This window comes from Vicugna pacos, unplaced genomic scaffold, assembly GCF_048564905.1.
Source record: "Vicugna pacos unplaced genomic scaffold, VicPac4 scaffold_19, whole genome shotgun sequence".
Taxonomy (NCBI): Eukaryota; Metazoa; Chordata; class Mammalia; order Artiodactyla; family Camelidae; genus Vicugna; species Vicugna pacos.
The window spans coordinates 47,153,274-47,297,452 of NW_027328740.1; positions in this window are offsets into that span (position 1 = coordinate 47,153,274).

The following is a 144,179-nucleotide window of genomic DNA, read 5'->3' on the forward strand; positions in this document are numbered from 1 at the left end:
AGAATTCGCTCAAAGAGTGTTTTCTACTGCCAAATGTCCGATTTTAGAACCTGGTGATACAAAAAACTTATGAAGTCAGAGTAAATATTTCAAAGTGTATTATATGCCTTCATTGGTGGATGAAAGTTCACTAATCCACATGCTCACAACTCAGAAATGCATGTTTCTCGAATCCGTCACGCATGTATCATGTACGGAACCCGGAAAGCCATGGTGAAGGAATTCATGTAAATTAAATATCTATTAGGTTGAATACACTCCAGAAGTATTCTTCTGTGAAAAATGAACGAATTCGAAACTTGTGTTAGGGAAAGCTTGTGAAAATGTGTACACGAGTCTATATGAAATTATTCCTTTTATAGAGGATGAAAAATCAGTAATCCACATGCTCTCAACTCAGGAATGCATGTTTGTCGAATCCGTCATGCATGTAACATGTACGGAACACGGAATATCATGTTGAAGGAATCTGTTCAAATTACATATCTCTAGGGTAGAATTCGCTCCAAGACGGTTTTTCTGGGATCAAAGTGTGATTCTTGAAACTGGTGAAAAGAGAAGCAACAAAGTCCAAGGAACTATTTCAAAGTGCATAAGTAACTTGTTTGGTGGTTGAAACATCTGTCATGCGCATGTTCACAGCTCAGAAATGCATGTTTGAGGAATCCGTGATGCATGAAACATGTTCGGAATACGGAATGCCATGGTTATGTAAACAATGTAAATTACATGTGTATTGGTGAGAATTCGCTCAAAGAGTGTTTTCTACTGCCAAATGTCCGATTTTAGAACCTGGTGATACAAAAAACTTATGAAGTCAGAGTAAATATTTCAAAGTGTAATATATGCCTCTTTGGTGGATGAAAGTTCACTAATCCACATGCCCACAACTCAGAAACGCATGTTTCTCGAATCCGTCATGCATGTATCATGTACGGAACCCGGAATGCCATGTTGATGGAATTCATGTAAATTATATATCTATTACGTTGAATACACTCCAGAAGTATTCTTCTGTGAAAAATGAACGATTTCGAAACATGAGTTAGGGAAAGCTTATGAAAATGTGTACACGAGTCTATATGAAATTATTCCTTTTATAGAGGATGAAAAATCAGTAATCCACATGCTCTCAACTCAGGAATGCATGTTTGTCGAATCCGTCATGCATGTAACATGTACGGAACACGGAATATCATGTTGAAGTAAACTATTCAAATTACATATCTTTAGGGTAGAATTCGCTCCAAGAGGGTTTTTCTGGGATCAAAGTGTGATTCTTGAAACTGGTGACAGGAGAAGCAACGAAGTCCAAGGAACTATTTCAAAGTGCATAAGTAACTTGTTTGGTGGTTGAAAAAGCTGTCATGCGCATGTTCACAGCTCAGAAATGCATGTTTGAGGAATCCGTGATGCATGAAACATGTTCGGAATACGGAATGCCATGGTTATGTAAACAATGTAAATTACATGTGTATTGGTGAGAATTCGCTCAAAGAGTGTTTTCTACTGCCAAATGTCCGATTTTAGAACCTGGTGATACAAAAAACTTATGAAGTCAGAGTAAATATTTCAAAGTGTAATATATGCCTTTTTTGGTGGATGAAAGTTCACTAATCCACATGCTCACAACTCAGAAACGCATGTTTATCGAATCCGTCATGCATGTATCATGTACGGAAACCGGAATGCCATGTTGATGGAATTCATGTAAATTATATATCTATAAGGTTGAATACACTCCAGAAGTATTCTTCTGTGAAAAATGAACGAATTCGAAACTTCTGTTAGGGAAAGCTTGTGAAAATGTGTACACGAGTCTATATGAAATTATTCCTTTTATAGAGGATGAAAAATCAGTAATCCACATGCTCTCAACTCAGGAATGCATGTTTGTCGAATCCGTCATGCATGTAACATGTACGGAACACGGAATATCATGTTGAAGGAATCTATTCAAATTACATATCTCTAGGGTAGAATTCGCTCCAAGACGGTTTTTCTGGGATCAAAGTGTGATTCTTGAAACTGGTGATAGGAGAAGCAACGAAGTCCAAGGAACTATTTCAAAGTGCATAAGTAACTTGTTTGGTGGTTGAAACATCTGTCATGCGCATGTTCACAGCTCAGAAATGCATGTTTGAGGAATCCGTGATGCATGAAACATGTTCGGAATACGGAATGCCATGGTTATGTAAACAATGTAAATTACATGTGTATTGGTGAGAATTCGCTCAAAGAGTGTTTTCTACTGCCAAATGTCCGATTTTAGAACCTGGTGATACAAAAAACTTATGAAGTCAGAGTAAATATTTCAAAGTGTAATATATGCCTTCTTTGGTGGATGAAAGTTCACTAATCCACATGCTCACAACTCAGAAACGCATGTTTCTCGAATCCGTCATGCATGTATCATGTACGGAACCTGGAATGCCATGTTGATGGAATTCATGTAAATTATATATCTATTAGGTTGAATACACTCCAGAAGTATTCTTCTGTGAAAAATGAACGAATTCGAAACTTGTGTTAGGGAAAGCTTGTGAAAATGGGTACACGAGTCTATGTGAAATTATTCCTTTTATAGAGGATGAAAAATCAGTAATCCACATGCTCACAACTCAGCAATGCATGTTTGTCGAATCCGTCATGCATGTAACATGTACGGAACACGGAATATCATGTTGAAGGAATCTATTCAAATTACATATCTCTAGGGTAGAATTCGCTCCAAGAGGGTTTTTCTGGGATCAAAGTGTGATTCTTGAAACTGGTGATAGGAGAAGCAACGAAGTCCAAGGAACTATTTCAAAGTGCATAAGTAACTTGTTTGGTGGTTGAAACATCTGTCATGCGCATGTTCACAGCTCAGAAATGCATGTTTGAGGAATCCGTGATGCATGAAACATGTTTGGAATACGGAATGCCATGGTTATGTAAACAATGTAAATTACATGTTTATTGGTGAGAATTCGCTCAAAGAGTGTTTTCTACTGCCAAATGTCCGATTTTAGAACCTGGTGTTACAAAAAACTTATGAAGTCAGAGTAAATATTTCAAAGTGTAATATATGCCTTCTTTGGTGGATGAAAGTTCACTAATCCACATGCTCACAACTCAGAAACGCATGTTTATCGAATCCGTCATGCATGTATAATGTACGGAAACCGGAATGCCATGTTGATGGAATTCATGTAAATAATATATCTATTAGGTTGAATACACTCCAGAAGTATTCTTCTGTGAAAAATGAACGAATTCGAAACTTGTGTTAGGGAAAGCTTGTGAAAATGTGTACACGAGTCTATATGAAATTATTCCTTTTATAGAGGATGAAAAATCAGTAATCCACATGCTCTCAACTCAGGAATGCATGTTTGTCGAATCCGTCATGCATGTAACATGTACGGAACACGGAATATCATGTTGAATGAATCTATTCAAATTACATATCTCTAGGGTAGAATTCGCTCCAAGACGGTTTTTCTGGGATCAAAGTGTGATTCTTGAAACTGGTGATAGGAGAAGCAACAAAGTCCAAGGAACTATTTCAAAGTGCATAAGTAACTTGTTTGGTGGTTGAAACATCTGTCATGCGCATGTTCACAGCTCAGAAATGCATGTTTGAGGAATCCGTGATGCATGAAACATGTTCGGAATACGGAATGCCATGGTTATGTAAACAATGTAAATTACATGTGTATTGGTGAGAATTCGCTCAAAGAGTGTTTTCTACTGCCAAATGTCCGATTTTAGAACCTGGTGATACAAAAAACTTATGAAGTCAGAGTAAATATTTCAAAGTGTAATATATGCCTCCTTTGGTGGATGAAAGTTCACTAATCCACATGCTCACAACTCAGAAACGCATGTTTCTCGAATCCGTCATGCATGTATCATGTACGGAACCCGGAATGCCATGTTGATGGAATTCATGTAAATTATATATCTATTACGTTGAATACACTCCAGAAGTATTCTTCTGTGAAAAATGAACGATTTCGTAACATGAGTTAGGGAAAGCTTGTGAAAATGTGTACACGAGTCTATATGAAATTATTCCTTTTATAGAGGATGAAAAATCAGTAATCCACATGCTCTCAACTCAGGAATGCATGTTTGTCGAATCCGTCATGCATGTAACATGTACGGAACACGGAATATCATGTTGAAGGAAACTATTCAAATTACATATCTTTAGGGTAGAATTCGCTCCAAGAGGGTTTTTCTGGGATCAAAGTGTGATTCTTGAAACTGGTGACAGGAGAAGCAACGAAGTCCAAGGAACTATTTCAAAGTGCATAAGTAACTTGTTTGGTGGTTGAAAAAGCTGTCATGCGCATGTTCACAGCTCAGAAATGCATGTTTGAGGAATCCGTGATGCATGAAACATGTTCGGAATACGGAATGCCATGGTTATGTAAACAATGTAAATTACATGTGTATTGGTGAGAATTCGCTCAAAGAGTGTTTTCTACTGCCAAATGTCCGATTTTAGAACCTGGTGATACAAAAAACTTATGAAGTCAGAGTAAATATTTCAAAGTGTAATATATGCCTTCTTTGGTGGATGAAAGATCACTAATCCACATGCTCACAACTCAGAAACGCATGTTTATCGAATCCGTCATGCATGTATCATGTACGGAAACCGGAATGCCATGTTGATGGAATTCATGTAAATTATATATCTATAAGGTTGAATACACTCCAGAAGTATTCTTCTGTGAAAAATGAACGAATACGAAACTTCTGTTAGGGAAAGCTTGTGAAAATGTGTACACGAGTCTATATGAAATTATTCCTTTTATAGAGGATGAAAAATCAGTAATCCACATGCTCTCAACTCAGGAATGCATGTTTGTCGAATCCGTCATGCATGTAACATGTACGGAACACGGAATATCATGTTGAAGGAATCTATTCAAATTACATATCTCTAGGGTAGAATTCGCTCCAAGACGGTTTTTCTGGGATCAAAATGTGATTCTTGAAACTGGTGATAGGAGAAGCAACGAAGTCCAAGGAACTATTTCAAAGTGCATAAGTAACTTGTTTGGTGGTTGAAACATCTGTCATGCGCATGTTCACAGCTCAGAAATGCATGTTTGAGGAATCCGTGATGCATGAAACATGTTCGGAATACGGAATGCCATGGTTATGTAAACAATGAAAATTACATGTGTATTGGTGAGAATTCGCTCAAAGAGAGTTTTCTACTGCCAAATGTCCGATTTTAGAACCTGGTGATACAAAAAACTTATGAAGTCAGAGTAAATATTTCAAAGTGTAATATATGCCTCCTTTGGTGGATGAAAGTTCACTAATCCACATGCTCACAACTCAGAAACGCATGTTTCTCGAATCCGTCATGCATGTATCATGTACGGAACCCGGAATGCCATGTTGATGGAATTCATGTAAATTATATATCTATTAGGTTGAATACACTCAAGAAGAATTCTTCTGTGAAAAATGAACGAATTCGAAACTTGTGTTAGGGAAAGCTTGTGAAAATGTGTACACGAGTCTATATGAAATTATTCCTTTTATAGAGGATGAAAAATCAGTAATCCACATGCTCACAACTCAGGAATGCATGTTTGTCGAATCCGTCATGCATGTAACATGTACGGAACACGGAATATCATGTTGAAGGAATCTATTCAAATTACATATCTCTAGGGTAGAATTCGCTCCAAGAGGGTTTTTCTGGGATCAAAGTGTGATTCTTGAAACTGGTGATAGGAGAAGCAACGAAGTCCAAGGAACTATTTCAAAGTGCATAAGTAACTTGTTTGGTGGTTGAAACATCTGTCATGCGCATGTTCACAGCTCAGAAATGCATGTTTGAGGAATCCGTGATGCATGAAACATGTTCGGAATACGGAATGCCATGGTTATGTAAACAGTGTAAATTACATGTGTATTGGTGAGAATTCGCTCAAAGAGTGTTTTCTACTGCCAAATGTCCGATTTTAGAACCTGGTGATACAAAAAACTTATGAAGTCACAGTAAATATTTCAAAGTGGAAAATATGCCTTCTTTGGTGGATGAAAGTTCACTAATCCACATGGTCACAACTCAGAAACGCATGTTTCTCGAATCCGTCATGCATGTATCATGTACGGAACCCGGAATGCCATGTTGATGGAATTCATGTAAATAATATATGTATTACGTTGAATACACTCCAGAAGTATTCTTCTGTGAAAAATGAACGATTTCGAAACATGAGTTAGGGAAAGCTTGTGAAAATGTCTACACGAGTCTATGTGAAATTATTCCTTTTATAGAGGATGAAAAATCAGTAATCCACATGCTCTCAACTCAGGAATGCATGTTTGTCGAATCCGTCATGCATGTAACATGTACGGAACACGGAATATCATGTTGAATGAATCTATTCAAATTACATATCTCTAGGGTAGAATTCGCTCCAAGAGGGTTTTTCTGGGATCAAAGTGTGATTCTTGAAACTGGTGATAGGAGAAACAACGAAGTCCAAGGAACTATTTCAAAGTGCATAAGTAACTTGTTTGGTGGTTGAAACATCTGTCATGCGCATGTTCACAGCTCAGAAATGCATGTTTGAGGAATCCGTGATGCATGAAACATGTTCGGAATACGGAATGCCATGGTTATGTAAACAATGTAAATTACATGTGTATTGGTGAGAATTCGCTCAAAGAGTGTTTTCTACTGCCAAATGTCCGATTTTAGAACCTGGTGATACAAAAAACTTATGAAGTCAGAGTAAATATTTCAAAGTGTAATATATGCCTTCTTTGGTGGATGAAAGTTCACTAATCCACATGCTCACAACTCAGAAACGCATGTTTCTCGAATCCGTCATGCATGAATCATGTTCGGAACCCGGAATGCCATGTTGATGGAATTCATGTAAATTATATATCTATTAGGATGAATACACTCCAGAAGTATTCTTCTGTGAAAAAGGAACGAATTCGAAACTTGTGTTAGGGAAAGCTTGTGAAAATGTGTACACGAGTCTATGTGAAATTATTCCTTTTATAGAGGATGAAAAATCAGTAATCCACATGCTCTCAACTCAGGAATGCATGTTTGTCGAATCCGTCATGCATGTATCATGTACGGAACCCGGAATGCCATGTTGATGGAATTCATGTAAATTATATATCTATTAGGTTGAATACACTCCAGAAGTATTCTTCTGTGAAAAATGAACGAATTCGAAACTTGTGTTAGGGAAAGCTTGTGAAAATGTGTACACGAGTCTATATGAAATTATTCCTTTTATAGAGGATGAAAAATCAGTAATCCACATGCTCACAACTCAGGAATGCATGTTTGTCGAATCCGTCATGCATGTAACATGTACGGAACACGGAATATCATGTTGAAGGAATCTATTCAAATTACATATCTCTAGGGTAGAATTCGCTCCAAGAGGGTTTTTCTGGGATCAAAGTGTGATTCTTGAAACTGGTGACAGGAGAAGCAACGAAGTCCAAGGAACTATTTCAAAGTGCATAAGTAACTTGTTTGATGGTTGAAACATCTGTCATGCGCATGTTCACAGCTCAGAAATGCATGTTTGAGGAATCCGTGATGCATGAACATGTTCGGAATACGGAATGCCATGGTTATGTAAACAATGTAAATTACATGTGTATTGGTGAGAATTCGCTCAAAGAGTGTTTTCTACTGCCAAATGTCCGATTTTAGAACCTGGTGATACAAAAAACTTATGAAGTCAGAGTAAATATTTCAAAGTGTAATATATGCCTTCTTTGGTGGATGAAAGTTCACTAATCCACATGCTCACAACTCAGAAACGCATGTTTCTCGAATCCGTCATGCATGTATCATGTACGGAACCCGGAATGCCATGTTGATGGAATTCATGTAAATTATATATCTATTAGGTTGAATACACTCCAGAAGTATTCTTCTGTGAAAAATGAAAGATTTCGAAACATGAGTTAGGGAAAGCTTGTGAAAATGTGTACACGAGTCTATATGAAATTATTCCTTTTATAGAGGATGAAAAATCAGTAATCCACATGCTCTCAACTCAGGAATGCATGTTTGTCGAATCCGTCATGCATGTAACATGTACGGAACACGGAATATCATGTTGAAGGAATCTATTCAAATTACATATCTCTTGGGTAGAATTCACTCCAAGAGGGTTTTTCTGGGATCAAAGTGTGATTCTTGAAACTGGTGATAGGAGAAGCAACGAAGTCCAAGGAAGTATTTCAAAGTGCATAAGTAACTTGTTTGGTGGTTGAAACATCTGTCATGCGCATGTTCACAGCTCAGAAATGCATGTTTGAGGAATCTGTGATGCATGAAACATGTTCGGAATACGGAATGCCATGGTTATGTAAACAATATAAATTACATGTGTATTGGTGAGAATTCGCTCAAAGAGTGTTTTCTACTGCCAAATGTCCGATTTTAAAACCTGGTGATACAAAAAACTTATGAAGTCAGAGTAAATATTTCAAAGTGTAATATATGCCTTCTTTGGTGGATGAAAGTTCACTAATCCACATGCTCACAACTCAGAAACGCATGTTTATCGAATCCGTCATGCATGTATCATGTACGGAACCCGGAATGCCATGTTGATGGAATTCATGTAAATTATATATCTATTAGGTTGAATACACTCCAGAAGTATTCTTCTGTGAAAAATGAACGAATTCGAAACTTGTGTTAGGGAAAGCTTGTGAAAATGGGTACACGAGTCTATGTGAAATTATTCCTTTTATAGAGGATGAAAAATCAGTAATCCACATGCTCACAACTCAGCAATGCATGTTTGTCGAATCCGTCATGCATGTAACATGTACGGAACACGGAATATCATGTTGAAGGAATCTATTCAAATTACATATCTCTAGGGTAGAATTCGCTCCAAGAGGGTTTTTCTGGGATCAAAGTGTGATTCTTGAAACTAGTGATAGGAGAAGCAACGAAGTCCAAGGAACTATTTCAAAGTGCATAAGTAACTTGTTTGGTGGTTGAAACATCTGTCATGCGCATGTTCACAGCTCAGAAATGCATGTTTGAGGAATCCGTGATGCATGAAACATGTTTGGAATACGGAATGCCATGGTTATGTAAACAATGTAAATTACATGTTTATTGGTGAGAATTCGCTCAAAGAGTGTTTTCTACTGCCAAATGTCCGATTTTAGAACCTGGTGTTACAAAAAACTTATGAAGTCAGAGTAAATATTTCAAAGTGTAATATATGCCTTCTTTGGTGGATGAAAGTTCACTAATCCACATGCTCACAACTCAGAAACGCATGTTTATCGAATCCGTCATGCATGTATAATGTACGGAAACCGGAATGCCATGTTGATGGAATTCATGTAAATAATATATCTATTAGGTTGAATACACTCCAGAAGTATTCTTCTGTGAAAAATGAACGAATTCGAAACTTGTGTTAGGGAAAGCTTGTGAAAATGTGTACACGAGTCTATATGAAATTATTCCTTTTATAGAGGATGAAAAATCAGTAATCCACATGCTCTCAACTCAGGAATGCATGTTTGTCGAATCCGTCATGCATGTAACATGTACGGAACACGGAATATCATGTTGAATGAATCTATTCAAATTACATATCTCTAGGGTAGAATTCGCTCCAAGACGGTTTTTCTGGGATCAAAGTGTGATTCTTGAAACTGGTGATAGGAGAAGCAACAAAGTCCAAGGAACTATTTCAAAGTGCATAAGTAACTTGTTTGGTGGTTGAAACATCTGTCATGCGCATGTTCACAGCTCAGAAATGCATGTTTGAGGAATCCGTGATGCATGAAACATGTTCGGAATACGGAATGCCATGGTTATGTAAACAATGTAAATTACATGTGTATTGGTGAGAATTCGCTCAAAGAGTGTTTTCTACTGCCAAATGTCCGATTTTAGAACCTGGTGATACAAAAAACTTATGAAGTCAGAGTAAATATTTCAAAGTGTAATATATGCCTCCTTTGGTGGATGAAAGTTCACTAATCCACATGCTCACAACTCAGAAACGCATGTTTCTCGAATCCGTCATGCATGTATCATGTACGGAACCCGGAATGCCATGTTGATGGAATTCATGTAAATTATATATCTATTACGTTGAATACACTCCAGAAGTATTCTTCTGTGAAAAATGAACGATTTCGTAACATGAGTTAGGGAAAGCTTGTGAAAATGTGTACACGAGTCTATATGAAATTATTCCTTTTATAGAGGATGAAAAATCAGTAATCCACATGCTCTCAACTCAGGAATGCATGTTTGTCGAATCCGTCATGCATGTAACATGTACGGAACACGGAATATCATGTTGAAGGAAACTATTCAAATTACATATCTTTAGGGTAGAATTCGCTCCAAGAGGGTTTTTCTGGGATCAAAGTGTGATTCTTGAAACTGGTGACAGGAGAAGCAACGAAGTCCAAGGAACTATTTCAAAGTGCATAAGTAACTTGTTTGGTGGTTGAAAAAGCTGTCATGCGCATGTTCACAGCTCAGAAATGCATGTTTGAGGAATCCGTGATGCATGAAACATGTTCGGAATACGGAATGCCATGGTTATGTAAACAATGTAAATTACATGTTTATTGGTGAGAATTCGCTCAAAGAGTGTTTTCTACTGCCAAATGTCCGATTTTAGAACCTGGTGATACAAAAAACTTATGAAGTCAGAGTAAATATTTCAAAGTGTAATATATGCCTTCTTTGGTGGATGAAAGTTCACTAATCCACATGCTCACAACTCAGAAACGCATGTTTATCGAATCCGTCATGCATGTATCATGTACGGAAACCGGAATGCCATGTTGATGGAATTCATGTAAATTATATATCTATAAGGTTGAATACACTCCAGAAGTATTCTTCTGTGAAAAATGAACGAATACGAAACTTCTGTTAGGGAAAGCTTGTGAAAATGTGTACACGAGTCTATATGAAATTATTCCTTTTATAGAGGATGAAAAATCAGTAATCCACATGCTCTCAACTCAGGAATGCATGTTTGTCGAATCCGTCATGCATGTAACATGTACGGAACACGGAATATCATGTTGAAGGAATCTATTCAAATTACATATCTCTAGGGTAGAATTCGCTCCAAGACGGTTTTTCTGGGATCAAAATGTGATTCTTGAAACTGGTGATAGGAGAAGCAACGAAGTCCAAGGAACTATTTCAAAGTGCATAAGTAACTTGTTTGGTGGTTGAAACATCTGTCATGCGCATGTTCACAGCTCAGAAATGCATGTTTGAGGAATCCGTGATGCATGAAACATGTTCGGAATACAGAATGCCATGGTTATGTAAACAATGTAAATTACATGTGTATTGGTGAGAATTCGCTCAAAGAGAGTTTTCTACTGCCAAATGTCCGATTTTAGAACCTGGTGATACAAAAAACTTATGAAGTCAGAGTAAATATTTCAAAGTGTAATATATGCCTCCTTTGGTGGATGAAAGTTCACTAATCCACATGCTCACAACTCAGAAACGCATGTTTCTCGAATCCGTCATGCATGTATCATGTACGGAACCCGGAATGCCATGTTGATGGAATTCATGTAAATTATATATCTATTAGGTTGAATACACTCAAGAAGAATTCTTCTGTGAAAAATGAACGAATTCGAAACTTGTGTTAGGGAAAGCTTGTGAAAATGTGTACACGAGTCTATATGAAATTATTCCTTTTATAGAGGATGAAAAATCAGTAATCCACATGCTCACAACTCAGGAATGCATGTTTGTCGAATCCGTCATGCATGTAACATGTACGGAACACGGAATATCATGTTGAAGGAATCTATTCAAATTACATATCTCTAGGGTAGAATTCGCTCCAAGAGGGTTTTTCTGGGATCAAAGTGTGATTCTTGAAACTGGTGATAGGAGAAGCAACGAAGTCCAAGGAACTATTTCAAAGTGCATAAGTAACTTGTTTGGTGGTTGAAACATCTGTCATGCGCATGTTCACAGCTCAGAAATGCATGTTTGAGGAATCCGTGATGCATGAAACATGTTCGGAATACGGAATGCCATGGTTATGTAAACAGTGTAAATTACATGTGTATTGGTGAGAATTCGCTCAAAGAGTGTTTTCTACTGCCAAATGTCCGATTTTAGAACCTGGTGATACAAAAAACTTATGAAGTCACAGTAAATATTTCAAAGTGGAAAATATGCCTTCTTTGGTGGATGAAAGTTCACTAATCCACATGGTCACAACTCAGAAACGCATGTTTCTCGAATCCGTCATGCATGTATCATGTACGGAACCCGGAATGCCATGTTGATGGAATTCATGTAAATAATATATGTATTACGTTGAATACACTCCAGAAGAATTCTTCTGTGAAAAATGAACGATTTCGAAACATGAGTTAGGGAAAGCTTGTGAAAATGTCTACACGAGTCTATGTGAAATTATTCCTTTTATAGAGGATGAAAAATCAGTAATCCACATGCTCTCAACTCAGGAATGCATGTTTGTCGAATCCGTCATGCATGTAACATGTACGGAACACGGAATATCATGTTGAATGAATCTATTCAAATTACATATCTCTAGGGTAGAATTCGCTCCAAGAGGGTTTTTCTGGGATCAAAGTGTGATTCTTGAAACTGGTGATAGGAGAAACAACGAAGTCCAAGGAACTATTTCAAAGTGCATAAGTAACTTGTTTGGTGGTTGAAACATCTGTCATGCGCATGTTCACAGCTCAGAAATGCATGTTTGAGGAATCCGTGATGCATGAAACATGTTCGGAATACGGAATGCCATGGTTATGTAAACAATGTAAATTACATGTGTATTGGTGAGAATTCGCTCAAAGAGTGTTTTCTACTGCCAAATGTCCGATTTTAGAACCTGGTGATACAAAAAACTTATGAAGTCAGAGTAAATATTTCAAAGTGTAATATATGCCTTCTTTGGTGGATGAAAGTTCACTAATCCACATGCTCACAACTCAGAAACGCATGTTTCTCGAATCCGTCATGCATGAATCATGTTCGGAACCCGGAATGCCATGTTGATGGAATTCATGTAAATTATATATCTATTAGGATGAATACACTCCAGAAGTATTCTTCTGTGAAAAATGAACGAATTCGAAACTTGTGTTAGGGAAAGCTTGTGAAAATGTGTACACGAGTCTATGTGAAATTATTCCTTTTATAGAGGATGAAAAATCAGTAATCCACATGCTCTCAACTCAGGAATGCATGTTTGTCGAATCCGTCATGCATGTAACATGTACGGAACACGGAATATCATGTTGAAGGAATCTATTCAAATTACATATCTCTAGGGTAGAATTCGCTCCAAGAGGGTTTTTCTGGGATCAAAGTGTGATTCTTGAAACTGGTGACAGGAGAAGCAACGAAGTCCAAGGAACTATTTCAAAGTGCATAAGTAACTTGTTTGATGGTTGAAACATCTGTCATGCGCATGTTCACAGCTCAGAAATGCATGTTTGAGGAATCCGTGATGCATGAACATGTTCGGAATACGGAATGCCATGGTTATGTAAACAATGTAAATTACATGTGTATTGGTGAGAATTCGCTCAAAGAGTGTTTTCTACTGCCAAATGTCCGATTTTAGAACCTGGTGATACAAAAAACTTATGAAGTCAGAGTAAATATTTCAAAGTGTAATATATGCCTTCTTTGGTGGATGAAAGTTCACTAATCCACATGCTCACAACTCAGAAACGCATGTTTCTCGAATCCGTCATGCATGTATCATGTACGGAACCCGGAATGCCATGTTGATGGAATTCATGTAAATTATATATCTATTAGGTTGAATACACTCCAGAAGTATTCTTCTGTGAAAAATGAAAGATTTCGAAACATGAGTTAGGGAAAGCTTGTGAAAATGTGTACACGAGTCTATATGAAATTATTCCTTTTATAGAGGATGAAAAATCAGTAATCCACATGCTCTCAACTCAGGAATGCATGTTTGTCGAATCCGTCATGCATGTAACATGTACGGAACACGGAATATCATGTTGAAGGAATCTATTCAAATTACATATCTCTTGGGTAGAATTCACTCCAAGAGGGTTTTTCTGGGATCAAAGTGTGATTCTTGAAACTGGTGATAGGAGAAGCAACGAAGTCCAAGGAAGTATTTCAAAGTGCATAAGTAACTTGTTTGGTGGTTGAAACATCTGTCATGCGCATGTTCACAGCTCAGAAATGCATGTTTGAGGAATCTGTGATGCATGAAACATGTTCGGAATACGGAATGCCATGGTTATGTAAACAATATAAATTACATGTGTATTGGTGAGAATTCGCTCAAAGAGTGTTTTCTACTGCCAAATGTCCGATTTTAAAACCTGGTGATACAAAAAACTTATGAAGTCAGAGTAAATATTTCAAAGTGTAATATATGCCTTCTTTGGTGGATGAAAGTTCACTAATCCACATGCTCACAACTCAGAAACGCATGTTTATCGAATCCGTCATGCATGTATCATGTACGGAACCCGGAATGCCATGTTGATGGAATTCATGTAAATTATATATCTATTAGGTTGAATACACTCCAGAAGTATTCTTCTGTGAAAAATGAACGAATTCGAAACTTGTGTTAGGGAAAACTTGTGAAAATGTGTACACGAGTCTATATGAAATTATTCCTTTTATAGAGGATGAAAAATCAGTAATCCACATGCTGACAACTCAGGAATGCATGTTTGTCGAATCCGTCATGCATGTAACATGTACGGAACACGGAATATCATGTTGAAGGAATCTATTCAAATTACATATCTCTAGGGTAGAATTCGCTCCAAGAGGGTTTTTCTGGGATCAAAGTGTGATTCTTGAAACTGGTGATAGGAGAAGCAACGAAGTCCAAGGAACTATTTCAAAGTGAATAAGCAACTTGTTTGGTGGTTGAAACATCTGTCATGCGCATGTTCACAGCTCAGAAATGCATGTTTGAGGAATCCGTGATGCATGAAACATGTTCGGAATACGGAATGCCATGGTTATGTAAACAATGTAAATTACATGTGTATTGGTGAGAATTCGCTCAAAGAGTGTTTTCTACTGCCAAATGTCCGATTTTAGAACCTGGTGATACAAAAAACTTATGAAGTCAGAGTAAATATTTCAAAGTGTAATATATGCCTTCTTTGGTGGATGAAAGTTCACTAATCCACATGCTCACAACTCAGAAACGCATGTTTCTCGAATCCGTCATGCATGTATCATGTACGGAACCCGGAATGCCATGTTGATGGAATTCATGTAAATTATATATCTATTAGGTTGAATACACTCCAGAAGTATTCTTCTGTGAAAAATGAACGAATTCGAAACTTGTGTTAGGGAGAGCTTGTGAAAATGTGTACACGAGTCTATATTAAATTATTCCTTTTATAGAGGATGAAAAATCAGTAATCCACATGCTCTCAACTCAGGAATGCATGTTTGTCGAATCCGTCATGCATGTAACATGTACGGAACACGGAATATCATGTTGAAGGAATCTATTCAAATTACATATCTCTAGGGTAGAATTCGCTCCAAGACGGTTTTTCTGGGATCAAAGTGTGATTCTTGAAACTGGTGATAGGAGAAGCAACGAAGTCCAAGGAACTATTTCAAAGTGCATAAGTAACTTGTTTGGTGGTTGAAACATCTGTCATGCGCATGTTCACAGCTCAGAAATGCATGTTTGAGGAATCCGTGATGCATGAAACATGTTCGGAATACGGAATGCCATGGTTATGTAAACAATGTAAATTACATGTGTATTGGTGAGAATTCGCTCAAAGAGAGTTTTCTACTGCCAAATGTCCGATTTTAGAACCTGGTGATACAAAAAACTTATGAAGTCAGAGTAAATATTTCAAAGTGTAATATATGCCTCCTTTGGTGGATGAAAGTTCACTAATCCACATGCTCACAACTCAGAAACGCATGTTTCTCGAATCCGTCATGCATGTATCATGTACGGAACCCGGAATGCCATGTTGATGGAATTCATGTAAATTATATATCTATTAGGTTGAATACACTCAAGAAGAATTCTTCTGTGAAAAATGAACGAATTCGAAACTTGTGTTAGGGAAAGCTTGTGAAAATGTGTACACGAGTCTATATGAAATTATTCCTTTTATAGAGGATGAAAAATCAGTAATCCACATGCTCACAACTCAGGAATGCATGTTTGTCGAATCCGTCATGCATGTAACATGTACGGAACACGGAATATCATGTTGAAGGAATCTATTCAAATTACATATCTCTAGGGTAGAATTCGCTCCAAGAGGGTTTTTCTGGGATCAAAGTGTGATTCTTGAAACTGGTGATAGGAGAAGCAACGAAGTCCAAGGAACTATTTCAAAGTGCATAAGTAACTTGTTTGGTGGTTGAAACATCTGTCATGCGCATGTTCACAGCTCAGAAATGCATGTTTGAGGAATCCGTGATGCATGAAACATGTTCGGAATACGGAATGCCATGGTTATGTAAACAGTGTAAATTACATGTGTATTGGTGAGAATTCGCTCAAAGAGTGTTTTCTACTGCCAAATGTCCGATTTTAGAACCTGGTGATACAAAAAACTTATGAAGTCACAGTAAATATTTCAAAGTGGAAAATATGCCTTCTTTGGTGGATGAAAGTTCACTAATCCACATGGTCACAACTCAGAAACGCATGTTTCTCGAATCCGTCATGCATGTATCATGTACGGAACCCGGAATGCCATGTTGATGGAATTCATGTAAATAATATATGTATTACGTTGAATACACTCCAGAAGAATTCTTCTGTGAAAAATGAACGATTTCGAAACATGAGTTAGGGAAAGCTTGTGAAAATGTCTACACGAGTCTATGTGAAATTATTCCTTTTATAGAGGATGAAAAATCAGTAATCCACATGCTCTCAACTCAGGAATGCATGTTTGTCGAATCCGTCATGCATGTAACATGTACGGAACACGGAATATCATGTTGAATGAATCTATTCAAATTACATATCTCTAGGGTAGAATTCGCTCCAAGAGGGTTTTTCTGGGATCAAAGTGTGATTCTTGAAACTGGTGATAGGAGAAACAACGAAGTCCAAGGAACTATTTCAAAGTGCATAAGTAACTTGTTTGGTGGTTGAAACATCTGTCATGCGCATGTTCACAGCTCAGAAATGCATGTTTGAGGAATCCGTGATGCATGAAACATGTTCGGAATACGGAATGCCATGGTTATGTAAACAATGTAAATTACATGTGTATTGGTGAGAATTCGCTCAAAGAGTGTTTTCTACTGCCAAATGTCCGATTTTAGAACCTGGTGATACAAAAAACTTATGAAGTCAGAGTAAATATTTCAAAGTGTAATATATGCCTTCTTTGGTGGATGAAAGTTCACTAATCCACATGCTCACAACTCAGAAACGCATGTTTCTCGAATCCGTCATGCATGAATCATGTTCGGAACCCGGAATGCCATGTTGATGGAATTCATGTAAATTATATATCTATTAGGATGAATACACTCCAGAAGTATTCTTCTGTGAAAAATGAACGAATTCGAAACTTGTGTTAGGGAAAGCTTGTGAAAATGTGTACACGAGTCTATGTGAAATTATTCCTTTTATAGAGGATGAAAAATCAGTAATCCACATGCTCTCAACTCAGGAATGCATGTTTGTCGAATCCGTCATGCATGTAACATGTACGGAACACGGAATATCATGTTGAAGGAATCTATTCAAATTACATATCTCTAGGGTAGAATTCGCTCCAAGAGGGTTTTTCTGGGATCAAAGTGTGATTCTTGAAACTGGTGACAGGAGAAGCAACGAAGTCCAAGGAACTATTTCAAAGTGCATAAGTAACTTGTTTGATGGTTGAAACATCTGTCATGCGCATGTTCACAGCTCAGAAATGCATGTTTGAGGAATCCGTGATGCATGAACATGTTCGGAATACGGAATGCCATGGTTATGTAAACAATGTAAATTACATGTGTATTGGTGAGAATTCGCTCAAAGAGTGTTTTCTACTGCCAAATGTCCGATTTTAGAACCTGGTGATACAAAAAACTTATGAAGTCAGAGTAAATATTTCAAAGTGTAATATATGCCTTCTTTGGTGGATGAAAGTTCACTAATCCACATGCTCACAACTCAGAAACGCATGTTTCTCGAATCCGTCATGCATGTATCATGTACGGAACCCGGAATGCCATGTTGATGGAATTCATGTAAATTATATATCTATTAGGTTGAATACACTCCAGAAGTATTCTTCTGTGAAAAATGAAAGATTTCGAAACATGAGTTAGGGAAAGCTTGTGAAAATGTGTACACGAGTCTATATGAAATTATTCCTTTTATAGAGGATGAAAAATCAGTAATCCACATGCTCTCAACTCAGGAATGCATGTTTGTCGAATCCGTCATGCATGTAACATGTACGGAACACGGAATATCATGTTGAAGGAATCTATTCAAATTACATATCTCTTGGGTAGAATTCACTCCAAGAGGGTTTTTCTGGGATCAAAGTGTGATTCTTGAAACTGGTGATAGGAGAAGCAACGAAGTCCAAGGAAGTATTTCAAAGTGCATAAGTAACTTGTTTGGTGGTTGAAACATCTGTCATGCGCATGTTCACAGCTCAGAAATGCATGTTTGAGGAATCTGTGATGCATGAAACATGTTCGGAATACGGAATGCCATGGTTATGTAAACAATATAAATTACATGTGTATTGGTGAGAATTCGCTCAAAGAGTGTTTTCTACTGCCAAATGTCCGATTTTAAAACCTGGTGATACAAAAAACTTATGAAGTCAGAGTAAATATTTCAAAGTGTAATATATGCCTTCTTTGGTGGATGAAAGTTCACTAATCCACATGCTCACAACTCAGAAACGCATGTTTATCGAATCCGTCATGCATGTATCATGTACGGAACCCGGAATGCCATGTTGATGGAATTCATGTAAATTATATATCTATTAGGTTGAATACACTCCAGAAGTATTCTTCTGTGAAAAATGAACGAATTCGAAACTTGTGTTAGGGAAAACTTGTGAAAATGTGTACACGAGTCTATATGAAATTATTCCTTTTATAGAGGATGAAAAATCAGTAATCCACATGCTGACAACTCAGGAATGCATGTTTGTCGAATCCGTCATGCATGTAACATGTACGGAACACGGAATATCATGTTGAAGGAATCTATTCAAATTACATATCTCTAGGGTAGAATTCGCTCCAAGAGGGTTTTTCTGGGATCAAAGTGTGATTCTTGAAACTGGTGATAGGAGAAGCAACGAAGTCCAAGGAACTATTTCAAAGTGAATAAGCAACTTGTTTGGTGGTTGAAACATCTGTCATGCGCATGTTCACAGCTCAGAAATGCATGTTTGAGGAATCCGTGATGCATGAAACATGTTCGGAATACGGAATGCCATGGTTATGTAAACAATGTAAATTACATGTGTATTGGTGAGAATTCGCTCAAAGAGTGTTTTCTACTGCCAAATGTCCGATTTTAGAACCTGGTGATACAAAAAACTTATGAAGTCAGAGTAAATATTTCAAAGTGTAATATATGCCTTCTTTGGTGGATGAAAGTTCACTAATCCACATGCTCACAACTCAGAAACGCATGTTTCTCGAATCCGTCATGCATGTATCATGTACGGAACCCGGAATGCCATGTTGATGGAATTCATGTAAATTATATATCTATTAGGTTGAATACACTCCAGAAGTATTCTTCTGTGAAAAATGAACGAATTCGAAACTTGTGTTAGGGAGAGCTTGTGAAAATGTGTACACGAGTCTATATTAAATTATTCCTTTTATAGAGGATGAAAAATCAGTAATCCACATGCTCTCAACTCAGGAATGCATGTTTGTCGAATCCGTCATGCATGTAACATGTACGGAACACGGAATATCATGTTGAAGGAATCTATTCAAATTACATATCTCTAGGGTAGAATTCGCTCCAAGACGGTTTTTCTGGGATCAAAGTGTGATTCTTGAAACTGGTGATAGGAGAAGCAACGAAGTCCAAGGAACTATTTCAAAGTGCATAAGTAACTTGTTTGGTGGTTGAAACATCTGTCATGCGCATGTTCACAGCTCAGAAATGCATGTTTGAGGAATCCGTGATGCATGAAACATGTTCGGAATACGGAATGCCATGGTTATGTAAACAATGTAAATTACATGTGTATTGGTGAGAATTCGCTCAAAGAGAGTTTTCTACTGCCAAATGTCCGATTTTAGAACCTGGTGATACAAAAAACTTATGAAGTCAGAGTAAATATTTCAAAGTGTAATATATGCCTCCTTTGGTGGATGAAAGTTCACTAATCCACATGCTCACAACTCAGAAACGCATGTTTCTCGAATCCGTCATGCATGTATCATGTACGGAACCCGGAATGCCATGTTGATGGAATTCATGTAAATTATATATCTATTAGGTTGAATACACTCAAGAAGAATTCTTCTGTGAAAAATGAACGAATTCGAAACTTGTGTTAGGGAAAGCTTGTGAAAATGTGTACACGAGTCTATAGGAAATTATTCCTTTTATAGAGGATGAAAAATCAGTAATCCACATGCTCACAACTCAGGAATGCATGTTTGTCGAATCCGTCATGCATGTAACATGTACGGAACACGGAATATCATGTTGAAGGAATCTATTCAAATTACATATTTCTAGGGTAGTATTCGCTCCAAGAGGGTTTTTCTGGGATCAAAGTGTGATTCTTGAAACTGGTGATAGGAGAAGCAACGAAGTCCAAGGAACTATTTCAAAGTGCATAAGTAACTTGTTTGGTGGTTGAAACATCTGTCATGCGCATGTTCACAGCTCAGAAATGCATGTTTGAGGAATCCGTGATGCATGAAACATGTTCGGAATACGGAATGCCATGGTTATGTAAACAATGTAAATTACATGTGTATTGGTGAGAATTCGCTCAAAGAGTGTTTTCTACTGCCAAATGTCCGATTTTAGAACCTGGTGATACAAAAAACTTATGAAGTCAGAGTAAATATTTCAAAGTGTAATATATGCCTTCTTTGGTGGATGAAAGTTCACTAATCCACATGCTCACAACTCAGAAACGCATGTTTCTCGAATCCGTCATGCATGTATCATGTACGGAATCCGGAATGCCATGTTGATGGAATTCATGTAAATTATATATCTATTAGGTTGAATACACTCCAGAAGTATTCTTCTGTGAAAAATGAACGAATTCGAAACTTGTGTTAGGGAAAGCTTGTGAAAATGTGTACACGAGTCTATATGAAATTATTCCTTTTATAGAGGATGAAAAATCAGTAATCCACATGCTGACAACTCAGGAATGCATGTTTGTCGAATCCGTCATGCATGTAACATGTACGGAACACGGAATATCATGTTGAAGGAATCTATTCAAATTACATATCTCTAGGGTAGAATTCGCTCCAAGAGGGTTTTTCTGGGATCAAAGTGTGATTCTTGAAACTGGTGACAGGAGAAGCAACGAAGTCCAAGGAACTATTTCAAAGTGCATAAGTAACTTGTTTGATGGTTGAAATATCTGTCATGCGCATGTTCACAGCTCAGAAATGCATGTTTGAGGAATCCGTGATGCATGAACATGTTCGGAATACGGAATGCCATGGTTATGTAAACAATGTAAATTACATGTGTATTGGTGAGAATTTGCTCAAAGAGTGTTTTCTACTGCCAAATGTCCGATTTTAGAACCTGGTGATACAAAAAACTTATGAAGTCAGAGTAAATATTTCAAAGTGTAATATTTGCCTTCTTTGGTGGATGAAAGTTCACTAATCCACATGCTCACAACTCAGAAACGCATGTTTCTCGAATCCGTAATGCATGTATCATGTACGGAACCCGGAATGCCATGTGGATGGAATTCATGCAAATTAAATATGTATTAGGTTGAATACACTCCAGAAGTATTCTTCTGTGAAAAATGAACGAATTCGAAACTTGTGTTAGGGAAACTTTGTGAAAATGTGTACACGAGTCTATGTGAAATTATTCCTTTTATAGAGGATGAAAAATCAGTAATCCACATGCTCTCAACTCAGCAATGCATGTTTGTCGAATCCGTCATGCATGTAACATGTACGGAACACGGAATATCATGTTGAAGGAATCTATTCAAATTACATATCTCTAGGGTAGAATTCGCTCCAAGAGGGTTTTTCTAGGATCAAAGTGTGATTCTTGAAACTGGTGATAGGAAATGCAACGAAGTCCAAGGAACAATTTCAAAGTGCATAAGTTACTTGTTTGGTGGTTGAAACATCTGTCATGCGCATGTTCACAGCTCAGAAATGCATGTTTGAGGAATCCGTGATGCATGAAACATGTTCGGAATACGGAATGCCATGGTTATGTAAACAATGTAAATTACATGTGTATTGGTGAGAATTCGCTCAAAGAGTGTTTTCTACTGCCAAATGTCCGATTTTAGAACCTGGTGATACAAAAAACTTATGAAATCAGAGTAAATATTTCAAAGTGTAATATATGCCTTCTTTGGTGGATGAAAGTTCACTAATCCACATGCTCACAACTCAGAAACGCATGTTTCTCGAATCCGTCATGCATGTATCATGTACGGAACCCGGAAATCCATGTTGATGGAATTCATGTAAATTATATATCTATTAGGTTGAATACACTCCAGAAGTATTCTTCTGTGAAAAATGAAAGATTTCGAAACATGAGTTAGGGAAAGCTTGTGAAAATGTGTACACGAGTCTATATGAAATTATTCCTTTTATAGAGGATGAAAAATCAGTAATCCACATGTTCTCAACTCAGGAATGCATGTTTGTCGAATCCGTCATGCATGTAACATGTACGGAACACGGAATATCATGTTGAAGGAATCTATTCAAATTACATATCTCTAGGGTAGAATTCGCTCCAAGAGGGTTTTTCAGGGATCAAAGTGTGATTCTTGAAACTGGTGATAGGAGAAGCAACGAAGTCCAAGGAACTATTTCAAAGTGCATAAGTAACTTGTTTGGTGGTTGAAACATCTGTCATGCGCATGTTCACAGCTCAGAAATGCATGTTTGAGGAATCCGTGATGCATGAAACATGTTCGGAATACGGAATGCCATGGTTATGTAAACAATGTAAATTACATGTGTATTGGTGAGAATTCGCTCAAAGAGTGTTTTCTACTGCCAAATGTCCGATTTTAGAACCTGGTGATACAAAAAACTTATGAAGTCAGAGTAAATATTTCAAAGTGTAATATATGCCTTCTTTGGTGGATGAAAGTTCACTAATCCACATGCTCACAACTCAGAAACGCATGTTTCTCGAATCCGTCATGCATGTATCATGTACGGAACCCGGAATGCCATGTTGATGGAATTCATGTAAATAATATATCTATTACGTTGAATACACTCCAGAAGTATTCTTCTGTGAAAAATGAACGATTTCGAAACATGAGTTAGGGAAAGCTTGTGAAAATGTGTACACGAGTCTATATGAAATTATTCCTTTTATAGAGGATGAAAATCAGTAATCCACATGCTCTCAACTCAGGAATGCATGTTTGTCGAATCCGTCATGCATGTAACATGTACGGAACACGGAATATCATGTTGAAGGAATCTATTCAAATTACATATCTCTTGGGTAGAATTCACTCCAAGAGGGTTTTTCTGGGATCAAAGTGTGATTCTTGAAACTGGTGATAGGAGAAGCAACGAAGTCCAAGGAACTATTTCAAAGTGCATAAGTAACTTGTTTGGTGGTTGAAACATCTGTCATGCGCATGTTCACAGCTCAGAAATGCATGTTTGAGGAATCCGTGATGCATGAAACATGTTCGGAATACGGAATGCCATGGTTATGTAAACAATGTAAATTACATGTGTATTGGTGAGAATTCGCTCAAAGAGAGTTTTCTACTGCCAAATGTCCGATTTTAGAACCTGGTGATACAAAAAACTTATGAAGTCAGAGTAAATATTTCAAAGTGTAATATATGCCTCCTTTGGTGGATGAAAGTTCACTAATCCACATGCTCACAACTCAGAAATGCATGTTTCTCGAATCCGTCATGCATGTATCATGTACGGAACCCGGAATGCCATGTTGATGGAATTCATGTAAATTATATATCTATTAGGTTGAATACACTCAAGAAGAATTCTTCTGTGAAAAATGAACGAATTCGAAACTTGTGTTAGGGAAAGCTTGTGAAAATGTGTACACGAGTCTATATGAAATTATTCCTTTTATAGAGGATGAAAAATCAGTAATCCACATGCTCACAACTCAGGAATGCATGTTTGTCGAATCCGTCATGCATGTAACATGTACGGAACACGGAATATCATGTTGAAGGAATCTATTCAAATTACATATCTCTAGGGTAGAATTCGCTCCAAGAGGGTTTTTCTGGGATCAAAGTGTGATTCTTGAAACTGGTGATAGGAGAAGCAACGAAGTCCAAGGAACTATTTCAAAGTGAATAAGTAACTTGTTTGGTGGTTGAAACATCTGTCATGCGCATGTTCACAGCTCAGAAATGCATGTTTGAGGAATCCGTGATGCATGAAACATGTTCGGAATACGGAATGCCATGGTTATGTAAACAATGTAAATTACATGTGTATTGGTGAGAATTCGCTCAAAGAGTGTTTTCTACTGCCAAATGTCCGATTTTAGAACCTGGTGATACAAAAAACTTATGAAGTCAGAGTAAATATTTCAAAGTGTAATATATGCCTTCTTTGGTGGATGAAAGTTCACTAATCCACATGCTCACAACTCAGAAACGCATGTTTCTCGAATCCGTCATGCATGTATCATGTACGGAACCCGGAATGCCATGTTGATGGAATTCATGTAAATTATATATCTATTAGGTTGAATACACTCCAGAAGTATTCTTCTGTGAAAAATGAACGATTTCGAAACATGAGTTAGGGAAAGATTGTGAAAATGTTTACACGAGTCTATATGAAATTATTCCTTTTATAGAGGATGAAAAATCAGTAATCCACATGCTCTCAACTCAGGAATGCATGTTTGTCGAATCCGTCATGCATGTAACTTGTACGGAACACGGAATATCATGTTGAAGGAAACTTTGCAAATTACATATCTCTAGGGTAGAATTCGCTCCAAGAGGGTTTTTCTGGGATCAAAGTGTGATTCTTGAAACTGGTGACAGGAGAAGCAACGAAGTCCAAGGAACTATTTCAAAGTGCATAAGTAACTTGTTTGGTGGTTGAAACATCTGTCATGCGCATGTTCACAGCTCAGAAATGCAAGTTTGAGGAATCCGTGATGCATGAAACATGTTTGGAATACGGAATGCCATGGTTATGTAAACAATGTAAATTACATGTGTATTGGTGAGAATTCGTTCAAAGAGTGTTTTCTACTGCCAAATGTCCGATTTTAGAACCTGGTGATACAAAAAACTTATGAAGTCAGAGTAAATATTTCAAAGTGTAATATATGCCTTTTTGGTGGATGAAAGTTCACTAATCCACATGCTCACAACTCAGAAACCCATGTTTATCGAATCCGTCATGCATGTATCATGTACGGAAACCGGAATGCCATGTTGATGGAATTCATGTAAATTATATATCTATTAGGTTGAATACACTCCAGAAGTATTCTTCTGTGAAAAATGAACGAATTCGAAACTTGTGTTAGGGAAAGCTTGTGAAAATGTGTACACGAGTCTATATGAAATTATTCCTTTTATAGAGGATGAAAAATCAGTAATCCACATGCTCTCAACTCAGGAATGCATGTTTGTCGAATCCGTCATGCATGTAACATGTACGGAACACGGAATATCATGTTGAAGGAATCTATTCAAATTACATATCTCTAGGGTAGAATTCGCTCCAAGAGGGTTTTTCTGGGATCAAAGTGTGATTCTTGAAACTGGTGATAGGAGAAGCAACGAAGTCCAAGGAACTATTTCAAAGTGCATAAGTAACTTGTTTGGTGGTTGAAACATCTGTCATGCGCATGTTCACAGCTCAGAAATGCATGTTTGAGGAATCCGTGATGCATGAAACATGTTCGGAATACGGAATGCCATGGTTATGTAAACAATGTAAATTACATGTGTATTGGTGAGAATTCGCTCAAAGAGAGTTTTCTACTGCCAAATGTCCGATTTTAGAACCTGGTGATACAAAAAACTTATGAAGTCAGAGTAAATATTTCAAAGTGTAATATATGCCTCCTTTGGTGGATGAAAGTTCACTAATCCACATGCTCACAACTCAGAAACGCATGTTTCTCGAATCCGTCATGCATGTATCATGTACGGAACCCGGAATGCCATGTTGATGGAATTCATGTAAATTATATATCTATTAGGTTGAATACACTCAAGAAGAATTCTTCTGTGAAAAATGAACGAATTCGAAACTTGTGTTAGGGAAAGCTTGTGAAAATATGTACACGAGTCTATATGAAATTATTCCTTTTATAGAGGATGAAAAATCAGTAATCCACATGCTCACAACTCAGGAATGCATGTTTGTCGAATCCGTCATGCATGTAACATGTACGGAACACGGAATATCATGTTGAAGGAATCTATTCAAATTACATATCTCTAGGGTAGAATTCGCTCCAAGAGGGTTTTTCTGGGATCAAAGTGTGATTCTTGAAACTGGTGACAGGAGAAGCAACGAAGTCCAAGGAACTATTTCAAAGTGCATAAGTAACTTGTTTGATGGTTGAAATATCTGTCATGCGCATGTTCACAGCTCAGAAATGCATGTTTGAGGAATCCGTGATGCATGAACATGTTCGGAATACGGAATGCCATGGTTATGTAAACAATGTAAATTACATGTGTATTGGTGAGAATTTGCTCAAAGAGTGTTTTCTACTGCCAAATGTCCGATTTTAGAACCTGGTGATACAAAAAACTTATGAAGTCAGAGTAAATATTTCAAAGTGTAATATATGCCTTCTTTGGTGGATGAAAGTTCACTAATCCACATGCTCACAACTCAGAAACGCATGTTTCTCGAATCCGTAATGCATGTATCATGTACGGAACCCGGAATGCCATGTGGATGGAATTCATGCAAATTAAATATGTATTAGGTTGAATACACTCCAGAAGTATTCTTCTGTGAAAAATGAACGAATTCGAAACTTGTGTTAGGGAAACTTTGTGAAAATGTGTACACGAGTCTATGTGAAATTATTCCTTTTATAGAGGATGAAAAATCAGTAATCCACATGCTCTCAACTCAGCAATGCATGTTTGTCGAATCCGTCATGCATGTAACATGTACGGAACACGGAATATCATGTTGAAGGAATCTATTCAAATTACATATCTCTAGGGTAGAATTCGCTCCAAGAGGGTTTTTCTAGGATCAAAGTGTGATTCTTGAAACTGGTGATAGGAAATGCAACGAAGTCCAAGGAACAATTTCAAAGTGCATAAGTTACTTGTTTGGTGGTTGAAACATCTGTCATGCGCATGTTCACAGCTCAGAAATGCATGTTTGAGGAATCCGTGATGCATGAAACATGTTCGGAATACGGAATGCCATGGTTATGTAAACAATGTAAATTACATGTGTATTGGTGAGAATTCGCTCAAAGAGTGTTTTCTACTGCCAAATGTCCGATTTTAGAACCTGGTGATACAAAAAACTTATGAAATCAGAGTAAATATTTCAAAGTGTAATATATGCCTTCTTTGGTGGATGAAAGTTCACTAATCCACATGCTCACAACTCAGAAACGCATGTTTCTCGAATCCGTCATGCATGTATCATGTACGGAACCCGGAATGCCATGTTGATGGAATTCATGTAAATTATATATCTATTAGGTTGAATACACTCCAGAAGTATTCTTCTGTGAAAAATGAAAGATTTCGAAACATGAGTTAGGGAAAGCTTGTGAAAATGTGTACACGAGTCTATATGAAATTATTCCTTTTATAGAGGATGAAAAATCAGTAATCCACATGCTCTCAACTCAGGAATGCATGTTTGTCGAATCCGTCATGCATGTAACATGTACGGAACACGGAATATCATGTTGAAGGAATCTATTCAAATTACATATCTCTAGGGTAGAATTCGCTCCAAGAGGGTTTTTCTGGGATCAAAGTGTGATTCTTGAAACTGGTGATAGGAGAAGCAACGAAGTCCAAGGAACTATTTCAAAGTGCATAAGTAACTTGTTTGGTGGTTGAAACATCTGTCATGCGCATGTTCACAGCTCAGAAATGCATGTTTGAGGAATCCGTGATGCATGAAACATGTTCGGAATACGGAATGCCATGGTTATGTAAACAATGTAAATTACATGTGTATTGGTGAGAATTCGCTCAAAGAGTGTTTTCTACTGCCAAATGTCCGATTTTAGAACCTGGTGATACAAAAAACTTATGAAGTCAGAGTAAATATTTCAAAGTGTAATATATGCCTTCTTTGGTGAATGAAAGTTCACTAATCCACATGCTCACAACTCAGAAACGCATGTTTCTCGAATCCGTCATGCATGTATCATGTACGGAACCCGGAATGCCATGTTGATGGAATTCATGTAAATTATATATCTATTAGGTTGAATACACTCCAGAAGTATTCTTCTGTGAAAAATGAACGAATTCGAAACTTGTGTTAGGGAAAGCTTGTGAAAATGTGTACACGAGTCTATGTGAAATTATTCCTTTTATAGAGGATGAAAAATCAATAATCCACATGCTCTCAACTCAGGAATGCATGTTTGTCGAATCCGTCATGCATGTAACATGTACGGAACACGGAATATCATGTTGAAGGAATCTATTCAAATTACATATCTCTAGGGTAGAATTCGCTCCAAGAGGGTTTTTCTGGGATCAAAGTGTGATTCTTGAAACTGGTGATAGGAAATGCAACGAAGTCCAAGGAACATTTTCAAAGTGCATGAGTAACTTGTTTGGTGGTTGAAACATCTGTCATGCGCATGTTCACAGCTCAGAAATGCATGTTTGAGGAATCCGTGATGCATGAAACATGTTCGGAATACGGAATGCCATGGTTATGTAAACAATGTAAATTACATGTGTATTGGTGAGAATTCGCTCAAAGAGAGTTTTCTACTGCCAAATGTCCGATTTTAGAACCTGGTGATACAAAAAACTTATGAAGTCAGAGTAAATATTTCAAAGTGGAAAATATGCCTTCTTTGGTGGATGAAAGTTCACTAATCCACATGCTCACAACTCAGAAACGCATGTTTCTCGAATCCGTCATGCATGTATCATGTACGGAACCCGGAATGCCATGTTGATGGAATTCATGTAAATAATATATCTATTACGTTGAATACACTCCAGAAGTATTCTTCTGTGAAAAATGAACGATTTCGAAACATGAGTTAGGGAAAGCTTGTGAAAATGTGTACACGAGTCTATATGAAATTATTCCTTTTATAGAGGATGAAAATCAGTAATCCACATGCTCTCAACTCAGGAATGCATGTTTGTCGAATCCGTCATGCATGTAACATGTACGGAACACGGAATATCATGTTGAAGGAATCTATTCAAATTACATATCTCTTGGGTAGAATTCACTCCAAGAGGGTTTTTCTGGGATCAAAGTGTGATTCTTGAAACTGGTGATAGGAGAAGCAACGAAGTCCAAGGAAGTATTTCAAAGTGCATAAGTAACTTGTTTGGTGGTTGAAACATCTGTCATGCGCATGTTCACAGCTCAGAAATGCATGTTTGAGGAATCCGTGATGCATGAAACATGTTCGGAATACGGAATGCCATGGTTATTTAAACAATGTAAATTACATGTGTATTGGTGAGAATTCGCTCAAAGAGTGTTTTCTACTGCCAAATGTCCGATTTTAAAACCTGGTGATACAAAAAACTTATGAAGTCAGAGTAAATATTTCAAAGTGTAATATATGCCTTCTTTGGTGGATGAAAGTTCACTAATCCACATGCTCACAACTCAGAAACGCATGTTTCTCGAATCCGTCATGCATGTATCATGTACGGAACCCGGAATGCCATGTTGATGGAATTCATGTAAATTATATATCTATTAGGTTGAATACACTCCAGAAGTATTCTTCTGTGAAAAATGAACGAATTCGAAACTTGTGTTAGGGAAAGCTTGTGAAAATGTGTACACGAGTCTATATGAAATTATTCCTTTTATAGAGGATGAAAAATCAGTAATCCACATGCTCACAACTCAGGAATGCATGTTTGTCGAATCCGTCATGCATGTAACATGTACGGAACACGGAATATCATGTTGAAGGAATCTATTCAAATTACATATCTCTTGGGTAGAATTCACTCCAAGAGGGTTTTTCTGGGATCAAAGTGTGATTCTTGAAACTGGTGATAGCAGAAGCAACGAAGTCCAAGGAAGTATTTCAAAGTGCATAAGTAACTTGTTTGGTGGTTGAAACATCTGTCATGCGCATGTTCACAGCTCAGAAATGCATGTTTGAGGAATCTGTGATGCATGAAACATGTTCGGAATACGGAATGCCATGGTTATGTAAACAATATAAATTACATGTGTATTGGTGAGAATTCGCTCAAAGAGTGTTTTCTACTGCCAAATGTCCGATTTTAGAACCTGGTGATACAAAAAACTTATGAAGTCAGAGTAAATATTTCAAAGTGTAATATATGCCTTCTTTGGTGGATGAAAGTTCACTAATCCACATGCTCACAACTCAGAAACGCATGTTTCTCGAATCCGTCATGCATGTATCATGTACGGAACCCGGAATGCCATGTTGATGGAATTCATGTAAATTATATATCTATAAGGTTGAATACACTCCAGAAGTATTCTTCTGTGAAAAATGAACGAATTCGAAACTTGTGTTAGGGAAAACTTGTGAAAATGTGTACACGAGTCTATATGAAATTATTCCTTTTATAGAGGATGAAAAATCAGTAATCCACATGCTCACAACTCAGGAATGCATGTTTGTCGAATCCGTCATGCATGTAACATGTACGGAACACGGAATATCATGTTGAAGGAATCTATTCAAATTACATATTTCTAGGGTAGTATTCGCTCCAAGAGGGTTTTTCTGGGATCAAAGTGTGATTCTTGAAACTGGTGATAGGAGAAGCAACGAAGTCCAAGGAACTATTTCAAAGTGCATAAGTAACTTGTTTGGTGGTTGAAACATCTGTCATGCGCATGTTCACAGCTCAGAAATGCATGTTTGAGGAATCCGTGATGCATGAAACATGTTCGGAATACGGAATGCCATGGTTATGTAAACAATATAAATTACATGTGTATTGGTGAGAATTCGCTCAAAGAGTGTTTTCTACTGCCAAATGTCCGATTTTAGAACCTGGTGATACAAAAAACTTATGAAGTCAGAGTAAATATTTCAAAGTGTAATATATGCCTTCTTTGGTGGATGAAAGTTCACTAATCCACATGCTCACAACTCAGAAACGCATGTTTCTCGAATCCGTCATGCATGTATCATGTACGGAACCCGGAATGCCATGTTGATGGAATTCATGTAAATTATATATCTATTAGGTTGAATACACTCCAGAAGTATTCTTCTGTGAAAAATGAACGAATTCGAATCTTGTATTAGGGAAAGCTTGTGAAAATGTGTACACGAGTCTATGTGAAATTATTCCTTTTATAGAGGATGAAAAATCAGTAATCCACATGCTCTCAACTCAGGAATGCATGTTTGTCGAATCCGTCATGCATGTAACATGTACGGAACACGGAATATCATGTTGAAGGAATCTATTCAAATTACATATCTCTAGGGTAGAATTCGCTCCAAGAGGGTTTTTCTGGGATCAAAGTGTGATTCTTGAAACTGGTGATAGGAGAAGCAACGAAGTCCAAGGAACTATTTCAAAGTGCATAAGTAACTTGTTTGGTGGTTGAAACATCTGTCATGCGCATGTTCACAGCTCAGAAATGCATGTTTGAGGAATCCGTGATGCATGAAACATGTTCGGAATACGGAATGCCATGGTTATGTAAACAATGTAAATTACATGTGTATTGGTGAGAATTCGCTCAAAGAGTGTTTTCTACTGCCAAATGTCCGATTTTAGAACCTGGTGATACAAAAAAACCTATGAAGTCAGAGTAAATATTTCAAAGTGTAATATATGCCTTCTTTGGTGGATGAAAGTTCACAAATCCACATGCTCACAACTCAGAAACGCATGTTTCTCGAATCCGTCATGCATGTATCATGTACGGAACCCGGAATGCCATGTTGATGGAATTCATGTAAATTATATATCTATTAGGTTGAATACACTCCAGAAGTATTCTTCTGTGAAAAATGAACGAATTCGAAACTTGTGTTAGGGAAAGCTTGTGAAAATGTGTACACGAGTCTAAATGAAATTATTCCTTTTATAGAGGATGAAAAATCAGTAATCCACATGCTCACAACTCAGGAATGCATGTTTGTCGAATCCGTCATGCATGTAACATGTACGGAACACGGAATATCATGTTGAAGGAATCTATTCAAATTACATATCTCTAGGGTAGAATTCGCTCCAAGAGGGTTTTTCTGGGATCAAAGTGTGATTCTTGAAACTGGTGATAGGAGAAGCAACGAAGTCCAAGGAACTATTTCAAAGTGCATAAGTAACTTGTTTGGTGGTTGAAACATCTGTCATGCGCATGTTCACAGCTCAGAAATGCATGTTTGAGGAATCCGTGATGCATGAAACATGTTCGGAATACGGAATGCCATGGTTATGTAAACAAAGTAAATTACATGTGTATTGGTGAGAATTCGCTCAAAGAGTGTTTTCTACTGCCAAATGTCTGATTTTAGAACCTGGTGATACAAAAAACTTATGAAGTCAGAGTAAATATTTCAAAGTGTAATATATGCCTTCTTTGGTGGATGAAAGTTCACTAATCCACATGCTCACAACTCAGAAACGCATGTTTCTTGAATCCGTCATGCATGTATGATGTACGGAACCCGGAATGCCATGTTGATGGAATTCATGTAAATTATATATCTATTAGGTTGAATACACTCCAGAAGTATTCTTCTGTGAAAAATGAACGATTTCGAAACATGAGTTAGGGAAAGCTTGTGAAAATGTGTACACGAGTCTATGTGAAATTATTCCTTTTATAGAGGATGAAAAATCAGTAATCCACATGCTCTCAACTCAGGAATGCATGTTTGTCGAATCCGTCATGCATGTAACATGTACGGAACACGGAATATCATGTTGAAGGAATCTATTCAAATTACATATATCTAGGGTAGAATTCGCTCCAAGAGGGTTTTTCTGGGATCAAAGTGTGATTCTTGAAACTGGTGACAGGAGAAGCAACGAAGTCCAAGGAACTATTTCAAAGTGCATAAGTAACTTGTTTGGTGGTTGAAACATCTGTCATGCGCATGTTCACAGCTCAGAAATGCATGTTTGAGGAATCCGTGATGCATGAAACATGTTCGGAATACGGAATGCCATGGTTATGTAAACAATGTAAATTACATGTGTATTGGTGAGAATTCGCTCAAAGAGTGTTTTCTACTGCCAAATGTCCGATTTTAGAACCTGGTGATACAAAAAACTTATGAAGTCAGAGTAAATATTTCAAAGTGTAATATATGCCTTCTTTGGTGGATGAAAGTTCACTAATCCACATGCTCACAACTCAGAAACGCATGTTTCTCGAATCCGTCATGCATGTATCATGTACGGAAACCGGAATGCCATGTTGATGGAATTCATGTAAATTATATATCTATTAGGTTGAATACACTCCAGAAGTATTCTTCTGTGAAAAATGAACGAATTCGAAACTTGTGTTAGGGAAAGCTTGTGAAAATGTGTACACGAGTCTAAATGAAATTATTCCTTTTATAGAGGATGAAAAATCAGTAATCCACATGCTCACAACTCAGGAATGCATGTTTGTCGAATCCGTCATGCATGTAACATGTACGGAACACGGAATATCATGTTGAAGGAATCTATTCAAATTACATATCTCTAGGGTAGAATTCGCTCCAAGAGGGTTTTTCTGGGATCAAAGTGTGATTCTTGAAACTGGTGATAGGAGAAGCAACGAAGTCCAAGGAACTATTTCAAAGTGCATAAGTAACTTGTTTGGTGGTTGAAACATCTGTCATGCGCATGTTCACAGCTCAGAAATGCATGTTTGAGGAATCCGTGATGCATGAAACATGTTCGGAATACGGAATGCCATGGTTATGTAAACAAAGTAAATTACATGTGTATTGGTGAGAATTCGCTCAAAGAGTGTTTTCTACTGCCAAATGTCTGATTTTAGAACCTGGTGATACAAAAAACTTATGAAGTCAGAGTAAATATTTCAAAGTGTAATATATGCCTTCTTTGGTGGATGAAAGTTCACTAATCCACATGCTCACAACTCAGAAACGCATGTTTCTTGAATCCGTCATGCATGTATGATGTACGGAACCCGGAATGCCATGTTGATGGAATTCATGTAAATTATATATCTATTAGGTTGAATACACTCCAGAAGTATTCTTCTGTGAAAAATGAACGATTTCGAAACATGAGTTAGGGAAAGCTTGTGAAAATGTGTACACGAGTCTATGTGAAATTATTCCTTTTATAGAGGATGAAAAATCAGTAATCCACATGCTCTCAACTCAGGAATGCATGTTTGTCGAATCCGTCATGCATGTAACATGTACGGAACACGGAATATCATGTTGAAGGAATCTATTCAAATTACATATATCTAGGGTAGAATTCGCTCCAAGAGGGTTTTTCTGGGATCAAAGTGTGATTCTTGAAACTGGTGACAGGAGAAGCAACGAAGTCCAAGGAACTATTTCAAAGTGCATAAGTAACTTGTTTGGTGGTTGAAACATCTGTCATGCGCATGTTCACAGCTCAGAAATGCATGTTTGAGGAATCCGTGATGCATGAAACATGTTCGGAATACGGAATGCCATGGTTATGTAAACAATGTAAATTACATGTGTATTGGTGAGAATTCGCTCAAAGAGTGTTTTCTACTGCCAAATGTCCGATTTTAGAACCTGGTGATACAAAAAACTTATGAAGTCAGAGTAAATATTTCAAAGTGTAATATATGCCTTCTTTGGTGGATGAAAGTTCACTAATCCACATGCTCACAACTCAGAAACGCATGTTTCTCGAATCCGTCATGCATGTATCATGTACGGAAACCGGAATGCCATGTTGATGGAATTCATGTAAATTATATATCTATTAGGTTGAATACACTCCAGAAGTATTCTTCTGTGAAAAATGAACGAATTCGAAACTTGTGTTAGGGAAAGCTTGTGAAAATGTGTACACGAGTCTAAATGAAATTATTCCTTTTATAGAGGATGAAAAATCAGTAATCCACATGCTCACAACTCAGGAATGCATGTTTGTCGAATCCGTCATGCATGTAACATGTACGGAACACGGAATATCATGTTGAAGGAATCTATTCAAATTACATATCTCTAGGGTAGAATTCGCTCCAAGAGGGTTTTTCTGGGATCAAAGTGTGATTCTTGAAACTGGTGATAGGAGAAGCAACGAAGTCCAAGGAACTATTTCAAAGTGCATAAGTAACTTGTTTGGTGGTTGAAACATCTGTCATGCGCATGTTCACAGCTCAGAAATGCATGTTTGAGGAATCCGTGATGCATGAAACATGTTCGGAATACGGAATGCCATGGTTATGTAAACAAAGTAAATTACATGTGTATTGGTGAGAATTCGCTCAAAGAGTGTTTTCTACTGCCAAATGTCTGATTTTAGAACCTGGTGATACAAAAAACTTATGAAGTCAGAGTAAATATTTCAAAGTGTAATATATGCCTTCTTTGGTGGATGAAAGTTCACTAATCCACATGCTCACAACTCAGAAACGCATGTTTCTTGAATCCGTCATGCATGTATGATGTACGGAACCCGGAATGCCATGTTGATGGAATTCATGTAAATTATATATCTATTAGGTTGAATACACTCCAGAAGTATTCTTCTGTGAAAAATGAACGATTTCGAAACATGAGTTAGGGAAAGCTTGTGAAAATGTGTACACGAGTCTATGTGAAATTATTCCTTTTATAGAGGATGAAAAATCAGTAATCCACATGCTCTCAACTCAGGAATGCATGTTTGTCGAATCCGTCATGCATGTAACATGTACGGAACACGGAATATCATGTTGAAGGAATCTATTCAAATTACATATATCTAGGGTAGAATTCGCTCCAAGAGGGTTTTTCTGGGATCAAAGTGTGATTCTTGAAACTGGTGACAGGAGAAGCAACGAAGTCCAAGGAACTATTTCAAAGTGCATAAGTAACTTGTTTGGTGGTTGAAACATCTGTCATGCGCATGTTCACAGCTCAGAAATGCATGTTTGAGGAATCCGTGATGCATGAAACATGTTCGGAATACGGAATGCCATGGTTATGTAAACAATGTAAATTACATGTGTATTGGTGAGAATTCGCTCAAAGAGTGTTTTCTACTGCCAAATGTCCGATTTTAGAACCTGGTGATACAAAAAACTTATGAAGTCAGAGTAAATATTTCAAAGTGTAATATATGCCTTCTTTGGTGGATGAAAGTTCACTAATCCACATGCTCACAACTCAGAAACGCATGTTTCTCGAATCCGTCATGCATGTATCATGTACGGAAACCGGAATGCCATGTTGATGGAATTCATGTAAATTATATATCTATTAGGTTGAATACACTCCAGAAGTATTCTTCTGTGAAAAATGAACGAATTCGAATCTTGTCTTAGGGAAAGCTTGTGAAAATGTGTACACGAGTCTATGTGAAATTATTCCTTTTATAGAGGATGAAAAATCAGTAATCCACATGCTCTCAACTCAGGAATGCATGTCTGTCGAATCCGTCATGCATGTAACATGTACGGAACACGGAATATCATGTTGAAGGAATCTATTCAAATTACATATCTCTAGGGTAGAATTCGCTCCAAGAGGGTTTTTCTGGGATCAAAGTGTGATTCTTGAAACTGGTGAAAGGAGAAGCAACGAAGTCCAAGGAAGTATTTCAAAGTGCATAAGTAACTTGTTTGGTGGTTGAAACATCTGTCATGCGCATGTTCACAGCTCAGAAATGCATGTTTGAGGAATCCGTGATGCATGAAACATGTTCGGAATACGGAATGCCATGGTTATGTAAACAATGTAAATTACATGTGTATTGGTGAGAATTCGCTCAAAGAGAGTTTTCTACTGCCAAATGTCCGATTTTAGAACCTGGTGATACAAAAAACTTATGAAGTCAGAGTAAATATTTCAAAGTGTAATATATGCCTCCTTTGGTGGATGAAAGTTCACTAATCCACATGCTCACAACTCAGAAACGCATGTTTCTCGAATCCGTCATGCATGTATCATGTACGGAACCCGGAATGCCATGTTGATGGAATTCATGTAAATTATATATCTATTAGGTTGAATACACTCAAGAAGAATTCTTCTGTGAAAAATGAACGAATTCGAAACTTGTGTTAGGGAAAGCTTGTGAAAATGTGTACACGAGTCTATATGAAATTATTCCTTTTATAGAGGATGAAAAATCAGTAATCCACATGCTCACAACTCAGGAATGCATGTTTGTCGAATCCGTCATGCATGTAACATGTACGGAACACGGAATATCATGGTGAAGGAATCTATTCAAATTACATATTTCTAGGGTAGTATTCGCTCCAAGAGGGTTTTTCTGGGATCAAAGTGTGATTCTTGAAACTGGTGATAGGAGAAGCAACGAAGTCCAAGGAACTATTTCAAAGTGCATAAGTAACTTGTTTGGTGGTTGAAACATCTGTCATGCGCATGTTCACAGCTCAGAAATGCATGTTTGAGGAATCCGTGATGCATGAAACATGTTCGGAATACGGAATGCCATGGTTATGTAAACAATATAAATTACATGTGTATTGGTGAGAATTCGCTCAAAGAGTGTTTTCTACTGCCAAATGTCCGATTTTAGAACCTGGTGATACAAAAAACTTATGAAGTCACAGTAAATATTTCAAAGTGGAAAATATGCCTTCTTTGGTGGATGAAAGTTCACTAATCCACATGCTCACAACTCAGAAACGCATGTTTCTCGAATCCGTCATGCATGTATCATGTACGGAACCCGGAATGCCATGTTGATGGAATTCATGTAAATAATATATCTATTACGTTGAATACACTCCAGAAGTATTCTTCTGTGAAAAATGAACGATTTCGAAACATGAGTTAGGGAAAGCTTGTGAAAATGTGTACACGAGTCTATATGAAATTATTCCTTTTATAGAGGATGAAAAATCAGTAATCCACATGCTCTCAACTCAGGAATGCATGTTTGTCGAATCCGTCATGCATGTAACATGTACGGAACACGGAATATCATGTTGAAGGAATCTATTCAAATTACATATCTCTAGGGTAGAATTCGCTCCAAGAGGGTTTTTCTGGGATCAAAGTGTGATTCTTGAAACTGGTGATAGGAGAAGCAACGAAGTCCAAGGAACTATTTCAAAGTGCATAAGTAACTTGTTTGGTGGTTGAAACATCTGTCATGCGCATGTTCACAGCTCAGAAATGCATGTTTGAGGAATCCGTGATGCATGAAACATGTTCGGAATACGGAATGCCATGGTTATGTAAACAATGTAAATTACATGTGTATTGGTGAGAATTCGCTCAAAGAGTGTTTTCTACTGCCAAATGTCCGATTTTAGAACCTGGTGATACAAAAAACTTATGAAGTCAGAGTAAATATTTCAAAGTGTAATATATGCCTTCTTTGGTGGATGAAAGTTCACTAATCCACATGCTCACAACTCAGAAACGCATGTTTCTCGAATCCGTCATGCATGTATGATGTACGGAACCCGGAATGCCATGTTGATGGAATTCATGTAAATTATATATCTATTAGGTTGAATACACTCCAGAAGTATTCTTCTGTGAAAAATGAACGAATTCGAAACTTGTGTTAGGGAAAGCTTGTGAAAATGTGTACACGAGTCTATGTGAAATTATTCCTTTTATAGAGGATGAAAAATCAATAATCCACATGCTCTCAACTCAGGAATGCATGTTTGTCGAATCCGTCATGCATGTAACATGTACGGAACACGGAATATCATGTTGAAGGAATCTATTCAAATTACATATCTCTAGGGTAGAATTCGCTCCAAGAGGGTTTTTCTGGGATCAAAGTGTGATTCTTGAAACTGGTGATAGGAAATGCAACGAAGTCCAAGGAACATTTTCAAAGTGCATGAGTAACTTGTTTGGTGGTTGAAACATCTGTCATGCGCATGTTCACAGCTCAGAAATGCATGTTTGAGGAATCCGTGATGCATGAAACATGTTCGGAATACGGAATGCCATGGTTATGTAAACAATGTAAATTACATGTGTATTGGTGAGAATTCGCTCAAAGAGAGTTTTCTACTGCCAAATGTCCGATTTTAGAACCTGGTGATACAAAAAACTTATGAAGTCAGAGTAAATATTTCAAAGTGGAAAATATGCCTTCTTTGGTGGATGAAAGTTCACTAATCCACATGCTCACAACTCAGAAACGCATGTTTCTTGAATCCGTCATGCATGTATCATGTACGGAACCCGGAATGCCATGTTGATGGAATTCATGTAAATAATATATCTATTACGTTGAATACACTCCAGAAGTATTCTTCTGTGAAAAATGAACGATTTCGAAACATGAGTTAGGGAAAGCTTGTGAAAATGTGTACACGAGTCTATATGAAATTATTCCTTTTATAGAGGATGAAAATCAGTAATCCACATGCTCTCAACTCAGGAATGCATGTTTGTCGAATCCGTCATGCATGTAACATGTACGGAACACGGAATATCATGTTGAAGGAATCTATTCAAATTACATATCTCTTGGGTAGAATTCACTCCAAGAGGGTTTTTCTGGGATCAAAGTGTGATTCTTGAAACTGGTGATAGGAGAAGCAACGAAGTCCAAGGAACTATTTCAAAGTGCATAAGTAACTTGTTTGGTGGTTGAAACATCTGTCATGCGCATGTTCACAGCTCAGAAATGCATGTTTGAGGAATCCGTGATGCATGAAACATGTTCGGAATACGGAATGCCATGGTTATGTAAACAATGTAAATTACATGTGTATTGGTGAGAATTCGCTCAAAGAGTGTTTTCTACTGCCAAATGTCCGATTTTAAAACCTGGTGATACAAAAAACTTATGAAGTCAGAGTAAATATTTCAAAGTGTAATATATGCCTTCTTTGGTGGATGAAAGTTCACTAATCCACATGCTCACAACTCAGAAACGCATGTTTCTCGAATCCGTCATGCATGTATCATGTACGGAACCCGGAATGCCATGTTGATGGAATTCATGTAAATTATATATCTATTAGGTTGAATACACTCCAGAAGTATTCTTCTGTGAAAAATGAACGAATTCGAAACTTGTGTTAGGGAAAGCTTGTGAAAATGTGTACACGAGTCTATATGAAATTATTCCTTTTATAGAGGATGAAAAATCAGTAATCCACATGCTCACAACTCAGGAATGCATGTTTGTCGAATCCGTCATGCATGTAACATGTACGGAACACGGAATATCATGTTGAAGGAATCTATTCAAATTACATATCTCTTGGGTAGAATTCACTCCAAGAGGGTTTTTCTGGGATCAAAGTGTGATTCTTGAAACTGGTGATAGCAGAAGCAACGAAGTCCAAGGAAGTATTTCAAAGTGCATAAGTAACTTGTTTGGTGGTTGAAACATCTGTCATGCGCATGTTCACAGCTCAGAAATGCATGTTTGAGGAATCTGTGATGCATGAAACATGTTCGGAATACGGAATGCCATGGTTATGTAAACAATATAAATTACATGTGTATTGGTGAGAATTCGCTCAAAGAGTGTTTTCTACTGCCAAATGTCCGATTTTAGAACCTGGTGATACAAAAAACTTATGAAGTCAGAGTAAATATTTCAAAGTGTAATATATGCCTTCTTTGGTGGATGAAAGTTCACTAATCCACATGCTCACAACTCAGAAACGCATGTTTCTCGAATCCGTCATGCATGTATCATGTACGGAACCCGGAATGCCATGTTGATGGAATTCATGTAAATTATATATCTATTAGGTTGAATACACTCCAGAAGTATTCTTCTGTGAAAAATGAACGAATTCGAAACTTGTGTTAGGGAAAACTTGTGAAAATGTGTACACGAGTCTATATGAAATTATTCCTTTTATAGAGGATGAAAAATCAGTAATCCACATGCTGACAACTCAGGAATGCATGTTTGTCTAATCCGTCATGCATGTAACATGTACGGAACACGGAATATCATGTTGAAGGAATCTATTCAAATTACATATCTCTAGGGTAGAATTCGCTCCAAGAGGGTTTTTCTGGGATCAAAGTGTGATTCTTGAAACTGGTGATAGGAGAAGCAACGAAGTCCAAGGAACTATTTCAAAGTGAATAAGTAACTTGTTTGGTGGTTGAAACATCTGTCATGCGCATGTTCACAGCTCAGAAATGCATGTTTGAGGAATCCGTGATGCATGAAACATGTTCGGAATACGGAATGCCATGGTTATGTAAACAATGTAAATTACATGTGTATTGGTGAGAATTCGCTCAAAGAGTGTTTTCTACTGCCAAATGTCCGATTTTAGAACCTGGTGATACAAAAAACTTATGAAGTCAGAGTAAATATTTCAAAGTGTAATATATGCCTTCTTTGGTGGATGAAAGTTCACTAATCCACATGCTCACAACTCAGAAACGCATGTTTCTCGAATCCGTCATGCATGTATCATGTACGGAACCCGGAATGCCATGTTGATGGAATTCATGTAAATTATATATCTATTAGGTTGAATACACTCCAGAAGTATTCTTCTGTGAAAAATGAACGATTTCGAAACATGAGTTAGGGAAAGATTGTGAAAATGTTTACACGAGTCTATATGAAATTATTCCTTTTATAGAGGATGAAAAATCAGTAATCCACATGCTCTCAACTCAGGAATGCATGTTTGTCGAATCCGTCATGCATGTAACATGTACGGAACACGGAATATCATGTTGAAGGAAACTTTTCAAATTACATATCTCTAGGGTAGAATTCGCTCCAAGACGGTTTTTCTGGGATCAAAGTGTGATTCTTGAAACTGGTGACAGGAGAAGCAACGAAGTCCAAGGAACTATTTCAAAGTGCATAAGTAACTTGTTTGGTGGTTGAAACATCTGTCATGCGCATGTTCACAGCTCAGAAATGCAAGTTTGAGGAATCCGTGATGCATGAAACATGTTCAGAATACGGAATGCCATGGTTATGTAAACAATGTAAATTACATGTGTATTGGTGAGAATTCGCTCAAAGAGTGTTTTCTACTGCCAAATGTCCGATTTTAGAACCTGGTGATACAAAAAACTTATGAAGTCAGAGTAAATATTTCAAAGTGTAATATATGCCTTCTTTGGTGGATGAAAGTTCACTAATCCACATGCTCACAACTCAGAAACGCATGTTTATCGAATCCGTCATGCATGTATCATGTACGGAAACCGGAATGCCATGTTGATGGAATTCATGTAAATTATATATCTATTAGGTTGAATACACTCCAGAAGTATTCTTCTGTGAAAAATGAATGAATTCGAAACTTGTGTTAGGGAAAGCTTGTGAAAATGTGTACACGAGTCTATATGAAATTATTCCTTTTATAGAGGATGAAAAATCAGTAATCCACATGGTCTCAACTCAGGAATGCATGTTTGTCGAATCCGTCATGCATGTAACATGTACGGAACACGGAATATCATGTTGAAGGAATCTATTCAAATTACATATCTCTAGGGTAGAATTCGCTCCAAGACGGTTTTTCTGGGATCAAAGTGTGATTCTTGAAACTGGTGATAGGAGAAGCAACGAAGTCCAAGGAACTATTTCAAAGTGCATAAGTAACTTGTTTGGTGGTTGAAACATCTGTCATGCGCATGTTCACAGCTCAGAAATGCATGTTTGAGGAATCCGTGATGCATGAAACATGTTCGGAATACGGAATGCCATGGTTATGTAAACAATGTAAATTACATGTGTATTGGTGAGAATTCGCTCAAAGAGAGTTTTCTACTGCCAAATGTCCGATTTTAGAACCTGGTGATACAAAAAACTTATGAAGTCAGAGTAAATATTTCAAAGTGTAATATATGCCTTCTTTGGTGGATGAAAGTTCACTAATCCACATGCTCACAACTCAGAAACGCATGTTTCTCGAATCCGTCATGCATGTATCATGTAAGGAACCCGGAATGCCATGTTGATGGAATTCATGTAAATTATATATCTATTAGGTTGAATACACTCCAGAAGTATTCTTCTGTGAAAAATGAACGATTTCGAAACATGAGTTAGGGAAAGATTGTGAAAATGTTTACACGAGTCTATATGAAATTATTCCTTTTATAGAGGATGAAAAATCAGTAATCCACATGCTCTCAACTCAGGAATGCATGTTTGTCGAATCCGTCATGCATGTAACATGTACGGAACACGGAATATCATGTTGAAGGAAACTTTTCAAATTACATATCTCTAGGGTAGAATTCGCTCCAAGACGGTTTTTCTGGGATCAAAGTGTGATTCTTGAAACTGGTGACAGGAGAAGCAACGAAGTCCAAGGAACTATTTCAAAGTGCATAAGTAACTTGTTTGGTGGTTGAAACATCTGTCATGCGCATGTTCACAGCTCAGAAATGCAAGTTTGAGGAATCCGTGATGCATGAAACATGTTCAGAATACGGAATGCCATGGTTATGTAAACAATGTAAATTACATGTGTATTGGTGAGAATTCGCTCAAAGAGTGTTTTCTACTGCCAAATGTCCGATTTTAGAACCTGGTGATACAAAAAACTTATGAAGTCAGAGTAAATATTTCAAAGTGTAATATATGCCTTCTTTGGTGGATGAAAGTTCACTAATCCACATGCTCACAACTCAGAAACGCATGTTTATCGAATCCGTCATGCATGTATCATGTACGGAAACCGGAATGCCATGTTGATGGAATTCATGTAAATTATATATCTATTAGGTTGAATACACTCAAGAAGAATTCTTCTGTGAAAAATGAACGAATTCGAAACTTGTGTTAGGGAAAGCTTGTGAAAATGTGTACACGAGTCTATATGAAATTATTCCTTTTATAGAGGATGAAAAATCAGTAATCCACATGCTCACAACTCAGGAATGCATGTTTGTCGAATCCGTCATGCATGTAACATGTACGGAACACGGAATATCATGTTGAAGGAATCTATTCAAATTACATATTTCTAGGGTAGTATTCGCTCCAAGAGGGTTTTTCTGGGATCAAAGTGTGATTCTTGAAACTGGTGATAGGAGAAGCAACGAAGTCCAAGGAACTATTTCAAAGTGCATAAGTAACTTGTTTGGTGGTTGAAACATCTGTCATGCGCATGTTCACAGCTCAGAAATGCATGTTTGAGGAATCCGTGATGCATGAAACATGTTCGGAATACGGAATGCCATGGTTATGTAAACAATATAAATTACATGTGTATTGGTGAGAATTCGCTCAAAGAGTGTTTTCTACTGCCAAATGTCCGATTTTAGAACCTGGTGATACAAAAAACTTATGAAGTCAGAGTAAATATTTCAAAGTGTAATATATGCCTTCTTTGGTGGATGAAAGTTCACTAATCCACATGCTCACAACTCAGAAACGCATGTTTCTCGAATCCGTCATGCATGTATCATGTACGGAACCCGGAATGCCATGTTGATGGAATTCATGTAAATTATATATCTATTAGGTTGAATACACTCCAGAAGTATTCTTCTGTGAAAAATGAACGAATTCGAATCTTGTATTAGGGAAAGCTTGTGAAAATGTGTACACGAGTCTATGTGAAATTATTCCTTTTATAGAGGATGAAAAATCAGTAATCCACATGCTCTCAACTCAGGAATGCATGTTTGTCGAATCCGTCATGCATGTAACATGTACGGAACACGGAATATCATGTTGAAGGAATCTATTCAAATTACATATCTCTAGGGTAGAATTCGCTCCAAGAGGGTTTTTCTGGGATCAAAGTGTGATTCTTGAAACTGGTGATAGGAGAAGCAACGAAGTCCAAGGAACTATTTCAAAGTGCATAAGTAACTTGTTTGGTGGTTGAAACATCTGTCATGCGCATGTTCACAGCTCAGAAATGCATGTTTGAGGAATCCGTGATGCATGAAACATGTTCGGAATACGGAATGCCATGGTTATGTAAACAATGTAAATTACATGTGTATTGGTGAGAATTCGCTCAAAGAGTGTTTTCTACTGCCAAATGTCCGATTTTAGAACCTGGTGATACAAAAAACCTATGAAGTCAGAGTAAATATTTCAAAGTGTAATATATGCCTTCTTTGGTGGATGAAAGTTCACTAATCCACATGCTCACAACTCAGAAACGCATGTTTCTCGAATCCGTCATGCATGTATCATGTACGGAACCCGGAATGCCATGTTGATGGAATTCATGTAAATTATATATCTATTAGGTTGAATACACTCCAGAAGTATTCTTCTGTGAAAAATGAACGAATTCGAAACTTGTGTTAGGGAAAGCTTGTGAAAATGTGTACACGAGTCTAAATGAAATTATTCCTTTTATAGAGGATGAAAAATCAGTAATCCACATGCTCACAACTCAGGAATGCATGTTTGTCGAATCCGTCATGCATGTAACATGTACGGAACACGGAATATCATGTTGAAGGAATCTATTCAAATTACATATATCTAGGGTAGAATTCGCTCCAAGAGGGTTTTTCTGGGATCAAAGTGTGATTCTTGAAACTGGTGACAGGAGAAGCAACGAAGTCCAAGGAACTATTTCAAAGTGCATAAGTAACTTGTTTGGTGGTTGAAACATCTGTCATGCGCATGTTCACAGCTCAGAAATGCATGTTTGAGGAATCCGTGATGCATGAAACATGTTCGGAATACGGAATGCCATGGTTATGTAAACAATGTAAATTACATGTGTATTGGTGAGAATTTGCTCAAAGAGTGTTTTCTACTGCCAAATGTCCGATTTTAGAACCTGGTGATACAAAAAACTTATGAAGTCAGAGTAAATATTTCAAAGTGTAATATATGCCTTCTTTGGTGGATGAAAGTTCACTAATCCACATGCTCACAACTCAGAAACGCATGTTTCTCGAATCCGTCATGCATGTATCATGTACGGAAACCGGAATGCCATGTTGATGGAATTCATGTAAATTATATATCTATTAGGTTGAATACACTCCAGAAGTATTCTTCTGTGAAAAATGAACGAATTCGAATCTTGTCTTAGGGAAAGCTTGTGAAAATGTGTACACGAGTCTATGTGAAATTATTCCTTTTATAGAGGATGAAAAATCAGTAATCCACATGCTCTCAACTCAGGAATGCATGTTTGTCGAATCCGTCATGCATGTAACATGTACGGAACACGGAATATCATGTTGAAGGAATCTATTCAAATTACATATCTCTAGGGTAGAATTCGCTCCAAGAGGGTTTTTCTGGGATCAAAGTGTGATTCTTGAAACTGGTGAAAGGAGAAGCAACGAAGTCCAAGGAACTATTTCAAAGTGCATAAGTAACTTGTTTGGTGGTTGAAACATCTGTCATGCGCATGTTCACAGCTCAGAAATGCAAGTTTGAGGAATCCGTGATGCATGAAACATGTTCGGAATACGGAATGCCATGGTTATGTAAACAATGTAAATTACATGTGTATTGGTGAGAATTCGCTCAAAGAGTGCTTTCTACTGCCAAATGTCCGATTTTAGAACCTGGTGATACAAAAAACTTATGAAGTCACAGTAAATATTTCAAAGTGGAAAATATGCCTTCTTTGGTGGATGAAAGTTCACTAATCCACATGCTCACAACTCAGAAACGCATGTTTCTCGAATCCGTCATGCATGTATCATGTACGGAACCCGGAATGCCATGTTGATGGAATTCATGCAAATAATATATCTATTACGTTGAATACACTCCAGAAGTATTCTTCTGTGAAAAATGAACGATTTCGAAACATGAGTTAGGGAAAGCTTGTGAAAATGTGTACACGAGTCTATATGAAATTATTCCTTTTATAGAGGATGAAAAATCAGTAATTCACATGCTCTCAACTCAGGAATGCATGTTTGTCGAATCCGTCATGCATGTAACATGTACGGAACACGGAATATCATGTTGAAGGAATCTATTCAAATTACATATCTCTTGGGTAGAATTCACTCCAAGAGGGTTTTTCTGGGATCAAAGTGTGATTCTTGAAACTGGTGATAGGAGAAGCAACGAAGTCCAAGGAAGTATTTCAAAGTGCATAAGTAACTTGTTTGGTGGTTGAAACATCTGTCATGCGCATGTTCACAGCTCAGAAATGCATGTTTGAGGAATCCGTGATGCATGAAACATGTTCGGAATACGGAATGCCATGGTTATGTAAACAATGTAAATTACATGTGTATTGGTGAGAATTCGCTCAAAGAGAGTTTTCTACTGCCAAATGTCCGATTTTAGAACCTGGTGATACAAAAAACTTATGAAGTCAGAGTAAATATTTCAAAGTGTAATATATGCCTCCTTTGGTGGATGAAAGTTCACTAATCCACATGCTCACAACTCAGAAACGCATGTTTCTCGAATCCGTCATGCATGTATCATGTACGGAACCCGGAATGCCATGTTGATGGAATTCATGTAAATTATATATCTATTAGGTTGAATACACTCAAGAAGAATTCTTCTGTGAAAAATGAACGAATTCGAAACTTGTGTTAGGGAAAGCTTGTGAAAATGTGTACACGAGTCTATATGAAATTATTCCTTTTATAGAGGATGAAAAATCAGTAATCCACATGCTCACAACTCAGGAATGCATGTTTGTCGAATCCGTCATGCATGTAACATGTACGGAACACGGAATATCATGTTGAAGGAATCTATTCAAATTACATATTTCTAGGGTAGTATTCGCTCCAAGAGGGTTTTTCTGGGATCAAAGTGTGATTCTTGAAACTGGTGATAGGAGAAGCAACGAAGTCCAAGGAACTATTTCAAAGTGCATAAGTAACTTGTTTGGTGGTTGAAACATCTGTCATGCGCATGTTCACAGCTCAGAAATGCATGTTTGAGGAATCCGTGATGCATGAAACATGTTCGGAATACGGAATGCCATGGTTATGTAAACAATATAAATTACATGTGTATTGGTGAGAATTCGCTCAAAGAGTGTTTTCTACTGCCAAATGTCCGATTTTAGAACCTGGTGATACAAAAAACTTATGAAGTCACAGTAAATATTTCAAAGTGGAAAATATGCCTTCTTTGGTGGATGAAAGTTCACTAATCCACATGCTCACAACTCAGAAACGCATGTTTCTCGAATCCGTCATGCATGTATCATGTACGGAACCCGGAATGCCATGTTGATGGAATTCATGTAAATAATATATCTATTACGTTGAATACACTCCAGAAGTATTCTTCTGTGAAAAATGAACGATTTCGAAACATGAGTTAGGGAAAGCTTGTGAAAATGTGTACACGAGTCTATATGAAATTATTCCTTTTATAGAGGATGAAAAATCAGTAATCCACATGCTCTCAACTCAGGAATGCATGTTTGTCGAATCCGTCATGCATGTAACATGTACGGAACACGGAATATCATGTTGAAGGAATCTATTCAAATTACATATCTCTTGGGTAGAATTCACTCCAAGAGGGTTTTTCTGGGATCAAAGTGTGATTCTTGAAACTGGTGATAGGAGAAGCAACGAAGTCCAAGGAAGTATTTCAAAGTGCATAAGTAACTTGTTTGGTGGTTGAAACATCTGTCATGCGCATGTTCACAGCTCAGAAATGCATGTTTGAGGAATCCGTGATGCATGAAACATGTTCGGAATACGGAATGCCATGGTTATGTAAACAATGTAAATTACATGTGTATTGGTGAGAATTCGCTCAAAGAGAGTTTTCTACTGCCAAATGTCCGATTTTAGAACCTGGTGATACAAAAAACTTATGAAGTCAGAGTAAATATTTCAAAGTGTAATATATGCCTCCTTTGGTGGATGAAAGTTCACTAATCCACATGCTCACAACTCAGAAACGCATGTTTCTCGAATCCGTCATGCATGTATCATGTACGGAACCCGGAATGCCATGTTGATGGAATTCATGTAAATTATATATCTATTAGGTTGAATACACTCAAGAAGAATTCTTCTGTGAAAAATGAACGAATTCGAAACTTGTGTTAGGGAAAGCTTGTGAAAATGTGTACACGAGTCTATATGAAATTATTCCTTTTATAGAGGATGAAAAATCAGTAATCCACATGCTCACAACTCAGGAATGCATGTTTGTCGAATCCGTCATGCATGTAACATGTACGGAACACGGAATATCATGTTGAAGGAATCTATTCAAATTACATATTTCTAGGGTAGTATTCGCTCCAAGAGGGTTTTTCTGGGATCAAAGTGTGATTCTTGAAACTGGTGATAGGAGAAGCAACGAAGTCCAAGGAACTATTTCAAAGTGCATAAGTAACTTGTTTGGTGGTTGAAACATCTGTCATGCGCATGTTCACAGCTCAGAAATGCATGTTTGAGGAATCCGTGATGCATGAAACATGTTCGGAATACGGAATGCCATGGTTATGTAAACAATGTAAATTACATGTGTATTGGTGAGAATTCGCTCAAAGAGAGTTTTCTACTGCCAAATGTCCGATTTTAGAACCTGGTGATACAAAAAACTTATGAAGTCAGAGTAAATATTTCAAAGTGTAATATATGCCTCCTTTGGTGGATGAAAGTTCACTAATCCACATGCTCACAACTCAGAAACGCATGTTTCTCGAATCCGTCATGCATGTATCATGTACGGAACCCGGAATGCCATGTTGATGGAATTCATGTAAATTATATATCTATTAGGTTGAATACACTCAAGAAGAATTCTTCTGTGAAAAATGAACGAATTCGAAACTTGTGTTAGGGAAAGCTTGTGAAAATGTGTACACGAGTCTATATGAAATTATTCCTTTTATAGAGGATGAAAAATCAGTAATCCACATGCTCACAACTCAGGAATGCATGTTTGTCGAATCCGTCATGCATGTAACATGTACGGAACACGGAATATCATGTTGAAGGAATCTATTCAAATTACATATTTCTAGGGTAGTATTCGCTCCAAGAGGGTTTTTCTGGGATCAAAGTGTGATTCTTGAAACTGGTGATAGGAGAAGCAACGAAGTCCAAGGAACTATTTCAAAGTGCATAAGTAACTTGTTTGGTGGTTGAAACATCTGTCATGCGCATGTTCACAGCTCAGAAATGCATGTTTGAGGAATCCGTGATGCATGAAACATGTTCGGAATACGGAATGCCATGGTTATGTAAACAATATAAATTACATGTGTATTGGTGAGAATTCGCTCAAAGAGTGTTTTCTACTGCCAAATGTCCGATTTTAGAACCTGGTGATACAAAAAACTTATGAAGTCACAGTAAATATTTCAAAGTGGAAAATATGCCTTCTTTGGTGGATGAAAGTTCACTAATCCACATGCTCACAACTCAGAAACGCATGTTTCTCGAATCCGTCATGCATGTATCATGTACGGAACCCGGAATGCCATGTTGATGGAATTCATGTAAATAATATATCTATTACGTTGAATACACTCCAGAAGTATTCTTCTGTGAAAAATGAACGATTTCGAAACATGAGTTAGGGAAAGCTTGTGAAAATGTGTACACGAGTCTATATGAAATTATTCCTTTTATAGAGGATGAAAAATCAGTAATCCACATGCTCTCAACTCAGGAATGCATGTTTGTCGAATCCGTCATGCATGTAACATGTACGGAACACGGAATATCATGTTGAAGGAATCTATTCAAATTACATATCTCTTGGGTAGAATTCACTCCAAGAGGGTTTTTCTGGGATCAAAGTGTGATTCTTGAAACTGGTGATAGGAGAAGCAACGAAGTCCAAGGAAGTATTTCAAAGTGCATAAGTAACTTGTTTGGTGGTTGAAACATCTGTCATGCGCATGTTCACAGCTCAGAAATGCATGTTTGAGGAATCCGTGATGCATGAAACATGTTCGGAATACGGAATGCCATGGTTATGTAAACAATGTAAATTACATGTGTATTGGTGAGAATTCGCTCAAAGAGAGTTTTCTACTGCCAAATGTCCGATTTTAGAACCTGGTGATACAAAAAACTTATGAAGTCAGAGTAAATATTTCAAAGTGTAATATATGCCTCCTTTGGTGGATGAAAGTTCACTAATCCACATGCTCACAACTCAGAAACGCATGTTTCTCGAATCCGTCATGCATGTATCATGTACGGAACCCGGAATGCCATGTTGATGGAATTCATGTAAATTATATATCTATTAGGTTGAATACACTCAAGAAGAATTCTTCTGTGAAAAATGAACGAATTCGAAACTTGTGTTAGGGAAAGCTTGTGAAAATGTGTACACGAGTCTATATGAAATTATTCCTTTTATAGAGGATGAAAAATCAGTAATCCACATGCTCACAACTCAGGAATGCATGTTTGTCGAATCCGTCATGCATGTAACATGTACGGAACACGGAATATCATGTTGAAGGAATCTATTCAAATTACATATTTCTAGGGTAGTATTCGCTCCAAGAGGGTTTTTCTGGGATCAAAGTGTGATTCTTGAAACTGGTGATAGGAGAAGCAACGAAGTCCAAGGAACTATTTCAAAGTGCATAAGTAACTTGTTTGGTGGTTGAAACATCTGTCATGCGCATGTTCACAGCTCAGAAATGCATGTTTGAGGAATCCGTGATGCATGAAACATGTTCGGAATACGGAATGCCATGGTTATGTAAACAATATAAATTACATGTGTATTGGTGAGAATTCGCTCAAAGAGTGTTTTCTACTGCCAAATGTCCGATTTTAGAACCTGGTGATACAAAAAACTTATGAAGTCAGAGTAAATATTTCAAAGTGTAATATATGCCTTCTTTGGTGGATGAAAGTTCACTAATCCACATGCTCACAACTCAGAAACGCATGTTTCTCGAATCCGTCATGCATGTATCATGTACGGAACCCGGAATGCCATGTTGATGGAATTCATGTAAATTATATATCTATTAGGTTGAATACACTCCAGAAGTATTCTTCTGTGAAAAATGAACGAATTCGAATCTTGTATTAGGGAAAGCTTGTGAAAATGTGTACACGAGTCTATGTGAAATTATTCCTTTTATAGAGGATGAAAAATCAGTAATCCACATGCTCTCAACTCAGGAATGCATGTTTGTCGAATCCGTCATGCATGTAACATGTACGGAACACGGAATATCATGTTGAAGGAATCTATTCAAATTACATATCTCTAGGGTAGAATTCGCTCCAAGAGGGTTTTTCTGGGATCAAAGTGTGATTCTTGAAACTGGTGATAGGAGAAGCAACGAAGTCCAAGGAACTATTTCAAAGTGCATAAGTAACTTGTTTGGTGGTTGAAACATCTGTCATGCGCATGTTCACAGCTCAGAAATGCATGTTTGAGGAATCCGTGATGCATGAAACATGTTCGGAATACGGAATGCCATGGTTATGTAAACAATGTAAATTACATGTGTATTGGTGAGAATTCGCTCAAAGAGTGTTTTCTACTGCCAAATGTCCGATTTTAGAACCTGGTGATACAAAAAACCTATGAAGTCAGAGTAAATATTTCAAAGTGTAATATATGCCTTCTTTGGTGGATGAAAGTTCACTAATCCACATGCTCACAACTCAGAAACGCATGTTTCTCGAATCCGTCATGCATGTATCATGTACGGAACCCGGAATGCCATGTTGATGGAATTCATGTAAATTATATATCTATTAGGTTGAATACACTCCAGAAGTATTCTTCTGTGAAAAATGAACGAATTCGAAACTTGTGTTAGGGAAAGCTTGTGAAAATGTGTACACGAGTCTAAATGAAATTATTCCTTTTATAGAGGATGAAAAATCAGTAATCCACATGCTCACAACTCAGGAATGCATGTTTGTCGAATCCGTCATGCATGTAACATGTACGGAACACGGAATATCATGTTGAAGGAATCTATTCAAATTACATATCTCTAGGGTAGAATTCGCTCCAAGAGGGTTTTTCTGGGATCAAAGTGTGATTCTTGAAACTGGTGACAGGAGAAGCAACGAAGTCCAAGGAACTATTTCAAAGTGCATAAGTAACTTGTTTGGTGGTTGAAACATCTGTCATGCGCATGTTCACAGCTCAGAAATGCAAGTTTGAGGAATCCGTGATGCATGAAACATGTTCGGAATACGGAATGCCATGGTTATGTAAACAATGTAAATTACATGTGTATTGGTGAGAATTCGCTCAAAGAGTGCTTTCTACTGCCAAATGTCCGATTTTAGAACCTGGTGATACAAAAAACTTATGAAGTCACAGTAAATATTTCAAAGTGGAAAATATGCCTTCTTTGGTGGATGAAAGTTCACTAATCCACATGCTCACAACTCAGAAACGCATGTTTCTCGAATCCGTCATGCATGTATCATGTACGGAACCCGGAATGCCATGTTGATGGAATTCATGTAAATAATATATCTATTACGTTGAATACACTCCAGAAGTATTCTTCTGTGAAAAATGAACGATTTCGAAACATGAGTTAGGGAAAGCTTGTGAAAATGTGTACACGAGTCTATATGAAATTATTCCTTTTATAGAGGATGAAAAATCAGTAATCCACATGCTCTCAACTCAGGAATGCATGTTTGTCGAATCCGTCATGCATGTAACATGTACGGAACACGGAATATCATGTTGAAGGAATCTATTCAAATTACATATCTCTTGGGTAGAATTCACTCCAAGAGGGTTTTTCTGGGATCAAAGTGTGATTCTTGAAACTGGTGATAGGAGAAGCAACGAAGTCCAAGGAAGTATTTCAAAGTGCATAAGTAACTTGTTTGGTGGTTGAAACATCTGTCATGCGCATGTTCACAGCTCAGAAATGCATGTTTGAGGAATCCGTGATGCATGAAACATGTTCGGAATACGGAATGCCATGGTTATGTAAACAATGTAAATTACATGTGTATTGGTGAGAATTCGCTCAAAGAGTGTTTTCTACTGCCAAATGTCCGATTTTAGAACCTGGTGATACAAAAAACTTATGAAGTCAGAGTAAATATTTCAAAGTGTAATATATGCCTTCTTTGGTGGATGAAAGTTCACTAATCCACATGCTCACAACTCAGAAACGCATGTTTCTCGAATCCGTCATGCATGTATCATGTACGGAACCCGGAATGCCATGTTGATGGAATTCATGTAAATTATATATCTATTAGGTTGAATACACTCCAGAAGTATTCTTCTGTGAAAAATGAACGAATTCGAAACTTGTCTTAGGGAAAGCTTGTGAAAATGTGTACACGAGTCTATGTGAAATTATTCCTTTTATAGAGGATGAAAAATCAGTAATCCACATGCTCTCAACTCAGGAATGCATGTTTGTCGAATCCGTCATGCATGTAACATGTACGGAACACGGAATATCATGTTGAAGGAATCTATTCAAATTACATATCTCTAGGGTAGAATTCGCTCCAAGAGGGTTTTTCTGGGATCAAAGTGTGATTCTTGAAACTGGTGATAGGAGAAGCAACGAAGTCCAAGGAACTATTTCAAAGTGCATAAGTAACTTGTTTGGTGGTTGAAACATCTGTCATGCGCATGTTCACAGCTCAGAAATGCAAGTTTGAGGAATCCGTGATGCATGAAACATGTTCGGAATACGGAATGCCATGGTTATGTAAACAATGTAAATTACATGTGTATTGGTGAGAATTCGCTCAAAGAGTGTTTTCTACTGCCAAATGTCCGATTTTAGAACCTGGTGATACAAAAAACCTATGAAGTCAGAGTAAATATTTCAAAGTGTAATATATGCCTTCTTTGGTGGATGAAAGTTCACTAATCCACATGTTCACAACTCAGAAACGCATGTTTCTCGAATCCGTCATGCATGTATCATGTACGGAACCCGGAATGCCATGTTGATGGAATTCATGTAAATTATATATCTATTAGGTTGAATACACTCCAGAAGTATTCTTCTGTGAAAAATGAACGAATTCGAAACTTGTGTTAGGGAAAGCTTGTGAAAATGTGTACACGAGTCTAAATGAAATTATTCCTTTTATAGAGGATGAAAAATCAGTAATCCACATGCTCACAACTCAGGAATGCATGTTTGTCGAATCCGTCATGCATGTAACATGTACGGAACACGGAATATCATGTTGAAGGAATCTATTCAAATTACATATCTCTAGGGTAGAATTCGCTCCAAGAGGGTTTTTCTGGGATCAAAGTGTGATTCTTGAAACTGGTGATAGGAGAAGCAACGAAGTCCAAGGAACTATTTCAAAGTGCATAAGTAACTTGTTTGGTGGTTGAAACATCTGTCATGCGCATGTTCACAGCTCAGAAATGCATGTTTGAGGAATTCGTGATGCATGAAACATGTTCGGAATACGGAATGCCATGGTTATGTAAACAAAGTAAATTACATGTGTATTGGTGAGAATTCGCTCAAAGAGTGTTTTCTACTGCCAAATGTCTGATTTTAGAACCTGGTGATACAAAAAACTTATGAAGTCAGAGTAAATATTTCAAAGTGTAATATATGCCTTCTTTGGTGGATGAAAGTTCACTAATCCACATGCTCACAACTCAGAAACGCATGTTTCTCGAATCCGTCATGCATGTATGATGTACGGAACCCGGAATGCCATGTTGATGGAATTCATGTAAATTATATATCTATTAGGTTGAATACACTCCAGAAGTATTCTTCTGTGAAAAATGAACGATTTCGAAACATGAGTTAGGGAAAGCTTGTGAAAATGTGTACACGAGTCTATGTGAAATTATTCCTTTTATAGAGGATGAAAAATCAGTAATCCACATGCTCTCAACTCAGGAATGCATGTTTGTCGAATCCGTCATGCATGTAACATGTACGGAACACGGAATATCATGTTGAAGGAATCTATTCAAATTACATATCTCTAGGGTAGAATTCGCTCCAAGACGGTTTTTCTGGGATCAAAGTGTGATTCTTGAAACTGGTGACAGGAGAAGCAACGAAGTCCAAGGAACTATTTCAAAGTGCATAAGTAACTTGTTTGGTGGTTGAAACATCTGTCATGCGCATGTTCACAGCTCAGAAATGCATGTTTGAGGAATCCGTGATGCATGAAACATGTTCGGAATACGGAATGCCATGGTTATGTAAACAATGTAAATTACATGTGTATTGGTGAGAATTCGCTCAAAGAGTGTTTTCTACTGCCAAATGTCCGATTTTAGAACCTGGTGATACAAAAAACTTATGAAGTCAGAGTAAATATTTCAAAGTGTAATATATGCCTTCTTTGGTGGATGAAAGTTCACTAATCCACATGCTCACAACTCAGAAACGCATGTTTCTCGAATCCGTCATGCATGTATCATGTACGGAACCCGGAATGCCATGTTGATGGAATTCATGTAAATTATATATCTATTAGGTTGAATACACTCCAGAAGTATTCTTCTGTGAAAAATGAACGAATTCGAATCTTGTATTAGGGAAAGCTTGTGAAAATGTGTACACGAGTCTATGTGAAATTATTCCTTTTATAGAGGATGAAAAATCAGTAATCCACATGCTCTCAACTCAGGAATGCATGTTTGTCGAATCCGTCATGCATGTAACATGTACGGAACACGGAATATCATGTTGAAGGAATCTATTCAAATTACATATCTCTAGGGTAGAATTCGCTCCAAGAGGGTTTTTCTGGGATCAAAGTGTGATTCTTGAAACTGGTGATAGGAGAAGCAACGAAGTCCAAGGAACTATTTCAAAGTGCATAAGTAACTTGTTTGGTGGTTGAAACATCTGTCATGCGCATGTTCACAGCTCAGAAATGCAAGTTTGAGGAATCCGTGATGCATGAAACATGTTCGGAATACGGAATGCCATGGTTATGTAAACAATGTAAATTACATGTGTATTGGTGAGAATTCGCTCAAAGAGTGCTTTCTACTGCCAAATGTCCGATTTTAGAACCTGGTGATACAAAAAACTTATGAAGTCACAGTAAATATTTCAAAGTGGAAAATATGCCTTCTTTGGTGGATGAAAGTTCACTAATCCACATGCTCACAACTCAGAAACGCATGTTTCTCGAATCCGTCATGCATGTATCATGTACGGAACCCGGAATGCCATGTTGATGGAATTCATGTAAATAATATATCTATTACGTTGAATACACTCCAGAAGTATTCTTCTGTGAAAAATGAACGATTTCGAAACATGAGTTAGGGAAAGCTTGTGAAAATGTGTACACGAGTCTATATGAAATTATTCCTTTTATAGAGGATGAAAAATCAGTAATCCACATGCTCTCAACTCAGGAATGCATGTTTGTCGAATCCGTCATGCATGTAACATGTACGGAACACGGAATATCATGTTGAAGGAATCTATTCAAATTACATATCTCTTGGGTAGAATTCACTCCAAGAGGGTTTTTCTGGGATCAAAGTGTGATTCTTGAAACTGGTGATAGGAGAAGCAACGAAGTCCAAGGAAGTATTTCAAAGTGCATAAGTAACTTGTTTGGTGGTTGAAACATCTGTCATGCGCATGTTCACAGCTCAGAAATGCATGTTTGAGGAATCTGTGATGCATGAAACATGTTCGGAATACGGAATGCCATGGTTATGTAAACAATATAAATTACATGTGTATTGGTGAGAATTCGCTCAAAGAGTGTTTTCTACTGCCAAATGTCCGATTTTAGAACCTGGTGATACAAAAAACTTATGAAGTCAGAGTAAATATTTCAAAGTGTAATATATGCCTTCTTTGGTGGATGAAAGTTCACTAATCCACATGCTCACAACTCAGAAACGCATGTTTCTCGAATCCGTCATGCATGTATCATGTACGGAACCCGGAATGCCATGTTGATGGAATTCATGTAAATTATATATCTATTAGGTTGAATACACTCCAGAAGAATTCTTCTGTGAAAAATGAACGAATTCGAAACTTGTGTTAGGGAAAACTTGTGAAAATGTGTACACGAGTCTATATGAAATTATTCCTTTTATAGAGGATGAAAAATCAGTAATCCACATGCTGACAACTCAGGAATGCATGTTTGTCGAATCCGTCATGCATGTAACATGTACGGAACACGGAATATCATGTTGAAGGAATCTATTCAAATTACATATCTCTAGGGTAGAATTCGCTCCAAGAGGGTTTTTCTGGGATCAAAGTGTGATTCTTGAAACTGGTGATAGGAGAAGCAACGAAGTCCAAGGAACTATTTCAAAGTGCATAAGTAACTTGTTTGGTGGTTGAAACATCTGTCATGCGCATGTTCACAGCTCAGAAATGCATGTTTGAGGAATCCGTGATGCATGAAACATGTTCGGAATACGGAATGCCATGGTTATGTAAACAATGTAAATTACATGTGTATTGGTGAGAATTCGCTCAAAGAGTGTTTTCTACTGCCAAATGTCCGATTTTAGAACCTGGTGATACAAAAAATTTATGAAGTCAGAGTAAATATTTCAAAGTGTAATATATGCCTTCTTTGGTGGATGAAAGTTCACTAATCCACATGCTCACAACTCAGAAACGCATGTTTCTCAAATCCGTCATGCATGTATAATGTACGGAACCAGGAATGCCATGTTGATGGAATTCATGTAAATTATATATCTATTAGGTTGAATACACTCCAGAAGTATTCTTTTGTGAAAAATGAACGAATTCGAAACTTGTGTTAGGGAAAGATTGTGAAAATGTGTACACGAGTCTATATGAAATTATTCCTTTTATAGAGGATGAAAAATCAGTAATCCACATGCTGACAACTCAGGAATGCATGTTTGTCGAATCCGTCATGCATGTAACATGTACGGAACACGGAATATCATGTTGAAGGAATCTATTCAAATTACATATCTCTAGGGTAGAATTCGCTCCAAGAGGGTTTTTCTGGGATCAAAGTGTGATTCTTGAAACTGGTGATAGGAGAAGCAACGAAGTCCAAGGAACTATTTCAAAGTGCATAAGTAACTTGTTTGGTGGTTGAAATATCTGTCATCCGCATGTGCACAGCTCAGAAATGCATGTTTGAAGAATCCGTGATGCATGAAACATGTTCGGAATACGGAATGCCATGGTTATGTAAACAATGTAAATTACATGTGTATTGGTGAGAATTCGCTCAAAGAGTGTTTTCTACTGCCAAATGTCCGATTTTAGAACCTGGTGATACAAAAAACTTATGAAGTCAGAGTAAATATTTCAAAGTGGAAAATATGCCTTCTTTGGTGGATGAAAGTTCACTAATCCACATGCTCACAACTCAGAAACGCATGTTTCTCGAATCCGTCATGCATGTATCATGTACGGAACCCGGAATGCCATGTTGATGGAATTCATGTAAATAATATATCTATTACGTTGAATACACTCCAGAAGTATTCTTCTGTGAAAAATGAACGATTTCGAAACATGAGTTAGGGAAAGCTTGTGAAAATGTGTACACGAGTCTATATGAAATTATTCCTTTTATAGAGGATGAAAAATCAGTAATCCACATGCTCTCAACTCAGGAATGCATGTTTGTCGAATCCGTCATGCATGTAACATGTACGGAACACGGAATATCATGTTGAAGGAATCTATTCAAATTACATATCTCTTGGGTAGAATTCATTCCAAGAGGGTTTCTCTGGGATCAAAGTGTGATTCTTGAAACTGGTGATAGGAGAAGCAACGAAGTCCAAGGAACTATTTCAAAGTGCATAAGTAACTTGTTTGGTGGTTGAAATATCTGTCATCCGCATGTGCACAGCTCAGAAATGCATGTTTGAAGAATCCGTGATGCATGAAACATGTTCGGAATACGGAATGCCATGGTTATGTAAACAATGTAAATTACATGTGTATTGGTGAGAATTCGCTCAAAGAGTGTTTTCTACTGCCAAATGTCCGATTTTAGAACCTGGTGATACAAAAAACTTATGAAGTCAGAGTAAATATTTCAAAGTGGAAAATATGCCTTCTTTGGTGGATGAAAGTTCACTAATCCACATGCTCACAACTCAGAAACGCATGTTTCTCGAATCCGTCATGCATGTATCATGTACGGAACCCGGAATGCCATGTTGATGGAATTCATGTAAATAATATATCTATTACGTTGAATACACTCCAGAAGTATTCTTCTGTGAAAAATGAACGATTTCGAAACATGAGTTAGGGAAAGCTTGTGAAAATGTGTACACGAGTCTATATGAAATTATTCCTTTTATAGAGGATGAAAAATCAGTAATCCACATGCTCTCAACTCAGGAATGCATGTTTGTCGAATCCGTCATGCATGTAACATGTACGGAACACGGAATATCATGTTGAAGGAATCTATTCAAATTACATATCTCTTGGGTAGAATTCACTCCAAGAGGGTTTTTCTGGGATCAAAGTGTGATTCTTGAAACTGGTGATAGGAGAAGCAACGAAGTCCAAGGAACTATTTCAAAGTGCATAAGTAACTTGTTTGGTGGTTGAAACATCTGTCATGCGCATGTTCACAGCTCAGAAATGCATGTTTGAGGAATCTGTGATGCATGAAACATGTTCGGAATACGGAATGCCATGGTTATGTAAACAATATAAATTACATGTGTATTGGTGAGAATTCGCTCAAAGAGTGTTTTCTACTGCCAAATGTCCGATTTTAGAACCTGGTGATACAAAAAACTTATGAAGTCAGAGTAAATATTTCAAAGTGTAATATATGCCTTCTTTGGTGGATGAAAGTTCACTAATCCACATGCTCACAACTCAGAAACGAATGTTTCTCGAATCCGTCATGCATGTATCATGTACGGAACCCGGAATGCCATGTTGATGGAATTCATGTAAATTATATATCTATTAGGTTGAATACACTCCAGAAGAATTCTTCTGTGAAAAATGAACGAATTCGAAACTTGTGTTAGGGAAAACTTGTGAAAATGTGTACACGAGTCTATATGAAATTATTCCTTTTATAGAGGATGAAAAATCAGTAATCCACATGCTGACAACTCAGGAATGCATGTTTGTCGAATCCGTCATGCATGTAACATGTACGGAACACGGAATATCATGTTGAAGGAATCTATTCAAATTACATATCTCTAGGGTAGAATTCGCTTCAAGACGGTTTTTCTGGGATCAAAGTGTGATTCTTGAAACTGGTGATAGGAGAAGCAACGAAGTCCAAGGAACTATTTCAAAGTGCATAAGTAACTTGTTTGGTGGTTGAAACATCTGTCATGCGCATGTTCACAGCTCAGAAATGCATGTTTGAGGAATCCGTGATGCATGAAACATGTTCGGAATACGGAATGCCATGGTTATGTAAACAATGTAAATTACATGTGTATTGGTGAGAATTCGCTCAAAGAGTGTTTTCTACTGCCAAATGTCCGATTTTAGAACCTGGTGATACAAAAAATTTATGAAGTCAGAGTAAATATTTCAAAGTGTAATATATGCCTTCTTTGGTGGATGAAAGTTCACTAATCCACATGCTCACAACTCAGAAACGCATGTTTCTCAAATCCGTCATGCATGTATCATGTACGGAACCCGGAATGCCATGTTGATGGAATTCATGTAAATTATATATCTATTAGGTTGAATACACTCCAGAAGTATTCTTTTGTGAAAAATGAACGAATTCGAAACTTGTGTTAGGGAAAGATTGTGAAAATGTGTACACGAGTCTATATGAAATTATTCCTTTTATAGAGGATGAAAAATCAGTAATCCACATGCTGACAACTCAGGAATGCATGTTTGTCGAATCCGTCATGCATGTAACATGTACGGAACACGGAATATCATGTTGAAGGAATCTATTCAAATTACATATCTCTAGGGTAGAATTCGCTCCAAGAGGGTTTTTCTGGGATCAAAGTGTGATTCTTGAAACTGGTGATAGGAGAAGCAACGAAGTCCAAGGAACTATTTCAAAGTGCATAAGTAACTTGTTTGGTGGTTGAAATATCTGTCATCCGCATGTGCACAGCTCAGAAATGCATGTTTGAAGAATCCGTGATGCATGAAACATGTTCGGAATACGGAATGCCATGGTTATGTAAACAATGTAAATTACATGTGTATTGGTGAGAATTCGCTCAAAGAGTGTTTTCTACTGCCAAATGTCCGATTTTAGAACCTGGTGATACAAAAAACTTATGAAGTCAGAGTAAATATTTCAAAGTGGAAAATATGCCTTCTTTGGTGGATGAAAGTTCACTAATCCACATGCTCACAACTCAGAAACGCATGTTTCTCGAATCCGTCATGCATGTATCATGTACGGAACCCGGAATGCCATGTTGATGGAATTCATGTAAATTATATATCTATTAGGTTGAATACACTCCAGAATTATTCTTCTGTGAAAAATGAACGATTTCGAAACATGAGTTAGGGAAAGCTTGTGAAAATGTGTACACGAGTCTATGTGAAATTATTCCTTTTATAGAGGATGAAAAATCAGTAATCCACATGCTCTCAACTCAGGAATGCATGTTTGTCGAATCCGTCATGCATGTAACATGTGCGGAACACGGAATATCATGTTGAAGGAATCTATTCAAATTACATATCTCTAGGGTAGAATTCGCTCCAAGAGGGTTTTTCTGGGATCAAAGTGTGATTCTTGAAACTGGTGACAGGAGAAGCAACGAAGTCCAAGGAACTATTTCAAAGTGCATAAGTAACTTGTTTGGTGGTTGAAACATCTGTCATGCGCATGTTCACAGCTCAGAAATGCATGTTTGAGGAATCCGTGATGCATGAAACATGTTCGGAATACGGAATGCCATGGTTATGTAAAGAATGTAAATTACATGTGTATTGGTGAGAATTCGCTCAAAGAGTGTTTTCTACTGCCAAATGTCCGATTTTAGAACCTGGTGATACAAAAAACTTATGAAGTCAGAGTAAATATTTCAAAGTGTAATATATGCCTTCTTTGGTGGATGAAAGTTCACTAATCCACATGCTCACAACTCAGAAACGCATGTTTCTCGAATCCGTCATGCATGTATCATGTACGGAACCCGGAATGCCATGTTGATGGAATTCATGTAAATTATATATCTATTAGGTTGAATACACTCCAGAAGTATTCTTCTGTGAAAAATGCACGAATTCGAAACTTGTCTTAGGGAAAGCTTGTGAAAATGTGTACACGAGTCTATGTGAAATTATTCCTTTTATAGAGGATGAAAAATCAGTAATCCACATGCTCTCAACTCAGGAATGCATGTTTGTCGAATCCGTCATGCATGTAACATGTACGGAACACGGAATATCATGTTGAAGGAATCTATTCAAATTACATATCTCTAGGGTAGAATTCGCTCCAAGAGGGTTTTTCTGGGATCAAAGTGTGATTCTTGAAACTGGTGATAGGAGAAGCAACGAAGTCCAAGGAACTATTTCAAAGTGCATAAGTAACTTGTTTGGTGGTTGAAACATCTGTCATGCGCATGTTCACAGCTCAGAAATGCATGTTTGAGGAATCCGTGATGCATGAAACATGTTCGGAATACGGAATGCCATGGTTATGTAAACAATGTAAATTACATGTGTATTGGTGAGAATTCGCTCAAAGAGTGTTTTCTACTGCCAAATGTCCGATTTTAGAACCTGGTGATACAAAAAACCTATGAAGTCAGAGTAAATATTTCAAAGTGTAATATATGCCTTCTTTGGTGGATGAAAGTTCACTAATCCACATGCTCACAACTCAGAAACGCATGTTTCTCGAATCCGTCATGCATGTAACATGTACGGAACCCGGAATGCCATGTTGATGGAATTCATGTAAATTATATATCTATTAGGTTGAATACACTCCAGAAGTATTCTTCTGTGAAAAATGAACGATTTCGAAACATGAGTTATGGAAAGCTTGTGAAAATGTGTACACGAGTCTATGTGAAATTATTCATTTTATAGAGGATGAAAAATCAGTAATCCACATGCTCTCAACTCAGGAATGCATGTTTGTCGAATCCGTCATGCATGTAACATGTACGGAAAACGGAATATCATGTTGAAGGAAACTATTCAAATTACATATCTCTAGGGTAGAATTCGCTCCAAGAGGGTTTTTCTGGGATCAAAGTGTGATTCTTGAAACTGGTGATAGGAGAAGCAACGAAGTCCAAGGAACTATTTCAAAGTGCATAAGTAACTTGTTTGGTGGTTGAAACATCTGTCATGCGCATGTTCACAGCTCAGAAATGCATGTTTGAGGAATCCGTGATGCATGAAACATGTTCGGAATACGGAATGCCATGGTTATGTAAACAATGTAAATTACATGTGTATTGGTGAGAATTCGCTCAAAGAGTGTTTTCTACTGCCAAATGTCCGATTTTAGAACCTGGTGATACAAAAAACTTATGAAATCAGAGTAAATATTTCAAAGTGTAATATATGCCTTCTTTGGTGGATGAAAGTTCACTAATCCACATGCTCACAACTCAGAAACGCATGTTTATCGAATCCGTCATGCATGTATCATGTACGGAAACCGGAATGCCATGTTGATGGAATTCATGTAAATTATATATCTATTAGGTTGAATACACTCCAGAAGTATTCTTCTGTGAAAAATGAACGAATTCGAAACTTGTGTTCGGGAAAGCTTGTGAAAATGTGTACACGAGTCTATATGAAATTATTCCTTTTATAGAGGATGAAAAATCAGTAATCCACATGCTCTCCACTCAGGAATGCATGTTTGTCGAATCCGTCATGCATGTAACATGTACGGAACACGGAATATCATGTTGAAGGAATCTATTCAAATTACATATCTCTAGGGTAGAATTCGCTCCAAGACGGTTTTTCTGGGATCAAAGTGTGATTCTTGAAACTGGTGATAGGAGAAGCAACAAAGTCCAAGGAACTATTTCAAAGTGCATAAGTAACTTGTTTGGTGGTTGAAACAACTGTCATGTGCATGCTCACAGCTCAGAAATGCATGTTTGAGGAATCCGTGATGCATGAAACATGTTCGGAATACGGAATGCCATGGTTATGTAAACAATGTAAATTACATGTGTATAGGTGAGAATTCGCTCAAAGAGTGTTTTCTACTGCCAAATGTCCGATTTTAGAACCTGGTGATACAAAAACCTTATGAAGTCAGAGTAAATATTTCAAAGTGTAATATATGCCTCCTTTGGTGGATGAAAGTTCACTAATCCACATGCTCACAACTCAGAAACGCATGTTTCTCGAATCCGTCATGCATGTATCTTGTACGGAACCCGGAATGCCATGTTGATGGAATTCATGTAAATTATATATCTATTACGTTGAATACACTCCAGAAGTATTCTTCTGTGAAAAATGAACGATTTCGAAACATGAGTTAGGGAAAGCTTATGAAAATGTGTACACGAGTCTATATGAAATTATTCCTTTTATAGAGGATGATAAATCAGTAATCCACATGCTCTCAACTCAGGAATGCATGTTTGTCGAATCCGTCATGCATGTAACATGTACGGAACACGGAATATCATGTTGAAGGAAACTATTCAAATTACATATCTTTAGGGTAGAATTCGCTCCAAGAGGGTTTTTCTGGGATCAAAGTGTGATTCTTGAAACTGGTGACAGGAGAAGCAACGAAGTCCAAGGAACTATTTCAAAGTGCATAAGTAACTTGTTTGGTGGTTGAAACATCTGTCATGCGCATGTTCACAGCTCAGAAATGCATGTTTGAGGAATCCGTGATGCATGAAACATGTTCGGAATACGGAATGCCATGGTTATGTAAACAATGTAAATTACATGTGTATTGGTGAGAATTCGCTCAAAGAGTGTTTTCTACTGCCAAATGTCCGATTTTAGAACCTGGTGATACAAAAAACTTATGAAGTCAGAGTAAATATTTCAAAGTGTAATATATGCCTTCTTTGGTGGATGAAAGTTCACTAATCCACATGCTCACAACTCAGAAACGCATGTTTATCGAATCCGTCATGCATGTATCATGTACGGAACCCGGAATGCCATGTTGATTGAATTCATGTAAATTATATATCTATTAGGTTGAATACACTCAAGAAGTATTCTTCTGTGAAAAATGAACGAATTCGAAACTTGTGTTAGGGAAAGCTTGTGAAAATGTGTACACGAGTCTATAAGAAATTATTCCTTTTATAGAGGATGAAAAATCAGTAATCCACATGCTCACAACTCAGGAATGCATGTTTGTCGAATCCGTCATGCATGTAACATGTACGGAACACGGAATATCATGTTGAAGGAATCTATTCAAATTACATATCTCTAGGGTAGAATTCGCTCCAAGACGGTTTTTCTGGGATCAAAGTGTGATTCTTGAAACTGGTGATAGGAGAAGCAACAAAGTCCAAGGAACTATTTCAAAGTGCATAAGTAACTTGTTTGGTGGTTGAAACATCTGTCATGCGCATGTTCACAGCTCAGAAATGCATGTTTGAGGAATCCGTGATGCATGAAACATGTTCGGAATACGGAATGCCATGGTTATGTAAACAATGTAAATTACATGTATATTGGTGAGAATTCGCTCAAAGAGTGTTTTCTACTGCCAAATGTCCGATTTTAGAACCTGGTGATACCAAAAACTTATGAAGTCAGAGTAAATATTTCAAAGTGTAATATATGCCTCCTTTGGTGGATGAAAGTTCACTAATCCACATGCCCACAACTCAGAAACGCATGTTTCTCGAATCCGTCATGCATGTATCATGTACGGAACCCGGAATGCCATGTTGATGGAATTCATGTAAATTATATATCTATTACGTTGAATACACTCCAGAAGTATTCTTCTGTGAAAAATGAACGATTTCGAAACATGAGTTAGGGAAAGCTTATGAAAATGTGTACACGAGTCTATATGAAATTATACCTTTTATAGAGGATGAAAAATCAGTAATCCACATGCTCTCAACTCAGGAATGCATGTTTGTCGAATCCGTCATGCATGTAACATGTACGGAACACGGAATATCATGTTGAAGGAAACTATTCAAATTACATATCTTTAGGGTAGAATTCGCTCCAAGAGGGTTTTTCTGGGATCAAAGTGTGATTCTTGAAACTGGTGACAGGAGAAGCAACGAAGTCCAAGGAACTATTTCAAAGTGCATAAGTAACTTGTTTGGTGGTTGAAAAAGCTGTCATGCGAATGTTCACAGCTCAGAAATGCATGTTTGAAGAATCCGTGATGCATGAAACATGTTCGGAATACGGAATGCCATGGTTATGTAAACAATGTAAATTACATGTGTATGGGTGAGAATTCGCTCAAAGAGTGTTTTCTACTGCCAAATGTCCGATTTTAGAACCTGGTGATACAAAAAACTTAAGAAGTCAGAGTAAATATTTCAAAGTGTAATATATGCCTTCTTTGGTGGATGAAAGTTCACTAATCCACATGCTCACAACTCAGAAACGCATGTTTCTCGAATCCGTCATGCATGTATCATGTACGGAACCTGGAATGCCATGTTGATGGAATTCATGTAAATTATATATCTATTAGGTTGAATACACTCCAGAAGTATTCTTCTGTGAAAAATGAACGAATTCGAAACTTCTGTTAGGGAAAGCTTGTGAAAATGTGTACACGAGTCTATGTGAAATTATTCCTTTTATAGAGAATGAAAAATCAGTAATCCACATGCTCACAACTCAGGAATGCATGTTTGTCGAATCCGTCATGCATGTAACATGTACGGAACACGGAATATCATGTTGAAGGAATCTATTCAAATTACATATCTGTAGGGTAGAATTCGCTCCAAGAGGGTTTTTCTGGGATCAAAGTGTGATCCTTGAAACTGGTGACAGGAGAAGCAACGAAGTCCAAGGAACTATTTCAAAGTGCATAAGTAACTTGTTTGGTGGTTGAAACATCTGTCATGCGCATGTTCACAGCTCAGAAATGCATGTTTGAGGAATCCGTGATGCATGAAACATGTTCGGAATACGGAATGCCATGGTTATGTAAACAATGTAAATTACATGTGTATTGGTGAGAATTCGCTCAAAGAGTGTTTTCTACTGCCAAATGTCCGATTTTAGAACCTGGTGATAGAAAAAACTTATGAAGTCAGAGTAAATATTTCAAAGTGTAATATATGCCTTCTTTGGTGGATGAAAGTTCACTAATCCACATGCTCACAACTCAGAAACGCATGTTTCTCGAATCCGTCATGCATGTATCATGTACGGAACCCGGAATGCCATGTTGATGGAATTCATGTAAATTAAATATCTATTAGGTTGAATACACTCAAGAAGTATTCTTCTGTGAAAAATGAACGAATTCGAAACTTGTGTTAGGGAAAGCTTGTGAAAATGTGTACACTAGTCTATATGAAATTATTCCTTTTATAGAGGATGAAAAATCAGTAATCCACATGCTCACAACTCAGGAATGCATGTTTGTCGAATCCGTCATGCATGTAACATGTACGGAACACGGAATATCATGTTGAAGGAATCTATTCAAATTACATATCTCTAGGGTAGAATTCGCTCCAAGAGGGTTTTTCTGGGATCAAAGTGTGATTCTTGAAACTGGTGATAGGAGAAGCAACGAAGTCCAAGGAACTATTTCAAAGTGCATAAGTAACTTGTTTGGTGGTTGAAACATCTGTCATGCGCATGTTCACAGCTCAGAAATGCATGTTTGAGGAATCCGTGATGCATGAAACATGTTTGGAATACGGAATGCCATGGTTATGTAAACAATGTAAATTACATGTTTATTGGTGAGAATTCGCTCAAAGAGTGTTTACTACTGCCAAATGTCCGATTTTAGAACCTGGTGTTACAAAAAACTTATGAAGTCAGAGTAAATATTTCAAAGTGTAATATATGCCTTCTTTGGTGGATGAAAGTTCACTAATCCACATGCTCACAACTCAGAAACGCATGTTTATCGAATCCGTCATGCATGTATCATGTACGGAACCCGGAATGCCATGTTGATGGAATTCATGTAAATTATATATCTATTAGGTTGAATACACTCCAGAAGTATTCTTCTGTGAAAAATGAACGAATTCGAAACTTGTGTTAGGGAAAGCTTGTGAAAATGTGTACACGAGTCTATATGAAATTATTCCTTTTATAGAGGATGAAAAATCAGTAATCCACATGCTCTCAACTCAGGAATGCATGTTTGTCGAATCCGTCATGCATGTAACATGTACGGAACACGGAATATCATGTTGAAGGAATCTATTCAAATTACATATCTCTAGGGTAGAATTCGCTCCAAGACGGTTTTTCTGGGATCAAAGTGTGATTCTTGAAACTGGTGATAGGAGAAGCAACAAAGTCCAAGGAACTATTTCAAAGTGCATAAGTAACATGTTTGGTGGTTGAAACATCTGTCATGCGCATGTTCACAGCTCAGAAATGCATGTTTGAGGAATCCGTGATGCATGAAACATGTTCGGAATACGGAATGCCATGGTTATGTAAACAATGTAAATTACATGTGTATTGGTGAGAATTCGCTCAAAGAGTGTTTTCTACTGCCAAATGTCCGATTTTAGAACCTGGTGATACAAAAAACTTATGAAGTCAGAGTAAATATTTCAAAGTGTAATATATGCCTCCTTTGGTGGATGAAAGTTCACTAATCCACATGCTCACAACTCAGAAACGCATGTTTCTCGAATCCGTCATGCATGTATCATGTACGGAACCCGGAATGCCATGTTGATGGAATTCATGTAAATTATATATCTATTAGGTTGAATACACTCCAGAAGTATTCTTCTGTGAAAAATGAACGATTTCGTAACATGAGTTAGGGAAAGCTTGTGAAAATGTGTACACGTGTCTATATGAAATTATTCCTTTTATAGAGGATGAAAAATCAGTAATCCACATGCTCTCAACTCAGGAATGCATGTTTGTCGAATCCGTCATGCATGTAACATGTACGGAACACGGAATATCATGTTGAAGGAAACTATTCAAATTACATATCTTTAGGGTAGAATTCGCTCCAAGAGGGTTTTTCTGGGATCAAAGTGTGATTCTTGAAACTGGTGACAGGAGAAGCAACGAAGTCCAAGGAACTATTTCAAAGTGCATAAGTAACTTGTTTGGTGGTTGAAAAAGCTGTCATGCGCATGTTCACAGCTCAGAAATGCATGTTTGAGGAATCCGTGATGCATGAAACATGTTCGGAATACGGAATGCCATGGTTATGTAAACAATGTAAATTACATGTGTATTGGTGAGAATTCGCTCAAAGAGTGTTTTCTACTGCCAAATGTCCGATTTTAGAACCTGGTGATACAAAAAACTTATGAAGTCAGAGTAAATATTTCAAAGTGTAATATATGCCTTCTTTGGTGGATGAAAGTTCACTAATCCACATGCTCACAATTCAGAAACGCATGTTTATCGAATCCGTCATGCATGTATCATGTACGGAAACCGGAATGCCATGTTGATGGAATTCATGTAAATTATATATCTATAAGGTTGAATACACTCCAGAAGTATTCTTCTGTGAAAAATGAACGAATTCGAAACTTGTGTTAGGGAAAGCTTGTGAAAATGTGTACACGAGTCTATATGAAATTATTCCTTTTATAGAGGATGAAAAATCAGTAATCCACATGCTCTCAACTCAGGAATGCATGTTTGTCGAATCCGTCATGCATGTATCATGTACGGAAACCGGAATGCCATGTTGATGGAATTCATGTAAATTATATATCTATAAGGTTGAATACACTCCAGAAGTATTCTTCTGTGAAAAATGAACGAATTCGAAACTTCTGTTAGGGAAAGCTTGTGAAAATGTGTACACGAGTCTATGTGAAATTATTCCTTTTATAGAGAATGAAAAATCAGTAATCCACATGCTCACAAATCAGGAATGCATGTTTGTCGAATCCGTCATGCATGTAACATGTACGGAACACGGAATATCATGTTGAAGGAATCTATTCAAATTACATATCTCTAGGGTAGAATTCGCTCCAAGAGGGTTTTTCTGGGATCAAAGTGTGATCCTTGAAACTGGTGACAGGAGAAGCAACGAAGTCCAAGGAACTATTTCAAAGTGCATAAGTAACTAGTTTGGTGGTTGAAACATCTGTCATGCGCATGTTCACAGCTCAGAAATGCATGTTTGAGGAATCCGTGATGCATGAAACATGTTCGGAATACGGAATGCCATGGTTATTTAAACAATGTAAATTACATGTGTATGGGTGAGAATTCGCTCAAAGAGTGTTTTCTACTGCCAAATGTCCGATTTTAGAACCTGGTGATACAAAAAACTTATGAAGTCAGAGTAAATATTTCAAAGTGTAATATATGCCTTCTTTGGTGGATGAAAGTTCACTAATCCACATGCTCAATACTCAGAAACGCATGTTTATCGAATCCGTCATGCATGTATCATGTACGGAACCCGGAATGCCATGTTGATGGAATTCATGTAAATTATATATCTATTAGGTTGAATACACTCAAGAAGTATTCTTCTGTGAAAAATGAACGAATTCGAAACTTGTGTTAGGGAAAGCTTGCGAAAATGTGTACACGAGTCTATATGAAATTATTCCTTTTATAGAGGATGAAAAATCAGTAATCCACATGCTCTCAACTCAGGAATGCATGTTTGTCGAATCCGTCATGCATGTAACATGTACGGAACACGGAATATCATGTTGAAGGAATCTATTCAAATTACATATCTCTAGGGTAGAATTTGCTCCAAGAGGGTTTTTCTGGGATCAAAGTGTGATTCTTGAAACTGGTGATAGGAGAGGCAACGAAGTCCAAGGAACTATTTCAAAGTGCATAAGTAACTTGTTTGGTGGTTGAAACATCTGTCATGCGCATGTTCACAGCTCAGAAATGCATGTTTGAGGTATCCGTGATGCATGAAACATGTTCAGAATACGGAATGCCATGGTTATGTAAACAATGTAAATTACATGTGTATTGGTGAGAATTCACTCAAAGAGTGTTTTCTACTGCCAAATGTCCGATTTTAGAACCTGGTGATACAAAAAACTTATGAAGTCTGTGTAAATATTTCAAAGTGTAATATATGCCTTCTTTGGTGGATGAAAGTTCACTAATCCACATGCTCACAACTCAGAAACGCATGTTTCTTGAATCCGTCATGCATGTATCATGTATGGAACCCGGAATGCCATGTTGATGGAATTCATGTAAATTATATATCTATTAGGTTGAATACACTCCAGAAGTATTCTTCTGTGAAAAATGAACGAATTCGAAACTTGTGTTAGGGAAAGCTTGTGAAAATGTGTACACGAGTCTATATGAAATTATTCCTTTTATAGAGGATGAAAAATCAGTAATCCACATGCTGACAACTCAGGAATGCATGTTTGTCGAATCCGTCATGCATGTAACATGTACGGAACACAGAATATCATGTTGAAGGAATCTATTCAAATTACATATCTCTAGGGTAGAATTCGCTCCAAGAGGGTTTTTCTGGGATCAAAGTGTGATTCTTCAAACTGGTGATAGGAGAAGCAACGAAGTCCAAGGAACTATTTCAAAGTGCATAAGTAACTTGTTTGGTGGTTGAAACATCTGTCATGCGCATGTTCACAGCTCAGAAATGCATGTTTGAGGAATCCGTGATGCATGAAACATGTTCGGAATACGGAATGCCATGGTTATGTAAACAATGTAAATTACATGTGTATTGGTGAGAATTCGCTCAAAGAGTGTTTTCTACTGCCAAATGTCCGATTTTAGAACCTGGTGATACAAAAAACTTATGAAGTCAGAGTAAATATTTCAAAGTGTAATATATGCCTTCTTTGGTGGATGAAAGTTCACTAATCCACATGCTCACAACTCAGAAACGCATGTTTATCGAATCCGTCATGCATGTATCATGTACGGAACCCGGAATGCCATGTTGATTGAATTCATGTAAATTATATATCTATTAGGTTGAATACACTCAAGAAGTATTCTTCTGTGAAAAATGAACGAATTCGAAACTTGTGTTAGGGAAAGCTTGTGAAAATGTGTACACGAGTCTATAAGAAATTATTCCTTTTATAGAGGATGAAAAATCAGTAATCCACATGCTCACAACTCAGGAATTCATGTTTGTCGAATCCGTCATGCATGTAACATGTACGGAACACGGAATATCATGTTGAAGGAATCTATTCAAATTACATATCTCTAGGGTAGAATTCGCTCCAAGACGGTTATTCTGGGATCAAAGTGTGATTCTTGAAACTGGTGATAGGAGAAGCAACAAAGTCCAAGGAACTATTTCAAAGTGCATAAGTAACTTGTTTGGTGGTTGAAACATCTGTCATGCGCATGTTCACAGCTCAGAAATGCATGTTTGAGGAATCCGTGATGCATGAAACATGTTCGGAATACGGAATGCCATGGTTATGTAAACAATGTAAATTACATGTATATTGGTGAGAATTCGCTCAAAGAGTGTTTTCTACTGCCAAATGTCCGATTTTAGAACCTGGTGATACAAAAAACTTATGAAGTCAGAGTAAATATTTCAAAGTGTAATATATGCCTTCTTTGGTGGATGAAAGTTCACTAATCCACATGCTCACAACTCAGAAACGCATGTTTATCGAATCCGTCATGCATGTATCATGTACGGAAACCGGAATGCCATGTTGATGGAATTCATGTAAATTATATATCTATTAGGTTGAATACACTCCAGAAGTATTCTTCTGTGAAAAATGAACGAATTCGAAACTTGTGTTAGGGAAAGCTTGTGAAAATGTGTACACGAGTCTATATGAAATTATTCCTTTTATAGAGGATGAAAAATCAGTAATCCACATGCTCTCAACTCAGGAATGCATGTTTGTCGAATCCGTCATGCATGTAACATGTACGGAACACGGAATATCATGTTGAAGGAATCTATTCAAATTACATATCTCTAGGGTAGAATTCGCTCCAAGACGGTTTTTCTGGGATCAAAGTGTGATTCTTGAAACTGGTGATAGGAGAAGCAACAAAGTCCAAGGAACTATTTCAAAGTGCATAAGTAACTTGTTTGGTGGTTGATACATCTGTCATGCGCATGTTCACAGCTCAGAAATGCATGTTTGAGGAATCCGTGATGCATGAAACATGTTCGGAATACGGAATGCCATGGTTATGTAAACAATGTAAATTACATGTGTACTGGTGAGAATTCGCTCAAAGAGTGTTTTCTACTGCCAAATGTCCGATTTTAGAACCTGGTGATACAAAAAACTTATGAAGTCAGAGTAAATATTTCAAAGTGTAATATATGCCTCCTTTGGTGGATGAAAGTTCACTAATCCACATGCCCACAACTCAGAAACGCATGTTTCTCGAATCCGTCATGCATGTATCATGTACGGAACCCGGAATGCCATGTTGATGGAATTCATGTAAATTATATATCTATTAGGTTGAATACACTCCAGAAGTATTCTTCTGTGAAAAATGAACGATTTCGAAACATGAGTTAGGGAAAGCTTATGAAAATGTGTACACGAGTCTATATGAAATTATACCTTTTATAGAGGATGAAAAATCAGTAATCCACATGCTCTCAACTCAGGAATGCATGTTTGTCGAATCCGTCATGCATGTAACATGTACGGAACACGGAATATCATGTTGAAGGAAACTATTCAAATTACATATCTTTAGGGTAGAATTCGCTCCAAGAGGGTTTTTCTGGGATCAAAGTGTGATTCTTGAAACTGGTGACAGGAGAAGCAACGAAGTCCAAGGAACTATTTCAAAGTGCATAAGTAACATGTTTGGTGGTTGAAAAAGCTGTCATGCGCATGTTCACAGCTCAGAAATGCATGTTTGAAGAATCCGTGATGCATGAAACATGTTCGGAATACGGAATGCCATGGTTATGTAAACAATGTAAATTACATGTGTATGGGTGAGAATTCGCTCAAAGAGTGTTTTCTACTGCCAAATATCCGATTTTAGAACCTGGTGATACAAAAAACTTATGAAGTCAGAGTAAATATTTCAAAGTGTAATATATGCCTTCTTTGGTGGATGAAAGTTCACTAATCCACATGCTCACAACTCAGAAACGCATGTTTCTCGAATCCGTCATGCAAGTATCATGTGCGGAACCTGGAATGCCATGTTGATGGAATTCATGTAAATTATATATCTATTAGGTTGAATACACTCCAGAAGTATTCTTCTGTGAAAAATGAACGAATTCGAAACTTGTGTTAGGGAAAGCTTGTGAAAATGTGTACACGAGTCTATATGAAATTATTCCTTTTATAGAGGATGAAAAATCAGTAATCCACATGCTCTCAACTCAGGAATGCATGTTTGTCGAATCCGTCATGCATGTAACATGTACGGAACACGGAATATCATGTTGAAGGAATCTATTCAAATTACATATCTCTAGGGTAGAATTCGCTCCAAGACGGTTTTTCTGGGATCAAAGTGTGATTCTTGAAACTGCTGATAGGAGAAGCAACAAAGTCCAAGGAACTATTTCAAAGTGCATAAGTAACTTGTTTGGTGGTTGAAACATCTGTCATGCGCATGTTCACAGCTCAGAAATGCATGTTTGAGGAATCCGTGATGCATGAAACATGTTCGGAATACGGAATGCCATGGTTATGTAAACAATGTAAATTACATGTGTATTGGTGAGAATTCGCTCAAAGAGTGTTTTCTACTGCCAAATGTCCGATTTTAGAACCTGGTGATACAAAAAACTTATGAAGTCAGAGTAAATATTTCAAAGTGTAATATATGCCTCCTTTGGTGGATGAAAGTTCACTAATCCACATGCTCACAACTCAGAAACGCATGTTTCTCGAATCCGTCATGCATGTATCATGTACGGAACCCGGAATGCCATGTTGATGGAATTCATGTAAATTATATATCTATTACGTTGAATACACTCCAGAAGTATTCTTCTGTGAAAAATGAACGATTTCGTAACATGAGTTAGGGAAAGCTTGTGAAAATGTGTACACGAGTCTATATGAAATTATTCCTTTTATAGAGGATGAAAAATCAGTAATCCACATGCTCTCAACTCAGGAATGCATGTTTGTCGAATCCGTCATGCATGTAACATGTACGGAACACGGAATATCATGTTGAAGGAAACTATTCAAATTACATATCTTTAGGGTAGAATTCGCTCCAAGAGGGTTTTTCTGGGATCAAAGTGTGATTCTTGAAACTGGTGACAGGAGAAGCAACGAAGTCCAAGGAACTATTTCAAAGTGCATAAGTAACTAGTTTGGTGGTTGAAACATCTGTCATGCGCATGTTCACAGCTCAGAAATGCATGTTTGAGGAATCCGTGATGCATGAAACATGTTCGGAATACGGAATGCCATGGTTATGTAAACAATGTAAATTACATGTGTATTGGTGAGAATTCGCTCAAAGAGTGTTTTCTACTGCCAAATGTCCGATTTTAGAACCTGGTGATACAAAAAACTTATGAAGTCAGAGTAAATATTTCAAAGTGTAATATATGCCTTCTTTGGTGGATGAAAGTTCACTAATCCACATGCTCACAACTCAGAAACGCATGTTTATCGAATCCGTCATGCATGTATCATGTACGGAAACCGGAATGCCATGTTGATGGAATTCATGTAAATTATATATCTATAAGGTTGAATACACTCCAGAAGTATTCTTCTGTGAAAAATGAACGAATTCGAAACTTGTGTTAGGGAAAGCTTGTGAAAATGTGTACACGAGTCTATATGAAATTATTCCTTTTATAGAGGATGAAAAATCAGTAATCCACATGCTCTCAACTCAGGAATGCATGTTTGTCGAATCCGTCATGCATGTATCATGTACGGAAACCGGAATGCCATGTTGATGGAATTCATGTAAATTATATATCTATAAGGTTGAATACACTCCAGAAGTATTCTTCTGTGAAAAATGAACGAATTCGAAACTTGTGTTAGGGAAAGCTTGTGAAAATGTGTACACGAGTCTATGTGAAATTATTCCTTTTATTGAGAATGAAAAATCAGTAATCCACATGCTCACAACTCAGGAATGCATGTTTGTCGAATCCGTCATGCATGTAACATGTACGGAACACGGAATATCATTTTGAAGGAATCTATTCAAATTACATATCTCTAGGGTAGAATTCGCTCCAAGAGGGTTTTTCTGGGATCAAAGTGTGATCCTTGAAACTGGTGACAGGAGAAGCAACGAAGTCCAAGGAACTATTTCAAAGTGCATAAGTAACTAGTTTGGTGGTTGAAACATCTGTCATGCGCATGTTCACAGCTCAGAAATGCATGTTTGAGGAATCCGTGATGCATGAAACATGTTCGGAATACGGAATGCCATGGTTATTTAAACAATGTAAATTACATGTGTATGGGTGAGAATTCGCTCAAAGAGTGTTTTCTACTGCCAAATGTCCGATTTTAGAACCTGGTGATACAAAAAACTTATGAAGTCAGAGTAAATATTTCAAAGTGTAATATATGCCTTCTTTGGTGGATGAAAGTTCACTAATCCACATGCTCAATACTCAGAAACGCATGTTTATCGAATCCGTCATGCATGTATCATGTACGGAACCCGGAATGCCATGTTGATGGAATTCATGTAAATTATATATCTATTAGGTTTAATACACTCAAGAAGTATTCTTCTGTGAAAAATGAACGAATTCGAAACTTGTGTTAGGGAAAGCTTGTGAAAATGTGTACACGAGTCTATATGAAATTATTCCTTTTATAGAGGATGAAAAATCAGTAATCCACATGCTCACAACTCAGGAATGCATGTTTGTCGAATCCGTCATGCATGTAACATGTACGGAACACGGAATATCATGTTGAAGGAATCTATTCAAATTACATATCTCTAGGGTAGAATTCGCTCCAAGAGGGTTTTTCTGGGATCAAAGTGTGATCCTTGAAACTGGTGATAGGAGAAGCAACGAAGTCCAAGGAACTATTTCAAAGTGCATAAGTAACTTGTTTGGTGGTTGAAACATCTGTCATGCGCATGTTCACAGCTCAGAAATGCATGTTTGAGGAATCCGTGATGCATGAAACATGTTCGGAATACGGAATGCCATGGTTATGTAAACAATGTAAATTACATGTTTATTGGTGAGAATTCGCTCAAAGAGTGTTTTCTACTGCCAAATGTCCGATTTTAGAACCTGGTGTTACAAAAAACTTATGAAGTCAGAGTAAATATTTCAAAGTGTAATATATGCCTTCTTTGGTGGATGAAAGTTCACTAATCCACATGCTCACAACTCAGAAACGCATGTTTCTCGAAACCTTCATGCATGTAACATGTACGGAACCCGGAATGCCATGTTGATAGAATTCATGTAAATTAAATATCTATTAAGTTGAATACACTCCAGAAGTATTCTTCTGTGAAAAATGAACGAATTCGAAACTTGTGTTAGGGAAAGCTTGCGAAAATGTGTACACGAGTCTATATGAAATTATTCCTTTTATAGAGGATGAAAAATCAGTAATCCACATGCTCTCAACTCAGGAATGCATGTTTGTCGAATCCGTCATGCATGTAACATGTACGGAACACGGAATATCATGTTGAAGGAATCTATTCAAATTACATATCTCTAGGGTAGAATTTGCTCCAAGAGGGTTTTTCTGGGATCAAAGTGTGATTCTTGAAACTGGTGATAGGAGAAGCAACGAAGTCCAAGGAACTATTTCAAAGTGCATAAGAAACTTGTTTGGTGGTTGAAACATCTGTCATGCGCATGTTCACAGCTCAGAAATGCATGTTTGAGGTATCCGTGATGCATGAAACATGTTCAGAATACGGAATGCCATGGTTATGTAAACAATGTAAATTACATGTGTATTGGTGAGAATTCACTCAAAGAGTGTTTTCTACTGCCAAATGTCCGATTTTAGAACCTGGTGATACAAAAAACTTATGAAGTCTGTGTAAATATTTCAAAGTGTAATATATGCCTTCTTTGGTGGATGAAAGTTCACTAATCCACATGCTCACAACTCAGAAACGCATGTTTCTTGAATCCGTCATGCATGTATCATGTATGGAACCCGGAATGCCATGTTGATGGAATTCATGTAAATTATATATCTATTAGGTTGAATACACTCCAGAAGTATTCTTCTGTGAAAAATGAACGAATTCGAAACTTGTGTTAGGGAAAGCTTGTGAAAATGTGTACACGAGTCTATATGAAATTATTCCTTTTATAGAGGATGAAAAATCAGTAATCCACATGCTGACAACTCAGGAATGCATGTTTGTCGAATCCGTCATGCATGTAACATGTACGGAACACAGAATATCATGTTGAAGGAATCTATTCAAATTACATATCTCTAGGGTAGAATTCGCTCCAAGAGGGTTTTTCTGGGATCAAAGTGTGATTCTTCAAACTGGTGATAGGAGAAGCAACGAAGTCCAAGGAACTATTTCAAAGTGCATAAGTAACTTGTTTGGTGGTTGAAACATCTGTCATGCGCATGTTCACAGCTCAGAAATGCATGTTTGAGGAATCCGTGATGCATGAAACATGTTCGGAATACGGAATGCCATGGTTATGTAAACAATGTAAATTACATGTGTATTGGTGAGAATTCGCTCAAAGAGTGTTTTCTACTGCCAAATGTCCGATTTTAGAACCTGGTGATACAAAAAACTTATGAAGTCAGAGTAAATATTTCAAAGTGTAATATATGCCTTCTTTGGTGGATGAAAGTTCACTAATCCACATGCTCACAACTCAGAAACGCATGTTTATCGAATCCGTCATGCATGTATCATGTACGGAAACCGGAATGCCATGTTGATGGAATTCATGTAAATTATATATCTATAAGGTTGAATACACTCCAGAAGTATTCTTCTGTGAAAAATGAACGAATTCGAAACTTGTGTTAGGGAAAGCTTGTGAAAATGTGTACACGAGTCTATATGAAATTATTCCTTTTATAGAGGATGAAAAATCAGTAATCCACATGCTCTCAACTCAGGAATGCATGTTTGTCGAATCCGTCATGCATGTATCATGTACGGAAACCGGAATGCCATGTTGATGGAATTCATGTAAATTATATATCTATAAGGTTGAATACACTCCAGAAGTATTCTTCTGTGAAAAATGAACGAATTCGAAACTTGTGTTAGGGAAAGCTTGTGAAAATGTGTACACGAGTCTATGTGAAATTATTCCTTTTATTGAGAATGAAAAATCAGTAATCCACATGCTCACAACTCAGGAATGCATGTTTGTCGAATCCGTCATGCATGTAACATGTACGGAACACGGAATATCATTTTGAAGGAATCTATTCAAATTACATATCTCTAGGGTAGAATTCGCTCCAAGAGGGTTTTTCTGGGATCAAAGTGTGATCCTTGAAACTGGTGACAGGAGAAGCAACGAAGTCCAAGGAACTATTTCAAAGTGCATAAGTAACTAGTTTGGTGGTTGAAACATCTGTCATGCGCATGTTCACAGCTCAGAAATGCATGTTTGAGGAATCCATGATGCATGAAACATGTTCGGAATACGGAATGCCATGGTTATTTAAACAATGTAAATTACATGTGTATGGGTGAGAATTCGCTCAAAGAGTGTTTTCTACTGCCAAATGTCCGATTTTAGAACCTGGTGATACAAAAAACTTATGAAGTCAGAGTAAATATTTCAAAGTGTAATATATGCCTTCTTTGGTGGATGAAAGTTCACTAATCCACATGCTCAATACTCAGAAACGCATGTTTATCGAATCCGTCATGCATGTATCATGTACGGAACCCGGAATGCCATGTTGATGGAATTCATGTAAATTATATATCTATTAGGTTGAATACACTCAAGAAGTATTCTTCTGTGAAAAATGAACGAATTCGAAACTTGTGTTAGGGAAAGCTTGTGAAAATGTGTACACTAGTCTATATGAAATTATTCCTTTTATAGAGGATGAAAAATCAGTAATCCACATGCTCACAACTCAGGAATGCATGTTTGTCGAATCCGTCATGCATGTAACATGTACGGAACACGGAATATCATGTTGAAGGAATCTATTCAAATTACATATCTCTAGGGTAGAATTCGCTCCAAGAGGGTTTTTCTGGGATCAAAGTGTGATCCTTGAAACTGGTGATAGGAGAAGCAACGAAGTCCAAGGAACTATTTCAAAGTGCATAAGTAACTTGTTTGGTGGTTGAAACATCTGTCATGCGCATGTTCACAGCTCAGAAATGCATGTTTGAGGAATCCGTGATGCATGAAACATGTTCGGAATACGGAATGCCATGGTTATGTAAACAATGTAAATTACATGTTTATTGGTGAGAATTCGCTCAAAGAGTGTTTTCTACTGCCAAATGTCCGATTTTAGAACCTGGTGTTACAAAAAACTTATGAAGTCAGAGTAAATATTTCAAAGTGTAATATATGCCTTCTTTGGTGGATGAAAGTTCACTAATCCACATGCTCACAACTCAGAAACGCATGTTTCTCGAAACCTTCATGCATGTAACATGTACGGAACCCGGAATGCCATGTTGATAGAATTCATGTAAATTAAATATCTATTAAGTTGAATACACTCCAGAAGTATTCTTCTGTGAAAAATGAACGAATTCGAAACTTGTGTTAGGGAAAGCTTGCGAAAATGTGTACACGAGTCTATATGAAATTATTCCTTTTATAGAGGATGAAAAATCAGTAATCCACATGCTCTCAACTCAGGAATGCATGTTTGTCGAATCCGTCATGCATGTAACATGTACGGAACACGGAATATCATGTTGAAGGAATCAATTCAAATTACATATCTCTAGGGTAGAATTTGCTCCAAGAGGGTTTTTCTGGGATCAAAGTGTGATTCTTGAAACTGGTGATAGGAGAAGCAACGAAGTCCAAGGAACTATTTCAAAGTGCATAAGAAAATTGTTTGGTGGTTGAAACATCTGTCATGCGCATGTTCACAGCTCAGAAATGCATGTTTGAGGTATCCGTGATGCATGAAACATGTTCAGAATACGGAATGCCATGGTTATGTAAACAATGTAAATTACATGTGTATTGGTGAGAATTCACTCAAAGAGTGTTTTCTACTGCCAAATGTCCGATTTTAGAACCTGGTGATACAAAAAACTTATGAAGTCTGTGTAAATATTTCAAAGTGTAATATATGCCTTCTTTGGTGGATGAAAGTTCACTAATCCACATGCTCACAACTCAGAAACGCATGTTTCTTGAATCCGTCATGCATGTATCATGTATGGAACCCGGAATGCCATGTTGATGGAATTCATGTAAATTATATATCTATTAGGTTGAATACACTCCAGAAGTATTCTTCTGTGAAAAATGAACGAATTCGAAACTTGTGTTAGGGAAAGCTTGTGAAAATGTGTACACGAGTCTATATGAAATTATTCCTTTTATAGAGGATGAAAAATCAGTAATCCACATGCTGACAACTCAGGAATGCATGTTTGTCGAATCCGTCATGCATGTAACATGTACGGAACACAGAATATCATGTTGAAGGAATCTATTCAAATTACATATCTCTAGGGTAGAATTCGCTCCAAGAGGGTTTTTCTGGGATCAAAGTGTGATTCTTGAAACTGGTGATAGGAGAAGCAACGAAGTCCAAGGAACTATTTCAAAGTGCATAAGTAACTTGTTTGGTGGTTGAAACATCTGTCATGCGCATGTTCACAGCTCAGAAATGCATGTTTGAGGAATCCGTGATGCATGAAACATGTTCGGAATACGGAATGCCATGGTTATGTAAACAATGTAAATTACATGTGTATTGGTGAGAATTCGCTCAAAGAGTGTTTTCTACTGCCAAATGTCCGATTTTAGAACCTGGTGATACAAAAAACTTATGAAGTCAGAGTAAATATTTCAAAGTGTAATATATGCCTTATTTGGTGGATGAAAGTTCACTAATCCACATGCTCAATACTCAGAAACGCATGTTTATCGAATCCGTCATGCATGTATCATGTACGGAACCCGGAATGCCATGTTGATGGAATTCATGTAAATTATATATCTATTAGGTTGAATACACTCAAGAAGTATTCTTCTGTGAAAAATGAACGAATTCGAAACTTGTGTTAGGGAAAGCTTGTGAAAATGTGTACACTAGTCTATATGAAATTATTCCTTTTATAGAGGATGAAAAATCAGTAATCCACATGCTCACAACTCAGGAATGCATGTTTGTCGAATCCGTCATGCATGTAACATGTACGGAACACGGAATATCATGTTGAAGGAATCTATTCAAATTACATATCTCTAGGGTAGAATTCGCTCCAAGAGGGTTTTTCTGGGATCAAAGTGTGATCCTTGAAACTGGTGATAGGAGAAGCAACGAAGTCCAAGGAACTATTTCAAAGTGCATAAGTAACTTGTTTGGTGGTTGAAACATCTGTCATGCGCATGTTCACAGCTCAGAAATGCATGTTTGAGGAATCCGTGATGCATGAAACATGTTCGGAATACGGAATGCCATGGTTATGTAAACAATGTAAATTACATGTTTATTGGTGAGAATTCGCTCAAAGAGTGTTTTCTACTGCCAAATGTCCGATTTTAGAACCTGGTGTTACAAAAAACTTATGAAGTCAGAGTAAATATTTCAAAGTGTAATATATGCCTTCTTTGGTGGATGAAAGTTCACTAATCCACATGCTCACAACTCAGAAACGCATGTTTCTCGAAACCTTCATGCATGTAACATGTACGGAACCCGGAATGCCATGTTGATAGAATTCATGTAAATTAAATATCTATTAAGTTGAATACACTCCAGAAGTATTCTTCTGTGAAAAATGAACGAATTCGAAACTTGTGTTAGGGAAAGCTTGCGAAAATGTGTACACGAGTCTATATGAAATTATTCCTTTTATAGAGGATGAAAAATCAGTAATCCACATGCTCTCAACTCAGGAATGCATGTTTGTCGAATCCGTCATGCATGTAACATGTACGGAACACGGAATATCATGTTGAAGGAATCTATTCAAATTACATATCTCTAGGGTAGAATTTGCTCCAAGAGGGTTTTTCTGGGATCAAAGTGTGATTCTTGAAACTGGTGATAGGAGAAGCAACGAAGTCCAAGGAACTATTTCAAAGTGCATAAGAAACTTGTTTGGTGGTTGAAACATCTGTCATGCGCATGTTCACAGCTCAGAAATGCATGTTTGAGGTATCCGTGATGCATGAAACATGTTCAGAATACGGAATGCCATGGTTATGTAAACAATGTAAATTACATGTGTATTGGTGAGAATTCACTCAAAGAGTGTTTTCTACTGCCAAATGTCCGATTTTAGAACCTGGTGATACAAAAAACTTATGAAGTCTGTGTAAATATTTCAAAGTGTAATATATGCCTTCTTTGGTGGATGAAAGTTCACTAATCCACATGCTCACAACTCAGAAACGCATGTTTCTTGAATCCGTCATGCATGTATCATGTATGGAACCTGGAATGCCATGTTGATGGAATTCATGTAAATTATATATCTATTAGGTTGAATACACTCCAGAAGTATTCTTCTGTGAAAAATGAACGAATTCGAAACTTGTGTTAGGGAAAGCTTGTGAAAATGTGTACACGAGTCTATATGAAATTATTCCTTTTATAGAGGATGAAAAATCAGTAATCCACATGCTGACAACTCAGGAATGCATGTTTGTCGAATCCGTCATGCATGTAACATGTACGGAACACAGAATATCATGTTGAAGGAATCTATTCAAATTACATATCTCTAGGGTAGAATTCGCTCCAAGAGGGTTTTTCTGGGATCAAAGTGTGATTCTTCAAACTGGTGATAGGAGAAGCAACGAAGTCCAAGGAACTATTTCAAAGTGCATAAGTAACTTGTTTGGTGGTTGAAACATCTGTCATGCGCATGTTCACAGCTCAGAAATGCATGTTTGAGGAATCCGTGATGCATGAAACATGTTCGGAATACGGAATGCCATGGTTATGTAAACAATGTAAATTACATGTGTATTGGTGAGAATTCGCTCAAAGAGTGTTTTCTACTGCCAAATGTCCGATTTTAGAACCTGGTGATACAAAAAACTTATGAAGTCAGAGTAAATATTTCAAAGTGTAATATATGCCTTCTTTGGTGGATGAAAGTTCACTAATCCACATGCTCAATACTCAGAAACGCATGTTTATCGAATCCGTCATGCATGTATCATGTACGGAACCCGGAATGCCATGTTGATGGAATTCATGTAAATTATATATCTATTAGGTTGAATACACTCAAGAAGTATTCTTCTGTGAAAAATGAACGAATTCGAAACTTGTGTTAGGGAAAGCTTGTGAAAATGTGTACACTAGTCTATATGAAATTATTCCTTTTATAGAGGATGAAAAATCAGTAATCCACATGCTCACAACTCAGGAATGCATGTTTGTCGAATCCGTCATGCATGTAACATGTACGGAACACGGAATATCATGTTGAAGGAATCTATTCAAATTACATATCTCTAGGGTAGAATTCGCTCCAAGAGGGTTTTTCTGGGATCAAAGTGTGATTCTTGAAACTGGTGATAGGAGAAGCAACGAAGTCCAAGGAACTATTTCAAAGTGCATAAGTAACTTGTTTGGTGGTTGAAACATCTGTCATGCGCATGTTCACAGCTCAGAAATGCATGTTTGAGGAATCCGTGATGCATGAAACATGTTCGGAATACGGAATGCCATGGTTATGTAAACAATGTAAATTACATGTTTATTGGTGAGAATTCGCTCAAAGAGTGTTTTCTACTGCCAAATGTCCGATTTTAGAACCTGGTGTTACAAAAAACTTATGAAGTCAGAGTAAATATTTCAAAGTGTAATATATGCCTTCTTTGGTGGATGAAAGTTCACTAATCCACATGCTCACAACTCAGAAACGCATGTTTCTCGAATCCTTCATGCATGTAACATGTACGGAACCCGGAATGCCATGTTGATAGAATTCATGTAAATTAAATATCTATTAAGTTGAATACACTCCAGAAGTATTCTTCTGTGAAAAATGAACGAATTCGAAACTTGTGTTAGGGAAAGCTTGCGAAAATGTGTACACGAGTCTATATGAAATTATTCCTTTTATAGAGGATGAAAAATCAGTAATCCACATGCTCTCAACTCAGGAATGCATGTTTGTCGAATCCGTCATGCATGTAACATGTACGGAACACAGAATATCATGTTGAAGGAATCTATTCAAATTACATATCTCTAGGGTAGAATTTGCTCCAAGAGGGTTTTTCTGGGATCAAAGTGTGATTCTTGAAACTGGTGATAGGAGAAGCAACGAAGTCCAAGGAACTATTTCAAAGTGCATAAGTAACTTGTTTGGTGGTTGAAACATCTGTCATGCGCATGTTCACAGCTCAGAAATGCATGTTTGAGGTATCCGTGATGCATGAAACATGTTCGGAATACGGAATGCCATGGTTATGTAAACAATGTAAATTACATGTGTATTGGTGAGAATTCACTCAAAGAGTGTTTTCTACTGCCAAATGTCCGATTTTAGAACCTGGTGATACAAAAAACTTATGAAGTCTGTGTAAATATTTCAAAGTGTAATATATGCCTTCTTTGGTGGATAAAAGTTCACTAATCCACATGCTCACAACTCAGAAACGCATGTTTCTTGAATCCGTCATGCATGTATCATGTATGGAACCCGGAATGCCATGTTGATGGAATTCATGTAAATTATATATCTATTAGGTTGAATACACTCCAGAAGTATTCTTCTGTGAAAAATGAACGAATTCGAAACTTGTGTTAGGGAAAGCTTGTGAAAATGTGTACACGAGTCTATATGAAATTATTCCTTTTATAGAGGATGAAAAATCAGTAATCCACATGCTGACAACTCAGGAATGCATGTTTGTCGAATCCGTCATGCATGTAACATGTACGGAACACAGAATATCATGTTGAAGGAATCTATTCAAATTACATATCTCTAGGGTAGAATTCGCTCCAAGAGGGTTTTTCTGGGATCAAAGTGTGATTCTTCAAACTGGTGATAGGAGAAGCAACGAAGTCCAAGGAACTATTTCAAAGTGCATAAGTAACTTGTTTGGTGGTTGAAACATCTGTCATGCGCATGTTCACAGCTCAGAAATGCATGTTTGAGGAATCCGTGATGCATGAAACATGTTCGGAATACGGAATGCCATGGTTATGTAAACAATGTAAATTACATGTGTATTGGTGAGAATTCGCTCAAAGAGTGTTTTCTACTGCCAAATGTCCGATTTTAGAACCTGGTGATACAAAAACTTATGAAGTCAGAGTAAATATTTCAAAGTGTAATATATGCCTTCTTTGGTGGATGAAAGTTCACTAATCCATATGCTCACAACTCAGAAACGCATGTTTCTCGAATCCGTCATGCATGTATCATGTACGGAACCCGGAATGCCATGTTGATGGAATTCATGTAAATTATATATCTATTAGGTTGAATACACTCCAGAAGTATTCTTCTGTGAAAAATGAACGAATTCGAAACTTGTGTTAGGGAAAGCTTGTGAAAATGTGTACACGAGTCTATATGAAATTATTCCTTTTATAGAGGATGAAAAATCAGTAATCCACATGCTCACAACTCAGGAATGCATGTTTGTCGAATCCGTCATGCATGTAACATGTACGGAACACAGAATATCATGTGGAAGGAATCTATTCAAATTACATATCTCTAGGGTAGTATTCGCTCCAAGAGGGTTTTTCTGGGATCAAAGTGTGATTCTTGAAACTGGTGATAGGAGAAGCAACGAAGTCCAAGGAACTATTTCAAAGTGCATAAGTAACTTGTTTGGTGGTAGAAACATCTGTCATGCGCATGTTCACAGCTCAGAAATGCATGTTTGAGGAATCCGTGATGCATGAATCATGTTCAGAATACGGAATGCCATGGTTATGTAAACAATGTAAATTACATGTGTATTGGTGAGAATTCGCTCAAAGAGTGTTTTCTACTGCCAAATGTCCGATTTTAGAACCTGGTGATACAAAAAACTTATGAAGTCTGTGTAAATATTTCAAAGTGTAATATATGCCTTCTTTGGTGGATGAAAGTTCACTAATCCACATGCTCACAACTCAGAAACGCATGTTTCTCGAATCCGTCATGCATGTATCATGTACGGAACCCGGAATGCCATGTTGATGGAATTCATGTAAATTATATATCTATTAGGTTGAATACACTCCAGAAGTATTCTTCTGTGAAAAATGAACGAATTCGAAACTTGTGTTAGGGAAAGCTTGTGAAAATGTGTACACGAGTCTATATGAAATTATTCCTTTTATAGAGGATGAAAAATCAGTAATCCACATGCACACAACTCAGGAATGCATGTTTGTCGAATCTGTCATGCATGTAACATGTACGGAACACAGAATATCATGTGGAAGGAATCTATTCAAATTACATATCTCTAGGGTAGTATTCGCTCCAAGAGGGTTTTTCTGGGATCAAAGTGTGATTCTTGAAACTGGTGATAGGAGAAGCAACGAAGTCCAAGGAACTATTTCAAAGTGCATAAGTAACTTGTTTGGTGGTAGAAACATCTGTCATGCGCATGTTCACAGCTCAGAAATGCATGTTTGAGGAATCCGTGATGCATGAATCATGTTCAGAATACGGAATGCCATGGTTATGTAAACAATGTAAATTACATGTTTATTGGTGAGAATTCGCTCAAAGAGTGTTTTCTACTGCCAAATGTCCGATTTTACAACCTGGTGATACAAAAAACTTATGAAGTCAGAGTAAATATTTCAAAGTGTATTATATGCCTTCATTGGTGGATGAAAGTTCACTAATCCACATGCTCACAACTCAGAAATGCATGTTTCTCGAATCCGACACGCATGTATCATGTACGGAACCCGGAAAGCCATGGTGAAGGAATTCATGTAAATTAAATATCTATTAGGTTGAATACACTCCAGAAGTATTCTTCTGTGAAAAATGAACGAATTCGAAACTTGTGTTAGGGAAAGCTTGTGAAAATGTGTACACGTGTCTATATGAAATTATTCCTTTTATAGAGGATGAAAAATCAGTAATCCACATGCTCACAACTCAGGAATGCATGTATGTCGAATCCGTCATGCATATAACATGTACGGAACACGGAATATCATGTTGAAGGAATCTATTCAAATTACATATCTCTAGGGTAGAATTCGCTCCAAGAGGGTTTTTCTGGGATCAAAGTGTGATTCTTGAAACTGGTGATAGGAGAAGCAACGAAGTCCAAGGAACTATTTCAAAGTGCATAAGTAACTAGTTTGGTGGTTGAAACATCTGTCATGCGCATGTTCACAGCTCAGAAATGCATGTTTGAGGAATCCGTGATGCATGAAACATGTTCGGAATACGGAATGCCATGGTTATGTAAACAATGTAAATTACATGTGTATTGGTGAGAATTCGCTCAAAGAGTGTTTTCTACTGCCAAATGTCCGATTTTAGAACCTGGTGATAAAAAAACTTATGAAGTCAGAGTAAATATTTCAAAGTGTAATATATGCCTTCTTTGGTGGATGAAAGTTCACTAATCCACATGCTCACAACTCAGAAATGCATGTTTCTCGAATCCGTCATGCATGTATCATGTACGGAACCCGGAATGCCATGTTGATGGAATTCATGTAAATTATATATCTTTTAGGTTGAATACACTCCAGAAGTATTCTTCTGTGAAAAATGAACGAATTCGAAACTTGTGTTAGGGAAAGCTTGTGAAAATGTGTACACGAGTCTATATGAAATTATTCCTTTTATAGAGGATGAAAAATCAGCAATCCACATGCTCACAACTCAGGAATGCATGTTTGTCGAATCCGTCATGCATGTAACATGTACGGAACACGGAATATCATGTTGAAGGAATCTATTCAAATTACATATCTCTAGGGTAGAATACGCTCCAAGAGGGTTTTTCTGGGATCAAAGTGTGATTCTTGAAACTGGTGATAGGAGAAGCAACGAAGTCCAAGGAACTATTTCAAAGTGCATAAGTAACTTGTTTGGTGGTTGAAACATCTGTCATGCGCATGTTCACAGCTCAGAAATGCATGTTTGAGGAATCCGTGATGCATGAATCATGTTCAGAATACGGAATGCCATGGTTATGTAAACAATATAAATTACATGTGTATTGGTGAGAATTCGCTCAAAGAGTGTTTTCTACTGCCAAATGTCCGATTTTAGAACCTGGTGATACAAAAAACTTATGAAGTCAGAGTAAATATTTCAAAGTGTATTATATGCCTTCATTGGTGGATGAAAGTTCACTAATCCACATGCTCACAACTCAGAAATGCATGTTTCTCGAATCCGTCACGCATGTATCATATACGGAACCCGGAAAGCCATGGTGAAGGAATTCATGTAAATTAAATATCTATTAGGTTGAATACACTCCAGAAGTATTCTTCTGTGAAAAATAAACGAATTCGAAACTTGTGTTAGGGAAAGCTTGTGAAAATGTGTACACGAATCTATATGAAATTATTCCTTTTATAGAGGATGAAAAATCAGTAATCCACATGCTCTCAACTCAGGAATGCATGTTTGTCGAATCCGTCATGCATGTAACATGTACGGAACACGGAATATCATGTTGAAGGAATCTATTCAAATTACATATCTCTAGGGTAGAATTCGCTCCAAGACGGTTTTTCTGGGATCAAAGTGTGATTCTTGAAACTGGTGATAGGAGAAGCAACAAAGTCCAAGGAACTATTTCAAAGTGCATAAGTAACTTGTTTGGTGGTTGAAACATCTGTCATGCGCATGTTCACAGCTCAGAAATGCATGTTTGGGGAATCCGTGATGCATGAAACATGTTCGGAATACGGAATGCCATGGTTATGTAAACAATGTAAATTACATGTGTATTGGTGAGAATTCGCTCAAAGAGTGTTTTCTACTGCCAAATGTCCGATTTTAGAACCTGGTGATACAAAAAACTTATGAAGTCAGAGTAAATATTTCAAAGTGTAATATATGCCTCTTTGGTGGATGAAAGTTCACTAATCCACATGCCCACAACTCAGAAACGCATGTTTCTCGAATCCGTCATGCATGTATCATGTACGGAACCCGGAATGCCATGTTGATGGAATTCATGTAAATTATATATCTATTACGTTGAATACACTCCAGAAGTATTCTTCTGTGAAAAATGAACGATTTCGAAACATGAGTTAGGGAAAGCTTATGAAAATGTGTACACGAGTCTATATGAAATTATTCCTTTTATAGAGGATGAAAAATCAGTAATCCACATGCTCTCAACTCAGGAATGCATGTTTGTCGAATCCGTCATATATGTAACATGTACGGAACACGGAATATCATGTTGAAGTAAACTATTCAAATTACATATCTTTAGGGTAGAATTCGCTCCAAGAGGGTTTTTCTGGGATCAAAGTGTGATTCTTGAAACTGGTGACAGGAGAAGCAACGAAGTCCAAGGAACTATTTCAAAGTGCATAAGTAACTTGTTTGGTGGTTGAAAAAGCTGTCATGCGCATGTTCACAGCTCAGAAATGCATGTTTGAAGAATCCGTGATGCATGAAACATGTTCGGAATACGGAATGCCATGGTTATGTAAACAATGTAAATTACATGTGTATTGGTGAGAATTCGCTCAAAGAGTGTTTTCTACTGCCAAATGTCCGATTTTAGAACCTGGTGATACAAAAAACTTATGAAGTCAGAGTAAATATTTCAAAGTGTAATATATGCCTTTTTTGGTGGATGAAAGTTCACTAATCCACATGCTCACAACTCAGAAACGCATGTTTATCGAATCCGTCATGCATGTATCATGTACGGAAACCGGAATGCCATGTTGATGGAATTCATGTAAATTATATATCTATAAGGTTGAATACACTCCAGAAGTATTCTTCTGTGAAAAATGAACGAATTCGAAACTTGTGTTAGGGAAAGCTTGTGAAAATGTGTACACGAGTCTATATGAAATTATTCCTTTTATAGAGGATGAAAAATCAGTAATCCACATGCTCTCAACTCAGGAATGCATGTTTGTCAAATCCGTCATGCATGTAACATGTACGGAACACGGAATATCATGTTGAAGGAATCTATTCAAATTACATATCTCTAGGGTAGAATTCGCTCCAAGACGGTTTTTCTGGGATCAAAGTGTGATTCTTGAAACTGGTGATAGGAGAAGCAACGAAGTCCAAGGAAGTATTTCAAAGTGCATAAGTAACTTGTTTGGTGGTTGAAACATCTGTCATGCGCATGTTCACAGCTCAGAAATGCATGTTTGAGGAATCCGTGATGCATGAAACATGTTCGGAATACGGAATGCCATGGTTATGTAAACAATGTAAATTACATGTGTATTGGTGAGAATTCGCTCAAAGAGTGTTTTCTACTGCCAAATGTCCGATTTTAGAACCTGGTGATACAAAAAACTTATGAAGTCAGAGTAAATATTTCAAAGTGTAATATATGCCTTCTTTGGTGGATGAAAGTTCACTAATCCACATGCTCACAACTCAGAAACGCATGTTTCTCGAATCCGTCATGCATGTATCATGTACGGAACCTGGAATGCCATGTTGATGGAATTCATGTAAATTATATATCTATTAGGTTGAATACACTCCAGAAGTATTCTTCTGTGAAAAATGAACGAATTCGAAACTTGTGTTAGGGAAAGCTTGTGAAAATGTGTACACGAGTCTATATGAAATTATTCCATTTATAGAGGATGAAAAATCAGTAATCCACATGCTCTCAACTCAGGAATGCATGTTTGTCGAATCCGTCATGCATGTAACATGTACGGAACACGGAATATCATGTTGAATGAATCTATTCAAATTACATATCTCTAGGGTAGAATTCGCTCCAAGACGGTTTTTCTGGGATCAAAGTGTGATTCTTGAAACTGGTGATATTAGAAGCAACAAAGTCCAAGGAACTATTTCAAAGTGCATAAGTAACTTGTTTGGTGGTTGAAACATCTGTCATGCGCATGTTCACAGCTCAGAAATGCATGTTTGAGGAATCCGTGATGCATGAAACATGTTCGGAATACGGAATGCCATGGTTATGTAAACAATGTAAATTACATGTGTATTGGTGAGAATTCGCTCAAAGAGTGTTTTCTACTGCCAAATGTCCGATTTTAGAACCTGGTGATACAAAAAACTTATGAAGTCAGAGTAAATATTTCAAAGTGTAATATATGCCTCATTTGGTGGATGAAAGTTCACTAATCCACATGCTCACAACTCAGAAACGCATGTTTCTCGAATCCGTCATGCATGTATCATGTACGGAACCCGGAATGACATGTTGATGGAATTCATGTAAATTATATATCTATTACGTTGAATACACTCCAGAAGTATTCTTCTGTGAAAAATGAACGATTTCGTAACATGAGTTAGGGAAAGCTTGTGAAAATGTGTACACGAGTCTATATGAAATTATTCCTTTTATAGAGGATGAAAAATCAGTAATCCACATGCTCTCAACTCAGGAATGCATGTTTGTCGAATCCGTCATGCATGTAACATGTACGGAACACGGAATATCATGTTGAAGGAAACTATTCAAATTACATATCTTTAGGGTAGAATTCGCTCCAAGAGGGTTTTTCTGGGATCAAAGTGTGATTCTTGAAACTGGTGACAGGAGAAGCAACGAAGTCCAAGGAACTATTTCAAAGTGCATAAGTAACTTGTTTGGTGGTTGAAAAAGCTGTCATGCGCATGTTCACAGCTCAGAAATGCATGTTTGAGGAATCCGTGATGCATGAAACATGTTCGGAATACGGAATGCCATGGTTATGTAAACAATGTAAATTACATGTGTATTGGTGAGAATTCGCTCAAAGAGTGTTTTCTACTGCCAAATGTCCGATTTTAGAACCTGGTGATACAAAAAACTTATGAAGTCAGAGTAAATATTTCAAAGTGTAATATATGCCTTCTTTGGTGGATGAAAGTTCACTAATCCACATGCTCACAACTCAGAAACGCATGTTTATCGAATCCGTCATGCATGTATCATGTACGGAAACCGGAATGCCATGTTGATGGAATTCATGTAAATTATATATCTATAAGGTTGAATACACTCCAGAAGTATTCTTCTGTGAAAAATGAACGAATTCGAAACTTGTGTTAGGGAAAGCTTGTGAAAATGTGTACACGAGTCTATGTGAAATTATTCCTTTTATAGAGAATGAAAAATCAGTAATCCACATGCTCACAACTCAGGAATGCATGTTTGTCGAATCCGTCATGCATGTAACATGTACGGAACACGGAATATCATGTTGAAGGAATCTATTCAAATTACATATCTCTAGGGTAGAATTCGCTCCAAGACGGTTTTTCTGGGATCAAAGTGTGATCCTTGAAACTGGTGACAGGAGAAGCAACGAAGTCTAAGGAACTATTTCAAAGTGCATAAGTAACTTGTTTGGTGGTTGAAACATCTGTCATGCGCATGTTCACAGCTCAGAAATGCATGTTTGAGGAATCCGTGATGCATGAAACATGTTCGGAATATGGAATGCCATGGTTATGTAAACAATGTAAATTACATGTGTATGGGTGAGAATTCGCTCAAAGAGTGTTTTCTACTGCCAAATGTCCGATTTTAGAACCTGGTGATACAAAAAACTTATGAAGTCAGAGTAAATATTTCAAAGTGTAATATATGACTTCTTTGGTGGATGAAAGTTCACTAATCCACATGCTCACAACTCAGAAACGCATGTTTATCGAATCCGTCATGCATGTATCATGTACGGAACCCGGAATGCCATGTTGATGGAATTCATGTAAATTAAATATCTATTAGGTTGAATACACTCAAGAAGTATTCTTCTGTGAAAAATGAACGAATTCGAAACTTGTGTTAGGGAAAGCTTTTGAAAATGTGTACACTAGTCTATATGAAATTATTCCTTTTATAGAGGATGAAAAATCAGTAATCCACATGCTCACAACTCAGGAATGCATGTTTGTCGAATCCGTCATGCATGTAACATGTACGGAACACGGAATATCATGTTGAAGGAATCTATTCAAATTACATATCTCTAGGGTAGAATTCGCTCCAAGAGGGTTTTTCTGGGATCAAAGTGTGATTCTTGAAACTGGTGATAGGAGAAGCAACGAAGTCCAAGGAACTATTTCAAAGTGCATAAGTAACTTGTTTGGTGGTTGAAACATCTGTCATGCGCATGTTCACAGCTCAGAAATGCATGTTTGAGGAATCCGTGATGCATGAAACATGTTTGGAATACGGAATGCCATGGTTATGTAAACAATGTAAATTACATGTTTATTGGTGAGAATTCGCTCAAAGAGTGTTTTCTACTGCCAAATGTCCGATTTTAGAACCTGGTGTTACAAAAAACTTATGAAGTCAGAGTAAATATTTCAAAGTGTAATATATGCCTTCTTTGGTGGATGAAAGTTCACTAATCCACATGCCCACAACTCAGAAACGCATGTTTATCGAATCCGTCATGCATGTATCATGTACGGAAACCGGAATGCCATGTTGATGGAATTCATGTAAATTATATATCTATTAGGTTGAATACACTCCAGAAGTATTCTTCTGTGAAAAATGAACGAATTCGAAACTTGTGTTAGGGAAAGCTTGTGAAAATGTGTACACGAGTCTATATGAAATTATTCCTTTTATAGAGGATGAAAAATCAGTAATCCACATGCTCTCAACTCAGGAATGCATGTTTGTCGAATCCGTCATGCATGTAACATGTACGGAACACGGAATATCATGTTGAAGGAATCTATTCAAATTACATATCTCTAGGGTAGAATTCGCTTCAAGACGGTTTTTCTGGGATCAAAGTGTGATTCTTGAAACTGGTGATAGGAGAAGCAACAAAGTCCAAGGAACTATTTCAAAGTGCATAAGTAACTTGTTTGGTGGTTGAAACATCTGTCATGCGCATGTTCACAGCTCAGAAATGCATGTTTGAGGAATCCGTGATGCATGAAACATGTTCGGAATACGGAATGCCATGGTTATGTAAACAATGTAAATTACATGTGTATTGGTGAGAATTCGCTCAAAGAGTGTTTTCTACTGCCAAATGTCCGATTTTAGAACCTGGTGATACAAAAAACTTATGAAGTCAGAGTAAATATTTCAAAGTGTAATATATGCCTCCTTTGGTGGATGAAAGTTCACTAATCCACATGCTCACAACTCAGAAACGCATGTTTCTCGAATCCGTCATGCATGTATCATGTACGGAACCCGGAATGCCATGTTGATGGAATTCATGTAAATTATATATCTATTACGTTGAATACACTCCAGAAGTATTCTTCTGTGAAAAATGAACGATTTCGTAACATGAGTTAGGGAAAGCTTGTGAAAATGTGTACAAGAGTCTATATGAAATTATTCCTTTTATAGAGGATGAAAAATCAGTAATCCACATGCTCTCAACTCAGGAATGCATGTTTGTCGAATCCGTCATGCATGTAACATGTACGGAACACGGAATATCATGTTGAAGGAAACTATTCAAATTACATATCTTTAGGGTAGAATTCGCTCCAAGAGGGTTTTTCTGGGATCAAAGTGTGATTCTTGAAACTGGTGACAGGAGAAGCAACGAAGTCCAAGGAACTATTTCAAAGTGCATAAGTAACTTGTTTGGTGGTTGAAACATCTGTCATGCGCATGTTCACAGCTCAGAAATGCATGTTTGAGGAATCCGTGATGCATGAAACATGTTCGGAATACGGAATGCCATGGTTATGTAAACAATGTAAATTACATGTGTATTGGTGAGAATTCGCTCAAAGAGTGTTTTCTACTGCCAAATGTCCGATTTTAGAACCTGGTGATACAAAAAACTTATGAAGTCAGAGTAAATATTTCAAAGTGTAATATATGCCTTCTTTGGTGGATGAAAGTTCACTAATCCACATGCTCACAACTCAGAAACGCCTGTTTATCGAATCCGTCATGCATGTATCATGTACGGAAACCGGAATGCCATGTTGATGGAATTCATGTAAATTATATATCTATAAGGTTGAATACACTCCAGAAGTATTCTTCTGTGAAAAATGAACGAATTCGAAACTTCTGTTAGGGAAAGCTTGTGAAAATGTGTACACGAGTCTATATGAAATTATTCCTTTTATAGAGGATGAAAAATCAGTAATCCACATGCTCTCAACTCAGGAATGCATGTTTGTCGAATCCGTCATGCATGTAACATGTACGGAACACGGAATATCATGTTGAAGGAATCTATTCAAATTACATATCTCTAGGGTAGAATTCGCTCCAAGACGGTTTTTCTGGGATCAAAGTGTGATTCTTGAAACTGGTGATAGGAGAAGCAACGAAGTCCAAGGAACTATTTCAAAGTGCATAAGTAACTTGTTTGGTGGTTGAAACATCTGTCATGCGCATGTTCACAGCTCAGAAATGCATGTTTGAGGAATCCGTGATGCATGAATCATGTTCAGAATACGGAATGCCATGGTTATGTAAACAATGTAAATTACATGTTTATTGGTGAGAATTCGCTCAAAGAGTGTTTTCTACTGCCAAATGTCCGATTTTACAACCTGGTGATACAAAAAACTTATGAAGTCAGAGTAAATATTTCAAAGTGTATTATATGCCTTCATTGGTGGATGAAAGTTCACTAATCCACATGCTCACAACTCAGAAATGCATGTTTCTCGAATCCGTCACGCATGTATCATGTACGGAACCCGGAAAGCCATGGTGAAGGAATTCATGTAAATTAAATATCTATTAGGTTGAATACACTCCAGAAGTATTCTTCTGTGAAAAATGAACGAATTCGAAACTTGTGTTAGGGAAAGCTTGTGAAAATGTGTACACGTGTCTATATGAAATTATTCCTTTTATAGAGGATGAAAAATCAGTAATCCACATGCTCACAACTCAGGAATGCATGTATGTCGAATCCGTCATGCATATAACATGTACGGAACACGGAATATCATGTTGAAGGAATCTATTCAAATTACATATCTCTAGGGTAGAATTCGCTCCAAGAGGGTTTTTCTGGGATCAAAGTGTGATTCTTGAAACTGGTGATAGGAGAAGCAACGAAGTCCAAGGAACTATTTCAAAGTGCATTAGTAACTAGTTTGGTGGTTGAAACATCTGTCATGCGCATGTTCACAGCTCAGAAATGCATGTTTGAGGAATCCGTGATGCATGAAACATGTTCGGAATACGGAATGCCATGGTTATGTAAACAATGTAAATTACATGTGTATTGGTGAGAATTCGCTCAAAGAGTGTTTTCTACTGCCAAATGTCCGATTTTAGAACCTGGTGATAAAAAAACTTATGAAGTCAGAGTAAATATTTCAAAGTGTAATATATGCCTTCTTTGGTGGATGAAAGTTCACTAATCCACATGCTCACAACTCAGAAACGCATGTTTCTCGAATCCGTCATGCATGTATCATGTACGGAACCTGGAATGCCATGTTGTTGGAATTCATGTAAATTATATATCTATTAGGTTGAATACACTCCAGAAGTATTCTTCTGTGAAAAATGAACGAATTCGAAACTTGTGTTAGGGAAAGCTTGTGAAAATGTGTACACGAGTCTATGTGAAATTATTCCTTATATAGAGAATGAAAAATCAGTAATCCACATGCTCACAACTCAGGAATGCATGTTTGTCGAATCCGTCATGCATGTAACATGTACGGAACACGGAATATCATGTTGAAGGAATCTATTCAAATTACATATCTCTAGGGTAGAATTCGCTCCAAGAGGGTTTTTCTGGGATCAAAGTGTGATCCTTGAAACTGGTGACAGGAGAAGCAACGAAGTCCAAGGAACTATTTCAAAGTGCATAAGTAACTTGTTTGGTGGTTGAAACATCTGTCATGCGCATGTTCACAGCTCAGAAATGCATGTTTGAGGAATCCGTGATGCATGAAACATGTTCGGAATACGGAATGCCATGGTTATTTAAACAATGTAAATTACATGTGTATGGGTGAGAATTCGCTCAAAGAGTGTTTTCTACTGCCAAATGTCCGATTTTAGAACCTGGTGATACAAAAAACTTATGAAGTCAGAGTAAATATTTCAAAGTGTAATATATGCCTTCTTTGGTGGATGAAAGTTCACTAATCCACATGCTCAATACTCAGAAACGCATGTTTATCGAATCCGTCATGCATGTATCATGTACGGAACCCGGAATGCCATGTTGATGGAATTCATGTAAATTATATATCTATTAGGTTGAATACACTCAAGAAGTATTCTTCTGTGAAAAATGAACGAATTCGAAACTTGTGTTAGGGAAAGCTTGTGAAAATGTGTACACTAGTCTATATGAAATTATTCCTTTTATAGAGGATGAAAAATCAGTAATCCACATGCTCTCAACTCAGGAATGCATGTTTGTCGAATCCGTCATGCATGTAACATGTACGGAACACGGAATATCATGTTGAAGGAATCTATTCAAATTACATATCTCTAGGGTAGAATTTGCTCCAAGAGGGTTTTTCTGGGATCAAAGTGTGATTCTTGAAACTGGTGATAGGAGAAGCAACGAAGTCCAAGGAACTATTTCAAAGTGCATAAGTAACTTGTTTGGTGGTTGAAACATCTGTCATGCGCATGTTCACAGCTCAGAAATGCATGTTTGAGGTATCCGTGATGCATGAAACATGTTCGGAATACGGAATGCCATGGTTATGTAAACAATGTAAATTACATGTGTATTGGTGAGAATTCACTCAAAGAGTGTTTTCTACTGCCAAATGTCCGATTTTAGAACCTGGTGATACAAAAAACTTATGAAGTCTGTGTAAATATTTCAAAGTGTAATATATGCCTTCTTTGGTGGATGAAAGTTCACTAATCCACATGCTCACAACTCAGAAACGCATGTTTCTTGAATCCGTCATGCATGTATCATGTATGGAACCCGGAATGCCATGTTGATGGAATTCATGTAAATTATATATCTATTAGGATGAATACACTCCAGAAGTATTCTTCTGTGAAAAATGAACGAATTCGAAACTTGTGTTAGGGAAAGCTTGTGAAAATGTGTACACGAGTCTATATGAAATTATTCCTTTTATAGAGGATGAAAAATCAGTAATCCACATGCTGACAACTCAGGAATGCATGTTTGTCGAATCCGTCATGCATGTAACATGTACGGAACACAGAATATCATGTTGAAGGAATCTATTCAAATTACATATCTCTAGGGTAGAATTCGCTCCAAGAGGGTTTTTCTGGGATCAAAGTGTGATTCTTCAAACTGGTGATAGGAGAAGCAACGAAGTCCAAGGAACTATTTCAAAGTGCATAAGTAACTTGTTTGGTGGTTGAAACATCTGTCATGCGCATGTTCACAGCTCAGAAATGCATGTTTGAGGAATCCGTGATGCATGAAACATGTTCGGAATACGGAATGCCATGGTTATGTAAACAATGTAAATTACATGTGTATTGGTGAGAATTCGCTCAAAGAGTGTTTTCTACTGCCAAATGTCCGATTTTAGAACCTGGTGATACAAAAACTTATGAAGTCAGAGTAAATATTTCAAAGTGTAATATATGCCTTCTTTGGTGGATGAAAGTTCACTAATCCACATGCTCACAACTCAGAAACGCATGTTTCTCGAATCCGTCATGCATGTATCATGTACGGAACCCGGAATGCCATGTTGATGGAATTCATGTAAATTATATATCTATTAGGTTGAATACACTCCAGAAGTATTCTTCTGTGTAAAATGAACGAATTCGAAACTTGTGTTAGGGAAAGCTTGTGAAAATGTGTACACGAGTCTATATGAAATTATTCCTTTTATAGAGGATGAAAAATCAGCAATCCACATGCTCAAAACTCAGCAATGCATGTTTGTCGAATCCGTCATGCATGTAACATGTACGGAACACGGAATATCATGTGGAAGGAATCTATTCAAATTACATATCTCTAAGGTAGTATTCGCTCCAAGAGGGTTTTTCTGGGATCAAAGTGTGATTCTTGAAACTGGTGATAGGAGAAGCATCGAAGTCCAAGGAACTATTTCAAAGTGCATAAGTAACTTGTTTGGTGGTAGAAATATCTGTCATGCGCATGTTCACAGCTCAGAAATGCATGTTTGAGGAATCCGTGATGCATGAATCATGTTCAGAATACGGAATGCCATGGTTATGTAAACAATGTAAATTACATGTTTATTGGTGAGAATTCGCTCAAAGAGTGTTTTCTACTGCCAAATGTCCGATTTTACAACCTGGTGATACAAAAAACTTATGAAGTCACAGTAAATATTTCAAAGTGTATTATATGCCTTCATTGGTGGATGAAAGTTCACTAATCCACATGCTCACAACTCAGAAATGCATGTTTCTCGAATCCGTCACGCATGTATCATGTACGGAACCCGGAAAGCCATGGTGAAGGAATTCATGTAAATTAAATATCTATTAGGTTGAATACACTCCAGAAGAATTCTTCTGTGAAAAATGAACGAATTCGAAACTTGTGTTAGGGAAAGCTTGTGAAAATGTGTACACGTGTCTATATGAAATTATTCCTTTTATAGAGGATGAAAAATCAGTAATCCACATGCTCACAACTCAGGAATGCATGTATGTCGAATCCGTCATGCATATAACATGTACGGAACACGGAATATCATGTTGAAGGAATCTATTCAAATTACATATCTCTAGGGTAGAATTCGCTCCAAGAGGGTTTTTCTGGGATCAAAGTGTGATTCTTGAAACTGGTGATAGGAGAAGCAACGAAGTCCAAGGAACTATTTCAAATTGCATTAGTAACTAGTTTGGTGGTTGAAACATCTGTCATGTGCATGTTCACAGCTCAGAAATGCATGTTTGAGGAATCCGTGATGCATGAAACATGTTCGGAATACGGAATGCCATGGTTATGTAAACAATGTAAATTACATGTGTATTGGTGAGAATTCGCTCAAAGAGTGTTTTCTACTGCCAAATGTCCGATTTTAGAACCTGGTGATAAAAAAACTTATGAAGTCAGAGTAAATATTTCAAAGTGTAATATATGCCTTCTTTGGTGGATGAAAGTTCACTAATCCACATGCTCACAACTCAGAAATGCATGTTTCTCGAATCCGTCATGCATGTATCATGTACGGAACCCGGAATGCCATGTTGATGGAATTCATGTAAATTATATATCTTTTAGGTTGAATACACTCCAGAAGTATTCTTCTGTGAAAAATGAACGAATTCGAAACTTGTGTTAGGGAAAGCTTGTGAAAATGTGTACACGAGTCTATATGAAATTATTCCTTTTATAGAGGATGAAAAATCAGCAATCCACATGCTCACAACTCAGGAATGCATGTTTGTCGAATCCGTCATGCATGTAACATGTACGGAACACGGAATATCATGTTGAAGGAATCTATTCAAATTACATATCTCTAGGGTAGAATTCGCTCCAAGAGGGTTTTTCTGGGATCAAAGTGTGATTCTTGAAACTGGTGATAGGAGAAGCAACGAAGTCCAAGGAACTATTTCAAAGTGCATAAGTAACTTGTTTGGTGGTTGAAACATCTGTCATGCGCATGTTCACAGCTCAGAAATGCATGTTTGAGGAATCCGTGATGCATGAATCATGTTCTGAATACGGAATGCCATGGTTATGTAAACAATATAAATTACATGTTTATTGGTGAGAATTCGCTCAAAGAGTGTTTTCTACTGCCAAATGTCCGATTTTAGAACCTGGTGATAGAAAAAACTTATGAAGTCAGAGTAAATATTTCAAAGTGTATTATATGCCTTCATTGGTGGATGAAAGTTCACTAATCCACATGCTCACAACTCAGAAATGCATGTTTCTCGAATCCGTCACGCATGTATCATGTACGGAACCCGGAAAGCCATGGTGAAGGAATTCATGTAAATTAAATATCTATTAGGTTGAATACACTCCAGAAGTATTCTTCTGTGAAAAATGAACGAATTCGAAACTTGTGTTAGGGAAAGCTTGTGAAAATGTGTACACGAGTCTATGTGAAATTATTCCTTTTATAGAGAATGAAAAATCAGTAATCCACATGCTCACAACTCAGGAATGCATGTTTGTCGAATCCGTCATGCATGTAACATGTACGGAACACAGAATATCATGTTGAAGGAATCTATTCAAATTACCTATCTCTAGGGTAGAATTCGCTCCAAGAGGGTTTTTCTGGGATCAAAGTGTGATCCTTGAAACTGGTGACAGGAGAAGCAACGAAGTCCAAGGAACTATTTCAAAGTGCATAAGTAACTTGTTTGGTGGTTGAAACATCTGTCATGCGCATGTTCACAGCTCAGAAATGCATGTTTGAGAAATCCGTGATGCATGAAACATGTTTGGAATACGGAATGCCATGGTTATGTAAACAATGTAAATTACATGTATATTGGTGAGAATTCGCTCAGATAGTGTTTTCTACTGCCAAATGTCCGATTTTAGAACCTGGTGTTACAAAAAACTTATGAAGTCAGAGTAAATATTTCAAAGTGTAATATATGCCTTGTTTGGTGGATGAAAGTTCACTAATCCACATGCTCACAACTCAGAAACGCATGTTTATCGAATCCGTCATGCATGTATCATGTACGGAAACCGGAATCCAATGTTGATGGAATTCATGTAAATTATATATCTATTAGGTTGAATACACTCCAGAAGTATTCTTCTGTGAAAAATGAACAAATTCGAAACTTGTGTTAGGGAAAGCTTGTGAAAATGTGTACACGAGTCTATATGAAATTATTCCTTTTATAGAGGATGAAAAATCAGTAATCCACATGCTCTCAACTCAGGAATGCATGTTTGTCGAATCCGTCATGCATGTAACATGTACGGAACACGGAATATCATGTTGAAGGAATCTATTCAAATTACATATCTCTAGGGTAGAATTCGCTCCAAGACGGTTTTTCTGGGATCAAAGTGTGATTCTAGAAACTGGTGATAGGAGAAGCAACAAAGTCCAAGGAACTATTTCAAAGTGCATAAGTAACTTGTTTGGTGGTTGAAACATCTGTCATGCGCATGTTCACAGCTCAGAAATGCATGTTTGAGGAATCCGTGATGCATGAAACATGTTCGGAATACGGAATGCCATGGTTATGTAAACAATGTAAATTACATGTGTATTGGTGAGAATTCGCTCAAAGAGTGTTTTCTACTGCCAAATGTCCGATTTTAGAACCTGGTGATACAAAAAACTTATGAAGTCAGAGTAAATATTTCAAAGTGTAATATATGCCTTATTTGGTGGATGAAAGTTCACTAATCCACATGCTCACAACTCAGAAACGCATGTTTCTCGAATCCGTCATGCATGTATCATGTACGGAACCTGGAATGCCATGTTGTTGGAATTCATGTAAATTATATATCTATTAGGTTGAATACACTCCAGAAGTATTCTTCTGTGAAAAATGAACGAATTCGAAACTTGTGTTAGGGAAAGCTTGTGAAAATGTGTACACGAGTCTATGTGAAATTATTCCTTATATAGAGAATGAAAAATCAGTAATCCACATGCTCACAACTCAGGAATGCATGTTTGTCGAATCCGTCATGCATGTAACATGTACGGAACACGGAATATCATGTTGAAGGAATCTATTCAAATTACATATCTCTAGGGTAGAATTCGCTCCAAGAGGGTTTTTCTGGGATCAAAGTGTGATCCTTGAAACTGGTGACAGGAGAAGCAACGAAGTCCAAGGAACTATTTCAAAGTGCATAAGTAACTTGTTTGGTGGTTGAAACATCTGTCATGCGCATGTTCACAGCTCAGAAATGCATGTTTGAGGAATCCGTGATGCATGAAACATGTTCGGAATACGGAATGCCATGGTTATTTAAACAATGTAAATTACATGTGTATGGGTGAGAATTCGCTCAAAGAGTGTTTTCTACTGCCAAATGTCCGATTTTAGAACCTGGTGATACAAAAAACTTATGAAGTCAGAGTAAATATTTCAAAGTGTAATATATGCCTTCTTTGGTGGATGAAAGTTCACTAATCCACATGCTCAATACTCAGAAACGCATGTTTATCGAATCCGTCATGCATGTATCATGTACGGAACCCGGAATGCCATGTTGATAGAATTCATGTAAATTAAATATCTATTAAGTTGAATACACTCCAGAAGTATTCTTCTGTGAAAAATGAACGAATTCGAAACTTGTGTTAGGGAAAGCTTGTGAAAATGTGTACACGAGTCTATATGAAATTATTCCTTTTATAGAGGATGAAAAATCAGTAATCCACATGCTCTCAACTCAGGAATGCATGTTTGTCGAATCCGTCATGCATGTAACATGTACGGAACACGGAATATCATGTTGAAGGAATCTATTCAAATTACATATCTCTAGGGTAGAATTTGCTCCAAGAGGGTTTTTCTGGGATCAAAGTGTGATTCTTGAAACTGGTGATAGGAGAAGCAACGAAGTCCAAGGAACTATTTCAAAGTGCATAAGTAACTTGTTTGGTGGTTGAAACATCTGTCATGCGCATGTTCACAGCTCAGAAATGCATGTTTGAGGTATCCGTGATGCATGAAACATGTTCGGAATACGGAATGCCATGGTTATGTAAACAATGTAAATTACATGTGTATTGGTGAGAATTCACTCAAAGAGTGTTTTCTACTGCCAAATGTCCGATTTTAGAACCTGGTGATACAAAAAACTTATGAAGTCTGTGTAAATATTTCAAAGTGTAATATATGCCTTCTTTGGTGGATGAAAGTTCACTAATCCACATGCTCACAACTCAGAAACGCATGTTTCTTGAATCCGTCATGCATGTATCATGTATGGAACCCGGAATGCCATGTTGATGGAATTCATGTAAATTATATATCTATTAGGTTGAATACACTCCAGAAGTATTCTTCTGTGAAAAATGAACGAATTCGAAACTTGTGTTAGGGAAAGCCTGTGAAAATGTGTACACGAGTCTATATGAAATTATTCCTTTTATAGAGGATGAAAAATCAGTAATCCACATGCTGACAACTCAGGAATGCATGTTTGTCGAATCCGTCATGCATGTAACATGTACGGAACACAGAATATCATGTTGAAGGAATCTATTCAAATTACATATCTCTAGGGTAGAATTCGCTCCAAGAGGGTTTTTCTGGGATCAAAGTGTGATTCTTCAAACTGGTGATAGGAGAAGCAACGAAGTCCAAGGAACTATTTCAAAGTGCATAAGTAACTTGTTTGGTGGTTGAAACATCTGTCATGCGCATGTTCACAGCTCAGAAATGCATGTTTGAGGAATCCGTGATGCATGAAACATGTTCGGAATACGGAATGCCATGGTTATGTAAACAATGTAAATTACATGTGTATTGGTGAGAATTCGCTCAAAGAGTGTTTTCTACTGCCAAATGTCCGATTTTAGAACCTGGTGATACAAAAACTTATGAAGTCAGAGTAAATATTTCAAAGTGTAATATATGCCTTCTTTGGTGGATGAAAGTTCACTAATCCACATGCTCACAACTCAGAAACGCATGTTTCTCGAATCCGTCATGCATGTATCATGTACGGAACCCGGAATGCCATGTTGATGGAATTCATGTAAATTATATATCTATTAGGTTGAATACACTCCAGAAGTATTCTTCTGTGTAAAATGAACGAATTCGAAACTTGTGTTAGGGAAAGCTTGTGAAAATGTGTACACGAGTCTATATGAAATTATTCCTTTTATAGAGGATGAAAAATCAGTAATCCACATGCTCACAACTCAGGAATGCATGTTTGTCGAATCCGTCATGCATGTAACATGTACGGAACACGGAATATCATGTGGAAGGAATCTATTCAAATTACATATCTCTAAGGTAGTATTCGCTCCAAGAGGGTTTTTCTGGGATCAAAGTGTGATTCTTGAAACTGGTGATAGGAGAAGCAACGAAGTCCAAGGAACTATTTCAAAGTGCATAAGTAACTTGTTTGGTGGTAGAAATATCTGTCATGCGCATGTTCACAGCTCAGAAATGCATGTTTGAGGAATCCGTGATGCATGAATCATGTTCAGAATACGGAATGCCATGGTTATGTAAACAATGTAAATTACATGTTTATTGGTGAGAATTCGCTCAAAGAGTGTTTTCTACTGCCAAATGTCCGATTTTACAACCTGGTGATACAAAAAATATATGAAGTCACAGTAAATATTTCAAAGTGTATTATATGCCTTCATTGGTGGATGAAAGTTCACTAATCCACATGCTCACAACTGAGAAATGCATGTTTCTCGAATCCGTCACGCATGTATCATGTACGGAACCCGGAAAGCCATGGTGAAGGAATTCATGTAAATTAAATATCTATTAGGTTGAATACACTCCAGAAGAATTCTTCTGTGAAAAATGAACGAATTCGAAACTTGTGTTAGGGAAAGCTTGTGAAAATGTGTACACGTGTCTATATGAAATTATTCCTTTTATAGAGGATGAAAAATCAGTAATCCACATGCTCACAACTCAGGAATGCATGTATGTCGAATCCGTCATGCATATAACATGTACGGAACACGGAATATCATGTTGAAGGAATCTATTCAAATTACATATCTCTAGGGTAGAATTCGCTCCAAGAGGGTTTTTCTGGGATCAAAGTGTGATTCTTGAAACTGGTGATAGGAGAAGCAACGAAGTCCAAGGAACTATTTCAAAGTGCATAAGTAACTTGTTTGGTGGTTGAAACATCTGTCATGCGCATGTTCACAGCTCAGAAATGCATGTTTGAGGAATCCGTGATGCATGAAACATGTTCGGAATACGGAATGCCATGGTTATGTAAACAATGTAAATTACATGTGTATTGGTGAGAATTCACTCAAAGAGTGTTTTCTACTGCCAAATGTCCGATTTTAGAACCTGGTGTTACAAAAAACTTATGAAGTCAGAGTAAATATTTCAAAGTGTAATATATGCCTTCTTTGGTGGATGAAAGTTCACTAATCCACATGCTCACAACTCAGAAACGCATGTTTCTCGAATCCTTCATGCATGTAACATGTACGGAACCCGGAATGCCATGTTGATAGAATTCATGTAAATTAAATATCTATTAGGTTGAATACACTCCAGAAGTATTCTTCTGTGAAAAATGAACGAATTCGAAACTTGTGTTAGGGAAAGCTTGTGAAAATGTGTACACGAGTCTATATGAAATTATTCCTTTTATAGAGGATGAAAAATCAGTAATCCACATGCTCTCAACTCAGGAATGCATGTTTGTCGAATCCGTCATGCATGTAACATGTACGGAACACGGAATATCATGTTGAAGGAATCTATTCAAATTACATATCTCTAGGGTAGAATTCGCTCCAAGAGGGTTTTTCTGGGATCAAAGTGTGATTCTTGAAACTGGTGATAGGAGGAGCAACGAAGTCCAAGGAACTATTTCAAAGTGCATAAGTAACTTGTTTGGTGGTTGAAACATCTGTCATGCGCATGTTCACAGCTCAGAAATTCATGTTGGAGGAATCCGTGATGCATGAAACATGTTCGGAATACGGAATGCCATGGTTATGTAAACAATGTAAATTACATATGTATTGGTGAGAATTCGCTCAAGGAGTTTTTTCTACTGCCAAATGTCCGATTTTAGAACCTGGTGATACAAAAAACTTATGAAGTCAGAGTAAATATTTCAAAGTGTAATATATGCCTTCTTTGGTGGATGAAAGTTCACTAATCCACATGCTCACAACTCAGAAACGCATGTTTCTCGAATCCATCATGCATGTATCATGTACGGAACCCGGAATGCCATGTTGATGGAATTCATGTAAACTATATATCTATTAGGTTGAATACACTCCAGAAGTATTCTTCTGTGAAAAATGAACGAATTCGAAACTTGTCTTAGGGAAAGCTTGTGAAAATGTGTACACGAGTCTATATGAAATTATTCCTTTTATAGAGGATGAAAAATCAGTAATCCACATGCTCACAACTCAGGAATGCATGTTTGTCGAATCCGTCATGCATGTAACATGTACGGAACACGGAATATCATGTTGAAGGAATCTATTCAAATTACATATCTCTAGGGTAGAATTCGCTCCAAGAGGGTTTTTCTGGGATCAAGGTGTGATTCTTGAAACTGGTGATAGGAGAAGCAACGAAGTCCAAGGAACTATTTCAAAGTGCATAAGTAACTTGTTTGGTGGTTGAAACATCTGTCATGCGCATGTTCACAGCTCAGAAATGCATGTTTGAGGAATCCGTGATGCATGAAACATGTTCGGAATACGGAATGCCATGGTTATGTAAACAATGTAAATTACATGTGTATTGGTGAGAATTCGCTCAAAGAGTGTTTTCTACTGCCAAATGTCCGATTTTAGAACCTGGTGATACAAAAAACTTATGAAGTCAGAGTAAATATTTCAAAGTGTAATATATGCCTCCTTTGGTGGATGAAAGTTCACTAATCCACATGCCCACAACTCAGAAACGCATGTTTCTCGAATCCGTCATGCATGTATCATGTACGGAACCCGGAATGCCATGTTGATGGAATTCATGTAAATTATATATCTATTAGGTTGAATACACTCCAGAAGTATTCTTCTGTGAAAAATGAACGAATTCGAAACTTGTGTTAGGGAAAGCTTGTGAAAATGTGTACACGAGTCTATATGAAATTATTCCTTTTATAGAGGATGAAAAATCAGTAATCCACATGCTCACAACTCAGGAATGCATGTTTGTCGAATCCGTCATGCATGTAACATGTACGGAACACGGAATATCATGTTGAAGGAATCTATTCAAATTACATATCTCTAGGGTCGAATTCGCTCCAAGAGGGTTTTTCTGGGATCAAAGTGTGATTCTTGAAACTGGTGATAGGAGAAGCAACGAAGTCCAAGGAACTATTTCAAAGTGCATAAGTAACTTGTTTGGTGGTTGAAACATCTGCCATGCGCATGTTCACAGCTCAGAAATGCATGTTTGAGGAATCCGTGATGCATGAAACATGTTCGGAATACGGAATGCCATGGTTATGTAAACAATGTAAACTACATGTGTATTGGTGAGAATTCGCTCAAAGGGTGGTTTCTACTGCCAAATGTCCGATTTTAGAACCTGGTGATACAAAAAACTTATGAAGTCAGAGCAAATATTTCAAAGTGTAATATATGCCTTCTTTGGTGGATGAAAGTTCACTAATCCACATGCTCACAACTCAGAAACGCATGTTTCTCGAATCCGTCATGCATGTATCATGTACGGAACCCGGAATGCCATGTTGATGGAATTCATGTAAATTATATATCTATTAGGTTGAATACACTCCAGAAGTATTCTTCTGTGAAAAATGAACGAATTCGAAACTTGTGTTAGGGAAGCTTGTGAAAATGTGTACACGACTCTATATGAAATTATTCCTTTTATAGAGGATGAAAAATCAGTAATCCACATGCTCTCAACTCAGGAATGCATGTTTGTCGAATCCGACATGCATGTAACATGTACGTAACACGGAATATCATGTTGAAGGAATCTATTCAAATTACATATCTCTAGGGTAGAATTCGCTCCAAGACGGTTTTTCTGGGATCAAATTGTGATTCTTGAAACTGGTGATAGGAGAAGCAACGAAGTCCAAGGAACTATTTCAAAGTGCATAAGTAACTTATTTGGTGGTTGAAACATCTGTCATGCGCATGTTCACAGCTCAGAAATGCATGTTTGAGGAATCCGTGATGCATGAAACATGTTCGGAATACGGAATGCCATGGCTATGTAAACAATGTAAATTACATGTGTATTGGTGAGAATTCGCTCAAAGAGTGTTTTCTACTGCCAAATGTCCGATGTTAGAACCTGGTGATACAAAAAACTTATGAAGTCAGAGTAAATATTTCAAAGTGTAATATATGCCTTCTTTGGTGGATGAAAGTTCACTAATCCACATGCTCACAACTCAGAAACGCATGTTTCTCGAATCCGTCATGCATGTATCATGTACGGAACCCGGAATGCCATGTTGATGGAATTCATGTAAATTAAATATCTATTAGGTTGAATACACTCCAGAAGTATTCTTCTGTGAAAAATGAACGAATTCGAAACTTGTGTTAGGGAAAGCTTGTGAAAATGTGTACACGAGTCTATATGAAATTATTCCTTTTATAGAGGATGAAAAATCAGTAATCCACATGCTCTCAACTCAGGAATGCATGTTTGTCGAATCCGTCATGCATGTAACATGTACGGAACACCGAATATCATGTTGAAGGAATCTATTCAAATTACATATCTCTAGGGTAGAATTCGCTCCAAGAGGGTTTTTCTGGGATCAAAGTGTGATTCTTGAAACTGGTGGTAGGAGAAGCAACGAAGTCCAAGGAACTATTTCAAAGTGCATAAGTAACTTGTTTGGTGGTTGAAACATCTGTCATGCGCATGTTCACAGCTCAGAAATGCATGTTTGAGGAATCCGTGATGCATGAAACATGTTCGGAATACGGAATGCCATGGTTATGTAAACAATGTAAATTACATGTGTATTGGTGAGAATTCGCTCAAAGAGTGTTTTCTACTGCCAAATGTCCGATGTTAGAACCTGGTGATACAAAAAACTTATGAAGTCAGAGTAAATATTTCAAAGTGTAATATATGCCTTCTTTGGTGGATGAAAGTTCACTAATCCACATGCTCACAACTCAGAAACGTATGTTTCTCGAATCCTTCATGCATGTATCATGTACAGAACCCGGAATACCATGTTGATAGAATTCATGTAAATTAAATATCTATTAGGTTGAATACACTCCAGAAGTATTCTTCTGTGAAAAATGAACGAATTCGAAACTTGTGTTAGGGAAAGCTTGTGAAAATGTGTACACGAGTCTATATGAAATTATTCCTTTTATAGAGGATGAAAAATCATTAATCCACATGCCCTCAACTCAGGAATGCATGTTTGTCGAATCCGTCATGCATGTAACATGTACGGAACACGGAATATCATGTTGAAGGAATCTATTCAAATTACATATCTCTAGGGTAGAATTCGCTCCAAGAGGGTTTTTCTGGGATCAAAGTGTGATTCTTGAAACTGGTGATAGGAGAAGCAACGAAGTCCAAGGAACTATTTCAAAGTGCATAAGTAACTTGTTTGGTGGTTGAAACATCTGTCATGCGCATGTTCACAGCTCAGAAATGCATGTTTGAGGAATCCGTGATGCATGAAACATATTCGGAATACGGAATGCCATGGTTATGTAAACAATGTAAATTACATGTGTATAGGTGAGAATTCGCTCAAAGAGTGTTTTCTACTGCCAAATGTCCGATTTTAGAACCTGGTGATACAAAAAACTTATGAAGTCAGAATAAATATTTCAAAGTGTAATATATGCCTTCTTTGGTGGATGAAAGTTCACTAATCCTCATGCTCACAACTCAGAAACGCATGTTTCTCGAATCCTTCATGCATGTATCATGTACGGAACCCGGAATGCCATGTTGATAGAATTCATGTAAATTAAATATCTATTAGGTTGAATACACTCCAGAAGTATTCTTCTTTGAAAAATGAACGAATTCGAAACTTGTGTTAGGGAAAGCTTGTGAAAATGTGTACACGAGTCTATATGAAATTATTCCTTTTATAGAGGATGAAAAATCAGTAATCCACATGCTCTCAACTCAGGAATGCATGTTTGTCGAATCCGTCATGCATGTAACATGTACGGAACACGGAATATCATGTTGAAGGAATCTATTCAAATTACATATCTCTAGGGTAGAATTCGCTCCAAGAGGGTTTTTCTGGGATCAAAGTGTGATTCTTGAAACTGGTGATAGGAGAAGCAACGAAGTCCAAGGAACTATTTCAAAGTGCATAAGTAACTTGTTTGGTGGTTGAAACATCTGTCATGCGCATGTTCACAGCTCAGAAATTCATGTTATAGGAATCCGTGATGCATGAAACATGTTCGGAATACGGAATGCCATGGTTATGTAAACAATGTAAATTACATATGTATTGGTGAGAATTCGCTCAAGGAGTGTTTTCTACTGCCAAATGTCCGATTTTAGAACCTGGTGATACAAAAAACTTATGAAGTCAGAGTAAATATTTCAAAGTGTAATATATGCCTTCTTTGGTGGATGAAAGTTCACTAATCCACATGCTCACAACTCAGAAACGCATGTTTATCGAATCCGTCATGCATGTATCATGTACGGAACCCGGAATGCCATGTTGATGGAATTCATGTAAATTAAATATCTATTAGGTTGAATACACTCCTGAAGTATTCTTCTGTGATAAATGAACGAATTCGAATGTTGTGTTAGGGAAAGATTGTGAAAATGTGTACACGAGTCTATATGAAATTATTCCTTTTATAGAGGATGAAAAATCAGTAATCCACATGCTCACAACTCAGGAATGCATGTTTGTCGAATCCGTCATGCATGTAACATGTACGGAACACGGAATATAATGTTGAAGGAATCTATTCAAATTACATATCTCTAGGGTAGAATTCGCTCCAAGAGGGTTTTTCTGGGATCAAGGTGTGATTCTTGAAACTGGTGATAGGAGAAGCAACGAAGTCCAAGGAACTATTTCAAAGTGCATAAGTAACTTGTTTGGTGGTTGAAACATCTGTCATGCGCATGTTCACAGCTCAGAAATGCATGTTTGAGGAATCCGTGATGCATGAAACATGTTCGGAATACGGAATGCCATGGTTATGTAAACAATGTAAATTACATGTGTATTGGTGAGAATTCGCTCAAAGAGAGTTTTCTACTGCCAAATGTCCGATTTTAGAACCTGGTGATACAAAAAACTTATGAAGTCAGAGTAAATATTTCAAAGTGTAATATATGCCTCCTTTGGTGGATGAAAGTTCACTAATCCACATGCCCACAACTCAGAAACGCATGTTTCTCGAATCCATCATGCATGTATCATGTACGGAACCCGGAATGCCATGTTGATGGAATTCATGTAAATTATATATCTATTACGTTGAATACACTCCAGAAGTATTCTTCTGTGAAAAATGAACGATTTCGAAACATGAGTTAGGGAAAGCTTATGAAAAAGTGTACACGAGTCTATATGAAATTATTCCTTTTATAGAGGATGAAAAATCAGTAATCCCCATGCTCTCAACTCAGGAATGCATGTTTGTCGAATCCGTCATGCATGTAACATGTACGGAACACGGAATATCATGTTGAAGGAATCTATTCAAATTACATATCTCTAGGGTAGAATTCGCTCCAAGAGGGTTTTTCTGGGATCAAAGTGTGATTCTTGAAACTGGTGATAGGAGAAGCAACGAAGTCCAAGGAACTATTTCAAAGTGCATAAGTAACTTGTTTGGTGGTTGAAACATCTGTCATGCGCATGTTCACAGCTCAGAAATGCATGTTTGAGGAATCCGTGATGCATGAAACATGTTCGGAATACGGAATGCCATGGTTATGTAAACAATGTAAATTACATGTGTATTGGTGAGAATTCGCTCAAAGAGTGTTTTCTACTGCCAAATGTCCGATTTTAGAACCTGGTGATACAAAAAACTTATGAAGTCAGAGTAAATATTTCAAAGTGTAATATATGCCTTCTTTGGTGGATGAAAGTTCACTAATCCACATGCTCACAACTCAGAAACGCATGTTTCTTGAATCCGTCATGCAAGTATCATGTACGTAACCTGGAATGCCATGTTGATGGAATTCATGTAAATTATATATCTATTAGGTTGAATACACTCCAGAAGTATTCTTATGTGAAAAATGAACGAATTCGAAACTTGTGTTAGGGAAAGCTTGTGAAAATGTGTACACGAGTCTATGTGAAATTATTCCTTTTATAGAGAATGAAAAATCAGTAATCCACATGCTCACAACTCAGGAATGCATGTTTGTCGAATCCGTCGTGCATGTAACATGTACGGAACACGGAATATCATGTGGAAGGAATCTATTCAAATTACATATCTCTAGGGTAGAATTCGCTCCAAGAGGGTTTTTCTGGGATCAAAGTGTGATCCTTGAAACTGGTGACAGGAGAAGCAACGAAGTCCAAGGAACTATTTCAAAGTGCATAAGTAACTTGTTTGGTGGTTGAAACATCTGTCATGCGCATGTTCACAGCTCAGAAATGCATGTTTGAGGAATCCGTGATGCATGAAACATGTTCGGAATACGGAATGCCATGGTTATTTAAACAATGTAAATTACATGTGTATGGGTGAGAATTCGCTCAAAGAGTGTTTTCTACTGCCAAATGTCCGATTTTAGAACCTGGTGATACAAAAAACTTATGAAGTCAGAGTAAATATTTCAAAGTGTAATATATGCCTTCTTTGGTGGATGAAAGTTCACTAATCCACATGCTCACAACTCAGAAACGCATGTTTCTTGAATCCGTCATGCATGTATCATGTATGGAACCCGGAATGCCATGTTGATGGAATTCATGTAAATTATATATCTATTAGGTTGAATACACTCCAGAAGTATTCTTCTGTGAAAAATGAACGAATTCGAAACTTGTGTTAGGGAAAGCTTGTGAAAATGTGTACACGAGTCTATATGAAATTATTCCTTTTATAGAGGATGAAAAATCAGTAATCCACATGCTCACAACTCAGGAATGCATGTTTGTCGAATCCGTCATGTATGTAACATGTACGGAACACGGAATATCATGTGGAAGGAATCTATTCAAATTACATATCTCTAGGGTAGTATTCGCGCCAAGAGGGTTTTTCTGGGATCAAAGTGTGATTCTTGAAACTGGTGATAGGAGAAGCAACGAAGTCCAAGGAACTATTTCAAAGTGCATAAGTAACTTGTTTGGTGGTAGAAACATCTGTCATGCGCATGTTCACAGCTCAGAAATGCATGTTTGAGGAATCCGTGATGCATGAATCATGTTCAGAATACGGAATGCCATGGTTATGTAAACAATGTAAATTACATGTTTATTGGTGAGAATTCGCTCAAAGAGTGTTTTCTACTGCCAAATGTCCGATTTTACAACCTGGTGATACAAAAAACTTATGAAGTCAGAGTAAATATTTCAAAGTGTATTATATGCCTTCATTGGTGGATGAAAGTTCACTAATCCACATGCTCACAACTCAGAAATGCATGTTTCTCGAATCCGTCACGCATGTATCATGTACGGAACCCGGAAAGCCATGGTGAAGGAATTCATGTAAATTAAATATCTATTAGGTTGAATACACTCCAGAAGTATTCTTCTGTGAAAAATGAACGAATTCGAAACTTGTGTTAGGGAAAGCTTGTGAAAATGTGTACACGTGTCTATATGAAATTATTCCTTTAATAGAGGATGAAAAATCAGTAATCCACATGCTCACAACTCAGGAATGCATGTATGTCGAATCCGTCATGCATATAACATGTACGGAACACGGAATATCATGTTGAAGGAATCTATTCAAATTACATATCTCTAGGGTAGAATTCGCTCCAAGAGGGTTTTTCTGGGATCAAAGTGTGATTCTTGAAACTGGTGATAGGAGAAGCAACGAAGTCCAAGGAACTATTTCAAAGTGCATTAGTAACTAGTTTGGTGGTTGAAACATCTGTCATGCGCATGTTCACAGCTCAGAAATGCATGTTTGAGGAATCCGTGATGCATGAAACATGTTCGGAATACGGAATGCCATGGTTATGTAAACAATGTAAATTACATGTGTATTGGTGAGAATTCGCTCAAAGAGTGTGTTCTACTGCCAAATGTCCGATTTTAGAACCTGGTGATAAAAAAACTTATGAAGTCAGAGTAAATATTTCAAAGTGTAATATATGCCTTCTTTGGTGGATGAAAGTTCACTAATCCACATGCTCACAACTCAGAAACGCATGTTTCTCGAAACCTTCATGCATGTAACATGTACGGAACCCGGAATGCCATGTTGATAGAATTCATGTAAATTAAATATCTATTAAGTTGAATACACTCCAGAAGTATTCTTCTGTGAAAAATGAACGAATTCGAAACTTGTGTTAGGGAAAGATTGCGAAAATGTGTACACGAGTTTATATGAAATTATTCCTTTTATAGAGGATGAAAAATCAGTAATCCACATGGTCTCAACTCAGGAATGCATGTTTGTCGAATCCGTCATGCATGTAACATGTACGGAACACGGAATATCATGTTGAAGGAATCTATTCAAATTACATATCTCTAGGGTAGAATTTGCTCCAAGAGTGTTTTTCTGGGATCAAAGTGTGATTCTTGAAACTGGTGATAGGAGAAGCAACGAAGTCCAAGGAACTATTTCAAAGTGCATAAGTAACTTGTTTGGTGGTTGAAACATCTGTCATGCGCATGTTCACAGCTCAGAAATGCATGTTTGAGGTATCCGTGATGCATGAAACATGTTCGGAATACGGAATGCCATGGTTATGTAAACAATGTAAATTACATGTGTATTGGTGAGAATTCACTCAAAGAGTGTTTTCTACTGCCAAATGTCCGATTTTAGAACCTGGTGATACAAAAAACTTATGAAGTCTGTGTAAATATTTCAAAGTGTAATATATGCCTTCTTTGGTGGATGAAAGTTCACTAATCCACATGCTCACAACTCAGAAACGCATGTTTCTTGAATCCGTCATGCATGTATCATGTATGGAACCCGGAATGCCATGTTGATGGAATTCATGTAAATTATATATCTATTAGGTTGAATACACTCCAGAAGTATTCTTCTGTGAAAAATGAACGAATTCGAAACTTGTGTTACGGAAAGCTTGTGAAAATGTGTACACGAGTCTATATGAAATTATTCCTTTTATAGAGGATGAAAAATCAGTAATCCACATGCTGACAACTCAGGAATGCATGTTTGTCGAATCCGTCATGCATGTAACATGTACGGAACACAGAATATCATGTTGAAGGAATCTATTCAAATTACATATCTCTAGGGTAGAATTCGCTCCAAGAGGGTTTTTCTGGGATCAAAGTGTGATTCTTCAAACTGGTGATAGTAGAAGCAACGAAGTCCAAGGAACTATTTCAAAGTGCATAAGTAACTTGTTTGGTGGTTGAAACATCGGTCATGCGCATGTTCACAGCTCAGAAATGCATGTTTGAGGAATCCGTGATGCATGAAACATGTTCGGAATACGGAATGCCATGGTTATGTAAACAATGTAAATTACATGTGTATTGGTGAGAATTCGCTCAAAGAGTGTTTTCTACTGCCAAATGTCCGATTTTAGAACCTGGTGATACAAAAACTTATGAAGTCAGAGTAAATATTTCAAAGTGTAATATATGCCTTCTTTGGTGGATGAAAGTTCACTAATCCACATGCTCACAACTCAGAAACGCATGTTTCTCGAATCCGTCATGCATGTATCATGTACGGAACCCGGAATGCCATGTTGATGGAATTCATGTAAATTATATATCTATTAGGTTGAATACACTCCAGAAGTATTATTCTGTGAAAAATGAACGAATTCGAAACTTGTGTTAGGGAAAGCTTGTGAAAATGTGTACACGAGTCTATATGAAATTATTCCTTTTATAGAGGATGAAAAATCAGTAATCCACATGCTCACAACTCAGGAATGCATGTTTGTCGAATCCGTCATGCATGTAACATGTACGGAACACGGAATATCATGTGGAAGGAATCTATTCAAATTACATATCTCTAGGGTAGTATTCGCTCCAAGAGGGTTTTTCTGGGATCAAAGTGTGATTCTTGAAACTGGTGATAGGAGAAGCAACGAAGTCCAAGGAACTATTTCAAAGTGCATAAGTAACTTGTTTGGTGGTAGAAACATCTGTCATGCGCATGATCACAGCTCAGAAATGCATGTTTGAGGAATCCGTGACGCATGAATCATGTTCAGAATACGGAATGCCATGGTTATGTAAACAATGTAAATTACATGTTTATTGGTGAGAATTCGCTCAAAGAGTGTTTTCTACTTCCAAATGTCCGATTTTACAACCTGGTGATACAAAAAACTTATGAAGTCAGAGTAAATATTTCAAAGTGTATTATATGCCTTCATTGGTGGATGAAAGTTCACTAATCCACATGCTCACAACTCAGAAATGCATGTTTCTCGAATCCGTCACGCATGTATCATATACGGAACCCGGAAAGCCATGGTGAAGGAATTCATGTAAATTAAATATCTATTAGGTTGAATACACTCCAGAAGTATTCTTCTGTGAAAAATGAACGAATTCGAAACTTGTGTTAGGGAAAGCTTGTGAAAATGTGTACACGAGTCTATATGAAATTATTCCTTTTATAGAGGATGAAAAATCAGTAATCCACATGCTCACAACTCAGGAATGCATGTATGTCGAATCCGTCATGCATATAACATGTACGGAACACGGAATATCATGTTGAAGGAATCTATTCAAATTACATATCTCTAGGGTAGAATTCGCTCCAAGAGGGTTTTTCTGGGATCAAAGTGTGATTCTTGAAACTGGTGATAGGAGAAGCAACGAAGTCCAAGGAACTATTTCAAAGTGCATTAGTAACTAGTTTGGTGGTTGAAACATCTGTCATGCGCATGTTCACAGCTCAGAAATGCATGTTTGAGGAATCCGTGATGCATGAAACATGTTTGGAATACGGAATGCCATGGTTATGTAAACAATGTAAATTACATGTGTATTGGTGAGAATTCGCTCAAAGAGTGTTTTCTACTGCCAAATGTCCGATTTTAGAACCTGGTGATAAAAAAACTTATGAAGTCAGAGTAAATATTTCAAAGTGTAATATATGCCTTCTTTGGTGGATGAAAGTTCACTAATCCACATGCTCACAACTCAGAAATGCATGTTTCTCGAATCCGTCATGCATGTATCATGTACGGAACCCGGAATGCCATGGTGAAGGAATTCATGTAAATTAAATATCTATTAGGTTGAATACACTCCAGAAGTATTCTTCTGTGAAAAATGAACGAATTCGAAACTTGTGTTAGGGAAAGCTTGTGAAAATGTGTACACGTGTCTATATGAAATTATTCCTTTAATAGAGGATGAAAAATCAGTAATCCACATGCTCACAACTCAGGAATGCATGTATGTCGAATCCGTCATGCATATAACATGTACGGAACACGGAATATCATGTTGAAGGAATCTATTCAAATTACATATCTCTAGGGTAGAATTCGCTCCAAGAGGGTTTTTCTGGGATCAAAGTGTGATTCTTGAAACTGGTGATAGGAGAAGCAACGAAGTCCAAGGAACTATTTCAAAGTGCATTAGTAACTAGTTTGGTGGTTGAAACATCTGTCATGCGCATGTTCACAGCTCAGAAATGCATGTTTGAGGAATCCGTGATGCATGAAACATGTTCGGAATACGGAATGCCATGGTTATGTAAACAATGTAAATTACATGTGTATTGGTGAGAATTCGCTCAAAGAGTGTGTTCTACTGCCAAATGTCCGATTTTAGAACCTGGTGATAAAAAAACTTATGAAGTCAGAGTAAATATTTCAAAGTGTAATATATGCCTTCTTTGGTGGATGAAAGTTCACTAATCCACATGCTCACAACTCAGAAACGCATGTTTCTCGAATCCTTCATGCATGTAACATGTACGGAACCCGGAATGCCATGTTGATAGAATTCATGTAAATTAAATATCTATTAAGTTGAATACACTCCAGAAGTATTCTTCTGAGAAAAATGAACGAATTCGAAACTTGTGTTAGGGAAAGCTTGCGAAAATGTGTACACGAGTCTATATGAAATTATTCCTTTTATAGAGGATGAAAAATCAGTAATCCACATGCTCTCAACTCAGGAATGCATGTTTGTCGAATCCGTCATGCATGTAACATGTACGGAACACGGAATATCATGTTGAAGGAATCTATTCAAATTACATATCTCTAGGGTAGAATTTGCTCCAAGAGTGTTTTTCTGGGATCAAAGTGTGATTCTTGAAACTGGTGATAGGAGAAGCAACGAAGTCCAAGGAACTATTTCAAAGTGCATAAGTAACTTGTTTGGTGGTTGAAACATCTGTCATGCGCATGTTCACAGCTCAGAAATGCATGTTTGAGGTATCCGTGATGCATGAAACATGTTCGGAATACGGAATGCCATGGTTATGTAAACAATGTAAATTACATGTGTATTGGTGAGAATTCACTCAAAGAGTGTTTTCTACTGCCAAATGTCCGATTTTAGAACCTGGTGATACAAAAAACTTATGAAGTCAGTGTAAATATTTCAAAGTGTAATATATGCCTTCTTTGGTGGATGAAAGTTCACTAATCCACATGCTCACAACTCAGAAACGCATGTTTCTCGAATCCGTCATGCATGTATCATGTACGGAACCCGGAATGCCATGTTGATGGAATTCATGTAAATTATATATCTATTAGGTTGAATACACTCCAGAAGTATTCTTCTGTGTAAAATGAACGAATTCGAAACTTGTGTTAGGGAAAGCTTGTGAAAATGTGTACACGAGTCTATATGAAATTATTCCTTTTATAGAGGATGAAAAATCAGTAATCCACATGCTCACAACTCAGGAATGCATGTTTGTCGAATCCGTCATGCATGTAACATGTACGGAACACGGAATATCATGTGGAAGGAATCTATTCAAATTACATATCTCTAGGGTAGTATTCGCTCCAAGAGGGTTTTTCTGGGATCAAAGTGTGATTCTTGAAACTGGTGATAGGAGAAGCAACGAAGTCCAAGGAACTATTTCAAAGTGCATAAGTAACTTGTTTGGTGGTAGAAACATCTGTCATGCGCATGATCACAGCTCAGAAATGCATGTTTGAGGAATCCGTGACGCATGAATCATGTTCAGAATACGGAATGCCATGGTTATGTAAACAATGTAAATTACATGTTTATTGGTGAGAATTCGCTCAAAGAGTGTTTTCTACTTCCAAATGTCCGATTTTACAACCTGGTGATACAAAAAACTTATGAAGTCAGAGTAAATATTTCAAAGTGTATTATATGCCTTCATTGGTGGATGAAAGTTCACTAATCCACATGCTCACAACTCAGAAATGCATGTTTCTCGAATCCGTCACGCATGTATCATATACGGAACCCGGAAAGCCATGGTGAAGGAATTCATGTAAATTAAATATCTATTAGGTTGAATACACTCCAGAAGTATTCTTCTGTGAAAAATGAACGAATTCGAAACTTGTGTTAGGGAAAGCTTGTGAAAATGTGTACACGAGTCTATATGAAATTATTCCTTTTATAGAGGATGAAAAATCAGTAATCCACATGCTCACAACTCAGGAATGCATGTATGTCGAATCCGTCATGCATATAACATGTACGGAACACGGAATATCATGTTGAAGGAATCTATTCAAATTACATATCTCTAGGGTAGAATTCGCTCCAAGAGGGTTTTTCTGGGATCAAAGTGTGATTCTTGAAACTGGTGATAGGAGAAGCAACGAAGTCCAAGGAACTATTTCAAAGTGCATTAGTAACTAGTTTGGTGGTTGAAACATCTGTCATGCGCATGTTCACAGCTCAGAAATGCATGTTTGAGGAATCCGTGATGCATGAAACATGTTCGGAATACGGAATGCCATGGTTATGTAAACAATGTAAATTACATGTGTATTGGTGAGAATTCGCTCAAAGAGTGTTTTCTACTGCCAAATGTCCGATTTTAGAACCTGGTGATAAAAAAACTTATGAAGTCAGAGTAAATATTTCAAAGTGTAATATATGCCTTCTTTGGTGGATGAAAGTTCACTAATCCACATGCTCACAACTCAGAAACGCATGTTTCTCGAATCCTTCATGCATGTAACATGTACGGAACCCGGAATGCCATGTTGATAGAATTCATGTAAATTAAATATCTATTAAGTTGAATGCACTCCAGAAGTATTCTTCTGAGAAAAATGAACGAATTCGAAACTTGTGTTAGGGAAAGCTTGCGAAAATGTGTACACGAGTCTATATGAAATTATTCCTTTTATAGAGGATGAAAAATCAGTAATCCACATGCTCTCAACTCAGGAATGCATGTTTGTCGAATCCGTCATGCATGTAACATGTACGGAACACGGAATATCATGTTGAAGGAATCTATTCAAATTACATATCTCTAGGGTAGAATTTGCTCCAAGAGTGTTTTTCTGGGATCAAAGTGTGATTCTTGAAACTGGTGATAGGAGAAGCAACGAAGTCCAAGGAACTATTTCAAAGTGCATAAGTAACTTGTTTGGTGGTTGAAACATCTGTCATGCGCATGTTCACAGCTCAGAAATGCATGTTTGAGGTATCCGTGATGCATGAAACATGTTCGGAATACGGAATGCCATGGTTATGTAAACAATGTAAATTACATGTGTATTGGTGAGAATTCACTCAAAGAGTGTTTTCTACTGCCAAATGTCCGATTTTAGAACCTGGTGATACAAAAAACTTATGAAGTCTGTGTAAATATTTCAAAGTGTAATATATGCCTTCTTTGGTGGATGAAAGTTCACTAATCCACATGCTCACAACTCAGAAACGCATGTTTCTTGAATCCGTCATGCATGTATCATGTATGGAACCCGGAATGCCATGTTGATGGAATTCATGTAAATTATATATCTATTAGGTTGAATACACTCTAGAAGTATTCTTCTGTGAAAAATGAACGAATTCGAAACTTGTGTTAGGGAAAGCTTGTGAAAATGTGTACACGAGTCTATATGAAATTATTCCTTTTATAGAGGATGAAAAATCAGTAATCCACATGCTGACAACTCAGGAATGCATGTTTGTCGAATCCGTCATGCATGTAACATGTACGGAACACAGAATATCATGTTGAAGGAATCTATTCAAATTACATATCTCTAGGGTAGAATTCGCTCCAAGAGGGTTTTTCTGGGATCAAAGTGTGATTCTTCAAACTGGTGATAGGAGAAGCAACGAAGTCCAAGGAACTATTTCAAAGTGCATAAGTAACTTGTTTGGTGGTTGAAACATCTGTCATGCGCATGTTCACAGCTCAGAAATGCATGTTTGAGGAATCCGTGATGCATGAAACATGTTCGGAATACGGAATGCCATGGTTATGTAAACAATGTAAATTACATGTGTATTGGTGAGAATTCGCTCAAAGAGTGTTTTCTACTGCCAAATGTCCGATTTTAGAACCTGGTGATACAAAAACTTATGAAGTCAGAGTAAATATTTCAAAGTGTAATATATGCCTTCTTTGGTGGATGAAAGTTCACTAATCCACATGCTCACAACTCAGAAACGCATGTTTCTCGAATCCGTCATGCATGTATCATGTACGGAACCCGGAATGCCATGTTGATGGAATTCATGTAAATTATATATCTATTAGGTTGAATACACTCCAGAAGTATTCTTCTGTGTAAAATGAACGAATTCGAAACTTGTGTTAGGGAAAGCTTGTGAAAATGTGTACACGAGTCTATATGAAATTATTCCTTTTATAGAGGATGAAAAATCAGTAATCCACATGCTCACAACTCAGGAATGCATGTTTGTCGAATCCGTCATGCATGTAACATGTACGGAACACGGAATATCATGTGGAAGGAATCTATTCAAATTACATATCTCTAGGGTAGTATTCGCTCCAAGAGGGTTTTTCTGGGATCAAAGTGTGATTCTTGAAACTGGTGATAGGAGAAGCAACGAAGTCCAAGGAACTATTTCAAAGTGCATAAGTAACTTGTTTGGTGGTAGAAACATCTGTCATGCGCATGTTCACAGCTCAGAAATGCATGTTTGAGGAATCCGTGACGCATGAATCATGTTCAGAATACGGAATGCCATGGTTATGTAAACAATGTAAATTAAATGTTTATTGGTGAGAATTCGCTCAAAGAGTGTTTTCTACTTCCAAATGTCCGATTTTACAACCTGGTGATACAAAAAACTTATGAAGTCAGAGTAAATATTTCAAAGTGTATTATATGCCTTCATTGGTGGATGAAAGTTCACTAATCCACATGCTCACAACTCAGAAATGCATGTTTCTCGAATCCGTCACGCATGTATCATGTACGGAACCCGGAAAGCCATGGTGAAGGAATTCATGTAAATTAAATATCTATTACGTTGAATACACTCCTGAAGTATTCTTCTGTGAAAAATGAACGAATTCGAAACTTGTGTTAGGGAAAGCTTGTGAAAATGTGTTCACGAGTCTATATGAAATTATTCGTTTTATAGAGGATGAAAAATCAGTAATCCACATGCTCACAACTCAGGAATGCATGTATGTCGAATCCGTCATGCATATAACATGTACGGAACACGGAATATCATGTTGAAGGAATCTATTCAAATTACATATCTCTAGGGTAGAATTCGCTCCAAGAGGGTTTTTCTGGGATCAAAGTGTGATTCTTGAAACTGGTGATAGGAGAAGCAACGAAGTCCAAGGAACTATTTCAAAGTGCATTAGTAACTAGTTTGGTGGTTGAAACATCTGTCATGCGCATGTTCACAGCTCAGAAATGCATGTTTGAGGAATCCGTGATGCATGAAACATGTTCGGAATACGGAATGCCATGGTAATGTAAACAATGTAAATTACATGTGTATTGGTGAGAATTCGCTCAAAGAGTGTTTTCTACTGCCAAATGTCCGATTTTAGAACCTGGTGATAAAAAAACTTATGAAGTCAGAGTAAATATTTCAAAGTGTAATATATGCCTTCTTTGGTGGATGAAAGTTCACTAATCCACATGCTCACAACTCAGAAATGCATGTTTCTCGAATCCGTCATGCATGTATCATGTACGGAACCCGGAATGCCATGTTGATGGAATTCATGTAAATTATATATCTTTTAGGTTGAATACACTCCAGAAGTATTCTTCTGTGAAAAATGAACGAATTCGAAACTTGTGTTAGGGAAAGCTTGTGAAAATGTGTACACGAGTCTATATGAAATTATTCCTTTTATAGAGGATGAAAAATCAGCAATCCACATGCTCACAACTCAGGAATGCATGTTTGTTGAATCCGTCATGCATGTAACATGTACGGAACACGGAATATCATGTTGAAGGAATCTATTCAAATTACATATCTCTAGGGTAGAATTCGCTCCAAGAGGGTTTTTCTGGGATCAAAGTGTGATTCTTGAAACTGGTGATAGGAGAAGCAACGAAGTCCAAGGAACTATTTCAAAGTGCATAAGTAACTTGTTTGGTGGTTGAAACATCTGTCATGCGCATGTTCACAGCTCAGAAATGCATGTTTGAGGAATCCGTGATGCATGAATCATGTTCAGAATACGGAATGCCATGGTTATGTAAACAATATAAATTACATGTTTATTGGTGAGAATTCGCTCAAAGAGTGTTTTCTACTGCCAAATGTCCGATTTTAGAACCTGGTGATACAAAAAACTTATGAAGTCAGAGTAAATATTTCAAAGTGTATTATATGCCTTCATTGGTGGATGAAAGTTCACTAATCCACATGCTCACAACTCAGAAATGCATGTTTCTCGAATCCGTCACGCATGTATCATGTACGGAACCCGGAAACCCATGGTGAAGGAATTCATGTAAATTAAATATCTATTAGGTTGAATACACTCCAGAAGTATTCTTCTGTGAAAAATGAACGAATTCGAAACTTGTGTTAGGGAAAGCTTGTGAAAATGTGTACACATGTCTATATGAAATTATTCCTTTTATAGAGGATGAAAAATCAGTAATCCACATGCTCACAACTCAGGAATGCATGTATGTCGAATCCGTCATGCATGTAACATGTACGGAACACGGAATATCATGTTGAAGGAATCTATTCAAATTACATATCTCTAGGGTAGTATTCGCTCCAAGAGGGTTTTTCTGGGATCAAAGTGTGATTCTTGAAACTGGTGATAGGAGAAGCAACGAAGTCCAAGGAACTATTTCAAAGTGCATAAGTAACTAGTTTGGTGGTTGAAACATCTGTCATGCGCATGTTCACAGCTCAGAAATTCATGTTTGAGGAATCCGTGATGCATGAAACATGTTCGGAATACGGAATGCCATGGTTATGTAAACAATGTAAATTACATGTGTATTGGTGAGAATTCGCTCAAAGAGTGTTTTCTACTGCCAAATGTCCGATGTTAGAACCTGGTGATACAAAAAACTTATGAAGTCAGAGTAAATATTTCAAAGTGTAATATATGCCTTCTTTGGTGGATGAAAGTTCACTAATCCACATGCTCACAACTCAGAAACGCATGTTTCTAGAATCCTTCATGCATGTATCATGTACGGAACCCGGAATGCCATGTTGATAGAATTCATGTAAATTAAATATCTATTAGGTTGAATACACTCCAGAAGTATTCTTCGGTGAAAAATGAACGAATTCGAAACTTGTGTTAGGGAAAGCTTGTGAAAATGTGTACACGAGTCTATATGAAATTATTCCTTTTATAGAGGATGAAAAATCAGTAATCCACATGCTCTTAACTCAGGAATGCATGTTTGTCGAATCCGTCATGCATGTAACATGTACGGAACACGGAATATCATGTTGAATGAATATATTCAAATTACATATCTCTAGGGTAGAATTCGCTCCAAGAGGGTTTTTCTGGGATCAAAGTGTGATTCTTGAAACTGGTGATAGGAGAAGCAACGAAGTCCAAGGAACTATTTCAAAGTGCATAAGTAACTTGTTTGGTGGTTGAAACATCTGTCATGCGCATGTTCACAGCTCAGAAATGCATGTTTGAGGAATCCATGATGCATGAAACATGTTCGGAATACGGAATGCCATGGTTATGTAAACAATGTAAATTACATGTGTATTGGTGAGAATTCGCTCAAAGAGTGTTTTCTACTGCCAAATGTCCGATTTTAGAACCTGGTGATACAAAAAATTTATGAAGTCTGAGTAAATATTTCAAAGTGTAATATATGCCTTCTTTGGTGGATGAAAGTTCACTAATCCACATGCTCACAACTCAGAAACGCATGTTTCTCGAATCCTTCATGCATGTAACATGTACGGAACCCGGAATGCCATGTTGATAGAATTCATGTAAATTAAATATCTATTAAGTTGAATGCACTCCAGAAGTATTCTTCTGAGAAAAATGAACGAATTCGAAACTTGTGTTAGGGAAAGCTTGCGAAAATGTGTACACGAGTCTATATGAAATTATTCCTTTTATAGAGGATGAAAAATCAGTAATCCACATGCTCTCAACTCAGGAATGCATGTTTGTCGAATCCGTCATGCATGTAACATGTACGGAACACGGAATATCATGTTGAAGGAATCTATTCAAATTACATATCTCTAGGGTAGAATTTGCTCCAAGAGTGTTTTTCTGGGATCAAAGTGTGATTCTTGAAACTGGTGATAGGAGAAGCAACGAAGTCCAAGGAACTATTTCAAAGTGCATAAGTAACTTGTTTGGTGGTTGAAACATCTGTCATGCGCATGTTCACAGCTCAGAAATGCATGTTTGAGGTATCCGTGATGCATGAAACATGTTCGGAATACGGAATGCCATGGTTATGTAAACAATGTAATTTACATGTGTATTGGTGAGAATTCACTCAAAGAGTGTTTTCTACTGCCAAATGTCCGATTTTAGAACCTGGTGATACAAAAAACTTATGAAGTCTGTGTAAATATTTCAAAGTGTAATATATGCCTTCTTTGGTGGATGAAAGTTCACTAATCCACATGCTCACAACTCAGAAACGCATGTTTCTCGAATCCGTCATGCATGTATCATGTACGGAACCCGGAATGCCATGTTGATGGAATTCATGTAAATTATATATCTATTAGGTTGAATACACTCCAGAAGTATTCTTTTGTGTAAAATGAACGAATTCGAAACTTGTGTTAGGGAAAGCTTGTGAAAATGTGTACACGAGTCTATATGAAATTATTCCTTTTATAGAGGATGAAAAATCAGTAATCCACATGCTCACAACTCAGGAATGCATGTTTGTCGAATCCGTCATGCATGTAACATGTACGGAACACAGAATATCATGTTGAAGGAATCTATTCAAATTACATATCTCTAGGGTAGAATTCGCTCCAAGAGGGTTTTTCTGGGATCAAAGTGTGATTCTTGAAACTGGTGATAGGAGAAGCAACGAAGTCCAAGGAACTATTTCAAAGTGCATAAGTAACTTGTTTGGTGGTAGAAACATCTGTCATGCGCATGTTCACAGCTCAGAAATGCATGTTTGAGGAATCCGTGACGCATGAATCATGTTCAGAATACGGAATGCCATGGTTATGTAAACAATGTAAATTAAATGTTTATTGGTGAGAATTCGCTCAAAGAGTGTTTTCTACTTCCAAATGTCCGATTTTACAACCTGGTGATACAAAAAACTTATGAAGTCAGAGTAAATATTTCAAAGTGTATTATATGCCTTCATTGGTGGATGAAAGTTCACTAATCCACATGCTCACAACTCAGAAATGCATGTTTCTCGAATCCGTCACGCATGTATCATGTACGGAACCCGGAAAGCCATGGTGAAGGAATTCATGTAAATTAAATATCTATTACGTTGAATACACTCCTGAAGTATTCTTCTGTGAAAAATGAACGAATTCGAAACTTGTGTTAGGGAAAGCTTGTGAAAATGTGTACACGAGTCTATATGAAATTATTCCTTTTATAGAGGATGAAAAATCAGTAATCCACATGCTCACAACTCAGGAATGCATGTATGTCGAATCCGTCATGCATGTAACATGTACGGAACACGGAATATCATGTTGAAGGAATCTATTCAAATTACATATCTCTAGGGTAGTATTCGTTCCAAGAGGGTTTTTCTGGGATCAAAGTGTGATTCTTGAAACTGGTGATAGGAGAAGCAACGAAGTCCAAGGAACTATTTCAAAGTGCATAAGTAACTAGTTTGGTGGTTGAAACATCTGTCATGCGCATGTTCACAGCTCAGAAATTCATGTTTGAGGAATCCGTGATGCATGAAACATGTTCGGAATACGGAATGCCATGGTTATGTAAACAATGTAAATTACATGTGTATTGGTGAGAATTCGCTCAAAGAGTGTTTTCTACTGCCAAATGTCCGATGTTAGAACCTGGTGATACAAAAAACTTATGAAGTCAGAGTAAATATTTCAAAGTGTAATATATGCCTTCTTTGGTGGATGAAAGTTCACTAATCCACATGCTCACAACTCAGAAACGCATGTTTCTAGAATCCTTCATGCATGTATCATGTACGGAACCCGGAATGCCATGTTGATAGAATTCATGTAAATTAAATATCTATTAGGTTGAATACACTCCAGAAGTATTCTTCGGTGAAAAATGAACGAATTCGAAACTTGTGTTAGGGAAAGCTTGTGAAAATGTGTACACGAGTCTATATGAAATTATTCCTTTTATAGAGGATGAAAAATCAGTAATCCACATGCTCTCAACTCAGGAATGCATGTTTGTCGAATCCGTCATGCATGTAACATGTACGGAACACGGAATATCATGTTGAATGAATATATTCAAATTACATATCTCTAGGGTAGAATTCGCTCCAAGAGGGTTTTTCTGGGATCAAAGTGTGATTCTTGAAACTGGTGATAGGAGAAGCAACGAAGTCCAAGGAACTATTTCAAAGTGCATAAGTAACTTGTTTGGTGGTTGAAACATCTGTCATGCGCATGTTCACAGCTCAGAAATGCATGTTTGAGGAATCCATGATGCATGAAACATGTTCGGAATACGGAATGCCATGGTTATGTAAACAATGTAAATTACATGTGTATTGGTGAGAATTCGCTCAAAGAGTGTTTTCTACTGCCAAATGTCCGATTTTAGAACCTGGTGATACAAAAAATTTATGAAGTCTGAGTAAATATTTCAAAGTGTAATTTATGCCTTCTTTGGTGGATGAAAGTTCACTAATCCACATGCTCACAACTCAGAAACGCATGTTTCTCGAATCCGTCATGCATGTATCATGTATGGAACCCGGAATGCCATGTTGATGGAATTCATGTAAATTATATATCTATTAGGTTGAATACACTCCAGAAGTATTCTTCTGTGAAAAATGAACGAATTCGAAACTTGTGTTAGGGAAAGCTTGTGAAAATGTGTACATGAGTCTATATGAAATTATTCCTTTTATAGAGGATGAAAAATCAGTAATCCAAATGCTCACAACTCAGGAATGCATGTTTGTCGAATCCGTCATGCATGTAACTTGTACGGAACACGGAATATCATGTTGAAGAAATCTATTCAAATTACATATCTCTAGGGTAGACTTCGCTCCAAGAGGGTTTTTCTGGGATCAAAGTGTGATTCTTGAAACTGGTGATAGGAGAAGCAACGAAGTCCAAGGAACTATTTCAAAGTGCATAAGTAACTAGTTTGGTGGTTGAAACATCTGTCATGCGCATGTTCACAGCTCAGAAATGCATGTTTGAGGAATCCGTGATGCATGAAACATGTTCGGAATACGGAATGCCATGGTTATGTAAACAATGTAAATTACATGTGTATTGGTGAGAATTCGCTCAAAGAGCGTTTTCTACTGCCAAATGTCCGATTTTAGAACCTGGTGATACAAAAAACCTATGAAGTCAGAGTAAATATTTCAAAGTGTAATATATGCCTTCTTTGGTGGATGAAAGTTCACTAATCCACATGCTCACAACTCAGAAACGCATGTTTCTCGAATCCGTCATGCATGTATCATGTATGGAACCCGGAATGCCATGTTGATGGAATTCATGTAAATTATATATCTATTAGGTTGAATACACTTCAGAAGTATTCTTCTGTGAAAAATGAACGAATTCGAAGCTTGTGTTAGGGAAAGATTGTGAAAATGTGTACATGAGTCTATATGAAATTATTCCTTTTATAGAGGATGAAAAATCAGTAATCCCAATGCTCACAACTCAGGAATGCATGTTTGTCGAATCCGTCATGCATGTAACATGTAGGGAACACGGAATATCATGTTGAAGGAATCTATTCAAATTACATATCTCTAGGGTAGAATTCGCTCCAAGAGGGTTTTTCTGGGATCAAAGTGTGATTCTTGAAACTGGTGATAGGAGAAGCAACGAAGTCCAAGGAACTATTTCAAAGTGCATAAGTAACTTGTTTGGTGGTTGAAACATCTGTCATGCGCATGTTCACAGCTCAGAAATGCATGTTTGAGGAATCCGTGATGCATGAAACATGTTCGGAATACGGAATGCCATGGTTATGTAAACAATGTAAATTACATGTGTATTGGTGAGAATTCGCTCAAAGAGTGTTTTCTACTGCCAAATGTCCGATTTTAGAACCTGGTGATACAAAAAACTTATGAAGTCAGAGTAAATATTTCAAAGTGTAATATATGCCTTCTTTGGTGGATGAAAGTTCACTAATCCACATGCTCACAACTCAGAAACGCATGTTTCTCGAATCCGTCATGCATGTATCATGTACGGAACCCGGAATGCCATGTTGATGGAATTCATGTAAATTATATATCTATTAGGTTGAATACACTCCAGAAGTATTCTTCTGTGAAAAATGAACGAATTCGAAACTTGTGTTAGGGAAAGATTGTGAAAATGTGTACATGAGTGTATATGAAATTATTCCTTTTATAGAGGATGAAAAATCAGTAATCCAAATGCTCACAACTCAGGAATGCATGTTTATCGAATCCGCAATGCATGTCACATGTACGGAACACGGAATATCATGTTGAAGGAATCTATTCAAATTACATATCTCTAGGGTAGAATTCGCTCCAAGAGGGTTTTTCTGGGATCAAAGTGTGATTCTTGAAACTGGTGATAGGAGAAGCAACGATGTCCAAGGAACTATTTCAAAGTGCATAAGTAACTTGTTTGGTGGTTGAAACATCTGTCATGCGCATGTTCACAGCTCAGAAATGCATGTTTGAGGAATCCGTGATGCATGAAACATGTTCGGAATACGGAATGCCATGGTTATGTAAACAATGTAAATTACATGTGTATTGGTGAGAATTCGCTCAAAGAGTGTTTTCTACTGCCAAATGTCCGATTTTAGAACCTGGTGATACAAAAAACTTATGAAGTCAGAGTAAATATTTCAAAGTGTAATATATGCCTTCTTTGGTGGATGAAAGTTCACTAATCCACATGCTCACAACTCAGAAACGCATGTTTCTCGAATCCGTCATGCATGTATCATGTACGGAACCCGGAATGCCATGTTGATGGAATTCATGTAAATTAAATATCTATTAGGTTGAATACACTCCAGAAGTATTCTTCTGTGAAAAATGAACGAATTCGAAACTTGTGTTAGGGAAAGCTTGTGAAAATGTGTACACCAATCTATATGAAATTATTCCTTTTATAGAGGATGAAAAATCAGTAAACCACATGCTCACAACTCAGGAATGCATGTTTGTCGAATCCGTCATGCATGTAACATGTACGGAACACGGAATATCATGTTGAAGGTATCTATTCAAATTACATATCTCTAGGGTAGAATTCGCTCCAAGAGGGTTTTTCTGGGATCAAGGTGTGATTCTTGAAACTGGTGATAGGAGAAGCAACGAAGTCCAAGGAACTATTTCAAAGTGCATAAGTAACTTGTTTGGTGGTTGAAACATCTGTCATGCGCATGTTCACAGCTCAGAAATGCATGTTTGAGGAATCCGTGATGCATGAAACATGTTCGGAATACGGAATGCCATGGCTATGTAAACAATGTAAATTACATGTGTATTGGTGAGAATTCGCTCAAAGAGTGTTTTCTACTGCCAAATGTCCGATTTTAGAACCTGGTGATACAAAAAACTTATGAAGTCAGAGTAAATATTTCAAAGTGTAATATATGACTTCTTTGGTGGATGAAAGTTCACTAATCCACATGCTCACAACTCAGAAACGCATGTTTCTCGAATCCGTCATGCATGTATCATGTACGGAACCCGGAATGCCATGTTGATGGAATTCATGTAAATTAAATATCTATTAGGTTGAATACACTCCAGAAGTATTCTTCTGTGAAAAATGAACGAATTCGAAACTTGTGTTAGGGAAAGCTTGTGAAAATGTGTACACCAATCTATATGAAATTATTCCTTTTATAGAGGATGAAAAATCAGTAAACCACATGCTCACAACTCAGGAATGCATGTTTGTCGAATCCGTCATGCATGTAACATGTACGGAACACGGAATATCATGTTGAAGGTATCTATTCAAATTACATATCTCTAGGGTAGAATTCGCTCCAAGAGGGTTTTTCTGGGATCAAGGTGTGATTCTTGAAACTGGTGATAGGAGAAGCAACGAAGTCCAAGGAACTATTTCAAAGTGCATAAGTAACTAGTTTGGTGGTTGAAACATCTGTCATGCGCATGTTCACAGCTCAGAAATGCATGTTTGAGGAATCCGTGATGCATGAAACATGTTCGGAATACGGAATGCCATGGTTATGTAAACAATGTAAATTACATGTGTATTGGTGAGAATTCGCTCAAAGAGCGTTTTCTACTGCCAAATGTCCGATTTTAGAACCTGGTGATACAAAAAACCTATGAAGTCAGAGTAAATATTTCAAAGTGTAATATATGCCTTCTTTGGTGGATGAAAGTTCACTAATCCACATGCTCACAACTCAGAAACGCATGTTTCTCGAATCCGTCATGCATGTATCATGTATGGAACCCGGAATGCCATGTTGATGGAATTCATGTAAATTATATATCTATTAGGTTGAATACACTTCAGAAGTATTCTTCTGTGAAAAATGAACGAATTCGAAGCTTGTGTTAGGGAAAGATTGTGAAAATGTGTACATGAGTCTATATGAAATTATTCCTTTTATAGAGGATGAAAAATCAGTAATCCCAATGCTCACAACTCAGGAATGCATGTTTGTCGAATCCGTCATGCATGTAACATGTAGGGAACACGGAATATCATGTTGAAGGAATCTATTCAAATTACATATCTCTAGGGTAGAATTCGCTCCAAGAGGGTTTTTCTGGGATCAAAGTGTGATTCTTGAAACTGGTGATAGGAGAAGCAACGAAGTCCAAGGAACTATTTCAAAGTGCATAAGTAACTTGTTTGGTGGTTGAAACATCTGTCATGCGCATGTTCACAGCTCAGAAATGCATGTTTGAGGAATCCGTGATGCATGAAACATGTTCGGAATACGGAATGCCATGGTTATGTAAACAATGTAAATTACATGTGTATTGGTGAGAATTCGCTCAAAGAGTGTTTTCTACTGCCAAATGTCCGATTTTAGAACCTGGTGATACAAAAAACTTATGAAGTCAGAGTAAATATTTCAAAGTGTAATATATGCCTTCTTTGGTGGATGAAAGTTCACTAATCCACATGCTCACAACTCAGAAACGCATGTTTCTCGAATCCGTCATGCATGTATCATGTACGGAACCCGGAATGCCATGTTGATGGAATTCATGTAAATTATATATCTATTAGGTTGAATACACTCCAGAAGTATTCTTCTGTGAAAAATGAACGAATTCGAAACTTGTGTTAGGGAAAGATTGTGAAAATGTGTACATGAGTGTATATGAAATTATTCCTTTTATAGAGGATGAAAAATCAGTAATCCAAATGCTCACAACTCAGGAATGCATGTTTATCGAATCCGCAATGCATGTCACATGTACGGAACACGGAATATCATGTTGAAGGAATCTATTCAAATTACATATCTCTAGGGTAGAATTCGCTCCAAGAGGGTTTTTCTGGGATCAAAGTGTGATTCTTGAAACTGGTGATAGGAGAAGCAACGAAGTCCAAGGAACTATTTCAAAGTGCATAAGTAACTTGTTTGGTGGTTGAAACATCTGTCATGCACATGTTCACAGCTCAGAAATGCATGTTTGAGGAATCCGTGATGCATGAAACATGTTCGGAATACGGAATGCCATGGTTATGTAAACAATGTAAATTACATGTGTATTGGTGAGAATTCGCTCAAAGAGTGTTTTCTACTGCCAAATGTCCGATTTTAGAACCTGGTGATACAAAAAACTTATGAAGTCAGAGTAAATATTTCAAAGTGTAATATATGCCTTCTTTGGTGGATGAAAGTTCACTAATCCACATGCTCACAACTCAGAAACGCATGTTTCTCGAATCCGTCATGCATGTATCATGTACGGAACCCGGAATGCCATGTTGATGGAATTCATGTAAATTAAATATCTATTAGGTTGAATACACTCCAGAAGTATTCTTCTGTGAAAAATGAACGAATTCGAAACTTGTGTTAGGGAAAGCTTGTGAAAATGTGTACACCAATCTATATGAAATTATTCCTTTTATAGAGGATGAAAAATCAGTAAACCACATGCTCACAACTCAGGAATGCATGTTTGTCGAATCCGTCATGCATGTAACATGTACGGAACACGGAATATCATGTTGAAGGTATCTATTCAAATTACATATCTCTAGGGTAGAATTCGCTCCAAGAGGGTTTTTCTGGGATCAAGGTGTGATTCTTGAAACTGGTGATAGGAGAAGCAACGAAGTCCAAGGAACTATTTCAAAGTGCATAAGTAACTTGTTTGGTGGTTGAAACATCTGTCATGCGCATGTTCACAGCTCAGAAATGCATGTTTGAGGAATCCGTGATGCATGAAACATGTTCGGAATACGGAATGCCATGGCTATGTAAACAATGTAAATTACATGTGTATTGGTGAGAATTCGCTCAAAGAGTGTTTTCTACTGCCAAATGTCCAATTTTAGAACCTGGTGATACAAAAAACTTATGAAGTCAGAGTAAATATTTCAAAGTGTAATATATGCCTTCTTTGGTGGATGAAAGTTCACTAATCCACATGCTCACAACTCAGAAACGCATGTTTCTCGAATCCGTCATGCATGTATCATGTACGGAACCCGGAATGCCATGTTGATGGAATTCATGTAAATTAAATATCTATTAGGTTGAATACACTCCAGAAGTATTCTTCTGTGAAAAATGAACGAATTCGAAACTTGTGTTAGGGAAAGCTTGTGAAAATGTGTACACCAATCTATATGAAATTATTCCTTTTATAGAGGATGAAAAATCAGTAAACCACATGCTCACAACTCAGGAATGCATGTTTGTCGAATCCGTCATGCATGTAACATGTACGGAACACGGAATATCATGTTGAAGGTATCTATTCAAATTACATATCTCTAGGGTAGAATTCGCTCCAAGAGGGTTTTTCTGGGATCAAGGTGTGATTCTTGAAACTGGTGATAGGAGAAGCAACGAAGTCCAAGGAACTATTTCAAAGTGCATAAGTAACTTGTTTGGTGGTTGAAACATCTGTCATGCGCATGTTCACAGCTCAGAAATGCATGTTTGAGGAATCCGTGATGCATGAAACATGTTCGGAATACGGAATGCCATGGCTATGTAAACAATGTAAATTACATGTGTATTGGTGAGAATTCGCTCAAAGAGTGTTTTCTACTGCCAAATGTCCGATTTTAGAACCTGGTGATACAAAAAACTTATGAAGTCAGAGTAAATATTTCAAAGTGTAATATATGCCTTCTTTGGTGGATGAAAGTTCACTAATCCACATGCTCACAACTCAGAAACGCATGTTTCTCGAATCCGTCATGCATGTATCATGTACGGAACCCGGAATGCCATGTTGATGGAATTCATGTAAATTAAATATCTATTAGGTTGAATACACTCCAGAAGTATTCTTCTGTGAAAAATGAACGAATTCGAAACTTGTGTTAGGGAAAGCTTGTGAAAATGTGTACACGAGTCTATATGAAATTATTCCTTTTATAGAGGATGAAAAATCAGTAATCCACTTGCTCTCAACTCAGGAATGCATGTTTGTCGAATCCGTCATGCATGAAACATGTACGGAACACGGAATATCATGTTGAAGGAATCTATTCAAATTACATATCTCTAGGGTAGAATTCGCTCCAAGAGGGTTTTTCTGGGATCAAAGTGTGATTCTTGAAACTGGTGATAGGAGAAGCAACGAAGTCCAAGGAACTATTTCAAAGTGCATAAGTAACTTGTTTGGTGGTTGAAACATCTGTCATGCGCATGTTCACAGCTCAGAAATGCATGTTTGAGGAATCCGTGATGCATGAAACATGTTCGGAATACGGAATGCCATGGCTATGTAAACAATGTAAATTACATGTGTATTGGTGAGAATTCGCTCAAAGAGTGTTTTCTACTGCCAAATGTCCGATTTTAGAACCTGGTGATACAAAAAACTTATGAAGTCAGAGTAAATATTTCAAAGTGTAATATATGCCTTCTTTGGTGGATGAAAGTTCACTAATCCACATGCTCACAACTCAGAAACGCATGTTTCTCGAATCCGTCATGCATGTATCATGTACGGAACCCGGAATGCCATGTTGATGGAATTCATGTAAATTAAATATCTATTAGGTTGAATACACTCCAGAAGTATTCTTCTGTGAAAAATGAACGAATTCGAAACTTGTGTTAGGGAAAGCTTGTGAAAATGTGTACACGAGTCTATATGAAATTATTCCTTTTATAAAGGATGAAAAATCAGTAATCCACTTGCTCTCAACTCAGGAATGCATGTTCGTCGAATCCGTCATGCATGTAACATGTACGGAACACGGAATATCATGTTGAAGGAATCTATTCAAATTACATATCTCTAGGGTAGAATTCGCTCCAAGAGGGTTTTTCTGGGATCAAAGTGTGATTCTTGAAACTGGTGATAGGAGAAGCAACGAAGTCCAAGGAACTATTTCAAAGTGCATAAGTAACTTGTTTGGTGGTTGAAACATCTGTCATGCGCATGTTCACAGCTCAGAAATGCATGTTTGAGGAATCCGTGATGCATGAAACATGTTCGGAATACGGAATGCCATGGCTATGTAAACAATGTAAATTACATGTGTATTGGTGAGAATTCGCTCAAAGAGTGTTTTCTACTGCCAAATGTCCGATTTTAGAACCTGGTGATACAAAAAACTTATGAAGTCAGAGTAAATATTTCAAAGTGTAATATATGCCTTCTTTGGTGGATGAAAGTTCACTAATCCACATGCTCACAACTCAGAAACGCATGTTTCTCGAATCCGTCATGCATGTATCATGTACGGAACCCGGAATGCCATGTTGATGGAATTCATGTAAATTAAATATCTATTAGGTTGAATACACTCCAGAAGTATTCTTCTGTGAAAAATGAACGAATTCGAAACTTGTGTTAGGGAAAGCTTGTGAAAATGTGTACACGAGTCTATATGAAATTATTCCTTTTATAGAGGATGAAAAATCAGTAATCCACTTGCTCTCAACTCAGGAATGCATGTTTGTCGAATCCGTCATGCATGAAACATGTACGGAACACGGAATATCATGTTGAAGGAATCTATTCAAATTACATATCTCTAGGGTAGAATTCGCTCCAAGAGGGTTTTTCTGGGATCAAAGTGTGATTCTTGAAACTGGTGATAGGAGAAGCAACGAAGTCCAAGGAACTATTTCAAAGTGCATTAGTAACTTGTTTGGTGGTTGAAACATCTGTCATGCGCATGTTCACAGCTCAGAAATGCATGTTTGAGGAATCCGTGATGCATGAAACATGTTCGGAATACGGAATGCCATGGCTATGTAAACAATGTAAATTACATGTGTATTGGTGAGAATTCGCTCAAAGAGTGTTTTCTACTGCCAAATGTCCGATTTTAGAACCTGGTGATACAAAAAACTTATGAAGTCAGAGTAAATATTTCAAAGTGTAATATATGCCTTCTTTGGTGGATGAAAGTTCACTAATCCACATGCTCACAACTCAGAAACGCATGTTTCTCGAATCCGTCATGCATGTATCATGTACGGAACCCGGAATGCCATGTTGATGGAATTCATGTAAATTAAATATCTATTAGGTTGAATACACTCCAGAAGTATTCTTCTGTGAAAAATGAACGAATTCGAAACTTGTGTTAGGGAAAGCTTGTGAAAATGTTTACACGAGTCTATATGAAATTATTCCTTTTATAAAGGATGAAAAATCAGTAATCCACTTGCTCTCAACTCAGGAATGCATGTTCGTCGAATCCGTCATGCATGTAACATGTACGGAACACGGAATATCATGTTGAAGGAATCTATTCAAATTACATATCTCTAGGGTAGAATTCGCTCCAAGAGGGTTTTTCTGGGATCAAAGTGTGATTCTTGAAACTGGTGATAGGAGAAGCAACGAAGTCCAAGGAACTATTTCAAAGTGCATAAGTAACTTGTTTGGTGGTTGAAACATCTGTCATGCGCATGTTCACAGCTCAGAAATGCATGTTTGAGGAATCCGTGATGCATGAAACATGTTCGGAATACGGAATGCCATGGCTATGTAAACAATGTAAATTACATGTGTATTGGTGAGAATTCGCTCAAAGAGTGTTTTCTACTGCCAAATGTCCGATTTTAGAACCTGGTGATACAAAAAACTTATGAAGTCAGAGTAAATATTTCAAAGTGTAATATATGCCTTCTTTGGTGGATGAAAGTTCACTAATCCACATGCTCACAACTCAGAAACGCATGTTTCTCGAATCCGTCATGCATGTATCATGTACGGAACCCGGAATGCCATGTTGATGGAATTCATGTAAATTAAATATCTATTAGGTTGAATACACTCCAGAAGTATTCTTCTGTGAAAAATGAACGAATTCGAAACTTGTGTTAGGGAAAGCTTGTGAAAATGTGTACACGAGTCTATATGAAATTATTCCTTTTATAGAGGATGAAAAATCAGTAATCCACTTGCTCTCAACTCAGGAATGCATGTTTGTCGAATCCGTCATGCATGTAACATGTACGGAACACGGAATATCATGTTGAAGGAATCTATTCAAATTACATATCTCTAGGGTAGAATTCGCTCCAAGAGGGTTTTTCTGGGATCAAAGTGTGATTCTTGAAACTGGTGATAGGAGAAGCAACGAAGTCCAAGGAACTATTTCAAAGTGCATAAGTAACTTGTTTGGTGGTTGAAACATCTGTCATGCGCATGTTCACAGCTCAGAAATGCATGTTTGAGGAATCCGTGATGCATGAAACATGTTCGGAATACGGAATGCCATGGCTATGTAAACAATGTAAATTACATGTGTATTGGTGAGAATTCGCTCAAAGAGTGTTTTCTACTGCCAAATGTCCGATTTTAGAACCTGGTGATACAAAAAACTTATGAAGTCAGAGTAAATATTTCAAAGTGTAATATATGCCTTCTTTGGTGGATGAAAGTTCACTAATCCACATGCTCACAACTCAGAAACGCATGTTTCTCGAATCCGTCATGCATGTATCATGTACGGAACCCGGAATGCCATGTTGATGGAATTCATGTAAATTAAATATCTATTAGGTTGAATACACTCCAGAAGTATTCTTCTGTGAAAAATGAACGAATTCGAAACTTGTGTTAGGGAAAGCTTGTGAAAATGTGTACACCAATCTATATGAAATTATTCCTTTTATAGAGGATGAAAAATCAGTAATCCACTTGCTCTCAACTCAGGAATGCATGTTTGTCGAATCCGTCATGCATGTAACATGTACGGAACACGGAATATCATGTTGAAGGTATCTATTCAAATTACATATCTCTAGGGTAGAATTCGCTCCAAGAGGGTTTTTCTGGGATCAAGGTGTGATTCTTGAAACTGGTGATAGGAGAAGCAACGAAGTCCAAGGAACTATTTCAAAGTGCATAAGTAACTTGTTTGGTGGTTGAAACATCTGTCATGCGCATGTTCACAGCTCAGAAATGCATGTTTGAGGAATCCGTGATGCATGAAACATGTTCGGAATACGGAATGCCATGGTTATGTAAACAATGTAAATTACATGTGTATTGGTGAGAATTCGCTCAAAGAGTGTTTTCTACTGCCAAATGTCCGATTTTAGAACCTGGTGATACAAAAAACTTATGAAGTCAGAGTAAATATTTCAAAGTGTAATATATGCCTTCTTTGGTGGATGAAAGTTCACTAATCCACATGCTCACAACTCAGAAACGCATGTTTCTCGAATCCGTCATGCATGTATCATGTACGGAACCCGGAATGCCATGTTGATGGAATTCATGTAAATTAAATATCTATTAGGTTGAATACACTCCAGAAGTATTCTTCTGTGAAAAATGAACGAATTCGAAACTTGTGTTAGGGAAAGCTTGTGAAAATGTGTACACCAATCTATATGAAATTATTCCTTTTATAGAGGATGAAAAATCAGTAAACCACATGCTCACAACTCAGGAATGCATGTTTGTCGAATCCGTCATGCATGTAACATGTACGGAACACGGAATATCATGTTGAAGGTATCTATTCAAATTACATATCTCTAGGGTAGAATTCGCTCCAAGAGGGTTTTTCTGGGATCAAGGTGTGATTCTTGAAACTGGTGATAGGAGAAGCAACGAAGTCCAAGGAACTATTTCAAAGTGCATAAGTAACTTGTTTGGTGGTTGAAACATCTGTCATGCGCATGTTCACAGCTCAGAAATGCATGTTTGAGGAATCCGTGATGCATGAAACATGTTCGGAATACGGAATGCCATGGCTATGTAAACAATGTAAATTACATGTGTATTGGTGAGAATTCGCTCAAAGAGTGTTTTCTACTGCCAAATGTCCGATTTTAGAACCTGGTGATACAAAAAACTTATGAAGTCAGAGTAAATATTTCAAAGTGTAATATATGCCTTCTTTGGTGGATGAAAGTTCACTAATCCACATGCTCACAACTCAGAAACGCATGTTTCTCGAATCCGTCATGCATGTATCATGTACGGAACCCGGAATGCCATGTTGATGGAATTCATGTAAATTAAATATCTATTAGGTTGAATACACTCCAGAAGTATTCTTCTGTGAAAAATGAACGAATTCGAAACTTGTGTTAGGGAAAGCTTGTGAAAATGTGTACACGAGTCTATATGAAATTATTCCTTTTATAGAGGATGAAAAATCAGTAATCCACTTGCTCTCAACTCAGGAATGCATATTTGTCGAATCCGTCATGCATGTAACATGTACGGAACACGGAATATCATGTTGAAGGAATCTATTCAAATTACATATCTCTAGGGTAGAATTCGCTCCAAGAGGGTTTTTCTGGGATCAAAGTGTGATTCTTGAAACTGGTGATAGGAGAAGCAACGAAGTCCAAGGAACTATTTCAAAGTGCATAAGTAACTTGTTTGGTGGTTGAAACATCTGTCATGCGCATGTTCACAGCTCAGAAATGCATGTTTGAGGAATCCGTGATGCATGAAACATGTTCGGAATACGGAATGCCATGGTTATGTAAACAATGTAAATTACATGTGTATTGGTGAGAATTCGCTCAA